The 119,879-nt window shown below is 39.6% G+C and overlaps 4 protein-coding genes across 12 annotated transcripts; 3 read left to right on the top strand and 1 right to left on the bottom strand.

Annotated features, from left to right (window-relative positions):
• The first annotated feature begins 8,329 nt into the window (after window positions 1–8,329).
• LOC134209114 (uncharacterized) lies at window positions 8,330–15,370 on the top strand. The gene is made up of 4 exons (XM_062685098.1): window positions 8,330–8,702; window positions 8,976–9,077; window positions 9,474–10,499; window positions 14,732–15,370. The coding sequence occupies exons 3-4, from the start codon at window positions 9,479–9,481 to the stop codon at window positions 14,770–14,772; spliced, it is 1,062 nt and encodes a 353-aa protein (XP_062541082.1). The 5' UTR covers window positions 8,330–8,702; window positions 8,976–9,077; window positions 9,474–9,478; the 3' UTR covers window positions 14,773–15,370.
• A 13,388-nt stretch (window positions 15,371–28,758) lies between these two features.
• LOC134205603 (beta-mannosidase) lies at window positions 28,759–59,407 on the top strand. Of its 4 annotated transcripts, none has more exons than XM_062680990.1 (7): window positions 28,759–28,798; window positions 45,610–45,778; window positions 45,840–46,144; window positions 54,638–55,002; window positions 55,061–55,443; window positions 57,771–58,244; window positions 58,300–59,407. In XM_062680990.1, the coding sequence occupies exons 2-7, from the start codon at window positions 45,643–45,645 to the stop codon at window positions 59,391–59,393; spliced, it is 2,757 nt and encodes a 918-aa protein (XP_062536974.1). In that variant the 5' UTR covers window positions 28,759–28,798; window positions 45,610–45,642; the 3' UTR covers window positions 59,394–59,407. The 4 variants fall into 4 exon arrangements, with proteins under 4 accessions (XP_062536974.1, XP_062536972.1, XP_062536973.1 ...); XM_062680988.1 differs by having other exon boundaries at window positions 28,759–28,886; XM_062680989.1 differs by having other exon boundaries at window positions 28,759–28,890.
• A 9,138-nt stretch (window positions 59,408–68,545) lies between these two features.
• On the bottom strand, window positions 68,546–104,807 carry LOC134205601 (WD repeat-containing protein 44). 4 transcript variants are annotated; one of them, XM_062680984.1, is made up of 9 exons: window positions 104,565–104,807; window positions 103,657–103,855; window positions 96,063–96,152; window positions 89,375–89,522; window positions 89,029–89,313; window positions 71,334–73,406; window positions 71,052–71,266; window positions 69,715–69,846; window positions 68,546–69,638 (listed from the first exon to the last, which is right to left on the bottom strand). In XM_062680984.1, exons 1-9 carry the CDS (start codon window positions 104,654–104,656, stop codon window positions 69,477–69,479), a joined length of 3,396 nt encoding a protein of 1,131 aa, XP_062536968.1. In that variant the 5' UTR covers window positions 104,657–104,807; the 3' UTR covers window positions 68,546–69,476. The 4 variants fall into 4 exon arrangements, with proteins under 4 accessions (XP_062536968.1, XP_062536969.1, XP_062536970.1 ...); XM_062680985.1 differs by having other exon boundaries at window positions 71,334–73,388; XM_062680986.1 differs by lacking the exon at window positions 96,063–96,152.
• A 1,180-nt stretch (window positions 104,808–105,987) lies between these two features.
• On the top strand, window positions 105,988–118,669 carry LOC134205600 (uncharacterized). Of its 3 annotated transcripts, none has more exons than XM_062680981.1 (3): window positions 105,988–106,146; window positions 106,231–106,392; window positions 116,370–118,669. In XM_062680981.1, exon 3 carries the CDS (start codon window positions 116,370–116,372, stop codon window positions 117,246–117,248), a length of 879 nt encoding a protein of 292 aa, XP_062536965.1. In that variant the 5' UTR covers window positions 105,988–106,146; window positions 106,231–106,392; the 3' UTR covers window positions 117,249–118,669. The 3 variants fall into 3 exon arrangements, with proteins under 3 accessions (XP_062536965.1, XP_062536966.1, XP_062536967.1); XM_062680982.1 differs by having other exon boundaries at window positions 106,231–106,397; XM_062680983.1 differs by lacking the exon at window positions 106,231–106,392 and having other exon boundaries at window positions 106,005–106,146.
• Window positions 118,670–119,879: the final 1,210 nt, after the last annotated feature.

The raw sequence follows: 119,879 nt of genomic DNA, 5'->3' as shown, positions 1-119,879 counted from the left end.
GGTTGGTTACCCGATCTTCCCTAAGGTTGCTCGTATCCCGGCCAGCACCGCGGGGAGGTAGGGATAGGAGTTGCTGGGTAAGAGGCTAAGGACCGCGAGATGGGGTCTATTTTATTCCTTCAGGTACGCGAAGTACCAATGGTACGCTTTACCCAGCATTTGCCGTGCCAGCTGAAGACTAAGCAAAGATAATACTCAGTAGAGGACTTGGAAAAGAATGCGTACGCGATAGCTTCTTGCAGTTGAAAAGGGCAGAGAAAACTTCTAATTTTGCGGAGCAAAGAAGAAGAAGAAGACTGAGTGTCGGAAACTTCAAATGACATGCACTGTACGAAAAGTGTTGATATTCCTTGATATCAAGAATATTCGAGAAGTCTAAAATGTTTCAAAATCGCATAAATACGTTCCGAAATGCCTTGAAAGAACCATAAAACTTATTTAAAATATATACCGGCATGTAACACTTGTTTAAAGTTACATATTTTCTTTGATTTCAATAATCAACATTCACACCGAATAAATCAACAAACATTATTATACGATTTGACGTTTGCGGAACAACTTTCCGACGGTCGACCGTCGGACCCTCGTTCGAATTTTTCTATCTTCTCGCAATATTCGTGATTGATTTGTGCGTAGTGCCTTTTCAGTGACAATGCACGGTATTTCCTTTGAGAACTTCCTTGACGTCGCTCTTTTATACGACTTCAGCCGTCGCAGACCACTTGTTTGCCACGGTGCGTATGGAGGGTCATGCTTCACTATTTTGGGAACATGTCTGTCAACGATATATGACAGTACATGTAAGAACGTTTCAGCTGCTCTGTCGATGTTGTCATGGGCCAGAATATTATCCCAGTCTAAACTAGATATAAGATTCTCGCGTGATTTTTGAAAACGTCATAAGTCCAAAAGAGAGGCTCTTTTTGTTTACTTTCTCTTTCTATTACGAAGCCATACTAACATTTACATCGGATTTTTTAACAGAGATCTGAAGAGAATTGCTTTGTCTAGCGTGTTGAGGTGAAAACATTGCAATAAATGCAAAACTAGCTTAGATATTAGTGAAAGAGAGCGTAATGAAAGAGAGTCTCTCATTTGGACATACGACGTTTTCAAAAATCACGCGAGATTTGAGATACTGCGATGATTAGCTTTTCTGGAGAGGAATGCAGCGGAGGAGGAATCGACATAGTTTTCTAACTTTCCGTGTAAAGAAACCAGCAGAGGAGGAAGGTAGTAAACTAGTTTTACCAGAGGTGATGGAGCCTCGCAGATGAACGGCGCGACATCTTGAACGCTGACAAAACATAGGTCTAAGCTACGTCCTTTCTGGTTAGTTACGTGATTCATTTGCGAGATCGTGGCGGAGCTGTTATTGTCTAGCAGGTACGAGGTGTTCTGATAAATGGCAGAGTGGCGTACATCCGGAAAGAGAAATCCATTGGAAGAGTTCACCCAAGAAATTCCTGGGAAGTTGAAATCGCCGATCACAATCATTTAATCGTAGGCTTCCGCTTTTTCCAGAATAGTGGAAGAATAGTGAAAACAGATTGACAATGAGTTTCAATGACGTTACGTTCGCGAATTTTGTCGGGTGGAATAAACAGCGCGCAGAAGAACAATTTATGATCTCCGAATTCGATTGATGCCCACAACTGTTCCAAGCAGTTCCATGCCTGATTCTCGATTGAGTTGGAGTCAGTGTTGTAAAATGTCATTTGCATTCGTTTGTATAATTTTTCCAGAACTTGTTCAGAAGTTAGCTATCGGTTCCTGAGGTATGTCTACAATTTTGTCTAATTAGGGATTGCTGTAAATATGTAATCTGGGGCGTGGGAGGCAAAATGTCATTCAAATGACATTATGTCAAATGACACGTGACATTTTGGAAAGTTTTCACTCTCCAGCCTCAGATGTTATATTCAAAGCAATGTACCCTTGAACAAAAATGTAACCCTACTCAAGCGTTATGAGTAGATCTAAAAATATGAAGTAGATTTTTCTTCTGAAAAAAAGTTATGAACAAATTAGTCAAATGACACGCAGATGACATTTTACAAGCCTGGTTGGAGTGAAGTTTTTTATTAACTGCAACTAATACGCCTCCGCCTGTAGCTTTCCGACTATTACATCGCAGACCGATCACATCGGAAAACCTCATAATCGTTGCCAAATATCTGGCTGGAGAGCGTGCGTGAATCTAACCATGTTTGCCATTGCCAATCTCGCTGTTGATACCAGCTACGTTTTGATAGTAGAAAAGTATTTCATGATGGCTTCGGATGTGCTAGTGCTTGAATATGGGATGGTTAGCGTGGAGCACCGATAGCTGACATGGCGGCTGAAATTTGAGGCGGTATCAGGTGAATGAAAGATTGGACTGTCATTGTACTTGCCTATGCAAGCAGGCTGGAAGATTCCCGGTCTATTTTTGGCAGCATTAGACGTGATTGTAGCAGAGGAACCGGGGACTTCCAAAATGCTTTTTACTATGCGTCTCGGTTAGTGCCGTGGGACGTGATTTATTGTTTGAATGGGTTCGTTGTTGCTGTTAACAAACCGGGCAATGTAGTTCTTGAAATTCGAGGCGGTATCAGATCGGTAAAAGACAGAATCGTGAGTGTACTCGCCTGTGGAAGCAGGCTGGAAGACCCCCGGCCTATTTCTACTGTCAGGACCGAGACAACAGTGATGAGCGCTGGCGACATTAGGCGCGACTGAAGCAGAGGAACTGGGGATTTCCGGAATGCTTTTCACGATGCGTCTCGGTTGACAGGCGGCAAAAAGTGGCATCTGATGACCGGTGAGTATATCTGGTGAACTATCCTGATGGTCACTGCTCGTGAGGTTTCGGTCTCATATTTCGAATAGCGGCAGTCTTTGGACATTTAAAAAATTTTTTTTTGGTTGGTTCGCTGTGTTTGCGTACAGTCGTCAGCGGGAGAGTTGCCCTGCCGGTCGGTGGGTCTGCCAATATTATTTTTTCTCGTTCGCTGTGTTTACGTACACAGCATGCAGTCGCCAGCAGGAGAATATGCATGAAAGAAGTGGACATTTTTTGTCATTCTATGCTTGATGATGGTCAGTGTCGGTTGCGATTGATGCGATCATCCATCGCATCGCTCGGAGTTCACGGCTATTCTGATATCTGATTATGTTTTTATTTATTTGTTTTATTTCCTGAAGTTTTGAATACACAAATTGCTAATAATTCTACACAGCTTGTTGTTTCCAAAATCAATACCTATTATCAAACCCCAGAAATTGAATGTAAATATATTACGTTTATATAAGTCCTACGTCTACTCACGGTTATGTTCAAACCATTACCCATTGCTCGTTTTTGCAAGATCAGTCACTTGCTCCAAAGAGACTTCGATTCGTGAAGAATAGAGGTAAAATTTATAAGCAAATGCGCATCATAGAGAACCAAATTTCCTCGAAAAACAGATGTTCAAGGTACTCCAACACGTTCTCGAGTCTTACTTAAATATAATCTTGTCCTTAGTAGCCATTATCTTTCAAATGTTGTAACAGGATTTTATCATAATTGTTACCATTTTGGGTACTTCACCCTAGGATCCAACCCTAGCAATGTATAGGTAGCGTAGACATTTAGATAGAGAGTATTGCAAATGTCATACTACTGTTCAGGACGAATTAATATTTTATAGGTTGTATAAAGGTTTGTATACAAGTTTTTGAAGTAGTTCTCTAATAAGAAAAAATATATGTAAGTAATCCACTCTCTAAATTCAACTGTTAATTTGAATAACAATTAAAATTGTAACGCACATAACACGAAACACACATACAAGGGGTGGGTGGATGAAACATACCGTGGCATAACGAATGGATTTAAACGAGGGGCAAAGAGGATATTTAGAAAGGATGAGGAAGTGGAGGGGAGGTAGGAAATGGGTTTGCTACAATTGAGTCGGGATCAGCTCTGTCTTTTCTACTCGAGCCTTTGGACAACCAAGATCGTTTCGGAGTTTCGGAAAGTTTAAAGAAATCTTTTAAGGTTGTGAGTGTGACTTCAATTAAATATAAAACCATTTGAAGTTAGTTTCTTAGTGAGTGGAAATAATACCCGCGAAGAAGCATTAATCGAGCCAGGTAACCATACATATTGGGAATAAAAAGTGCAACCCTAAGACCTCCCCAACTTTCCTTCAGGACCCATTAAGTGTTGGCTTAGACCCTGAGCCAGTGTGTGGCCACGTTGTCAGTGCCACCGCCGACTCATAGCCTCGGAGAGAAGGCTCCAATCCCGTGACCCTGTCGGTTCGCCAAGCACGTGTGGCGGTATCCTGTAGCGAGGTCTGCCCTATCCCTGTGCTACGACCTACGAGAGAGAGATACCGTGATTGACATCCCGCGCGATATCGGACGCCCCCAAGCGCATGCGATTATACGCAACGCCCAGAAACCCCCACCATCGCCGGCCGGCCCAGCATACACTTACACACCTACATTAAAAGTAAGTTCAATAAAAAAATAGACTAAAAGTGAAAAAAACTGAGTGTTTGAACTTCTGATCAGCGCAAAAAGCCGACCCTGAAAAAAGAGTTTGGGAACCCCTGGTGACAAGGCCTGTGAGGTCTCGTCCCCAGCGTCCGCTTTGGTTAGATCCCCGTAGTGAGGGTACCCGAGATAATATAATATGATTAAAAAATAACGAATTGCCCAACAGAATGCAATTAAAATAGATGTAGGAGACTTTCCAGCCATAGCTATCACAACGATGATATAATTTGAAGAGGTTGCCTTATTTGCAATGTTGTTAGTTTCATGTTCTAGAAAAATATTCTTAATCAGACAAAAACAAAAATTTCTGATTGTTGATCACAATCTGGAGACCTACTTAAATTTCCAACCATACAGAAACAATATATTTTGTATCAGATTTTGTTTTTGATAGAAATTTATATATTTTACCAACATCCATGTTTCTAACAAAAATTGTTATAAACATTTAGTATAACTTTGTAATAACATATGGTGATATAATTTTGATATGACCTTTTGGTCGGGTACACTCGATAGTAAATTTCTTTTTAAAAAATACGGTGGCATCTGTTCCAATGATGTATTACCACTTGTTTTACACCGCTATGTGAAAAAATATGGCCCACAACATAAAATGAGCGAGAACGAAGCGTTTTATCATAGCTTAAGCTTAAGCTTAAGAATATCCCGGTCATGGCTGTTTACCCGAATATGTTTTTCGCACTTGTATACAAGTTCGAATAACCTATTTTTATGGGGGGGGGGGTCCCGTAGCGTAGTTGGCTACACGTTCGCCTTACAATCGAATAGTCATGGGTTCGATTCCCAGCCTCTCCACCAAACCTTCGTCAGTTGTCGGACCTGCAGCTCATACGGTGGCGTTTTGGGGTACGCGCCTTACCGTCACGGCTGCCTGATAACGACTGACAACTTGTTCTTCTCGGAGTCATTCCTCCAATGTCACCCGGATAAGTGGCAACTAAACATTCCAACGATCATTGGATGCAGGACATGGACAAACGGACACAATGGACTCACGATGAGATGGACTGCCAACGACAACAATAATGGTAATAGAAATCTAAAAATAGATTCTGTACAGCGGAATACCACAGTAGATCTCGGCACAGTAGCGGTTAAGTAACACAGAGTGCCTAACAAATAAAGAAATAAACAGAAAATTAAAAAATAAACTATTTTTGTGGCTTATGATTCGAAGAGGTTTTTCCCTCTCTATTTATCGTTGTTCGTTATCTATTTATGTAGAGCGATTTCTGCAAAACCTTGTAAAGGCTAGAACGCTGCTGAAAAGTACTGTGCAAATAGATAGGATACGGAATAGGATAGGATAGGATAGGAAATGGCAATTCTGTGAGCAATACGGAGCTGACGGATAAATTCCTTGCGGATAAATATTCCGTACCATTATTCCGTACGAGAAAGTGACATTTCTCCTATACTGAATCAGCTGTCAAATTTACCTTGGTAATTCGACCAAATTTTTTTCCATTCATTCCCTAAGAGCAGCGTACTAGGCTTAATGAAGGCTCCTGAGGTGCCTTCCAGCGAAACGGAATGGAATCGATAGTAGATGTAAAATCCTGCATTTCATGTTTGGGCGATGATCTACAGTGGAGGTTGTACTCCTGCAACCCGAGCATGGAAGGTCGCCCATTTCTACAGTGGGACCTTCAGTTAGGCTATGGGTCTGGAGGAAAATACGTCTTAAGTCTGAGCAGCGACGAACTGGTTGCGGTTCTGTCACGAGCGCGTGTTACGCTATCATGCCGAGGAAGACGCGACCGCGGAATTGAAGGCCACTGGTACACTGGTGGAGTGTGCTAAATGCAGCACTTCGTGCAACCTACCTCAGGCCTTGAAGAAGATTGCGAAAGGCACGCTCGACGAAAGTGAGGGAGCAACGCATCGAACAGCGAGGCTGGTCCTAAACAAGGCAATCGAAGAATGCAATAAAGCCTGCTTCGGTACTGTGTCAGAGCGCCAATTCGAACCGATGGTAGAGAAGCTACTGGCGGTGACAAAGTCTCTCGACCCGATTAAAGCACTTGGTTCGGACGAGATCCCGAACATACACTCCAGTGTATTTTAAGAGCGCGCGCTCCTGTGGCTCTGGCGTGCATTTTTTGACAGTTTGCATTGAATACATAAAAAATAAAAATATCCTTCTATTAGTGGCACTTACTTAGTTAAGACTATAAAATCGTTTAGATGAATTAAAACCAAAGAACAGATTTTTTTGCACTGATTGTAATACAGTGCCCGGCATAACAAAAAGCCCGCTCGCCGTTTTTCATACAAAATGGTCAACTTTGGAGATCTAGATCTCGATTGCGAGTGAACCAATTTTGCTGAAAATTTGACCAGAACTCAGATATAACTTGAATTTTACCACACCTGAGTTTTGACCATATTGATTCATATGGTAAAAAATTATTGCGGTAATACCAAAATGAATTTTTAGACATAAATTTATTTTTTTAAATATCTTGAATTCTATAGGTTGTAAACTGATGACTTATTCAGCAAAAACGCGTATTTTGGCAATATAAAAAAGTTTACGGAATATACTTGTACACTAAGAGTTGTAGTTTTCAAGACATTATAAAATCATTTTTTTGCCAAAAAAATCGTTTTGGTATTACCGCGATAATTTTTTACCCTCTTTATCAATACGGTCGAAACTTAGGTGTGGTAAAATTCATGTTATATCTGAGCTCTGGTCAAATTTTCAGCAAAATTGGTTCACACGCAATCGAGATCTAGATCTCCAAAATTGACCATTTTGTATGAAAAACGGCAAGTGGGCTTTTTATTATGCAGGTCATGTAGGTATATGTGTGAAATTAAAAAAATACGAGCTTCGCGAAAAGAACGAAAATTTTTTTTTTCGGTTTTCCGCCATTGTGCAGCGTGGCGGTTTCAATACTCCGGTATGGAGGTCCAGTCTGAGTGTCAGCGTTGGGAGGGCATGATGCCCATCAATGTGGTGGTCGAGGAAAACGAGGATTGCTAATGTCTGTGGTAGAGGGAGTAGGACAACTCGACTAAGGGCATGTGGATCCATCGCCTTGTTAGCTTGGATTAACAGACCTCATGGAGAGCTAAAGTTTGGCTTGACCCAGTTCGTAACAGACCACACCGGTACGTTGTGTCAGACATGCGGCCTGCCCATGTTCTCCAGACGTGGCAACAATGGTTGAGCACATCCTGTTCACATGCCCCTGGTTCGAAGCAGAGAGGAGTGTGATGTTGGAGGCATGCGAAATGGACCACTACATATCGTCGGAAGTTTGTCGAGTAGGATTTGGTGCACATGTACTGAAAAATGGTAAGAATTGCAACCAAAATGTTTATGAATTCTTAATCAATTCATTATTTTTTAGATTTAGCTGATCATATAAATCTACGTCTTTTCATCTGCTGAATGAACTTCAGCTCTCAACCACGGGCTCCAAAATCCGGTATTTTCGTTAATTTTTCTGTTGATGAACGAACATCTTGGTTTTCTGGCTTCATACTACATGGAGGGTTTCGTTGGTAATGCTAAGAAAAGTTTAGCGTAACTTCTGAACCTTTTGACCGATTACAAACAATTTTAATATCCACATCTCCTCTATCAGTCATCCTGAAAAAGGGGAAGGCTGTTTGAGTAAAGGTATTCAGGTAATCCAGTGTTACTTTCTAGCTTTAGGATCTATTGATGTATATCCTAAAATTGATTATTCCTATCTAAGCGTGTATATGCTATAAATTTATTTATAGCATTCGATATGTCAAAAGATTATAAAATAAACAGACCGATCTCTGTCGGCCTCTTTCGTATCTCAGCATCCAAACGAATAACAGTGATTATTCTAACACTCCTCCGAAAACCAGTTCAATATCCCGTTATCTACTATACAGTGTCTCGGTAGTTTCACAGTCCGCCTTGTGCATTACTCGACCCGTACAGTATATAATATTTGGCGACGAGGAAAACGGATTGAAATCGTGTGCGCGTGTGCAACAAGTTTTCCGGTGCGGAATTTGCCGGACAAGGACAGTGAGAGGGAAGCTGATTTTGCCGGTGACAAGCTACAGTCGTGCTCTTTGGCGGCGGCGTGATTTCGGCAGCAGCGGAACAGAAGCAGGTGGTAGATCCCGGAAAAGTTTTCGTTGGGTACAGTGTAAGTAAAACAAAAGCCTTTAAAAAGGCTGGGGCGAGCATTTTGGGTGCAAATATAACGCCATTTTGAAGCGGCAAAAGGACGCCGGATAATTTTATTGTTCGAGTTGGAAACAATACACAGAAAAAAAATTGTGAAAAGAATATTTTTCATATTGAAGTGTTTTTTTTAAAATGATTTTTTTTATTGACGAAAAGACAAGAAAAGTGAAAGGTTTTTGAAAGTAATTATTAATTCGTGAATAATAAGATTTCCTCTTTTGTTTTCAAATAGATAAGGACGACTCTCGTTGGACGGTTGATTTTTTCCTTTTTGGAATTATAGGACGGAGATTTCCGAGACAGGTTACACCCCCGTGGTTGGTATTCGATTGTGGTAAGTCATTTTTTTCTTAGTTTCATTATTTATTTGTGAAGTTAAAACCTATTGAGTGAATCTTTTGATTCATTGAACGTGAAAAAGTGCACACAGTTGGACAAAGAAACACATAATTGAACAATAGGCCTGTTTTCGCATGAATGGCGGATACGTATTGAGGAAATTAGATTTATTTAATTTTAAATTGTTTTCGCTTATTGGTGAGATTTATGAAAGTTTTTTTATACATTTATGGAAATATTTTGCATTTAATGTATTTTGTGTGTTTAGTTAAAACCAATTGAAATATTTGATTTAGTGTGTTTTGCTATTGTTCAAACAAGATATTTTAAACATTTATTCGAATTATTTTGGATTTATTGATTTACTCAGATTAAATTATTTCGCATATAGAAACCATGTCGTACGTAGCACCGAACATCGATCCGTACCGCAAAGGGCAATCTTTCGCGTCATGGTTCAAGCGACTTGGGTACCACTTCCGTATCAACAAAGTATCCGATGCCGACAAGAAGGACCAGATGTTTCTTCTTGGCGGTGATTATCTTTTCGAGGTTGCACAGAATTTATACCTCAGCGAAAATTTGCTTGATGAAGCACCGCTTGAAGAAATAGTTGAAAAACTTAAGCGAAGATTGGATAAGTCAGAATCGGCTTTGATTCAACGGTTTAAATTCGGATCGCGAGTGCAGCAGCCTGGCGAAACAGCCAGTGATTTCTTATTCTCCCTTAAGCTCCAGGCGGAGTATTGTAATTTCAAAGACGATAAACAAGATCGCATTCTAGATCGAATACTCATTGGTTTGTCAGATGATAACTTGAGACAGAAATTATTAGCGGAAGAAGGGGACAAACTTAATTTAGCGCAGGTCGAGAAAATTGTTACGACGTGGGAGTTAGCGGCTTCTCATGCAAAAGCTTTGACGCAGGACGGTCCTCCAGGGCAAATTGCTTCTATTGTTGGAGGTCGAGGAGCACTTTTGCAGCGTATTAAAAATTTAGCGCAGGGCTTCGGATCTGTTAAAAGCCGTTTAGGATACAGGCCTCCGTTTCGTTCCCCGGTGAGAAGTAGATATTGCAGTGCGAACACCCACAATGGGTATAGCGATCGCGTCAAAGATTCCTCACAGTCCAGACAGGCTAGGCAAGTGCGATTCCAAGAACAGAGAAAAATGTATCAGAATGCAGATATTCGTCCGGCGGAGCTGAAAAGTGATAAACCGAAAATTGACCAGCGAATATGCCACTACTGCGGGGTAAGAGGTCACGTGAGGAGGAAGTGTATAAAACTGAAACAGTTTAAGAAAGACCCGATCAACAACATCGATATGGAGAAACCCAGTACCAGCAGGGATTCCGGTTTGTCAAACATGATGAATCGTATGAGTTGGGAAGACAAGAGTGATGACTCGGATCAAGGTGAATTACAGTGCATGCATGTTTCTTCCATTAACAATATAAGTCACCCATGTTTACTAGAATTAACTATTCAGGGAATTAAACTGCAGATGGAGATTGATAGTGGCTCCGCTGTTTCCGTGATTGGGAAGAAGCTATTTTTGGCTAAATTCGATTTTCCTCTTGAGAAAAGTTTAAAAAATTTAATAGTTGTAAACGGTTCCAGATTGAAAATTGCTGGAGAAGTTGTTGTTTCGGTTGATTTTCGGAATAAGAAGGCAAAATTGAAACTTTTGGTTTTAGATTGTGATCATGAATTTGTTCCTTTAATTGGGAGAACCTGGTTGGATGTTTTCTTTCCTGACTGGCGAAATTATTTTGGTAAACAAGTTACGATAAACAAATTAATTGATAACAAAAGCAACGACGTGATGAATTATGTTAGAACTAAATTTTCTGATGTTTTCGTAAAGGATTTTTCGACTCCAATTAAAGGTTATGAAGCCGAATTGGTTTTAAAAACTGACACACCTATTTTTAGGAAAGCTTATGACGTTCCCTACAGATTGAGGGATAAAGTTTTAGAATACTTGGACAGGTTAGAAAAAGAAAATGTTATAACTCCGATACAAACAAGTGAATGGGCATCTCCTGTTATAGTTGTTAGGAAGAAAATGACGATATTCGTTTGGTAATTGACTGTAAAGTGTCAATAAATAAACTCATTATTCCTAATACTTACCCATTACCTGTTGCTCAGGATCTTTTTGCTGGTTTGGCAGGGTGTACTGTTTTCTGTGCTCTAGATTTAGAGGGGGCATACACTCAGTTGTCATTGACAAAGCGTTCAAGGAAATTCATGGTAATTAACACTATAAAAGGTCTTTTTACTTACAATAGGCTGCCACAGGGGGCTTCCTCTAGCGCAGCTATTTTCCAACAGATAATGGAACAGGTGTTGCAGGGAATTGAGAAAATTTACGTATATTTGGATGATGTTCTCATAGCTGGAGTTGATATGGAAGACTGCAAACGGAAGCTTTTTGTTGTTTTGGATAGATTGTCCAAAGTCAATATAAAGGTTAATTGGGACAAATGCAAATTTTTTGTAAATAGCTTGGAATACTTGGGACACATTATTAGCGAAAAAGGTTTGTCGCCATGTGCTAGTAAAATAGACACAATAAAAAATGCTAAAACGCCTAAAAATGTGACTGAGTTGAAGTCATTTCTGGGTTTAGTCAACTATTATAACAGATTCATTCCCGGTTTGTCTTCCAAGTTATATTGCTTGTATAATTTGTTGAAGAAAGATGTTAAATTTGTGTGGAATGATGATTGCGACAAGGCTTTTAATAACTCGAAAAACTTACTTCTTGAAACCAATTTTCTTGAATTTTATGATCCCAGAAAACCAATTGTTGTAGTCTCTGATGCTTCTGGCTATGGTCTTGGCGGAGTTATTGCGCATTCTTTTGGAGGGGTAGAGAAACCCATTTGTTTTACATCGTTTTCGTTGAACTCTGCTCAGAAGAAATATCCGATCCTTCATTTAGAAGCGCTGGCACTAGTATGCACAATAAAAAAATTTCATAAGTATTTGTATGGACAAAAGTTTACGGTATTTACTGATCATAAACCACTAGTTGGAATATTCGGAAAAGAAGGAAAACATGCGATACTTGTGACAAGACTTCAACGTTATATACTTGAGTTGTCGATATATGATTTCGATATCCAGTACAGGCCGTCTGCAAAAATGGGTAATGCTGATTTTTGTTCGCGATTCCCATTGGAGCAGTCGGTCCCAAAAGAGCTTGATTTGGATTGCATCAAAAGCATTAACTTTAGCAAAGTTTGTCCAATTGATTTTACTGTTATTGCCAAGCATACAAAAACTGATGCATTTCTACAAGAAATATTGAGTTTCTTGCGCCATGGTTGGCCCAAACGGATTGAAAAACGATTCATGAATATTTTTGCTAATCAGCATGAATTGGAAGTGGTAGACGATTGTTTACTGTATCAAGATAGAGTAATAATACCAAAGCAATTGCAAAATGAAGTTTTGAAATTGCTGCATGCCAACCACGGTGGAGTCGTAAAAATGAAGCAGCTGGCAAGACGCTCGGTGTACTGGTACGGAGTTAATGCTGATATAGAAAAGTTTGTTAGTGCATGTGATGCTTGCGCTGGAATGGCAGTGCATCCAAAACAGAAGATAGACACAAAATGGATTCCTTCCACCAGACCTTTTGGTAGAGTACACATAGATTTTTTCTACTTCAAGCATCACGTTTTCTTGTTAATCGTTGATAGCTTCTCAAAATGGGTGGAAGTTGAGTGGATGAAAAATGGAACTACGTGTAAACAAGTTGTAAAAGTATTGTTAGCATATTTTGCTAGATTCGGGTTTCCAGACACTCTAGTGTCAGATAATGGTCCTCCGTTTAATTCTCATGATTTTAAAAACTTTCTTGAGAGGCAAGGAATACGGGTCCTAAACAGTCCTCCATATAATCCTGCTAGTAATGGCCAGGCGGAGAGATTAGTTCGTACTGTTAACCTTCTGTCTGTGCTCAAAAAAACTTACGTTGTCTGTGCTCTGGGGTCAAATTGTTTAAATTGAAATGCTATAACTTTTTAATGTTTGGCCAATTTTGATTTATGGGAGCTGTTTCGAAAGATAATTTAATCATCTTTCAGGTCCTTACCAAAGATTGACTATTGGTGGGCGGGTACATCGCGGGAGGGGTTTTAGTGAACAAGGTATAAAACCAGTGATTTTTCATGATTATTTTACTTATATCCGAAAATCCTTTCCATTTTGAACTGCACCTTTTTAAAAGGTTATGCAGGAAAAGCATGTGCTCTGGCATGAGGCGTTGATAAGTTTAGAACTCGGCCGCCAGGTGGTGGTATATTTGAATTCATTATTTTGGACTACTTAAGATATTCCGATATATAGAATTCTCCTCAGTGTAAATATTCTTATCGCACAAATTCAAAAATTGGAAGACGTACTCATTATATTGAGCACCGCTTTGTAGTGTCTATAGACATCCTGAACAATGATGCCGAATACAACTTGAGTGTAGGTACGAGGGATCTCAAGCTAAAGCAATATTTCATATATGCAAGAATATTGCAAGTAAGCTAGCGCCGCCTATTTGTAAATTTACTAATTATTTATTCCGTCACATGACAGTCCATTCCCACCAGACGAACTTTATTAAAGACGTCATCGTTACAAATTGCAAATTTGTGCGATAAGAATATTTACAATGAGGAAAATTCCATATATCGGAATTACTTGAGTAGTATAAATTAATGAATTCAAATATACCGCCACCTAGCGAACAAGCTTTAAACTAATCAATGCCTCATATCAAAGCACAAGCCTTCCTGCATAACCTTTTTGAAAAGGTGCAGTTCAAAATGGGTAGGATTTTCAGATATAAGTAAAATAAGCATGAAAAATCACTGTTTCTGTACCCTTTTTACGAAAATCCCTCCCCGCGATGTACCCACCCACCTATAGTCAATCTTTGGTAACGACCTGAAAGATGATTAAATTATCTTTCGAAACAGCCCCAAAAATCCAAAATTGGCCAAGTATTAAAAAAGTTATAGCAATTTCAATTTGGGGTCAATTTGACCCCAGAGCACAGACAACGTAAGTTTTTTCAAAAAAGGACACTGTAGCGCATATTTTCAAGATTTTTGAAGTGAATTTGCACCTAGGAGACAGATTTCGGTGAGTTTTACCAAACTACCAAAAATTAAGAGAATCGGTTGAAAATTAAAAAAATGGCAGCCACTCAAAGTGGCCTGGGGTCATATTGACCCCAGAGCACAGACAAAAGGTTAAAGATGTTTTGAAAAAATTCCTACTTGACCCAGAATATTTGAGTGTAGAACTGGAGGATCTTATAAGTCTATTTTTAATAAATTTTAGAAATAATATGACGACGGATGGGTATTTTCCTTCCGAAAAAGTTTTAGGCTACACACCTAAATTGTTAATCGATTTGATTAATCCTAAACGACACAATAAAAAAGTACCATCAACTAAGTGCAATGATGAAATAACCACTAGATCTAAAATCAATACAGAAAGAGAACCTACTAAAGATCTTTTGGATAGTCTGATGGCGGGTGACGCATTATGGTACAAGAACAGCAATCCTCACCATCAGGCTAAATGGTTGAAAGCGTATTTTCTAAAACGAGTTTGTAAAAATATTCTACAGATTACAACTGGAAACGGAATAACTACCACGGCGCACCGTAGTCAAATTAAGATCATCGACGATGCGGAGGGTCGTACGCGGAGACGGATGGTGGTTTATGTCGATCCTATTGTCGATACCGATCCATTACCACCACCACCTAGTACGTATCACGAGGAACCATGCGAGGAGCCCTTCCGGGGATTCTCGGAGAGCGACTTGCGGGGACGAGAAGACGAGATACAAACGGTTAAGCCGAATCGAAAACGAAAGATGGATGAACATTTGGCGCTCGATGGCCTGCCGAGGCGTTCGAAGAGAACGCGGAAGAATTACCATAAAAGTGAATTTCAATATTTTTGAATCGAAATGAATTTTGTTATTATTGTTAATATTTGTTAACTATATTTTTAAAAATTTGAAATACTATCGAATAACTCCCGAAGAGGGGAGGACTGATGTATATCCTAAAATTGATTATTCCTATCTAAGCGTGTATATGCTATAAATAAATTTATAGCATTCGATATGTCAAAAGATTATAAAATAAACAGACCGATCTCTGTCGGCCTCTTTCGTATCTCAGCATCCAAACGAATAACAGTGATTATTCTAACACTCCTCCGAAAACCAGTTCAATATCCCGTTATCTACTATACAGTGTCTCGGTAGTTTCACAGTCCGCCTTGTGCATTACTCGACCCGTACGGTATATAATACTATTTCAACATAGTACTTTAGTAAATAAAATATAAATAAAGTAGTTTTCGATATCAATATATCAATAGAATACATATTTCCAAATGACACATACAAAATTTTCTTTGTCTAATTTAAAAAAAAAACATCAATGTTTCCTCAAGTCCTTGACTAAATGTGTACAACAGAAATGAAATTAATAAACCCCCATAAAAATGACCATCACTTTGATGGGCATCGTGTCCTCCCAACGCTGACACTCAGACTGGTTGGAGGTCCAGCAGTATTGAAACCGTCACACTGGCCTTCACACCCTACAGTTGTTTCAAAGTTGAAGAGGCACTTGGCTACAAACTTGAACATTCTCATATAGTTTTTACATATTTACGATGAAATATAGCACATGCTAATTACATTGCACAACGTTACACGTGGCTGACTAATGGCGGACAAGAATTGAGAATTTCCAACGAATTATACTCAAATAAAATACTGCTTTCCATGTATTGTATTTCAACATGCGAATTAACGTACGCACGTTTGTTCCTGCTTCTTAGTGAACGTCACAAAGAAACCCTTGTAATGCCCCTTCAAAGAACCCAAATCTGCTAATTTGCAGTTGATTGAAGCTAAGCAGAATCGCACCGCAGTCTATGAGCTACTCCATACAAACATCGCTCCGCGATTAATCGATATCAGTCTATAGAGAAGTGAAAAACTGAACAACTATTGTGTTCTCCAAGCGCAGGTCCACGAACATTGAACTCACCGTGTAAGATGTGTAAAATAAAAGTGGGTGGTAATCCATTTGCTGCAAGCTAGATTAAGTGTAGTACGTATGTTCGTCTGGAGAATTCAATAGTAACAAATGGTGAATCTACGATTTGGCAGTATCAGGTGACAGTAATAGCTTTATCCTCTAATTAATGCAAGTGGTTTAGGTACCCAAGAGCAAAGATAACGTCAGAATGCCCTCAAAATAATTTTGTGTTGCTTGTATTACAGTATTTTCGTGATTTTCAATGAGTACTAATCAACTACTAGAACTAGGTTATCGGCCGGTGTTTCCGGTAGACTATTGCGCTTCGGCACACCCCTCTAATTGTATCTTTAAGTTCAATTTCAACTACACCCAGTTTTTTTACGCGGTTGCAATTCATTAATTTGTCGATTAACCTGAACTTTACAGCTTTTTAAATACCTCCTGAATTTTCTTTGATTTTTTAAGAATTTTTTCGTGGGGTTTACTCATTGACGCTTGAGAAAGACATCATCGCTGCTAGGTGGATTAATCTGGGTTTTTATTAATAATTATTATGTCTAACCACGCTGGGTACCCGAGAAAAGCTTGAGATCAACTCGATAATTAGTTCTGATTGAAACTGCCGATGAGAGCAATTTTAAAACTGTTTTTATGTTGCTTTCATTTCATTCATTTATTTAGTTAACATCTAAACAGATAACACTGAATCAACAATTTGACGCCACAATGCACGGTTCGAGGTCGCATCTCTCCATCCTCGGATACGCCCCACGCTCGCCAAGTCGTTTTGCACCTGGTCTGCCCATCTCGCTCGCTGCGCTCCACGCCGTCTCGTACCTGCCGGATCGAAAGCGAACACCATCTTTCCACCGGCATTCTTGCAACATGTCCTGCCCATCGTACCCTTCCGGCTTTAGCTACCTTCTGGATACTGGGTTCGCCGTAGAGTTGGGCGAGCTCATGGTTCATTCTTCGCCGCCACACACCGTCTTCTTGCACACCGCCAAAGATGGTCCTAAGCACCCGTCTCTCGAATACTCCGAGTACTTGCAGGTCCTCCTCGAGCATTGTCCATGTTTCATGTCCGTAGAGGACAACCGATCTTATAAGCGTCTTGTACATGACACATTTGGTGCGGTGGCGAATCTTTTTCGACCGCAGTTTCTTCTGGAGCCCGTAGTAGGCCCGACTTCCACAGATGATGCGCCTTCGTATTTCACGACTAACGTTGTTGTCAGCCGTTAGCAAGGATCCGAGGTGGACGAATTCCTCGACCACCTCGAAGGTATCCCCGTCTATCGTAACACTGCTTCCCAGGCGGGCCCTGTCGCGCTCGGTTCCGCCGGTATTCACGGCATTTTTGAAGGATTTGCCGTACAGTACAGATCTGGTCCGTTGTCGAGCGGCCGTCAACGAAGCCGGCTTGATAACTTCCCACGAACTCGTTCACTAATGGTGACAGACGACGGAAGATGATCTGGGATATCACTTTGTAGGCGGCATTAAGGATGGTGATCGCTCGAAAGTTCTCACACTCCAGTTTGTCGCCTTTCTTGTAGATGGGGCATATAACCCCTTCCTTCCACTCCTCCGGTAGCTGTTCGGTTTCCCAGATTCTGACTATCAGTTTGTGCAGGCAAGTGGCTAGCTTTTCCGGGCCCATCTTGATGAGCTCAGCTCCGATACCATCCTTACCAGCTGCTTTATTGGTCTTTAGCTGTTGAATGGCATCCTTAACTTCACTCAAGGTGGGGGCTGGTTGGCTTCCATCGTCCGCTGAACTGACGTAGTCATCTCCTCCGCTGCCTTGACTTTCACTGCCTGTACTCTCCGCGCCATTCAGATGGTCCTCGTAGTGCTGCTTCCACCTTTCGATCACCACACGTTCGTCCGTCAAGATGCTCCCATCCTTATCCCGGCACATTTCGGCTCGCGGCACGAAGCCTTTGCGGGATGCGTTGAGCTTCTGATAGAACTTGCGTGTATCTTGAGAACGATACAGCTGTTCCATCTCCTCGCACTCCGCTTCTTCCAGGCGGCGTTTCTTCTCCTGAAAAAGGCGGGTCTGCTGTCTCCGCTTCCGTCTATAACGTTCCACGTTCTGCCGGGTACCTTGCTGCAGCGCGACCGCCCACGCTGCGTCCTTCTCCTCCAGAATCTGTCTGCACTCTTCGTCGAACCAATCGTTCCGTCGACTTACCGACGTTGTTCTCCGCTGCGTCGTTAATGGCTGCTTTGACTGTATTCCAGCAGTCCTCAAGAGGGGCCCCATCGAGCTCACCCTCTTCCGGCAACGCTGCCTCGAGATGCTGCGCGTATGCAGTGGCGACATCAGGTTGCTTCAGTCGCTCTAGGTCGTACCGCGGCGGTCGTCGGTACCGAACATTGCTGATGACGGATAGTTTTGGGCGCAGTTTAACCATCACCAGATAGTGGTCAGAGTCGATGTTAGCGCCACGATATGTCCTGACGTCGATAATGTCGGAGAAGTGCCGTCCATCAATCAGAACGTGGTCGATTAGTGATTCTGTCTGCAGTGGTGATCTCCAGGTGTACCGATACGGGAGGCTGTGTTGGAAGTAGGTGCTGCGAATGGCCATATTCTTGGAGGCGGCGAAATCAATTAGTCGTAGGCCGTTTTCGTTCGTCAGCCGGTGAGCGCTGAACTTTCCAATAGTCGGTCTAAACTCCTCCTCTTGGCCAACCTGAGCGTTCAAATCTCCTATGATGATTTTGACGTCGTGGCTTGGGCAGCTGTCGTACTCACGTTCCAGCTGCGCGTAGAATGCGTCCTTATCATCATCAGTGCTTCCGGAGTGTGGGCTATGGACGTTGATTATGCTGAAGTTGAAGAACCGGCCTTTGATCCTCAACCTGCACATTCTCTCATTGATCGGCCACCACCCGATCACGCGCCTTTGCATATCGCCCATCACTATGAAAGCTGTTCCCAGCTCGTGTGTGTTGCCGCAGCTCTGGTAGATGGTATGATTACCTCTAAACGTTCGCACCATTGTGCCCTTTCTACAAACCTCCTGCAGCGCTACGATGCCGAATCCACGGTCCTTGAGCACATCGGCGAGTATGCGTGTGCTCCCGATGAAGTTGAGAGATTTGCAGTTCCACGAACCGAGTTTCCAATCGCTAGTCCCTTTTCGTCGCAGTGGTCTTCGCCGATGGTTCCGGTACGTACTCTCTTGTTGATTGTTCGTTGCTTATGATTTTTTAAAGGCTGGCTTGCAGGGCCTGACACCAAACCCCCTAAATTTCCGGAGGACCATTCCACCTTATTTCCAGTGGTGCACAGTTTCACTTAGAGTCCCTCGCTGGCACTCGGACGATGATCAGCCGCCCCTAACATGGAGAACAGACGCTGTTGTGAGCCGATCCTGACATGGAGAACAGACGCTCAATAAGATTTGCACCTCCGGAGAGGAGCAAACCCCCCTTCCCTGTCAGCATACGACCATAGTTCCCACCGGGGTTGGTTACCCGATCTTCCCTAAGGTTGCTCGTATCCCGGCCAGCACCGCGGGGAGGTAGGGATAGGAGTTGCTGGGTAAGAGGCTAAGGACCGCGAGATGGGGTCTATTTTATTTCTTCAGGTACGCGAAGTACCAATGGTACGCTTTACCCAGCATTTGCCGTGCCTTATGTTGCTTTCTGATAACTAAATAAGTGATCATTTTAATATTAGTTTTTATATAATTTAGATATCAACAGCAAACTGAAATCAACATAACTAATTAATTCACGGAAACCAAAATTTGAAAACAAATTTTGATTTCAATTTGATGTCGATATGAAATTTTGTTTGGCTCTCCAGTTTGCCTTGCTGATGAGTCCGATTTTCGATCCGATCTAGAATTTTTTCGGGTGGGAAACATTCTCAACACCCTGGCATCCATTGTACTTGCCACACAAGATTATGCAATGGCGTGCATAGGAAGCTTTCAATCAACAACTATGGAAATGATAATAGAATACTAAGTTGAAAAGCAGGCCAAGTTGGAATGTAGAGCCATAGAAGAAGAAGATCAAGATATGTTTCTATTTGCCCTCAAAATGATGTCAGACTTTGCTCGGATAGACATCCTCACATGGTGTATTACGGAGTAAGATCTGCAATGGTCATTGGTCATAGGCAGAGCCGGTGCGCCCCTTAGTTTTAAGCAAAATTAAACGTACAATAATTAATATTTAGAATAATTTAAATCTTATTTAAAATAAGATAGATGAATAGGTAAAAAACCTGATTTAAAGATGCTTCAATATTCAGCGGTGCACAGGAACGTGGTAACTGACAAGCTATGTAAATTGCAAAGAACCCTCAGAATTTTATAGAATTTTGTGATATTTTTTTGTTACTTGCTAAAACTGGAACCTCACGAAGCCCGGCTGAAAGTTATTGATTGCCGTTCAAAGTATATTAGTAGAGTACGCACAAAATTTTAGTAATAGTAGTTTTAGTAAAAGTAAGTACCAAAGTAGGTACCAACCCTTGATCTTTTAAAGGTTTTTCCGTGAAATCATGCACTAGTAGATCTAGTTGACTTGATAAAATCCAACTCTGAAACGCGTCGATCGATGATTGAAATGGCTATCAGAGCTGTTCGGATTAATCTAATGAAAAAACATCTCCAGATTGAGCATGTCGGTGAACTGGAACCACTACAGTGATCGTTCGCTAATTGGGGCACGACCTTACCCCAACTAGCGAATGCCGTTCGCTAATTGGGGCGTTTTGACAAGCGTCAATGTTGTTTACTTTTTGCATTGAACAGAGGAAGATTTTACGCGCCAGAAAATATCGAAGGTCGATTTATTTTTGTATTTTTTGATTTCTCTGAAATTTTGTAAATACTTTCTTTGTGATCAAAAAACATAATTTGGATCGTTGGTTTGCCATTTTGACTCTAATCTAACTTTTGACAAGGACCTAAGCAAAAACACATTGAACACTTTCAAACAAAATTTCACTTGAAAACGGCTTGTCCGATCGTTTTGATGTCTTCGGCAAAGTTTTAGGTAATCAATGGGGCTATGTAAAAAAAATACACTGTAAAAAAAAAGTTCAAACATTGAAAATAAAACTTAAAAATCGATTTTCTCAAAAACGAATTTTTCAAAAAAAAATATTTTTTGATATATTGTAGCAGATAATATATGTATTTTTTTGCACTATAAGTCATAATGAAATTACAAAATAACGATAAAATAGAAGCCTAGACTATCCTTGTCCACTAGTAAAGGAAACGCTGTGTGCATGTTTTAACCTTTTGGTATTCGTTGCAGTATATGAATTTGTATTCAATTTGTTTGGCCTTGCATGAATTGAGAAATATAGCCAAAAGTTAAAAATGTAGAGTCCTAAAAGTGATTTTGCTTCATTGAACTAAGATCAATCATTCGAATATCTTCCTCTCCATTACACAATACATAAATCATTACCACTAGATTGGATAGTTTGTCTGGCCAATTCCAAATCTACACCAACTAATTTAGCAATCAGAAAGATTTCCAAACCCGTTATTTTTAAACACGTTTATTAATCCTTGCAACAGGTGTCCATCTTCAAATGCATTATTACTTTCTGAACTATCTTAAGCTTGTTATCTGCTTGTCGTTATCACTTGAATAAAATGTAATTTCTGTTATACTTCCCTAATTATAACTGGAGAGCGTTTGATTGAAATATCATATATCATTATACGTTTCGGGGATAACCCGTCTTTTTGTATGTATTTTTTTTAGTTTTAATTTTTGCTCACTTTGACCTACTAGCTTTTTGCTACAACATACCGTGGAGGTACCATATTTGACGCAGTTAAGAAAATTTTGAAAAGAATCATTATTTAAAAAATAATTGCAAAATGGATTCGCTTAATATTTGTAACCAAGTGTTACAGATTCTTATGTTTTTAATATGTGCTTTATGTATTTTTTTAATGTCACGTTTCTGGGGTTTAAGTGTTGGGTTAGTAAATTTAATTAAGTCAAGAATAAAAATGTTTGTTAGTAGCGTTAGTGTTTTCGAATATTTAAATTGTATAACAGTAGAGTGGGCACAAGGAGGGCGACATGTTGAACATCAGTGGGAGCAACAACACAACATGCAGGCGCGCGCAAAACAAGTAACAAAAGGGGGTGGCGATAGAAGAAAACTCTCATCTTGGGAGGGATTGAGGCGCAAAATGAGTCCGCCATCCCTCACTTTTAGACAGATGTTCGTGTGCTGCAGATCGATAAAAATTATTTTAAAAACTCAAAGGTGCAGCCCAATCGGGTTGTACGCAAAGGTGACGTAGGACTACATAGCCATTCGAAATTTATGGTATTTGCCATAATAATTTGTGTCGTTTTATTAACATTGAGCAAACTGCTCGGAGGCCAACTGAATCAAGAAGTCGAATAGTTGTTCCTAGTTAGATGGACTTTGAGTGGAATTAACATGACTCATCGGCCGCTGAAGCCAATCGACTGGCTTTCAGTCGGGGACATCACAATCCTTACTTTGCCACATACACTTACATCGCGGGCAAAACCGAACGTTGCAAATAAATATATTTGCGTTTGGTTTCACGTCACTTCTGTTTCTGCTTATTTCTCCTTTATTTCGGCAATTTTTGAGGATGGTGTCCTCCAAAAAGGTCTTTATACAAAAGAAGGTTGATCCGACAATCCGATATGAACTTTCTTCAAAGTGCAAAACTCAATCGTAACTAGCAAATTTGATAGCGCAGCGGAGGGAGATGATGCAGTAAATTTGAATGGAGGGGATCACTAACAGCATCCAAGCTACCACGCCAAACCCGATGCCACCGAAGCAATCCATTTTAGCAATTAACTCTTTCTTTCCTTAAAATGTTGGTCCTGAGAAGAACCGTTTTTCATTTCTCAATGCGACTTTCCAATAGCTAACTGCATCCAAACGCTTGCCGGCACCTTGCGTTGAAACTGTCCGACCACCACTTGATGATTTTTCGCTAAGCCTCCAAAATTTGAAATAAATTTTCAGCATTGCCACACTGCCACCCACTCCTTCGTGCTGCTGTGTCCGCTCCGCTGCATCGAATGTCGAACCGCTCGAATCAAAATGGCTCGCGCGCACTAGACAGTATAGTAGTAGTAAAATTCTTCTTTATTTAATAATTTTCTGTTCTACAATTATTATTTTTCTACATATACAGTGTTCGGCCGGCTTGGCCCTCCAACTTCAATTTTAAATTTTTATGTTTACATTGTTATTTAAGTGTTTATATGATTATATGATATACTGTTAATATGACGGCCTTTAGGAGGCGCTGGAGTGTTTTTTTTAAATTTGTTAACCTAACTACTATGTACACTAATATTTACAATAAAAATTTGATAACCTAGATTGGAACTAGCGCCCTAATTGGAGCCTGATCCGAGTGCAAACAACGGACCCTAAACTTTTCTTTACACTCACCAAAGCGTTCATGTAAGGTTTTTATTCCGGCCAGACGGTGAACCTCGGATGTTCTTGTCCTGGGAGGGGTGTTGAGGATCATCCTCAGGAATCTGTTTTGGACTCGTTGAAGTTTGAGGTGGTGGGTTTTAGCGCAGCTCTCCCAGACCGGCATGCCGTATTCGATCACAGGAAGGATGATTTGCTTGTAGACAGCAAGCTTATTTTTCAGGGACAATGACGACCGGCGGTTGATCAAAGGGTACAGTAGTTTCAACAAGACGTTACACTTTGTCACCGTTTTGTCAACCTGCTGCCTGAAAATAAGCTTGCTGTCGAGGGTCAAGCCAAGGTAGTCGGCCTCATTGGCCCATTCCACAGTCGTGCCATTGAGGATGATTTTACAGTCCCCAGGCGGAACAAGTTTAGGGGATTTGGAGTGGGGGAAAATGATGACCTGGGTCTTCGCCGCGTTGATACAGATCTTCCAGCTGGTGAGGTACTCTGTCAGGGCATCCAGGCCTCGTTGGAGTTTTGCCACTAGCGCTCTGATCACTCTACCGCGCGCACTAGACAGCAGCTTTCTTGTATTTAATAGATTAAGCCCGTTCGCTCCGCCCCTTTGTGATCTGATAAAGGTGTAAATAAAATGTGCACTCGTAACGATTATTGAAGGGGCGGGGCTGATGGAATTACTTCATTAGATATAAGAAAGCTGCTTTCCGGCGCGCGCGAGCCATTTTGATCGGTATTCCGCAGACGACGGACCATTCGGAGAATGACAAGTTTTAAGAATAGTATAAAATTTTCTCGCAAGATTCTGAATTGGGTATGAGATGTTGTTTATCTAAGATGCGTATTGTTGCGAGGATTAACAACAGCAATTTGGCTCAAGACGAAGTTTCTCCATATTACCAAACATTATCTCTTGACATCTGTCTGTCCAAGAGACGTTCACCGATGGGTGGTTGCTGTAGATAGTTTCCACTGAGGTGGCGTCTTCATTGATTTTATACAAAAGCCACCATTTTATACAAAAGAAGGTTGATCCGGCTATCCGAAATAAACTTTCTTCAAAGTGCAAAACTCAATCGTAAATAGCGAATGTGATAGCGCGTCGGAGGGAGATGATGTAGTGAATTTTAATGGATGGAATCACTAACAGCAACCAAGCTACAACGCCAAACCCAATGTCACCGAAACAGTCCATTTTCGCAATTAACTCTTTCTTTTCGTAAATTGTTGGTCCTGAGAAGAACCAATTTTCTTTTCCCAATTCCCATTCCAATAACTAACTGCATCCAATCGCTTGTCGACACCATGCGTTGTAACTGTCCGACCGCCTCTTGATGATTTTTCACTAAGCCTCCAAAGGTTGAAATAAAATTGGAGCATTGTCACACTGCCACCCACTTCATGCTGCTGTGTCCGCTCCGCTGCATCGAATGTTGAACCGCTCTCTGTGGAATCCCGATCAAAAAGGCTCGCGCGCATCAAACAGCAGCTTTCTTGTATTTAATAAATTAACCCCGTTAGCCCCGCCCATTTGTGAGCTGATATGGGTGTAAATATAATGTGCACTCATAACGATAATGAAAGGGCGGGGCTAATGAAATTACTTCATTAGATATAAGAAAGCTTCTCGACGCGCGCGAGCCATTTCGATCGGGATTCCACAGACAACGGACCGTTCGGAGAATGATAAATTCCAAGAATCCAATGAAACTTTCTCGCAAGATTCTGAATTTGGTTATGAGATGTTGTTCATCTAAATGCGTATTGTTGCGAGGAATGACAACAGAAATTTGACTCAAGACGAAGTTTCTTCATATAACAAAACATAATTTTTCGGCATCTGTCTGTCCGAGCGACGTTCACCGATGGGTGGTTGCTGTAGATAGTTTCCACTGAGGTGGCGTCTTCATTGATTTTATACAAAAGAAGGTTGATCCGACTATCCGAAATAAACTCAATCGTAAATAACGAATTTGGAGATAATGTAGTGAATTTTAATGGATGGAATCACTAACAGCAAACAAGCTACCACGCCAAACCCGATGCCACCGAAACAGTCCATTTTCGCAATTAACTCTTTCTTTTCTTAAAATGTTGGTCCTGAGAAGAACCAATTTTCTTTTCCCAATGTTCCAACTAACTGACACCACAATTTGTAATAAATTTTCAGCATCGGCACTGGCGGTGCGGGATCGCCACAGTGCTATTTTTATGGTCAACCTTTTCTTCATATGAAATTCTGGTTCGTTGAGGTTGAATGATCTGCAGCAACACATCGAGCATCACCACCAATGCGATGGATTTTCTTTGAAAATGTTATTAGCGCCCCCGTGATGCTGTGTCCGCTCCGCTACGATTGCTTTGATGCGTCTGCTATGCGTAAAATTTTGTTCAAACTGAGGATTAGATCCAAACCCGCAAGTGATTGATTTTTGATGTCTGTGCTAGTGATGCATGTACGTGATTGGTTAGTTTACCTATTTCTAAACTTTTCATCAATTATCAATAATAAATAGTTAAAAATCAGTATTTTCAAATAAATGCAAAGAAGCGTTGACTCATCCTTGATCGAATGGTCCAAAAAAATTGAAAATCCATCGAGAAACGGCTTAGATATTAAAGTTTAAAGTCTATCATATTTTCGTGACGGTCCTCGATTTTCGCAATCGTAAAGTGTACCCCAATATAGAAAACACAGACGTAGTCCTACGTCAAAAGTGTCCAAGTAGTTCGTTTAAGTGAGTGGTAAAATTATTCGGGTGTGATTAAGTTCAATCAGGTATGTGCATAGCTAAGTGCAGTACGGCCTAATTTATTTTAAAACTAACGTAATACTAGTTTAGTTTAGTACGGAATTTGCTAAAAGTTTCCCCCCCGTTACCCTCACAGGACCTTTTGTGGTACCTCAAGGTACAACGCCATTTTGTTTGCCGACCTAAGGTTGGCGAAGCACACGATCGGCCTAGTGGTCCCTAGCTGGCCACTACGCCTAACACGTAAAGGACCATCGTACGCTCTAGCCGTGCGCGGCTATAATTCGCCAAGGAGCGATTCCTCGGGCCCAAATTGGTGCTCTAATCGCTAAAGAGGACCTCTCTCGGCAGAGTCATTCCGGTATCGTCCTGGGCTCTGTCGACTAAGCCTAAGAGGGAAGACGCCAGAGAGAGAAGCAGATCGCACCATCTAGCCAAGTCGATCTGCTATCCGATCCACCAGTTTTTTTTTCGACAACAACCACCACCCCGCCGGAGACTAGACCGGAAGGCTGGATCATCGGCGAGCGCTCGTCCACCGTCATCAATGAGTTCAACAGGCAACGCGACTCCAATTCCCACAATCAGCAATAAACCACCCACTCTACATTTTAAATCAATAGTTTTTTTATAATGGATTCTCACCCACACTACAAAAAGCAATAAATTTAATAAACCCATAGTTTTCATCCACAATAGATTTCCTTTTAAAAATATTCCAAGAAAAGTGACGTTAATCTGCATGTTGTTCGCGAAGCTCCTCCGATTACCCAGTAGTAAGCCGGCCGTGAGACCCAGTTCGAGGGGTCACTTGCTACTGAGAAGTTTACCGCGAGCTAAAGAAGGGTAAAATATTCTGCATAACGAGCTTTCTAAATACTATTATAGAATGTGTGCAAATAATGAAACTTCGAAATATAAGTTTATTTCTTAGTTTTTACATCTGTTTTTATGTGGTACTTGAGATGCCCAACTTGACGCACTGATTTTACCATGTTCCTAATTTGACGAAAAATTGTTCCTAATTTGACGCACTTTGAAACTATGTTAAAACTCAATCAAAAAAACGCCTTATTTTTTAATTTCCTATTCAGGGTTGCCTGACTAGTAGCTTGCATAGCAATAGAGTAATTAATTAAAAATGTGTTCATTTTTTTGGCCTGTTAGAATTTTGTACAGAGAAAGTACATTGAATTGTATGATACTAATTTATTATATAATATTATTTTCTCGCGAGAATCTCAAAACCAGCTAAGAAAAACTGCATAATTACCAAATACCGTGAAAAACGCATCAAAATCGAAGACAACATAAGGCATACTACCATGGGTTGGACACTTAGTGGAATAATTCAATGTTGATTAATATTCTAAGTAGTAGATATTTAGTTAAAATAAAATGAATACATATTGCTTTTCCTAAGAGTATTATTTAGGTTTTTAGCACTGCATTTTATATTCGTATGATAAGGTTAATTAGGAACATCAAAATGAATTATGAGCCTAATTTGACGCAGAACGTTTTGGGCTGGAAAATGCGTTAGAGTGTTGCAATGTTCAGCATAAAAGGAAAAGCTTTATGAGTAAGCTGTTTGTAGGTAGGGGTCGAAAATTCTCACAAGTCATTTTGCGAGCAAAAAATGATTATTCGATCCTTAGCATTGTGGCTAAGAAAGCGAAAAATTGACGCATTATGAGTATGACCTCTATATATTTTATTCGGATAAGTTAATTCTTCATCGATAATATGCTTTTTACGCCATATATGCAAAGAAGAAGAGCAAATAAAGCCGTCTAGCTTGATTCTTTGATATATTTTTGGCGAAAATAAGTTTTATGAATCATTTGATATGAAAGTGCGCCAAGTTTGGACCTGCGTCAAATATGGTACTTCTACGGTATATCAAAAATTAGTATAGTTGAAAGATTCTTTCCCAAGATGGTTCACTTTAAGGTTGAATTAAGGTAATTGAACACTAAGTTGAAAAACAGGCCAAGTTCCAGTTGGATTGTAGAACCATTGAAGAAGAAAAAGATAACAATATTACCAATGTGCACTGTTACAATCGTAGTTATTGAGCCTTGCACAAATGACTTCGATCTTTAATGCCAAAACTACACATCACTCGAATGAACGAAAACGAAAGTCCATAAACTCAAACCAGAGAAGAAAGCGCGACAACAAAAATCAACTTAATGAAAATTCGTGCCGGTATGATTCGCGACCCACACAGTATAATGTGTAGAAGCACTATAAAAACATGCCAACCTACTCAGCATAAAGAGAATAAGAAAAACAGATGCAATTGCGCGACAGAACTACATTCAATGAAGGTATGTACTATGGAAACCTCAGCGAAAGTACTTCAGTTTGTGTTCGTTGGTGAGACAGATCGGTTTGATACTCGGTAGTATCCAATAAAAAACGTTAGTACGGGCTTGTTCTGGGCAGAGTAAAGGTTATCGGTTGATCGGAAGTTTTGTTTATGTTCACAGCGAACGAAATTTTGAATAAGTAGGTAACTAAGTAGCTGACGTATAATCACTACAGAGTTGAATATATGGCAATGCCCGACTGTAGAGTGAATACCTATGTTGGTTTTTATATATGCAAAAAAGATGTGCGCACTTGTATATTAATTATTATTCTGATTTATTCAGTATACCAACCATATTTTAATGCTAGTGTGCTTCAGTATAAAAAAGTGAAAGACTATTATAAATAAAATGGATCAAATTGCAAAAGTATAATAAAAACTTTGTAGTACAAGATAGGCAAAAAGTTAAAAAAAAATACAGTGCCTTTATACCAAATGATTTTTTCTGTGGCAATGTTAAGTGGATTAAATAGAGTAACAATTGCAAGGTACTTCATGTGGCAAATAAAGCACACGAGTATGAAATCCGATTATAATCATAGTTTTCTTCGAGTGGTATACACATATGCATATGTATGCTGAATAGAGTTTTTACATTCGCTTAAAGTTGTTGATAAGGATTTCATTGGAATTTATCGGTGAATGATTCTACCAAATCATTTTCTAAACGAAGTGTTAGTTACGCACATAAAAGTCAACGGTTGGTACTACGGGTAAACAACCAACAGCTATTTCCAATTATTAGAATCTGGTAATTCGATTGACCACTAGGCATGCCTTGACTATAGTTTGTCTATTGCTTTCTACTTACTATCCACCAAAACAGAGGTTTCTGACGAGATCACTTCTTATCAAACATCTACTAACGGAAACTCCTTAACATGCTATCGATAAGGCCAATCAATTCGATAATATCAACCAGGCTACGAACGGACTGGAGCTTAGATATTATCTGGATGTAGGATTTGGATTGGTGTATACACATCGTTACAGATGTGACATTTCGAGATGGATTTTATGAATGTTCTTCTTCTTCTCCTTCTGCTTCTGCTGACCCTCCTTAGCCGTGCCGTAGGATGCGAGGCGGCAATGTCCCAGTGAGGGATGTAATGCCAATGAAGAAGCTTATTTTTAATCGCAACAAAAAATGAGCGCCAGATAGTCGCCTAAGAACAACATACTGCTATAAAAAACTACTTTGATATTTTTGAAAAGCACGTGCTTTTTGTATTGCGGAAATTTTTTTCACATCTATGAGAGCCTTGGAAAATGATCACGAAAGCCATTTTGTTGCAAGGCACAATACCTCAACCGCAATATCCTTTTCGGAACAACTTGTAATGCTAGAATCAGTTGCTTAATCGGCCAAGGAAAACAATTTTTGCAATTCCTTAAAAAAAATCTTGAGAAATACAGAAGAATGTTAGATTCTAATACATCATTTGTAATCTTTTTATTCAGATATTGCATAATATTAAAACAATTGTTTTCAATTTCGGGAGAATCTTTTGAATTACTCATGAAAAATCAAATGTTTTTCACTGGATTAATAGTCTTAATTTAGGCGTTAAACTGTCCTGGATTTCCCCAGGAAAATCTTCTGTGTTGAGCAGGAAATTTCTTCTAAAAAACCCAGATAATCCACCTAGCGTTGGTGGTGGTGGTAATCCACCTTTCTTGCATTCAGTTAAGACACCAACCTTATATGGGGTTTATATGGTCCGAAGTACCATTTTCTTCATAACTTTTAAACGCAATTACCGATCGTTATCAAATTCAATAGTGATCAACAAGGCTTTGACCCCTGTCGAATAAAACTTGTTGCGAGAATCGGTTGAGGATTACTATACGAAAAGTTGTCTAATGTTTTTTATAGCTTTTGTGCACACACATACACACATACATACACACGGACAGACAGACATGTGCTCAGTTTGTCGAGCTGAGTCGATTGGTATATAACACTATGGGTCTCAGAGGCTTCTATGAAAAGTTCGTTTTCGGAGTGAAATGATAGCCTTTCGGTACAACTTCGTTGTACGAGAAAGGCAAAAACTTTTCTTCAAAAACTTAGATATTTCCACTTAAAATTCTTTGGAGATTCTACGGAAAAAAAAGTTTACGTCGGAAAAGTTTACGAAAGTTTCCTAGGATAGAAGGGGGTTTGAAAATGTGAAAATTGGTCTACGTGGTTTGTGGACAGCCCTTTCTTCGATGGCGTTTGAACCCACGACCCGTATGCTACACTGCAAAAATTCTACACATTTTTATTGGCAAAAATCCAATAATTTGATTCATGATGTTTATTAGTGCACACATTACCACTCTCCTCGCGAAGTACAAATAGAATCTATAATCAAATAAAATATATGTGTGGTTTCTAATATGCAGTTATTGAATTTATGTGTGGAAACAAATTGCATATATTTGGTCCCCAAATTGTAAAAATTTATATGTGCGACAAATATATTCAATATGCAGAATTTTCTCAGTGTAGACAGGTGTTCTGTCCAACGTTACACGAATCAGCAAGAAAACCATGTTCTAGTATAACTGGCAATAATTCATTTTGGTTCACTGGATCGCACGCTGCTTTTAAATCAATAAACAAATGATGTGTCTGGTTCTTCAGTAGCCCTGCAAGCAAAGGCGTAGGATTTCCAATCCGGAGATGGCGAGTTCAATTTTCGGCCCGGCCCGGTCAATGGCGGGCATAGAAAAGCAAAGCAAGTTCCAGTTGGAATGTACAGCCATTGAAAAAGAAGAAGTCTACAAGTTGTACTCCTGGAATTTATCAAGAATTTGTCTCAAGAGAAACATTTTTCGTTGATCGGCCCTCGCAAAAACCTGCCTAATATTCGCCGACAAAGGACTCTTCAAGCGAATTCTTCTTCTTCTTAATCTGTTGAACAAAATACGGGACATAATTTTGTATGCCGAACTAAATAGGGTTATTTCTTGGTAATTGATTTTAACTCCAGTGTGTGCCCTTCCCTAAAGAATGGGCAAATGAGGCCGTCCAACCAGCTAGCAGGCAATTCCTCGTCTTGCCAAATAATAGCCATATATGTATATGGTGCAGAACTTCATAAAGCTGCTCGCTGCCATGTTTGAGAAGTTCAGCCGGAAGCTGGTCCTTCCCCGCAGCCTCATTGTTTTTCAATTCTTTAATGGCTTTTCTAACCTCATATAGTGTAATCAGTTATTCTTCATCGTTCGCTATGATCTTTCGTTCAATACAGTTAACAACCGTGATCGAATTTTCAGAGTCCATGTTCGGACCTCTGAATGTCCACACATCGATAACATCCGAGAAATGCCACTCATATACCAGAACATGGTCTATCTGGTTGCAAGTGGCACTGTTTGGGTGTCTCCAGGTGTGCTTTCGGTTATTATTTCGAGCAGAGTAGGTGCTACTGATGGCCATCCCTCTGGCAGCGAAATTGACTAGCCGTAGCCCCTTGTCATTAGTAGCGGAGTGAAGTTGCTCGTTACCGATCATGATACGGAAAAAAGTCTTCACTACCGACTTGAGCGTTTGCGTCTCCGAAAACAATTTTCACGTCATGCTTTGAGCACTCTCCCTCCATAGGTTTTATCAAGACATTCATAAAACGTGTCGTCGGATTTATCGTTCGTCGGTGCGTAGATGTTAATTAGGCTGTAATTGAAGAATTCGTCTCGCATCCTCAACACACAGATCCGTTCGCTATTAAGTTTCTACCTCATTACTCGCTTTAACTGCTTGTTCTTCACTTCGAAACCAACCCCATGTCCTGCTTTTTTGCCGCCGCTGTAATAGGTGTTATATTTGAATGCAGTATTGGTCGTGGAATCCACGGCTCTGAATTTACGTTCCTCGGATATAGCCCGATCAGGAATGCATAACAAAATTATAACTCAATTCTATCAATGGTTGTTATTTAAAACAACGTGTGTTATAATTAGATAATTCGATAAAAATGTGTCTTCGGTCAATTTTATTTCATATCAAAATTATAACAACATTAGTTATGTATATTTTCACAAAATAATTGCCTACATTTTTTGTAGACATTGGAAAAAAAAATCGGAGGTGATCACCTTCAGTATAACTTGAACCCGCTCGATATTAATGCATAGCTGGAACAAAGTTAATTACCTACATTATGGATCGAAATCCGTCTTGGTCGCGTACCAAATTTCCATCCGTGATGTAGGCAATTACCTTGAAAGTTGATTTTTGTACAGATAAATTATATCAACGTTTGTTATAATGTTGATATGAAGGTATCAACCTCTGTTATAAGCGTGTTACGGCTAGAGGTTTTTTTGATATATTTTTTGTTATTTTAACAACTAACCAGCCAATTTTATAACACATTTTGTTACAATATTTTTCTGAAATAAATAACTCCCCTTGTTATAATTTTGTTATGCATTATTGATCGGGAGGACATCGGACTTTTTTCTAAAACGGCAACGTTCACTCCAACCTTCTGCAGTTCAGCTAGAAGGCTCACTCGTCCATGCTCAATTAGGGTCCGAACATTCCAGATACCGAGTTTCCAATCATAATCCTTATTTAGTTGCCGGGTTGATTGCCAAAAATTTTTCTTTCTCCATTTTTCATGGTATTTGAAAGGCTACCTAACCGGGTGGCATTTTATGCCATTGCCCGGCATATTTCAATAAAAGAATAAAGTTCTTCAACAAAAGGCTATTAGAACCCTATGATGTTGGAAAACAACACCCAAGTTTAACAATTTTGTAGAGGACGGTATGATTCTAAATCTTATTGATTGCAAGATATCTACCCTAAAAGTAATTGCTTATACACTAACGCCATCAGGCGGGTGTTTTTCTAACTCAACTAGCGCCGCCAAGTGGATGAATTGCAAACTAAGCTTACCACTATCATGATTATCCTCTGTAGAAGACGCCAGTTTTCTAAATCGTACAAATTACAAGGTAACTGGCTAAACATGCATTGGCGTAACTAAGGAAAAATTCTAGGGGGGGCTAGCCTTTTTCTATTCTTACAGTCAAACACAAAAAAGTTATTGTTTTTGTTCAACTGTCCGCAGTTGGCCTACCAAACAGCTATTTCAATTCATCCAGTGACGACTTGAACAGCTCTGACATAAAAATCTAGAAATGTCGTGAGATTCCCAAAAGCTTTCCCAAGTAACATTTTAAGTTTTATAACGCTCTTGAGTCTTGAAGAGCATAATATACTCTACAAGAGTGTTATAAAACCAACATAAAACCAAAATGTTACTGAATTACAATTATTATTATTATTATTACAATTACAAAATGAGAATATTCCCGAAGGGAAACCAAAATTTCTGAAGCAGCACACTTTTTTTGTGGCGATGGTGGCTCGTTTATTCAGCCGCTTTCCTCCATCGGACTCATCGTATTTACCCTTTTCTTCATCGCTGCTTTCACTTTCGTCGGCGTCCTCATCATCCTCGTCGCTATCGTCGTTGTCCTCCTCTAGCCGTTTGACGTTTTCCTTTGTCAGCTCCAACACTTTCCTATTAGTATTGCCGGAAGGACCCGCCCGTAATCCGCTAACTACGATCTTCGACTTCAACTCATTCGACGCCGGACTACCCGAAAGCTCCGCCAACCTTTCATCCATGGCCGCCATTTCCATCTCGAACAACTTCTGCCTTGCCTCCATCCGCTGGATCTGCTCCTTCTTCTTTCGCAGCATCTCAGCTTGCCAGGCCATCCGCTCCTCTTCTTCTTCAGCACGCATCTTCTCCTCCATCTTCATCTTCTTCCTTTCGCATGCGCGCTGTATCTTCTTCTCCTTCTTTCTCAGTTCCATTTCCGCCTCCAACTACCCCATTTGCCGCTTTTGACGTTGTTCCAGTGCTCGCACTTTCGCATCTACGCTAGACGCATCTACGCTAGAGTTTTTCTTCCGGTAGTCCCACGCAGCGTATGTGGAACCACGCGGAACATCCATCACAACCGACCATCTTTTCGTCGCATGTTGATGGACCACAGATCACACACGGAGTTCCCGTGAGGTCCAACAGGGTTTTGTCAACGGATTCGGAATCGGAACCAATTTTTTTGACGGACTTCTCACAAGCGACGTTTTTGTCACTACTTTTTTGAGAATGTCCAAAAAGATGTCTGCGCCTCGGAATCCTCTGGGGGATTTCGGTCGGGGAGAGATAGAACACTTCACTGCGTACTGTTCAAACGATCGCGTGTATTCGGTGCAGAGGGACGGTAACAAATTGATACGTAAACAACATAAGATCTTTAGATACATAAGACTATCGAGTTTTATATATCCATTATAAATAATCTCTATACATTCAAGGTTAATTGCCTATGTTCCGGGTATTAAAGTCTATTACAATTTCACGATTTGAAAATACATACTTAATTAAATATCCTGACTAATTATCTATCAGAGAGTAGTATCTAGTATTCGGCGAATTTTTTTCCCACTCGGAGTGGAAATTAATTACTATGTCTGAAACTCGATTATGCATTTGCACAACATACAGGGTGGCCACTGAACCGGGAAAACCGGGAGAACCGGGAATTAACTGGGAATCAGATAGAACCGGGAAAAACCGGGAAATAACTGGGAATTTGATTGACACTGATTTTTTTTAGACGGACTAATTTAAAGCTATAATTAACTAATTAACTTTTCCGTTTTTTCAACATTTTTTCTGATAATTACATTTTATTTTAATTCTGGGATTAATGAAATGTCGTTCAAATGAGTTTTGTTCAAAAATTGTTATATTTTTTTTTTATAAGGATGTATATTATTATGAGGATTTTTATGGGCTCAGAAATCTCAAATTTTACGTGGTATCTCAACAGTTGTATAATTTCTTCGTTTTCAGCATTCTTTTCAATTTTAGGTCTTATAAAACACGTCATAACTCAAGAATTGTGTTTACAGAAATTTATCAGTCTTTTAAAAAGAATCAAATCAGTCTTTTAAAAAGAATCAAATTTCGGATTTTCTGGAATTTCAGAACTACAATCTTAAATGTAAATGTTGAAAATCCCAAAAAAATACATACAAAAACTCCGTTCAATCAAATATAGCATAAATGAAAACTAATCTCAAATGTCAAAGATTTCAGAAATTTCAGGAATAAAGTTTTCAGTTCAAAGATTGAAGAAAAATCATAACCTATATAGACCCTTCACGTATTCCAGCTTTCTTCTCGAAATACAAATACATTAGCTCTTAAATCTGCTTAGTGTTATATGTTTGTTAGTTAAAACTTCTAAATTGTTTCTATTTAAGAAAACACACTTACCGTCTTTAAATCTGATTGATAATTTTAGAAAATTATATCAGCATAACAGAATTTCCAAAATATCAAAAATCATTCTAAAGCTTAGATATCAAACTGGAATCTTAGAAGTATATTTAAGATTTTTTTCGGACACATGGTGGTCTGTGAAAACATTAGCAAACAAAATTCTTGGAAAGTTTACTGGAGGATCCATCACAGTAATCCAGGAAATATGTTTCAATGTGGCATAATTTGCTTCCATGAGTCGTTATCGAATTATAGAACAACGACTCATGGAGGTTTGACTGTATTTCATGGCTTAAAAAAGCCTTTCCCTAAAAACATCAAGCATTTTAAAACCCGCTTTGGAAATTCTCCGAGAATTCTGACAAAAATATTTCTGTCTGTCTTGTTTTTGAATAATGCTTCGATTTTAAGAATGAAATCGTTTAAAATCTCAAGTTTCAAAAGCATGTTATTTTTTTAAAACTAAGGCGTTATTTTGAGCAAGTTAATAACAACTCTCATTGAATAGAAGTGCTTTATGATATGAATACACCTCTCATGTTTAACTTTCTATTTTTTTCAATAGTTGTTATTATTTTTCTGAAGAACGCATTAATGTTTTCCTAAGAAAAATATTTTGCTTGAAAAATCTTTGATATTTGGATCAAATTTATATAATGAGCTCTTTTATTTTTCGAATAAAAAATTACAGTGAAAAATAATTGTTTCTAATGCTTCTATCACTTACCAGAGCTTCGTCTTAATAAACGTGTTGCCAATGTGATAGAAAAGAAAGAATGAATGCAGAAATGAGCTTTGATTCACTTCTAACAGTGACTGCTAGAATGATCAAGTTGAAGGTACCTATGGGATAGAGATGGAAACGATCTGGAATTGAAACCTTGGCCTCCTTCGTATAGAGCAGGAACGAGCGAGCGGTGGCTTTATAACTGCCAAGCCTGAAAAAAAGCGTCACAGCGGAATTTGCTTAACAAGCGCTTTATTAACACATTACCATACGGTTTTCTTTGATTTATTTAGGATGTATTCGTAGACCTGTGCGCCGGTCACATAATCGGCGGCGGCGGCGTGGTGGTCACTTTTGCCCCGGCGGCGGCGGCGTCACGGCGGCGCGCCGTTGACTTTCATCGGCGGCGGCGGCGGCGGCGTGAACCGGCGTGAATGAAAAAATCAATGTCTGGTAAAATCAATTTTAATGCGGGTTTTTGGATTCATGCGGTTTTGATTCACACGACAGGAATCGTCCGTATACAAATCAACTTCAGTGGATTAAAATTGCAATATTCTACGTTTGCCGATCATCAAGCAGCCCATTCAAAATAGTCAATTGACGGCGACACTAATCAATACCTGATTTAAAAATGTTATTTATGTTAAAATGTTATAATCAACATTAATAAAAATAAATACTAGCTAAGTAAGACTGGGGATGACCAACCAAATTTAAATTTTTTCCTGAAATTTGGTTAAATATACCAAAAAAGTTCTTGGTGTAGTCCCTGAAGGAGTTTTTTTTTAGGAAATTTCTACAGACATTTCTTAGGAAAGTTCAAAAGGAATTCCTTCGTAAAATTCTATGAGAATTCCTACAGAAATTTGTATAGGTATTCTTTCTAAAATTCATTCACGTTCTCTTTGGGAAATTCCTTCAGTAGAGCTAATCCTGCAGGAATTCATTCGGAAATTTATTCAACAATGAACTAATTTCCGATGGAATTCCTAAAAGAGTTTTCCAAAGGAATTTCCAAATGATTTCCTGAAGTAATGTCGGATAAAGTTTTATAAGGCAATCCGGGCACATTTTTGAAGAAATTTCCTTGAAAACTGTGAGAACTGAAGGATTTCCCAAAGAAAAATCAGTAGGAACCTTTCGAAGAAATCCTCACAGATATTTTTAAAGTCCTAACAGAATTTCAAATAAATTTCCCAATAAATTTTTAAAGGAGCTTTGAATGAATATCTGAAGGGATCCTAAAAAAAAATAAAAAGAAATGGAGAATGTCGTGAAGAAACTCCTGAGGAAAATGTCCAAAAATTTCAGCCTGCCTTTGTCTGCATTTTTATAAACTTGGTACAATCGTGATTCATTCGTTCGTCTGCGTCATTTACTATTCTCCACCGCGCAGTATTTTCTGCGCGTCTTTTTGCCAATGTCATTTGGCTGAATATACCATTTTGCCGAACAAATCATTAGACCGAAAGTCATTTGGCCGAAAGGGTCGATTGGCTGAAAGGGTCGTTTGGCAGATATGGTAATTTGGCCGAAAGGGTCGTTCGGCCGAAAGTGTCATTTGGTCAAAAAGGTTGTTTGGCCGAAAGGGTCATTTGGTCAAAGGGTAATTTGGCCAAACGGGTATTTAAGCCGAAAGGGTCATTTGGCTGATGGGGTCATTTGGCCGAAAGGGTCATTTGGCCGAAAACGTCGTTTAGCCGTAGGAGTAATTTGGCTGAATAGGACATTTGCCCGAATAAGACATTTAGCCTAATAGGTCATTTGGCCGAATAGGTTATTTGAAAAGTGAGAAATTAGGAATGAGAAGAGAGACGTCTCAATTCTCATTCCTTATTTCTTACTTCTCACTGTTAAAAGTGAGAAGCATGAGGTGAGTAGTGAGACGTCTCACTACCCACTTCGCACTACTAACTTTTCACAGTGAGAAGTGAGAAATGGGAAGTGAGTCATCTCACGTCTCACTTTCTACAATGAGAAGATATAAATAAAGAGTGAGAAGTGGGACGTCTCACTATTCTCTTTATTGTGAAAAGTGAGTTGGACGAAATGGGTAATGAGACATCTCACTATTCATTTCATGCTTCTCATTTTTTACAACGATAAGTGGTAAATGAGGAGTGAAAAGGGAGACGCCTCAATTCTCACTTTTTAACAGGGAACAGTGAGAAATGAAAGTGAGTAGTTAGATGTCTCACTTCTTTTTCTTCATTTTTCTTTTATCAATGTAGAAATTGAGAAGCGCAAAGTGAATAGTGAGACGTCTCACTGCTCACTTTGCGCTTCTAATTTTCTTAGTGAGATGTGAGACGTCTCGCTTCTCACTCCTCATTTCTCTTTTCTCATTTTGAAAAGTGAATAGTCCGAAGTGGGTAAAGAGTTGTCTCACTACTAACTTCACGCTTCTCTCTTTTTACAGTGAGAAGTGAGAAATGAGAATTGAGACGTCTCTCTTCTCACTCCTAATTTCTCACTTTTCAAATGACCTATTCGGTCAAATGTCTTATACGGTCAAATGTCATATTCGGCCAAATGGCCCTTTCGGCCAAACGACCGTTCCGGCCAAATGACCCTTTCGGCCAAAAGACCCTTCCGGCCAAATGACCCTTTAGGCCAAACGACGCTTTCGGCAAAATGACCCTTTCGGCCAAATTACCCTTTCGGCCAAATTACCCTTTCGGCCAAATGACCCGTTCGCCCAAATGACCCTTTCGGCCAGATTTATTTCGGCCAAATGGCTTTCGGCTGAATGGGTTACGGCCAAACGACCCTTCCCCTTTACAGAGGTTTTTTTCTCAGTGTCTCTAGGTAGCTTCCTAAAGTAACCACAGAATTTACTGGAGGAATTTTCAATGGATTATCCGAAAAAAAAATCATCAGAAATTGCCTAAGGTATATTTGAAAGAATCCCTTAGGTAATTTCAGGAAAAATGTCTTGATGCTAAGGAACCCCTAGAGGAAATTCCAAAAAAAAAATCTAAAAAGTATCTTCCGCTGGAATTTCTCAATTAATTTTCGAAGAAATTCCTAAGAAAATTTTCAAAACTTCTTTCTGTAGGAGTTTTAAGAGAGTTTTTGGAGGAATTCTGAAACAATTTCCTAAGGAACTCCTCAAACATTTTTCGTGATTTCTCTGGAAATTCCTTTAGGAATTCATTGGGGAAGTCTTTTAGAAATACCTCCAAAAACTTTGTTAGCAGTTCCAATGGAAATTATTTTTGAAAATCAATTCAGGCTCTCTTTTAAAAATGCCTTCGAAAATTCATTTGGAAACTCCTACACTAGGGTGGCTCAAAAAACACTTCTTCAAATTTTTTGATGGGCCGCCCTCTTATTCGGTTCTATTTGATGCCCTGATGCTCTGGATAAAATTTCAGCCAAATCGGTCAACGTTTGGGCGGTGCGAAAATCCTTGGAAGTTTATATGGTAAAATGTATGCAGAAACATCAAAAAACAGTGATTTGCAGTTGGACGGTACAATTTACGATCATGAACTACGATACTCATTCAGTTCTTGTAGAATTGAATACAAATTGTCATGCTGAAAACCGCGAGAAGATTAGAGTTTCTTAGGCAAAGATATTAGCATTTTACTGGAGTGTTGTAGGGGTGAATTTATTTCTTTTCAAAGGTAAAAGAAACGAAATTTGCTCAAACCCCTCTTCAGAGAAATGCTAATAACTTCGCCGGACAGACTCTAATCTTTTCGCGGTTTTCAGCATAACATTCTGTATAATATTCAGCATAATATTCTGTATTGCTTCACGATCTGAATATCACAATTCTTCATCGTAAATTGTGCCAATTAACTGCAAATCACTGTTTTGGATGTTTCTGGATACATTTTTCCATATAAATTTCCAACGAGTTTAGCACCGCCCAAACGTTGACCGATTTGGCTGAAATTTTGTCTAGAGCATTAAGGCAACAAATAGAACCGAAGAAGAGGGCGGCCCATAAAAAAAATGAAAAAAGTTTTTCCCATTACTAATTTGAGCCACCCTATCCTACACCCTCCAGGAATTTCTTCAAAAACTTCTCCAAAAAATCATTTGAGAACTCCTCACGATTTTTTTCCTTAAATAATCTAAAAAAATCCGCCAAGAATTCCTTCAGATATTTCTCCATAGATTTCTTTAAAAGTTTCTTCGAAAAGCCTCCAAGATTCCCTCGTAGATTTCTTAAGAAATTCTTTTGGAATTTCTTTCCGGAAATCCTTTGAAAAATAATTAGAGAATGAAATAGCTTTCGATGGAGTTACTAATTGAATTTTCGAAAGAGTACACATTTCGGAATGAACTCGTGAAAGCATTTTTGGAGGAATTCCTGCAGGAAGTTCTGGAAAGATTCCCGAAGATTTTTTTTTTAGGAATTGCTGGTAGAAGTTCCGAAGAAGTTCCTTGAAAAGTTCTAAGAAATTTTTTATGTAATATCTGAAAGAATTAATTTAAGGAATTAATGGAATAATTGCTGAAAAAAATTCATAGGAGTAATTTCCGAAGAAATTCATTATAGAATTTCTAGAGGAATTCCTTAAGGAGTCTTTTTGTATAGAATGACGGCTTTGGCAGGTTTTGTTCTATTGTTGGCCTAACCATTCTTTGCATATCAAAGAATATTGTGGCCAAATTTCATAAAATTTGGTCGACAAAAACCCCCCTGACAATAATAGAACAAAACCTGCCAAAGCCGCCTTTTTTCCAACATTCCATAAGGAATTTCCTAAAAAAAATCGTAAATGATGTTCTGCAGAAATTCGTAATGTAAAATCTGAAGGAATTTTCGAAGAAAAAAGAATTTCTAAAGTCTCCTACAGGTTTAGGTGCCCGACTGAATGCCAAAGGCTTGGCTTAGACGAATTCCAAAGATCAGTTAAACATTGTATGTGTTATTCTACTTGGTAGAAGAAATCCACTAGATGAAGCCTCATGCAAACTCATAAACTAATCAACAAACATATTTATTAGTCCGGACAATGTATATCACCACACTGACTTAGAGACATCATCTCGTAAGGTAGATTTGAAATTGAATTCTGCTGACGATTTCCACCTTTTCACCATTTATGAACTATCATAAGACGAGTTTAGTACTATTCCAATAAACTCCACCACGTTGTATTGCTTTACAGATACATATTTCGTCTTCAACTGTAAGGCCATCTTTAGTTTGTACTTTACTCAACTCGACTTAAGTTAGTTGATTTTTTTTATTGCGATTAGTCATCGGCGTGGCAAAATTATGAACGGCGGCGCGCCGACCCAAAATTGTCGGCGGCGGCGGCGTGAGTAAAACCACCGGCGGCGGCGGCGCGGCGCGGCGGCGCACAGGTCTAATTGTAATACAATTCCATAAATTTTGATGGTGAATTAAAGTCACATGATCAGAGATACGATCGAAAAAATGTCGCGTAAAACAAGCATGGTTGTTGCACAGATTGTTTTGTCAAATAAATGCAAAACCTCATTCCTACACGTAAAAAAAAGCGTTCTTGAATTCGTGAACTAACAAGTTCACGGTGTATTTTTTCGTGAACACCAATCACGGATTCGGGAACACCAGTCACGTTTTCCAGAACGTTCCTGAAAACGTGACTGTATTCCCGAATCCGTGATTGTTGTTCACGAAAAAATACACCGTGAACTCGTTAGTTCACGAATTCATGAACGCTTTTTTTTGCGTGTAGAACATTTCTTTTCGCGAAACACTTCTGCCGGGAAAGTTCCAAAATTTGAATCGGGAAAAACCGGGAAAAAACCGGGAATTCCAAAATGGAAATTAAGTGGCCACCCTGAACATATGATAGATTTTGTTCGGAAAAGGTATTGGAAGGTAACCGCTCCCTTCGGTGGGGTTTGATCCCACGAAACCAGTACGCTAGACAGGACTCTTGCAATACATTTTCAGAACTAACTCTCTCATATGTCTTTTTAATGTATGTCTCCAAGTAGGATGGGTATTTAGTATTGTCTGGCTCCTACAACTTGCTTCATCAGTAACGGCGATCGAGGACGGCGGAGGTCTTCCGTAGCTTAGTAGGGAAAGCACCTGTCTAGCATACTTCCAATACCTTTTCCGAACTAAATCTATCACATGTTGTGCAAATGCATAATCGAATTTCAGACATAGTAAATAATTTCAAGTTTTTTCTCATTTACAGTTTAGTAACCTCTCCTTGAAATTTCAGGGTTTTCCGAGCTTGTTCCGGATTTCAAGAAACCGAGTATGATTATTGGAAATTTAAAGTTTTCGGGAAATAGCAGCAACATCGCTTGAATACTTTACCAGAGAAATCTGCAAAAAGAAATGCCTTCAAAATGTCTACTATTACATACATACGATACGTTGCTCTTGACTATCACATTATCAATTTTTTCTTGACAATCCTTTCAGAAATGCCATGCATCTCAAAGGGTTATGTTGGAAAACTAAAGGTCATATGCACACTTAAAAAATACTCGCAATGTAACCATAAAAATCTCAAAGAATTGATGATTTGCTGATAAATCAAAGTCAAGATTTGTTATCAATTCTTCGGTAACCTAAACATCCTGTGTCTCCTGCTCAAGTTAAGCAATTGTCTTTTTCATGTTGTGTAACTATTACAGGCAGTTTATTATTTTACTTGAATTTTATTTATTCAATCAAAATCTCGGCCATTGTATTTTTCCTGTTAGTTTGTTACTTCTATTATTTATTCTATCAGCATGAAAATACTGTTCCAACTCCAACATTTCTCTCGACAGAGTCCCAAAATGACTGTAACCATGCTCGTCCTATAGGATATATCTATCACCTTGGCTCATCTCTCATTTTGGCAGCACAAATGTCAATTCATAGGTGATAAGCACATCTAAAAAACATTTTTGTGCGTACTGGAAACGAGTTGTGTAATGTGCCTCTGAAAGTGTAATTTACTTTAGAAATTAGATTCGTACGCGATTCACCTTAAGCAATTATATGTGTGGCTGAGAATCAAGGGAGTGTAATATCCTTCGTATTTTGCTTTCCTAACCCAAGATATATCCATTTTTCGAAGTAAGAAAACATGATATATATTCAATATATTATTTTTTATTATATATTATATATTTTTATTATATATATTATATATTTTTATTAATTCAATATATATTCAATATATATTCAACTCACTGTAGAGAGAGATGATAAGAATTCATTATTTGCAGCTACGCCCAGATATGATCAGAGCGCTAGATATGTGCAATACTCATGCAAAGTCGTAGAAATTCTAGGGGGGGCTAACTTGATTCTAGGTGGGGCTATAGCCCCCCCTAGCCCCCCTGTAGTTACGCCAATGTAAACATGGTTGTAAAAACTTTCAACTAAAACTTTAACTAAACTTTCATAACTTTCATAACTTTCATAAGTTTTCCACTTTCATAACACTTTACTACTCAAAATCTCATGAAGATATAGGTTTGTTTTATCCTGCATTCAATGTATTCATATGTTAAGTGACAAATCGGTTTTTTTTTTTGATAATTTGCTATTTCCGTGTATCGAAAATTAAAAGTGATATTGAAATTCGAGTTGTTAACACAGGGCTTCGTTAGAAGGGCATAGGGATGAATAATTTGACTAAGCTTCCCACCCGCAAAGGTAAAAATTGGTAAAGCTTGGAGAATACTACAGGTTTGCTTACCTGTCTGAAAAAAGGAAGAAAATCAAGATCAAGTGACGGAATTTGAACCAGAAAGTAATCAATTTTATAACACGAAGTTATTGTCATTAGGAGAAAAGGGTTGGATAAATGTTGGAACAGTGCAATATTTATTCAGTATTATGTTTTTTCATCAAACTAAACAAACAATCTAAATCAAACTAAACCAACAAACTTATATTTGCAGGCAATTTTTAATAATTTTTAAAATTCATCCAATTTTATTCGAAAAAAATAATGTGAATAATTTATTTTCTATGCATTTCTTATAAGACCGTCCCGCGGTCACCCAATTATGGCCAAAAATGACCGGAAATCATGGTTGGTTCATGTGAGTTAGGGCGCCAATTTTTTTTAAAGGGACTTAAAATGCATGAAACTTTGAGAATTCATTTTTTGAAAAAAATCGAGTGTTTTGGGACTTCGAAAAAATTTCTTATGGAAAAAAATTTCATCGTATTTAAAAACCGGACGTTAAGCAAACATTTCCTAAGCCCTACAATTTTCCCCTATGCAAAATTTGAACCCCATCGGACATAATTTAAGGGTGCTCGATATCTTGCTATCCAAATTTTGATTTTTTTGTGACTTGATCTTTACACGTTGTGTTTTGAATTCGTGCAGTACCACGTAATAATACCCGCTTAAAAATAAACCTCAGTGTAATAAAAATTGCCTAGCAATCTGATAGTTTTCTCCGTAAATCTGATCTCAAAAGTTTTCAAAGTTACAAAAAATTCATTCAACTTTGATAGCATGATTTTGAACACCCCTAAATCGTGTTCGATGGAACTCAAATTTTACATAAGGGCATATTTTAGGGCTTAGGAAATGTTTGCGTAACGTCCGGTGCTTAAACATTTTAAAACTTTGATGAATTTTAGGCACCCCTAAATCATGTCCGATTGAGCTCAAATTTTGCATGGGGTTATAGGTATTTTGGGGTAAGGAAATTTGTGAGCAATGTCGTTTTTTGAAATTCGATGACAATTGCTTCCCATACATTCCATTGGCACCCTAATCTGGGTATTTGAAAAAAAAAAATTTGGCGACCGAAAGTCGACATGTGTTGTACAAAAAGTAGAACAGCGCACGCGCACAAATTTTAATTTTTTTCTCTTAACTAAAACTTTTCCCACAGATGCCTTAAAACCGGACTACTAATTAAATTGAGATGTTGGACACAGTGAAATTTTTCGTATTTGTCCTATTACTGTTAATCACAATACTTTTGAATCAGAATGTTACTTCGAAGAAATCTGGCGAACTAGACCTCAGTCAATTTTGGCGCATCGAAAACGAAAACCGAAGTAATGAGCATAAGTGTACCGTGGTAAACAAAACAGACTAATCTATTAATTTCTTTTGCAGCCCTCTCCATCAATAATCAAACCCTTCCATCTGGGATTTACAGCGCACTAGAGCAAGCTTTGATTATTGAATCCGTACTTGACTTCAAAAACGATTTAACCACTAAATGGATAGCTCGCGATAATTGGACCTACACTCTGCCGCTACCATGCAGCCAATATGAGCTGAATTTTACACATGTAGTGTTAACCTTGCACGGAGTGGACACATTTTCTAAAGTCTACCTCAACGATGAATTGCTAGGTGAAACGAACAATATGTTCGTTCGCTACAGGTTCGATGTGAAATCCATTCTCCGGAATGAGGTAGGTAATACAGTGCCCCAAAACTATCAGAGATATCAAGAGGCACGCTTGCAAAACGAACTTTATTCTTTATTTGGAACAGGGAAAAGCCCGCTTGAGTAGAGTAATATCTCTTCCTAGAATGAGCGCAAAACCTCTTCTCTTAATATCAACAGAAATTACAATTTCCTACAGAAACAATATTTCTTAATACTATACAATTCGTGAATACTCAATTATTTAACCTGACTAACTATCTATAAATGAGTATTTGTGTTAGAAGCGGCAAGTATTCGGCAAAACTTTTCCCGAAGGTTGGAACGAGAGAGATGAAAGTCGAGTTCAGTAGCATATCAATTGACGACACGGCTCACGATCGTGAATGACTCGCTATGTCCATAATTTGTACGAGCACCCTGAAGGAACAGAAAAGAACTGAACCGAAGCTAACGATAAGGCGCATTTAGGTTCAAAAGAAAGACCAAGTATGAGCAATCAATGCATGATTGTAGAAGGTCGGAAATAAATAAAGGCTTGGGTATGTCATGACGCTCACTTAACAACTCTAACCCAATGATCTTGCAACGTCGTGGTAACTTGGTAGGTTATTTGGATCATACCAGTGGAGATACCGTAACGCGAAGCGAACAAATTTGCGTTGGAATGCCTCGATACGCAAGATACTGGTTTTGTAAAATCGAACAGGAACAATATCGGGTTTTCAATCAATGGATATTCCTGAAATTTTTTGATATGAGGAAAATGAAACAAAACATCTTAGAAGCCTTGGAAGATACGAAAGCGACATGATCATTCAAAAATAGTTTTGAATCTAATAACACGCCTAGATGCTTAACGACCCATTCGTTTTAAAGATTTGTTGTTCCAATTTTGTAGCAGTTATCAATCGAAGAACCTTTTCTGCGAGAATGTAATCACTGAACATTTATCAGCATTAATACGCTTTAACTCACACCATTCGAAAAACATGCCAAGCCGAGTTTGCAAGAAATATGCATCAGTAACATCATTAACAATCCAGTAAAGTATAAAATCGGCGGCAAGAGACAACTTTAATGATTTTATAAGATGATGAACGTCCTTTAGATAAACTAGGGAAATTAACGGCCCTAAGTGACTAACCTGTGTCTCCGTAGGATTGCCAATCCGAAGTCTCAAATGGAATGTAGGGCCATAGAAGAAGAAGAAGTGACTAGCCTGGAAGTAGCAGGAAAGTATGATGAGACAGAATCGCCAATTCTATTGAAGACCACATAGATAAGATTCAAGCCAGCAGATGAAAGGTCCAGAGAAAACGAAACGTCCGAATTTAGCAATAGCAATCTTGTGGTTGGTTTTATCGAATGCTGCGGAGAAATTAGCATTAGCATTGAGCAATTCGCATAAATTCGTAGGTAATACAAACCAAAGCTATTATATGAGAGTAGCATCACTTTCATCCGTTACCACAGATATTGATTTGGAACTAATCACTATCTCTTAGATGGAAGTAATGCACTCTCCAATAGTCGAGATTTGTCCTGGCCACGTCCTTGCGAATGCTGAGGAAGGGGAAGGATGGTTAGTTCTACACCTACTTAAGAAAGATGCAGAGAACTCTACGACATCTCATAGGTGCCACGGGAGGTTTTGGGATTATGTGGAAGGTTATAACAGTAGGAATCGTTTTGGTAGAACGTGAAACACAGAAAGAACTAAGATAGAAATACAAAGTAGGAAAGGGACGAGCCTAGTATTGAACCCAGGACCTCCTGCTTATAAAGCAGAAGCGGTAGCCACTAGACCACCCAGCTCGTCTTTATCGAATGCTGCGGAGAAATCAGTATAAATTGAATCCAATTGTCTTTTCTATAGAGCTCGAGCGATGAACGATGTATAGACGGTCATGTTGGTACTTGTTCAGCGTTCCGGAATGAATCTATAGTAGGGTGGCTCAAAAAACACTTTTTAAAATTTTTTGATGGGCCGCCCTGTTATTCGGTTCTATTTGATGCCCTGATACTCTGGACAAAATTTCAGCCAAATCGGTCAACGTTTGGGCGGTGCTAAACTCGTTGGAAGTTTACATGCAAAAATGTATGCAGAAAAATCCAAAAACAGTGATTTGCAGTTGGATGGCACAATTTACGGTCAATAACCATGATACTCATTCAGTTCTTGTAGAATTAAATACATAATGTTATGCTGAAAACCGCGAGTGATGTAACAGTCACAGTAGTAATCGCAACAGTTATGAAACAAACAACAAAATTATAAACTTCTTTTTCAAATAACTTTGAAATTGCAGAAACAATATTTTAAGCTCTTTTAGTGCAATGTATTCAACCGTCTAAGACGAGTTTAGTACTTTCCATTTAATTCCACTACGTTAAGTTATCTTTGCCGATACGTATTTCGACCTCAACTTGAAAGGGAAGTCGAGTCAAGTATGAGACACTGAAGACGGTCCCACAGTTGAGGTCGAAATACGTATCTGCAAAGATAAAAACCAACTTAATTCACCGAGTAGTGATACTGCCTTTCTCGTATTTAGCCAAGACACCAACTTTATATGGCCCTTATATAGTTCGATCCCATTTTCTTGATAACTTTTAAACGCAATGGTTTATCGTTATCAAATTCAATAGTGATAAACAAGGCTTTGTCCCCTGTCGAATGCAACTTGTTGCGATAAAATCGGTTAAGAATTACTATATGAAAAAGTTGCTAATGTTTTTCGGTTTTCGTGTGCACACACACACACATACACACGGACAGACAGACATTTGTTCAGCTCGACGAACTGATTCGATTGGTATATAACATCATGGGTCTCTGAGGCTTATATAAAAAGTTCGATTTTGGAGTGAAATGATAGCCTTTCGGTACAACTGTGTTGTACGAGAAAGGCAAAAAACGTAGTGGATTAAATGGAAAGTGCTAAACTCATCTTAGACGGTTTGAAATTGCACACAAAGCGGCAATACCAAGGTAATTACTGACTTCCCGTTTGATGCATTTTTTATAAACAGGAAATACCATTGGCGGTGCCAGAGCTCAGAATTTTGGAAACTCCTCCCTTACAAAAGCCGAATGGTATGTAATTTCCGATGGAATACATGGAAGAATTTCTGAAAGTTTGGTTAAAGGAATTCCTGAAGGAAATTTCGGAGGGGTTTCTAAAAGATTTCTTAGAAAAAATTTTAAGGAAATTTCGAAGGATTCCTTAAGATATTTTTGAAGGAATTTCCGGAGGATTATTGATTAGAGTGTCGACTCAAATTTGAGAATAAAATTTTCTGAATTTCCCTGACTTTCCAGACCATTTCTCAAAAAATTTCAGGTATGAAAAATGTTTTTTTTTTCAATTCCTAAACTGCCTGTAACCGCATATTTGTCCCATCTTTGCTGGCTTTCCTATTCATATGGGACATTTATACGATTAGAGACAGTAAAAGCATACGAAAACCTCTGCATGTATATGAATCCTTGAAGTCCATATGAGTTCCTGAGCTACTGGAAGCCTAATCACTTCTAGAAACAGAACATTAAGGATTTGTAGAATATCGTAGGTAATTCTGGTCGTTCACAAAGATTCAAGTAAATGCGCAGAACTCCTGAAAGGTTTTCACAATTCACATCTTTCCCAAATTGGCTCCGAAATCTTGCACACGACTTTTGAACTCTTTGTAAACAATCGTGGAAGCTTCTAAAAATCTTTCTAATTCTGATTGTGGCCTTCGGTTTAAATAAAGCAATGAGGTCGTGTTGTGATGAAGTGGCATAACTAGTCTCAAATGCTATTGAGACAGCTTTTTTAAATCCTTTGGGATTTTTTTATATTTCAGTGAGAATTCTACAGTAATTTGAAAAAAATTTGTGAAGTGAATAACTATCTCCACAAGCATTTACAATTAAGTAATTTCTGGACAAAATTCTCAAAGGTCAGTACAATTATTTATGAACATCAAAAGCAGCGATTGTAAACTGAAACATTACCATTGAAAACAACATTATCCTCCTATTGCGTCCGAGTATGATTATAGAGTATCGAATAAAGTTTACTTGAGACCATCGCCACCTACGTAGGTACATGAGGTTGACCATATGATGCTTTCATCCACTATCATTCTCTCTACATGGCAATTGATTAAGGACGTGAAGATCGACCAATGACTTTATAAGCCCATTATTGGTAAAAACTCAAAATCTCAAAACTCATGGATGATTCAAATCAAGCGTGAGTTGAAACGCATTCAACTCAGCACCTAAAAACTCATGGATGAGTTGAATCATCCATTTGAATCATCGTAGGTTTCCTTTTGTTCTTCTCGTTAAAACAGTGAATTGACGTTTGTTGTGTAAAATATTAGACACTCTTTTATGTATAAGCAATAAATTGACCCCAAAGTGATTTCAAATGCGTTTTTAAGCCAAAATGATTTTTTGGTAAATGAGTGTAATGATGCGTTTTAGCATGAAAAATTCAAGCGTGATGCATTCCTTTAAACTCGCAGACGATTTCGTTCGCACGAGAGCGCTCGTTGATTGAGATTTATGAGTGAATTTACCAACACTGAGCCAATCATCAAAATGAAAGTTCACAAAATGTTCTAAAACATTACCTACAGAATCTCGTTTGGAGATGATGATGCCGATGCCGTGGAGTGCCGTCATAGGTCCACAAAGATTCTATTCGGTGTTTTATTTAAACTAGCTTCCAAATATTTAGTTGTTGGTTGTAGTTGAACATTTTTGATAATTGTTTGTTGAACGGTTCCGTTTGTTGAACGGTGCTTTCAATAGATAATTTTCAAACATTTTGACGAACAATCGAAAAACCACTCAAACTTAATAATTTAAAATATTAAAAAGGACTTTTTATTTACAAAAAAAAACTATTTGGATCAGGTCTCAACAGTGACCATTGGAGCAACGTGTCTTTGGAACCTCTGTTATTGTTTATAGAAACAAACTCGATTACCATTGGGAACATGAAAAGGGCCCGGAGTAGACTTTTAGTCTAGAGGCTGCAAACGGTCACACAAAAAACAGAATTTATAGCTTGATAGTAGAGGTGGTCGCCGACTGTAATTGCCTCGGAGTACTGTTTATCGGCTATGCAGTCTGATGACCAGCTTAAACGCTATAGGGGAAGTGTACCGGTTTTGGCCACCTTAGTGCCTAATCTTAGTGCCAACTCTTGAAAATGCATATTTTCCAAAAACTATTGATCATTTTCCACAGCGAAGAAGCGTAAGGGATATATCTCCTGTTACAGCTAATAACACCATCGGGAATTGCTTTATTTTCGGAGTTATGCGAGAAACTGGCCAAATTAGGAACATGATCAAAACTGGTACAGTTACCCTATTAATTCTGATCCGATGTTTCAGTACCTTTAGTGGTCCTTTTTCATCAGATTAAAATTGGTTCAGCGTTTCATTGTCATAAGTGTCCTAAGTTTAGTATATTGCTCGGATTGAATAAAAAAAATCGCTATTTATTTTCAAAATTGGGTTTTGTGATTTTTTTTTTCCCTTATCTCAAACTTTCCCTGACTTTCCAGGTCCAAATTGAAATTCCCTGACTTTCCAGGTTTTTCCAGGTAGTCGCCACCCTGTGAAGAAATTCTTTGAGGAGAGAGGAAATTCACGATGGAATTCCTGAAGGAATTTTCGAAGGCACGCCTGAAAAAATTTTTGGGTGGCTAACCGAATTAATTCCTGGGGGAGCATTTTCCAAACGAACTATTGAATAAATTCATGAAATATCACCTGAATGATTACTGAAGAAATTTCCGATGTAACTCCTGACTCCAAGAAATTCTCGAAAGTATCCGAAGAAGTATGATGATAGATCGACTGCAATCCCGATATTTTTGTTTTTTTTTATTTTGTCTCTAGATTCTAGATTTATCTTAACTCTAGATTCAAAACAGGGTTTTGTTTTACTTACTGTCCGAATTTTCAAAGGACTTCCTTTAGGTGTTCCTGAAGGAATTCTTGAAAAAATCTAAAAATTTATATAATAATTCCAACAGGAATTTGTATGGAAATTCCGTTGAAAATTCTTCCAAGTACTCTTGTAATATTTTTTTAAGAAATTCCTTCAACAATTCCCTCAGAAATTCGTTTAGAAATTATTTTGCTGGAATTATTCCAGAAATTTTATTGAAACAAATCTTCCGGAAAATTATGGAAGAATGAAATAGGAAATCCTAAAAAAATAAATAAAAAAATAAATTCGGAGGTGTTTCTAACGGAAATTTAAAAAAAAATCCTAAAGAAATTTCGTAAGGAATTTCTGAAGATTTCTCGAATAAATCCCCAAAATAATTTCGAAATTTACGAAGGGTTTTTAAAAGAAATTCTAAAGGATTTTCTTCAAAGATTCTCAAAAGAATGCTCAAAGGAAATTCCGAAAGAATTTATGCAAGAACTGCTAAATAAAGTCCGAAGGAATGACCAAAGTAACTACAATAATTTTCGAAAAAAAAATCCTAGAGAAATTTAGATGGAATTTCAAGAATTTCTAGAACTTCCAAAGGGATTTCTTGAGAAAGTACTGGCCGAATTCTCAGAAATATATTTCGAAGTAATAAAACAATTTTCGTAGGTGTTGTAAGTACTGAAAAAATCTAAAAGAAGGAACTTTCGAAATTTTCTTATAATTCCTTCTTTGAATTTTCGAAGTAATATTATTAATCCAAAGATAAATCTGGATTTTCGGAAGTTCCTTTACGAATTCTTTTAGAAATTCCTGTGCAAATTCCTTTGGAAAATTCTTCGGATGTTGTTTTAGGTGATATCTTAGAAAATCTCTCGTAAATGTTTCTAGAGTTTCCTTCGAGAAAAAATCTTTTAAGAATTTTGTCCGAAATTCTTTTATAAATTTCTTTGGTAAATCTCTCTAGGAATTCCTTTGTATATTCCATTGGAAATTTGTTTGGAATTCCTACGAAAAACGCGTCAGAAATTCCTTCAAGAATACCTACGAAAAATGTTTCAGGAAAATCTTCCGAAATTTCTTGACATTGAATTAGGGACCCTTTCATTTTTTTTAAAGAATTGCATCAGCATTTTTTTCAGGATTTCACAAATTAATTTTTCCAGTAATTCCTTAACCCTTTAATGCGCAATGTTGTTTTAAAACAACAAACCGAAAATACGTTTAATGTTAATATTTTCAATGGTTATTTTTGTTAAAAATATTTCCGACGATTTCTAAAAAAATCCCCTTGCGCCTTTAAGGGTTAAGAAACACCTTTCGGAATTCTTTCAAAATTCCTCTCATATCTTCAGAATTTCATCCAGGACTTCTTGCAAAAATTCCTTCAGAAATGTCTTCGGACATTCCTTCGAAGATTTAATTAAACTTTCTGATATCCCTTTAGTTCTTTTGGAAATCAGACATTCATTCAGGCATTCTTTTAGAAATCGTTCAGAAATTACTTCAAGAGTTCCGTCGGAAATTTCATCTGGAAATTCCATTGACATTTCCGTTAAAAACCCTTCCGATAATTCCTTTAGGATCTTCTATTTCCTTCTTTTTAAAATTTCCGAAAAAAAAGGAATCTGCAGAGGATTCTCCGAAGGAATCCCTGAAAGAATAGAATGAAGAGTTGATGGCGTAATTTTCTAAATTATTCCTGGAGTGGAAATAATTTCTGAAGGATTTTCCTAAGAAATTATGGAAGAAATTCCTGTCGAAATTAGAATTAGCATAGCTTTGCTTCAAAGAATCCGATTTTGATGAAACTTGAACCTACGCAAAGGTTTTTTTAGTTTTATGTCCTAAATTCCAGACACGGACACCGGAGATATATCAGATTTTACGAGAATATGTTAAAAATTATTTTTTTCTGCTTGGGTAACCGTACTCTTAATGGAGGTAGCGCCAATAGTGGAGGTAGTGGGGTTATAATGAGATTTGTCATAAAAATACACTTAACGAAGGTTTCAGTTAATACATCGTACTATAAATATGCTGTTTAACCCAATTAACACTAAGATTTCGCTTGAAAAACTATTGGGATCATTGATTTACCTTAATAAAATTGACTCTCTTGTACCTAAAGTGGAGCAACTGTACCAATAGTGTCAAGTCTCATAAGAAATCAATGGATAACGCCACTATGGGAACCAGGTGCAAGCGATTTTTGGTAGTTGTTTATGTTCTTCTTCTTCTTCTTATTGGCATTACATCCCCACACTGGGACAGAGCCTCCTCTGTCGTATGAATTCGTATATCATGAGGCTGACACGATGATACTTTTATGCCCAGGGAAGTCGATTTCCATGCAGGCTGTAGATCAATAATTCGTCAGGAATACGCAGAGAAAACGAGGAAAACAAAATATTGTATCTTTGTACTTTTGTTCTCAGCATAAGACCTTCACTAGAAAATTTTATAATACCAAAAATGGCCTTACAATCAACATACGTTTATCGTTTCTAGATATCTCTGATGAATTAATCTATTTAAAAAATTAACAGATTTTGCACATTTTAGTATAAAAATAGCCCCGAGCTTCGTATTTCCATACGGTCACCCGTTTCGGAGGCATCCCTTCTGGCTGCCAGGTACGATCATTTGAAGATAGTTCCAGAATGTCCCCCAGCAAGATACAACGGAGAATGCCACGTCAATATGATCCGTAAAATGCAAGCCAGTTTCGCGTGGGACTGGGGCCTTGCAGTTCCATCGATGGGTTTATGGAAACCCGTGCGGCTGGAATATTACGATTCCGCAAAGATTCGGGACATCACATTTGCGCTTTTTGATGAAGAAACACATTGGAGAGTGATGGTTGGCGTTTATCTAGAATCAGGAATAGCCAAGAAGAAGCTGCAAGGAACCTTGTTGTTTAAAATATTGTGAGCGCATCGTTAACTAAGGAAATTGTATTGTATTAACTGTATGATTTCTACATAGGGGTGTTCAAATACAAAATGAGATCGCGAACGTGGATGAAAATACCGATACCACTGGGGAGCTTTTCGTCGAGCATTCATTAACCGTCAACAAATCTGCAATAGAGCTGTGGTGGCCCAATGGCTATGGGCGACAAAAGCTGTACAACCTCTATGTAAAGTGGGAGGACAATGTGATCAATAGCATAAAGATTCATGATCGAGAAACGATGATTGACGAGAAAGTCATCCGAGTTGGCTTCCGGAACATCAAACTTAGCCAAGAACGCACTTCTGATGGGCTGATGTTTTATTTCATCGTTAATGATGTCCCAATGTTCATGAAAGGATCCAATTGGATCCCATCGTCAGTATTACCAGAAAGCTCGTATGATGAAAATTATGGTAAGTAATAGTGCAACAAACAACATCTTTGCAGAGTTGCCGGCCGGCATCATTGCACCATGGAATCTATGACAAAAGGTCGAGGGACAAAAGGTCGACAGACAAAAGGTCGAAGGACAAAAGGTCGAATGGACAAAAGGTCGAAGGGACAAAAGGTCGACGGGACAAAAGGTCGAATGGACAAAAGGTCGACGGGACAAAATGTCGAAATGACAAAAAGTCGAAGGGACAAAAGGTCGAAATTACAAAATTGGTTAAAATTGAAAAGCCATAGTATTGAGAACAAAACAAATGAAAACTATGATGTGAGTACCGTCATCGGGGGTGACACTTGGCCAAATAAGGGTCATATTGGCCCATGGTTTCAACAAATTCAGCACAAGGAAAATGTAATATAAGACCCTTTTCGAGCGATTCAGATAGCCGACCTACAGACTCTTATTTCTACACAAAAATCTACCACTAATATGCAATATGCATAAGCACATTCATTCATTTATTTAGCTTACATCTAAACAGAAACCACTGAATCGACAATTTGACGCCACAATACACGAGTTAATAATTCGAGAACACGGAGTTCTGTTTAAAAAAAACTAAACGTCTCACTACCTTCACTGTACACAACCAACTGATTTATTATCCTTAACTTAACTACATTACAAGTATGCTAAGTCTGCACTGGCTCGGTAGGTACAGGTTTGATGATCGCCCTCGATATCGTTCGCCTGGTTCTGCTGATGCGCCTTGATGTTGTCAACTCCAAAATGCTGACACCGATGGGAACGTCGATGGAAATTCACAAAGTCCGGTCGGCAACGACGTTAACTCACGGTTCGATACCGCATCTCTCCAGCCTCGAATGCGCCCCACGCTCGCCAAGTCGTTTTACACTTGGTCTGCCCACCTCGCTCGCTGTGCTCCATACCGTCTCGTATCTTCCGGATCGGTAGCGAACACCATCTTTGCAGGGTAGTTGAACGGAATTCTTGCAACATGCCCTGCCCATCGTACCCCTTCTAGCTACCTTCTGGATATTGGGTTCGCCGTAGAGCTGGGCTTGCTCGTGGTTCATTGTTCGCCGCTACAAACCGTCTTTTTGTACAAAGCCAAAGGTGGTCCTCAGCACCCGTTTCTCGAATACTCCGAGTGCTTGCATATGCACAATCATGATTTTATCCTGAAACACTAATGCAGGATCGTTCATGCTGTGTACCATGAGAGAGATTTTTTCGTTAATGTTGTACAATATACAACATCACGCATGATTGAGTGTTAAAATGATTCGTACGGTTGAATCACCGAATAATGTGCATAATGTAAACTGTTATGTACGGCTTAAGGCCAGTCTTTGTGTACATGATTCAGTGTTTATTTCTTATTTAAAACCAATAATAACGTCACGTTGAATTAAAACCAATAATATTCCCATCTAATACATGATGATGAGTGGAAAATGAATTTGACACACATTTATACAAGAGACTTCTGATTCTCCATGATCGACATCGGAATGTAATGTATAGGAATGTATAGGAAGTCGCGTTGGTGAAATAATTAATTATACGACACTGAATCAAAGATACCAAAACCAACGTATTTCACTCAAACATGCACTCGAAGCGATACGTGTTACAAGAGCACGATCTAACAAGTTTTAATTTTTCAGTTCTCGAGCTAATCAAAATCATACAATGCTCGCCCTGGCTGTTGAATATTCACCGTAAATTGGTTAAAGAACTGCCCATGAAATAAAGAAGGAGAAATCTCTGGGAAATGTAACAAGCTAAATTTTTTTTCAGAAACATGTTTTCAAACTTGTCGTATATTTAGTATTTTTCATGTATACAGAAGTATAGATTTTAAAATTTTGTCCATTCGACTTTTTGTCCCTTCGACCTTTTGTCCCATCGACGTTTTGTCCCGTCGACCTTTTGTCCCGTCGACTTTTTGTCCTTTCGACCTTTTGTCCCATCGACCTTTTGTCTCTTCGACCTTTTGTCCGTCGACCTTTTGTCCTTCGACCTTTTGTCTTTCGACATTCTGTCCCAAAACCGCACCATGCACTGCACCTTGTATCCATTCAGCTTTGGTGCCTTCTTGATACTGAGTTCTTTGTAGAGTTGGAAGAGCTCGTGTTTCGTCATTCGCGGCCACATTCTATTCTCATGCACATAAAAATTGTTCTAAGAACGCCTCGCTCGAAAACTTCAAGTCCTCGAAAGGCCTCCTCGAGCATTGTGAAAGTCTCATGTCCGCCGTAATCCTTCATTCATATATACGAAGACAAAGTCTTAATTAAAATTTAAAATGATTTATAATTTCAGTGAAATTTCTACTGTATGCGACCCGTGACGCCAATATGAACATGCTGCGTGTATGGGGCGGAGGAGTTTACGAGAGTGATTACTTCTACCAGCTCGCCGATGAACTAGGAATACTGATCTGGCACGACATGATGTTTGCATGTTCAATGTATCCTGCGGACGAAACTTTCCTAAATAATGTAAAGGTTGAGGTAATGCAAAACATTCGACGAATCCAGTATCATCCGTGCATATCCATATGGGCAACTAACAACGAAAATGAGGTAGCTCTCCGTCAAAACTGGTACGGAACACATGTAAACGATGAAATGTATACCAAAGAATATAAAAAGCTATACGTTGAAGTCGTGCAACCTACGATCGAAAAAGTGGATAAATGGCGAACTGTTCTAATATCTTCGCCATCCAACGGTGATCAATCCATAAAAGAAGGTAACATAGCCAAGAACCCCCAGGATCCACACTATGGAGATGGTATGATCTTTGTTGTTAACATAAAGTTAAATAACTGACGAACAATTTCTTTCAGTTCATTATTACAACTACATAAATAATGGTTGGAATCCGATTATTTATAGAGGAGGAAGATTCATCTCAGAATACGGTTTCCAGTCTTTTCCGGCGCTAACAAGTTGGCCGGTACGAGATCTTCGAAATGACGAGTTAGCAGATTTGATTGAACACCGTCAACATAGTCCTTTGGGTAACGAGCCAATCCTACACATGATCGAGGAAAATCTACCACTGCCAAATACTGATTCCACCAACTACTGGCGAGATATCATCTACCTCAGTCAAATATCACAAGCAATGATCGTCAAAACAGAAACAGAAGTCTACCGATCTAAACGAATAGAGTATGGTACGATGGGCGCCCTCTACTGGCAACTCAATGACGTTTGGATAGCACCATCTTGGTCTAGTATTGAATATGGTGGAAAATATAAAATTCTTCAATATTGGATGAAGGACGTCTTTGCTCAAAATCATGTCATAGCGTACATTAATGCACTGAAAAAGTTAGATTTGTATGTCGTTAGAGATACTTTAGGAGCAGATGAGACTTGCTCGGTGGAGATAAATGTTTATCAATGGAACAAGTTTAAGAAAGTGGACAATTTCACCTTTAACTCAATCAAAGTACCTGAAAATACAGTTATTCGGATAGGATCTTACGATATATACGACCATTTGCATCAAAAGAAACTGGAACCCAAAAACCACCTTCTGCTAATCAACCTTTACCGCGATGGAAGCAAAATTGCCGACAATTTTGTACTACTAGACAAAATAAAGAATGTTGCCCAAATGGTTGCGCCGACAGTAAGGCTGACAATTGCCTCGTCCAACTGTAATACAGTCACTAATGTAGTGCAAGTGAGCTTGGAAGTGGTTATTAGTTCACCGGCTGTATTTTTGTACATGTCGCTATCTCCAGAGAATAGTTCTCTGAAACAGTGTCAATTTTCAAAGAACGGATTTTTACAATTTACGCCCATTCAGACTGTCTACCTTAAATGTGTCGATATTGGGTGCAAATCAAAAATACAGAGCGACGACATTGATGTTCTGACAGTAAATGAATTGTTCCCCCAGCATACTAGTCGAAGTGATAATAAATAAAGCAAAAAGAGTTATTTGTATTTTTTTTTTCATTTCAGTGAGATAAATTCCTCAGATAAATGCCTTCTAGAAATCATATGACTGTTTGCGGGAAAGAAAGAGAGGAAAAAAATATGATAACAGCCCTTACAAATTGGTTTCTGAATAACCCTCTGTTAACGATGTTGTTCACCAGCAACTTATTAAATAAATCTTCGCTGTAAATACCAGTCATACTAGTTGTCACAAGGCCTTCGAATGCCCTAGACTTAGGATCCTAAGCCGTGCTACAAAGCAAGACCATGCTGAAGGTGGCTGGGTTCAGATCAATCAAGGCTTTTGCAATGTCCTCAACGTCGGTATTCACCCAATCTGGTTCAATAAGTATATACGCATCATGTAAGTCCTTTCTTGAATACGGAATGCTCAAGGTACTCCAAAAAGTTCTGGAGTTCAGCCCACGGTAACTATCAGATTAATCAAGGCTTTAGCTATGTCCTCAACGTCAGTATACACCCAATCTGGTTCAAAAATCATATACGCATCATGCAAAGCCTATTTTTTAAACGTTCTGGAGTTCAGCTAACGGTATCTACCGGATTAATCAAGGCTTGTGCAATGTCCTCATCGTCGGTATACCCCCAATCCTGTTCAATAGACAGATATATATGATACGTATTTTCGTGATAACGGAATCTTCAAGGTACTCCAAAATATTCTTGAGTTTAGTTCAAACCAGATCAAACAAGACTTCCGCAATATCTTCATCATTGGTATTTACTCAATCCGGTGTAATAATGATATGATATGATCCTAATTTCCATGAACATGAGATCCAATGTCCAAGGTGCTCCAAAATAATCTTGAGTCAAGATGCCCAATGGCAATGTGGTTAACCTGCGATTTGTTCTGCATAAACAGACTTGAATGATCAATTGATTGACTCAAGCATACATCCGGGTATGGGAAAAATCGATTTATTTAACACTATTCTTTCACTCACCTCTACACACAATCACAAATTAGACAACTGTACACGAGCTCTCCTAATATTTTCAGTTTCGATTGTCCTTCGTTTAGTTCAGTTAGAAACGAATCATGCCAAAAACAAACAGACAAAATTCATTACCGAATCTTTCCCACAGATGGCAAATAATGCATAGCCAAGTATTTGTTTACATTCGAATCGCATACGACTGAAATCGCAATTGAGTGGTGAGTGAGGATTCGGCAGAAAGATTCGGGCTGCAAAACGAATCATTTCGTCTTAATTGAATCAATCTTCTGAGTCCAACTCAGTGCTTTCTACTGCACTCAATACACATCGGTTCATTATCATCTCTTGATTTCTTTTCGCACTATCTGTGGTTTCGCTTATTCCTGCTGGGAGCACTCAGTAGACATGAATTGTTTGTTGGTTCACTGTTGGGTTGAGTAACATGCATTTTGCAATCGTTTGTTCGCTGATTGATTGGGATTTTAAATCGGTGTGGTTCGTGTGAATAAAAACTTGTGAAAATAATGAATGAAATAGTATCGGCTCTATAATCTATAGTAAATCCCATTGTGGGGATGTAATGCCAATAAGAAGAAGAAACCATAAAGAGCCTGTCTTCTTCTTCTTCTTATTGGCATTACATCCTCACACTGGGACAGAGTCGCCTCGCAGCTTAGTGTTCATTAAGCACTTCCACAGTTATTAACTGCGAGGTTTCTAAGTAAAGTTACCATTTTTGCATTCGTATATCATGAGGCTAACACGATGATACTTTTATGCCCAGGGAAGTCGAGACAATTTCCAATCCGAAAAATTGCCTAGACCTGCACCGGGAATCGAACCCAGCCACCCTCAGCATGGTCTTGCTTTGTAGCCGCGCGTCTTACCGCACGGCTAAGGAGGGCCCTATAAAGACCTGTAGTAACTAGTAAAAGTCGGCTCAATGGACTTGCTGGGATGTTTAGCGATACACGTATACATCGTTCAGGATTTGGTTGATCGGGTATATCGCATCTTTTGAGCTCCCGGGAGTTTTGGAGAACCAAAAAGGTCTGTAGGTATTTGCTTGTAAAAGTAATGATTGAAATTCTATCAGCTCAATGGACCTGCTGGGATGTTGGCAATGCACGGATACATCGTTCAGGACTTGGTTGATCGAGTAGATCGCATGTTTTGAACTCCAGGATGTTTTGAAAAACCAGAAAAGCCTGTTGTGGTTTGTACAAGTAATGTCATTAGGCCGAATGGACATTAGGCCGAACGGTCATTAGGCCGAATGGACATTAGGCCGAACGGTCATTAGGCCGAATGGGCATTAGGCCGAACGGTCATTATGTCGAATGGCCATTAGGACGAATTTGCAGAAAGAAGCAAGAAGTGAAAAATGAGAAGTTCTCTCTTCACCTTATCCCTGCTTCCTTCTCCCTTCATGCATCTTCCTTATTTCTTCTTCCTTCTTCCTTTTTCCTTCTTTCTTCTTCTTTTTTCCTTCTTCCTTCTTTCTTCTTCCTTTTTTCTTCTTCCCTCTTCGTTCTACCTTCTTTCTTCCTCCTTCTTTTTATAGTTTCTTCTTTCTTCCGTTTTCTTCCTTCTTCCTTCTTTCTTCCTTTTTCCTTCTTCCTTCCTTCTTCCTTTATTATTTCTTCTTTCTTCTTCCTTCTTCCTTCTTCCTCCTCATCCATCCTTCTTCCTTCTTCTTTTTTCTTATTTCCCTCTTCCTTCTTCTTTCTTCCTTCTTCCTTCTGCCCTCTTCCCTCTTCTTTGTTCCTTCTCCTTTCTCCCTTCTTCCTTCTTCCTTTTTCCTTCTTCCTACTTCCTACTTCCTTCTTCCTTCTTCCTTCTTCTTTCTTACATCTTCCTTCTTCCTTCTTAATTCTTCCTTCTTCCTTATTGCTTCTTCCTTATTCCTTCTTCCTTCTTTCTTCCTTTTTCCTTCTTCCTTCTTTCTTTCTTCTTCCTTGTTCCTTCTTCCTTCTTCTTTCTTCCTTCTTCTTTCTTCCTTCTTTCTTCTACCTTCTTTTTTCTCCCTTCTTTTTTCTCCCTTCTTCCGTTTTCCTTCTTCCTTTTTCCATCTTCCTTTTTCCTTCTTCCTTCTTCTTTCTTCCTTATTTCTTCTTCCATCTTTCTTCTTCCTTCTTCCTTCTTGCTTCTTCATTCTCCGTTCTTGCTTCTTCCTTCTCCCTTCTTTCTTCTTCCTTCTTCGTTCTTCCTTCTTCATTATTCCTTTTTTCTTCTTCCTTCTTCCTTTTTCCTTCTTTCTTCTTCCTTCTTCCTTCTTGCTTCTTCCTTCTTGCTTATTCCTTCTTCCGTCTTCCTTCTTCCTTCTCCCTTCTTACTTCTTCCTCCTTTTTCCTTCTTCCTTTCTACTTCTTCCTCATTGCGCACTACTCACTTCTCACTCCCCAGTTCTCATTCGGCCTAACGGCCATTCGATCTAATGACCGTTCGGCCTAATGACCCAGCATCGTTCAAGACCACACCTGTTCAACCTCGGCTGCGCCTTGAGTGATTTTTTAAAGGATCTTCAGGTCAGGTCAGTTTTAATGCGCTATGCGGACGGTGGGATCCCCAGGGTTCCCATCACAGGCGAGTATTCGTTTTTTAATTCTTCTCCCCACACACTCAACCGTGCTATATTGCAGACGCCTACCTCCCAAGCTGACCGTGTATTCATCTACTACCAGAACGTGAGGGGACTGAGGACGAAAATCAACGATTTGTTTCTGGCTGTGGCGGATTGTCTACGACGTCATAATACTGACCGAGACCGGATTAAACGATTGCATCGGTTCTCTGCAAATTTTCGGATCGTCATTCAGTGTGTTTCGCTGTTACCGAAATCGTATAAACAGCAACAAGACAAGTTTCGGCGGAGTCCTGATAGCAGTTAATCATCGTTATTCCTGTGTGCAAGTCCGCACATGTTTTGGTGAAAGAATTGAGCAGGTATTTGCTGATATCACCATTGGGTGTCGTCATCTATTGGTTGGTGCCGTCTATATTCCGCCTGATCGTAGCCACAATGTGGAACTGTTTGACGAACATGTAGCCTCCGTCCGTGAACTGTGCGACATTGCTTCCTTTGATGACCATGTGCTGATTTGCGGGGATTATAACCAGCCCCGTCTACAGTGGATTCAGTATGCTGATGATAACGTGCTGATTGCTGACACTTTGTCTGTTCCTGCATCAAGTGCTGCACTGCTGGACGGAATGGATTTCATGAATATGACCCAGATTAATTACCATCGTAATCAATCAGATCGTACACTGGACCTTGTGTTCTGTTCCGATAATTATAAACCAAACGTCAACCCTGCTGTAGTTGCTTTGTTGCCCGTTGATACGCATCATCCTCCGTTGGAAATATCTATCCCAGCGCGACGTGAATTCCCGACTGATTACTCGCACGGTACAGACGATAAGCCAGGCCTGGATTTTGGTAAGGTAGATTATGAGTTACTCTGCAGTGATCTTCAAAATATCGATTGGGATTGTTTAAATGCGAGTCAGAATGTTAACGAAATGGCGAGTAAATTCTGTTTTATCGTTCAACAATGGTTGCAAGCCAATGTTCCTGCTCAGCGGCCCCCAAAGTCACCTGCTTGGAGTACCTCGTTACTTAGAAAGCTGAAACGCGAAAGAAATACCAGTCAACGAAAGCATCGTCCGCAACGGTCTCTGGAGAGCAAACTTCGTTTCCAATGTGCTAGTAATGCTTACCGCAGCTTGAATTCGGATTTGTATAAGGCCCACGTAATGAGAGTGCAAACCAATCTCAAGCGTAATCCCAAAAGCTTTTGGAAGTTCGTCAACAGTAAAAGGAAAAACTCATCTATTCCAAAGAATGTGGTATATGACAACGCTGAAGCGAAAACATCTGCGGAATGTTGTGAACTCTTTGCAAGATTTTTTGAATCCGTATTCAATCAAAGCTCTGCCACCGACGCCGAAGCTGCATACGCCTCGTTAGACGTTCCATTGGACTTGATTAGCCTAACAACATTCGTGGTCACCCCGACAATGGTCATCGCTGCTGCTAAAAAGTTGAAAAGCTCTCTGTCTCCGGGTCCAGATGGGATTCCATCTGTTATATTTTGTCGCTACTCCACTGTTTTCGCCGAGCCTCTCGCTTCTATTTTCTCCCGCTCACTTGATGATGGCATCTTTCCGGAGATTTGGAAGCAATCCTATATGTTTCCTGTCTTCAAAAATGGTGACAGAAAGGAAGTCAGAAACTACAGGGGGATAACTAGCTTATCAGCTGCGTCCAAGCTATTGGAAATAATCGTCAGTGAGGTGATTCTTAGTAAATCGAAGAACTACATCTCAACCGATCAGCACGGTTTTATGCCAGGAAGATCGGTCACAAGGCTCAAGTAGATGTTATCTACACCGACTTGAAAGCAGCCTTTGATAATATCGAACATATCATGCTGATGATCAAACTTTTTCGTCTCGGTATCTCCACTAAATTTGCATCATGGTTGAGCTCTTACCTAACTGGAAGAAAACTACGAGTAAAAATTGATTCCTGCGTTTTATCGTCCTTCTGCAGTGGTTCTGGTGTGCCCCAGGGAAGCAACTTGGGGTCCTTGTTGTTCACGTAGTACTTCAACGATGTCGCTGCAAAACTAGGACTTGATTGCAAAATCATCTAATGCAGACGATCTGAAATTTTTTTTTGGTGATACGATCGGCTGATGATTGTCACCGATTACAGAGTTTGCTGGATCTGTTCGTTGCCTGGTGCCATCGGAACCGACTTATTATCAGTGTTCCGAAATGTTCCGTGATGACGTTCCATCGATTGAAGGAGCCAATATTGTTCGATTATCGGATAGACGACACGATACTTGAAAGAGTTGAGATGGTTTCCGATCTAGGAGTCATGTTGGATCCAAAGCTGACATTCAATTCTCATTATACAGCGATAATCTCCAAAGCAAATCGTCAGCTGGGCTTTATTGCTAAAATTGCCAAAGACTTTACCGATCCATATTGCTTGAAGTCTCTGTATTGTGCGCTTGTACGACCTATCCTTCTGTTATCTGGACGCCAAATGATGTATCATGGTCCCTAAGGATTGAACGTGTTCAGCGGAGGTTCATTCGGTTGGCATTACGTAGTTTGCCCTGGCGTGACCCATTGAATCTTCCAGCTTACCCTGATCGCTGTAAACTGCTTGGTATGGACACCCTTGAAAGAAGAAGAAAAATTCAGCAGGCAACATTCGTTGCCAAGGTACTGAACAACGAAATTGATTCTCCGAGGCGAGGGACTGAATAGGTTTTTCGGATGGAGTGGATGCGGCAATGAATAGTGTAGTAATTTCCGCAAAAAAAATCAGCATTGTCCGGGGCGGCTGTCAGATATTGTGATATTGTTTCCGCTGACGCCATATCCAACCCATTGTCTTGAGATAAACCCGTTGATATAGCTATGTTAATGTTCACTATAGTCTGTGCTGAGCAGCTCTGCAACCGATCTTGGCAGGGCTTCCGAGTTGTCCCCTTTGTTGAAGCGCAACGCGATAGAGCGGTTTTCATCTATAGAGGACTATAGAGGATTACCAGCTCTTCGCTCCATGCCACTTGACCCTAGCCACTGGGGAAAGACTGACACCGGCTATCGTGTGCAAATAGTTACCTGCACACGGTGACGAAATGGGAGGACTACTTCCACGCAGGCGGCTTTGACCGGTGTGAAAAGAAGAAGCCCGGAAGCTGTGCAGAGGTACTGATTAAAAACCGGAGATAGTATGCTGGCTAGTTCCTGGCGAGCTGAGCAAGTCCTTCCGGCTGTCCATCAATTTTGAGGCTGGAGCCAGAAAGACCACCTATAAACCGCACTAACCACAGCTTGGGTACGGACACACGTTCACCCGACGATCATAAGCGTAGGATCCGCGTAGACAAAAAAGGGTATATATTTTTGGGGAGGCCTTTGAAGCCCCATTCATGCCAGCCAAAAACAGGGTCACTGCTAGACCAAACCCCTGCGCTGCCGTAATCGGAATAAGTGATGTATATGTCTTTTTCCAAAAATGGTTTTAGTACTCATCGAGCAATTATACTTTTTCAGATTACTGCAACGTGGGATCCCAGTCCCGGAAAAACCGGCGGAAATTGTGTACAAACGCTAGTATGTTCCCAGAGAAACCCCAGTCCGCTAGCTGCTTGATCACTAACGTAGTCCAGGTGCGGTTGAAAGCCTTCGCTACATCCAGGGAAACCAGATCTGTCAACGTGTTTCCCTTATTCGAAGGCATTTGGGAGTACATATTCTAGCCCAGCAAAGTACAAGCTGGTCTCATACTTCGGGTGGGAAGCGTGTTAATGGAAGCAAAATCTTCAATCTTCATTCGGCTTTATGTTTTCGGCGACGTCGCGGGAAGAATAACAGGCTTTGGGGATCTTAACGACGTGGCTGAGAACCACTCTGCAAAAACTTGACTGGACCGCGCCTGGTTTGCTAGATCGATAAAAAATATTTTTCCTGCAGAAAGAAGGTTTTTTCTATTTTGTATACCCTATTCCATAGGGGCCTGGAGATTTCCTACTGCGTCAGAAGCAGAGCGTACAAGAGATCAAACGAAAAGGGATGGTTCATTGGGGATAGTTCAGCAGTTTATTGCGCCTGGTTACCGCAGTCCAGGAATTGCTCCCTCTGTTTCCTTTTGGGGTTCTGAATGATCGCACGGCATTCGTAGTGTTTTCACTTGTACCCCTCCAATCACCTTATTTTATTTGGGTGTCCAAGTGAAAGCTTCGTGAGCGCTCGGAGAGCCGTCCTTCTAGCTCATTTCTAGCTACTCGACGCGTCTCATCCAGGTCGAATACTTGTTTGAGGAATGGAATACCCAAGGACAACCTTGAAGTGGAATAATTCCCAGTCAGTGGCATCGTACCGCCATTTAGGCCTTTTAGTGACAGCGGTGAGAGAGCCGTTCGAAGTGACCTGAATTGGGTAGTGGTTGCTTCCGTAGATGCCTTCATGTCTCCCACAAGTAGAAAGGGAGAGGGGATCCCGCTAATGATACTACTCACCTTTTGCTTGATGTCGAGGATTGGTCCGCAGGAAAGGTAACCATTCACTACACTGATGAGAATGCTTCCTCGGAGTCGGATTTCAATGACTGGGAGATCCTCGCTAATCTGAAGGACATCAAATGGATCACCCAAAAGATCCCTATCGCCACTGAGTGCCGGATATTCGTACCAACTCTACATTTCCACTTATATTTCCCTCCGAGGGAACCATCCATGGAAGTGGAAGTACACGGTTGACCTCCTGGGGGGCTATGGTCAAGAGAAACCGTTTATCGTCAACAGTTCTTAGTTTGGCAGGTTGTTCCAAACCCGTTGTTGTTGTTGTTAGACTGAAGTGAAGGCGGGAGTATTGCCTGATTCCGAATCCGATGGAGATGGGGTCAGGATGGTTTTAATCCCACGTCGTCTATCGGATTGGAGAATTCTTTTTTGGAGAGCTTGTGGGCCTATTTGTACATGATTTGCTTTAGATTTTATTAGCTTACATTTAAATAGATAGCACTGAATCAACTAGTTGACGTCACAATACACGGTTCACGGCCACACCCCTCCTATCACGGCTTTGCCAGCCGCATCAGAAGCGAAAATCATCTTTGTAGGGTTGCTGCCTGGTACTCTTGCAACATGCCCTGCCCATCGTATCCTTCCAGATTCAGCAACCTTCTGGATACTGGGTTCGCCGTAGAATTGAGCGAACTTGTGGTTTATCCTTTGCCACCACACCGTTCTTCTGCACTCCGCCAAAGATGGTCCCAGACACACGTGTCATAGAGGAGCACCGGTCTTATTAGCGTTTTGTGCACGATACATTTAGTACAGATGTGAATCTTTTATGACCGCTTTTTCTGGAGCCCGTAGTAGATCCGACTTCCACAGATGATGCGCCTTTGTATTTCCCGACTAACATTTATTATCTGTCTTTAGCAAGGATACAAGGTAGATGAATTCCTTGACCATTTTAAAAGTAAATAAGGCAAAATTGCTTCCCATGTGGGGCCTGTCGCGCTCAGTTCCGCTCTTTTGTCCTTAAAAACTACAATTTACCTTATTTACGTACTTCGGGTGAATTGACAAGAATGTTCTCATATTTTCTGGACAAAAAACATCAATTTTTGGACTCAATATATATGTACATACACATTTAATAAATAAGGTAAACTTTTTTAAATGATCTAACATTTACATCACGCGTTAGTAGCATTTCTGATTCATATACTCTGTACTTCCATATAGTAGTACATAGTTCACATTAAATTAAAATCCCAATCTCGAAAACAAATCTAGACCTATTTCAATGATGAGTGTATTTTTACCGCTTCATCCACTTAAGATAGTGAACATAGGGCCATAAAATAGCCAAAATATGCAGAGCTAGCTAATCAACAAATTATTTATTGAGATTAATTTAAAAATGGAGTGGGATGACAAACAACCGTCGATATTAGTAGGTAACACTTATTCTGAAATTCTAAATTATGTAAAACGTATGAATCCCATAAGACAACAAAAATGACCTTTCAGCTAAACCATTTAAAACTCGGGAAGGACAAGCTAAAATTTGCTGGAAGAACAAAACAACATATTTGTAATTGTGCGTAATGTGATCTCAAAATTAGCAATATAGGAAGATTTACACAAAAATGCATTTTTTATAACATTGCTTAGCATTTTCAATATTGAACAACTGTTACTATCTGATCACAGAACAACACAAAACTACACTACACAAAAAAATTTAACAAAAATTTCAATAATGTTCAAGAGCTGTTGATTCCTTCAAAATGCCTTTTAAATTACTGTAACTGCACTTCTCGTTTTGATTCATCGTACTACCCATTTTAGTGTTCGCAAGCTGCCCTATCCCTAATGTTATTTGGTGTTGATGCATGTATTCAGAAAAAAAGTTTATATCAATTGGATAAAAACTAGAGCATAATATCATTATTATCATCATTCATACACCAGTGCAATCATAATGTGTCCAACCCTTTGATTCCGCTCTATAGTTTAACATTTTGTTCGGCAGGAATATTTACCTGATCAATGTTCACCTCATTAATCCAGAATAGCAGTGTACGGTAAACTGCTATGTTTGGGCTTGGTCTTGTTGATAAACACCTTGATACAACCATTAAAATCTGCACTTACCAGAACGTATCCACCGCAGCCTTTCTTTCTTTGCTCGACCAATGGATCCGCCGGTTGAGTAATTGAGATCTACAAGGTAGAATTCATGTATCATGCGATAATGTAATTATTCAAAGCTAAAATTTAAAAAAAAAAGTTAGCTTACATTGTCCGCGTTAATTTCATCATCTGGTTCGGGTTTGATAATAGCTTCCGGGTGAGGTGCAAAAATTGCGCAGGTTACTGTCGCATTGTGTGCTTTGATGCCTTCCCAAAAGTCACTTCGGTCTCTTCGAACCTAAAAATTGTAATTTGATTATTTGTGAGTACTGTGGAAGCACCAAACCTGACGCAGGTCGGAACTTGGCGCATTTTCATATCAATAGGACGTGGACAAAGATAGTATATTTTCGCAATTGAAATTGGGTCTAACGGCCATTGCGTTGCGCCGGTTGCGGAGTTATTGAACAGACATTGTTGCTTTCCAAGGAAAACCCCCATGGAAAAAAAATCAAAATCTTTATACATAAAAATGAATTTCTGTCTGTCTGACCCTTATAGACTCGGAAGCTACTGAACCAATCGGCGTGAAAATTTGTACGCAGAGGTATTTGGGACCGGGGAAGGTTCTTAAGATGGTTCGGGACCCCTCCCCTAAGACCGATGACATACTGACGCGTGTGCGTGCCGAGCGCGTCCAAGACAAAGAATTCCTCTTACTGATATTTTGCTTTACATTCAGTTCGGCTATGTGCCTAATGGAACGTACACACGGTCAAGCGGTTTGACCAACATTGACTCCACCTCTCGTTTATTCAAACATCCATCAAGTTTTACCAACAGCGGCACGAACAATCAATTTATTCGACCAACAATATCACACACGAGCGACCGAAGCGCCAACTTGAGCACCAACCATCAGAAAATATATGCGGGTTTGTGCAACTTCACTACAAATGCTCAAACATGTTCGGCGAACCTTGACTCCACCCCCGACAACTCAAACCAAAATCAAACCGTTTTAATGTTTTCCAACCGAGCCGCCAACTGTCAAATGGTTGTTCAAACAACTTCACACACGTTCAAACATAGCAGCAACCGAAGCGTTTTCTGGGGGGCGGAGTCAATGTTCGTCAAACTGCTTGACTGGTGTGTACGTTGCATAATGCTGGTCATTTGGTTTCAACAGTACCCGCTGAGCTGCGGTGGACGACGAAGGTTCTTCGTAGCTTAGTAGGGAAAACACATGTCTAGCGTATTGGGATCAAACTCCTCCAATACATTTTTCAAATTAAATTTGTCACATGTTGTGCATGGTATGCATAAATCGAGTTTCAGACATAATATTGTGCTCTACACTACTTCTACCCAATTTTTAAATAGAAAATACTCAATGGCAAATTTTCTACAGAGTTTTTTTGTGATGCAATTTGATGTTACACGTATTGCCTGTAATAGCACATCTGTCCAATATGAATAGGAAACTTACTAAAAGATACTTACCGAACTCAGCTTAGCATAATCATGATGTGTTTTCCATATGTAGATCATTTGATTCTCCGATCCCGATATAATATATTTCCCGTCATGCGAGAAAGATGCTTTTATCTGAGACGAAACGTTCAAATAACCCTTATACTTGCAACTCAGGTTTAAATCTCTCAGATCGTACAAGCGAATTCGACTATCGTTTGAAGTAACAAGAATTTTGTCTTCACCTGCAAATTGAGAAAATCGTCAGCATATATACTCTTTGCATATCTTTCTATTCCTTATCTGACTCACCAGGCATAGGCTCAATTCCGCTAATTTTCCTCCCAATCGCATTCTTTCCCCTCGTCGAGCGGACATGGATTTGTGTGTGATACTTCAGTTGATCCGTATTGTAGAATAAGCACCGGCCATCATATGATCCAACTACGGCGAATTTGCCATTCTGGCAGAAATTTGCAGCCGTTATTAACTTAGTTTGCCCGTCTACTTCATTCCACAGAGCCACCTTCTTATCAGGAATGTTCCACAACCTCAACTTCCCATCTAAACTACCGCTTAGGAAATAGCGATCATCTCGCGGATGAAATGCAATTGCCGTGACAAAATCAATGTGCTGAAAGCAACAAAGACATTCTTTACGGGAGATGTGCCACAGTCGTACGGTTTTATCCATAGAACTTGAAAGGATGAAGTAATTTTTCGACCAGGAGACGTCCAGCAGGTCTGATGTATGACCAGAGTATGTGCAGAAAGACCTGGGCATGAAGGGCCCTGGAGATTTTTCAGCAGCCATTACCATTGCAATCGCTTCTTCTGCCGAATGATGAGAAACTAGTGATTCCTGCGATGGCGTCGGAGAAGATTTTTGATCGGCAGCATTGTATTTTGTGCGCATGTCCTGGAAGAACGGGAAAGCATCCTTCAACACCCAGATTCGGAGAACACGATCTTGACCAGCCGTAGCCAACAATCGACCACATGAACTGAACTTCATACACCATACAGCCCCCGTGTGTTCCCCGGAAAGGTCTTGAACATGCTGGAGTTTGGCAAAATCATATGGCCCTTTGTTCGTACTTGACGCCTTGATTTTAATATTCTGCTCGGGGTTCATAACATCCTCAATGTCCGCAACGTCTTCTTTGTGCCTTGCGTGCGACACCTCCGAAGCAATCGATTTAGCCTTGTCCACGGTTTTCTTTGCAGTCGACCGGAAGAATCGTTTTATCTTGGCAGTTCTTTTTTTGAGCCGGCCGCCTTCATCTTCGATTTCAAGATCTTCTTCATATCCAGGGGCTGCTTCCGAACCCGGAGGAGGTCCAACGGATTCCTCATCCGATTCCGGAATATGACTAGTTAGTCGCATTATATGTAGCGACAGTGGATTAATGCACTGTGGTAGCTTTTCCTCCACCGCAGACAGCGGAAAGTTCTCACCGGTGTCCAAATTTTTCACTGGGATCTGCTCTAAAATTTCCATGTCTGTCAACTGTTTGCCAGAATCAGTGCGAGTTTTTACATATATGTTCAACTGTTTGAACATATCTTCATCCCCGGCAGATTTTCTTCGCTCTTTAAGATGCATATGTTTCGCAAGCGATGAGCTGTATCTTATTCCACTCCCTAAGCTATTGGTACCCGTTCCCGAAAGACTTGCCCTAGTGCAAGCTGTCTTTCCCATAATTTCCTGCCTTATTCTTTCGACACGTTCAATTTCTTCTCGCGAAGGACCCTCCGCTTTATTAAAAGCACCATCCGTTGGCTTTACAACGTATTGCCCTTTAGTTGCCTTATAAATATTCAATCCCTGCGATGGGTCTATTGAACTGACTCGGGCAGGTGCCGAATTGCTTTTAACGCTATTCGATGGACTAGGTTTAGAGTAAACTGAGGCTGAGCTGTTGCCAAGCGAGTTTGATATTCGACTCATTGATCCAGTTAGATTTTTGCGAGAATCTCCGCTGCATGCTGCTGTGGTACTTATTGCGGGACTCCCATTGACAACAGCATCTTTGAAAGAGCTTTCGATATCCCGGGTTATGGATTCCAATGCTCTGGTAGCTGGACTAGGTAGAGCTGGTTGGTATGTACCGCCGATAACTCCTGTAAATGAAGATTCCGAGCTGCGATCTAATTGTGCTGCTGGCAGCTTGACGGTTAACTCCGGAGAAGAGCTATCTGTAGGAGGCAGCTTCAAGCCCTCATTCATGTTGAACTGTTCCGATGAGCTGCTCGATAATTTTCGAGTTTTCTTTTTTCGCCGCGGGGGAGCTACAGGCCCAGAACATGTTAAGCTATCAGTTGTTTTGGAGTGCGCGAGTTTAGTACTTGCTATAACATCAGGCTCTGGAAATAAATATGTTTCTAAAATGAGCATGAGTTTATGATTATACAATTTGTAGTTTGTGTAGTATAATAGATTGAGTTGTTGTAAATAATGGTCTATTAATCGGAGCCTTGATTTGACTCGGCGACACAATCGACCTACGGTCACGACTCACGACAGATTCTTCATGTTTATTGACTAGAACTTGCAAATCTTACATTTGGTAAAAACTTTTAGTTAACCCTCTCTTTCCCACGACTTTTTTCAAAGATTTCAATAGGAAGGAATCATCTATGAAAAAAATGCTAGAACAAAAGTTATTTGGCATAGCTTAAATTAGTGGAAAACGAAAAAAAAGTTTTTGATTGTAAATCAATAGTTACTTGATTGTTTTCAATAGTTTCACTATTTTTACTCAAAATTGATTATATTTGCAGTCTAATGAAACCATAAAGTTGTGCCAAATACTGCTTTTTGTTGTTGAAATAAATCGATGAATGTTGGAAGGTGCAAAATTTGATGGAGCTCTACAGCTACCATGGGAAGGAAAGGGTTAAACATTATTTTACAATATGGGATATCAACAGGCTCGGTACAACACTGAAACTGACAATATGGACGACAAACTTCGAATCCCAAGGTGTCAGGCGACCCGTGCCGAGGGGATGAATGGCCTGGGGGTGAAACAATTAGCCATGCTGGAAGCGGTTCCATAGCTCGGTTGGCAACTCTCAGATTTAGAGGATACGAAAGTTTTGCTATTGAACGGCCTTGAGATCCTTCATCACTCCTCATATCAGATCAAGGGATAGTATTGTAGGGATAGTATCGTAGTACTTATCGTAGGAGTCTGAGTTTTTTCGCCAAACGTCAAATCGGCTAGTTCGGTCTACCATTCGGCGGTGAAATTTTGATTGTTTTTTCGCAAACAAAAACAAATAAAATCTGCAATCCTGGGGAAACACACTCCGGGCAGTTCCTCGAATGTCGCTAATTCGAAAAATGGTCCAAACCGGCCGTCCTCCATAGTTATCCGGAAAAATTACGACAAGAACAAAATACGCCTAACCTCATCTCAAACTGAGATTCATGGAATGGTTGGCAATCAACTGTTAGTCCCAAATGAGCACCATGAACGCAATCGTAGTAGCTCTATGAATGATTCCACTGCCAATGGAAACGATCAGTATGAAATTCATCCTTGTGTGTCAACTGGAAACATCTATGAAGAACTAATGCACGACGAACCAATTTCCAAGGGACCTCAAGAGAGCGAGCTCAGGCAGCCGTCAGCAGCAAAAATACGATGCCCACCAATATTTGTGTATAACTGGTCAGTAGCACAAATCAACCAACTGATGTCGTCCACGGAAGTGAATTCTAAAACTTACACCCAGAAAGTAATCAAATCTGGGATTCGGCTTCAAGTGAAGGAAAAAGCGGAGTTCAACCGGATTGTTGCCGTTCTCAAAGTTAAAAACGTTAAGTTCTACACACATGGAACTAGCGATGAAACGCCAATAAGAGTGGTTCTTGCTGGTCTCCCACTTTTCGAGCTTCAGGAGGTAATAACTGAACTGAAAAACAACAACATTGTTCCATCAGAGGTTAGAATACTGCATACGACGAAAAACAGAGATGTTGCTCTGTATGTTCTACATTTTCCCAAGGGATCAACAAAGCTGCAAGACCTCCAGAAAACGCGTGCCCTTTTCAACGTCATTGTGAACTGGCGCTACTTCACAAGAAAAACAACGGATGCCGTTCAGTGTTTTCGCTGCCAGCAATTTGGGCATGGAATGCGAAACTGCAACCTGGAAGCTAAATGCGTTAAGTGCGGGGAATTACACCTCACAAGAGATTGCTTGTTGCCATCACGGGAGGAAGGCGATGACTCATTCACCAGAACACAAATCCGATGTGCCAATTGCAGCCAAAACCACACAGCAAACTTCAAGGGCTGCCCTGCTAGGCAGAACTACATCAAAATGAGTGAAGAAAGGAAATCGCGCTCAAAACTCAACAACAACTTTCCGTCGAATGTGTTTGGAACCACGAACCGATCATTTCGGTCTTCATACGTGACCCATAATAGGACTTTCTCTGATGCTGCGAGGGGAGCTCCTGTTGCTGCTGCTGCTGTTGGTAATGTCTCTTCTGTTGCTGCTGCTGCTGCTGTTGGTGGCGTTTCTGCTGTTGTTGAATCAATGGGACATGTTGCTGACAACGAGAGAACAGAAAATTTGAATCTGTTTTCGCTTTCGGAGTTCTTGTGTTTAGCAAACGATCTTTTCACTCATTTGGCATCGTGTAAAACGAAGGCATCGCAATTTCTCGCTCTGTCGGAGCTGATGTTCAAGTACGTTTTCAATGGATAATGCAAACATCATCAACGTTATGAACTGGAACAGTCGTTCCATTCGAAACAAAGAAGCTGAATTTTTCGAATTTATCGATAAACACAACATTCATATAGCAGTTGTAACCGAAACGTGGCTTAACCCGAGTATTTCCATGTACCACAATAACTTTTCCTTGGTGCGCTTGGATCGTTTAACTGATGCTGCGAATTGCGGGGGTGGTGTTGCTATCTTTATTCGCAAAGGAATTGTATTCACTCTTGACGATGGGCTAGACACCAACGCGGTTGAGGCCATTAGTATAACAATAAGAATTGGTCCAAATCCTGTCCGCATTATTGCAGCTTACTTCCCCGGTTCTTCAAACCGAACGATCCTCAACAGATTCAAACGTGATATCCGTAAACTTACTAGATTTACGGAACCCTTCTTTGTAGTGGGAAATTTCAACTCTAGACACCGTCATTGGAATTGCTCGAGGAAAAATAAAGCTGGCGAAATACTCTTTCAGGAATATGAAAACTCGAACTTCCTCATACATCATCCAGGTAGTTACACTCGAGTTTCTCCAAACGGAAGAAGTCGCTCCATTCTAGACCTGGTCCTTTCAAACAACCAGATTAACATGTCTGTACCACGTACGGTTGAGGAACTCTCGTCAGACCACTTTCCAGTGGTATTCGCCATTGATACAGGAAGACCAGTCCAGCTTCAAGTTCACCAATATAAAAATTATCATCGTGCTGACTGGTACCGCTTTACAAACATTGTCAAAGGAAGACTTGATCTTTCTTCGGTTCTGCTAAATAATTTGGACACCACGGAAAAAATCGACGAGGCTATTAACGTTTTCGCAGCAGCACTGTTGGCAGCTGAAGCTGAGTCAGTTCCGAATGCAACTGTCTTTCCGAAAAAACGGGAACTTCCTAACCAAACAAAGCTACTGATCCGACTCAGGAATGTTCGTCGGAGACAATTCTACCGTTCCAAAGATCCTTTCCTCAAAAGAGTCGTTGACGTCCTCACCCAACAAATACGAGAACAATGTGCTGCTCACAAATACGAGAATTTCGGAAAAACTATTCGTGACTTGTCTCACGGTAGCAAGAAGTTCTGGAGAATTAGTAAAAACCTACGCAGTAGCATCAAATACCAACCTCCTTTGCGGATTGGAGACCAAGTCAGGGTTTCTGATAAAGAGAAAGCTCAAACGCTGGCTGAAAATTTTGCTTCAGCACATAACAACACGCTCCCGAGTGATCCAAGAACAGAGGAAGAAGTGAACCAAACGATAGAGGAGCTTGCGAGACTCAACGAGTTAAACAATGAACCATCTACTCTCACTAAACCCAGTGAGATAAAGTGTATTATCCATCGGCTTAAGACCAAAAAGGCACCAGGTCAGGATGGGATAAGGAACATCATGCTCAAGCGAATACCTCGAAAAGGACTGGTGTACTTGACAAAGGTCTATAACGCTTGCATCAGGTTGATGTATTTTCCTGGTATGGGGAAATATGTAAACGTAGTGGCCATCCCAAAGCCAAACAAAGATATTACTCTCCTACAAGCTATCGTCCCATCAGTTTGTTAAGTTGCCTTAGTAAAGTTTTTGGAAGAATCATCTTGAACCGACTGAATCGACATCTAGAAACGTGTGACATGATTCCTACGGAACAGTTTGGCTTCAAAGCTGGTCATTCTACAAACCACCAGCTAGCTCGAATAGCTAAACTAGTTAAGCAAGGTTTCTACATGAAAAATCTACTGACATGATAATGCTGGGTATCGAAGAAGCTTATATGACTCAGTATGGCAAGAAACAATTGTTTTCAAGCTACAAATGTCTAACTTTCCGCTTTACATACTAAAGCTTATTCAGTCGTTTTTAGCAGCAAGGTCATTCCAAGTGTCAATCAATGGATGTAGATCAGAATCTCACGGCATCCCATATGGCGTTCCACAGGGTCGGTTCTGAGCCCCACGCTCTACAACATTTTTACAAGTGATACGCTTAAGGTCGACGGAGTTGTATATGCTTTTTTTGCGGACGACACGGCTTTCCTAGCTTCGGATGAAGATCCTCAAATTATCATCTGTAAACTGCAACATGCACAGAATAAGCTTGAAGAGTTCCAGTAGAAGTGGCGCATTAAAACGAACGCATTGAAAACTCAATTTTCACACGAACAAGGGCTCCAACACGTCTCCCTACATCTGGAGGTTAAGTCAACGGAATTGATATTCCGTGGAAGAACAAGGTCAGATATCTGGGACTGACGATGGACCAAAAGCTGCTGTTTGACAAACACATTAATCAAAAGCATCAGCAAAGTCAATGGTCTGATGCGTTCTTTGTACTCACTGATCAACCGAAGATCGTCTCTTCAACTAGCCAATAAACTGCTGCTCTTCAAATGCGTCTTCAGACCAGTCCTTACATACGGTTGTCCTGTATGGCAAAACTGTGCGCTATCTCATCTACGACGTCTGCAAGTCAAGCAAAACAAGCTGTTAAAGATGATCTTCGACTTGAATCCGTGGTTTCCGACACACGATCTTCACCAACTAGCGGAAACTGAAACAATTATCGACTTTGTTCAGACGATGTCAAACAAGTTCCGGCGCTCCTGTGAAGTATCAACTAACCCGCACATCGTGAATCTTTTCCCCTAAATTACAAAACTGTGATAATCTAGTATGTAGTTAATTATAAGTTAAATTGATTTCTAGGGTTTTTGTCATTAATTTTCCCCTATCAGATAGATTGTCTCAGAAACTCTCAAATTCTCCATTGGAAAATGATTAAAGAGCAGCTGTAAGTAAGACATATCTCTGCTAAACACATGTATTATGGTCCATTAAATTGAAATTGAATAAAAAAAAAAAAAAAAAAAAAAAAAAAAAAAAAAAAAAAATGGTAGGAGTCTTTAAGCCAAACATAGAAGAAAGCGTAAAACTTTGAGACAGACTCAGCTGACCCATTTACTTGCGATAAGCTGATCCAAAACAAATTAAAATAAACGATAGTGCATACGAAATAATATACATACAAGAGGGCAAAAACATTGCCACAGGTGAGGGACCAACGCCCGGCGATTCACATACGGAGCATCATATTTCAATTTTATTAGTGGCAATTATTGTACGCAGAAAAACGTTCATTACCTTTCCCAACGTAATGGAACGACAAGTACGTTATTAAGGGTCAATGTGGCATAAAATCACTATTGACAGTATAATTCATTGTACTTTTGACCGTTGAATTGAAATGGTCGATATATTTACACGGATTTTCCGGCGCAAACAGTTGAGCATAATCTACTATATATGCTCAACTCGATGGGATGGAATGATATGCACAGCCTTATGTGCCGACACCTTCCTAAAACAATTTTAAATACTGATGACAGTGAGATATTATAAAAACAAGTTTATTTATTTATTTATTTACAGTCTTCGACTATGTTGTTCATCGTACAGACTAAAAAACTTAAGAACTAATACGCGACTTGAACATCCGTTTACTTAAATTAAAATCATACAAATGACTGATAACATTAAAACATTCACAACAAACGTCAAACGGATTTTTTTTGCCCATACAATGTACGGTGTGCAGGGCGTCGGAAAAAGTCTGCTCTCCTTACTGTTCTTTCGGGGGCATTAAAACGGAGTTTCGCCAAGAGATAAGGACAGTCGATGTTGTTCTGCAGAAGGTCGAATACGAAGAGCCTCTGAAGAAGCATTCTCCTACTCCTCAATGTAGGAAGACTCACGAGTTCACAGCGGTGCTCATATGGAGGCAGCTCACGTCTATTACGCCAGGGAAGCCTTCGTAGCGCAAATCTGATGAAAGCTTTTTGAACATGTTCGATTCTAGCTATTTGCGTTGCGTGATACGGTGCCCATACGACTACGCCATACTCCAGAATACTGCGAACCAGCGATGTATACAACGTCCTGAGACAGTAAATATCGCTGAAATCTCGGGTGTTGCGCTTCATAAGTCCCAATATGGCAAAAGCTTTAGCTGTTGTGGTTGAGATGAGCTCACTAAAACGAAGTTTACTGTCCAGTGAAACACCTAGATCTTTGACGAGCGAGACTCGATTCAAAGTTAGGTCATGCATAGTGTATTCGAAAATTATTGGAGAGCGCAGACGTGTGAACGTGATAATGTTACATTTGTTTACATTCGCCGTCATTCCATTTCTGTCACACCAGTCCGAAAGCTTATCAACATCGGCTTGCAACGCGCAACAATCCACCAGCGACGTTACGGCTCGAAATATTTTCAAGTCGTCGACATACATTAATTTTGAAGATTTTAATTCGCTGCATAAATCGTTCACAAAAAGCACAAAAAGTAGGGGCCCAAGGTGGCTTCCTTGCGGCACTCCGGACGTAATACGGAAAGGAACCGATCTGACTGTCCCGAGTTTCACAGATGCATAACGGTTGTCGAGGTATGAAGCGATCCAAGTGGCTAACCAGTCAGGGAAGCCGATTCTTCTGAGTTTCTCCACCGCAAGTTGATGAGGAACTCGATCGAAAGCCTTCGAAAAGTCCACATACACAGAATCGATTTGTTGTCGCTTTTCTATACTATCGATTAGCATAGACACATAACTCATAAGATTCGTAGTAGTCGATCGTTTCTTAATAAATCCATGTTGTACGGTACTATGATGTGTTGAACTGCTGGGTAAATAAAATCCAGCATCATACTTTCGAAAACTTTGGCGAGGCAGCTGAGAATAGAGATTCCCCTATAGTTCTGAACGTCGTGCACATTTCCGGATTTATGAATGGGAGTTATTGAAGATCTTTTCCAAGTCGAAGGGAAGGTTTTCTCTACGATTGAGCGATTGAAAAGCAGTGCAGCCGGTAGAGCAAGTGAATCGGAGCATTCTTTGATGAATAATGGTGAGAGGCCATCTTCACCTGGTCCTTTGGACAAGGCCGAATATTTTCAATTACTCAACACAAAGTAATTTAAGCAATCAATATAAATTAAAAATTTTGCATATAGGAATTGTTGGGATAATTTACTTTTCATCAATTTAAAAGTTATGTGAGATATCGCATACCCTTAACTAGGCTGTTTTTGACGGTTTGGCGAAACCGTCAAAAACAGCCTAGTCAGATTTACTTAACTGGAGCGCGATGGATTGACATGTTCAAACGTGCTCACATATTGGACAGTGCACGATATAGCGGTACATAGCCGCGATCGTCATTGATGATGATGCATTGGCGCATATGTATAGGACACTAAGACGATCCCCACCAATGTGTATCCAAATGAGTGTCTAGTATAGGAACGAAATGCGTTCATATTTTATTTATGCACTTGTTCTCGCACCGGTTGTTTCTATCATGTCTATGTTTGTTGCTATTGAGGCAAACACGGAAATAAATAAAATCAGGAAAAAAATATTATTTATTTTCAGATATTTCAGAACGCGCTCCAACTTTTGTAATATAAATATGTGCGTAAGACGATCCCCACCGATGTGTATCCAAATTAGTGTCTAGTATAGGCAAATTAGTGTCTAGTATATTCATATTTTATTTATGGACTTGTTCTCGCACCGGTTGTTTCTATCAAGGTTGTTGAAGCGCAATCATGCTTCGCACCGGTGGTGAATATCCGGTTGCTATTGAGGCAAACACGGAAATAAATAAAATCAGGAAAAAAATATTATTTATTTTCAAATCTTTCAGAACGCGCTCCAACTTTTGTAGTATAAATATGTGCGTAATGCATTTTGTGATTATCCGATTAGCTAGATACACATCTGCTAGGTGGCGCTAGCTTATATGCAATAATTTAGTGAGGTGGATATCTCGAGATCTATAAGACGTAGAAAGTTTTTGTCTTCTACAAAGTTGTTCGGGTAGCCATAACATTTATGATGGAGACTAATTTAGTTTGGAATTCATACGCATGGCGGCGCTAGTGTATGAGAAATAACCTGTTAGGTTAAATATTTTTAAATCCGTTAGAGTTAGAAAGTGGCCATCTTCTACAAAGTTATCCGAATTATCTGTTAGGTTGGTTATTATGTAAGATTTAAAAGGGTAGTCGAAACCAGAAGTTTAGTTTGAAACCGCAATACTCGTTGGCGCTCGAGTTGAGTCGAATCGAGTTCAGTACGAGACACTGAAGTCAAAATAAGTATCTGTCAAAGGTACAACCAAGTGGTGGAATTAAATGGAATTGTACGAACTCGTCTTATGGCAAGTAACTTTGTAGAATACGGCAATATTCTGAAAATTCCAGATTTTGAGATATTCAACCTATCAGTTTATTTCTTATATACTAGCTAAGCGATTGTGTTTGAAACTAAACATGCTTGTATCATGACGGTTTTCACCACCCGAACAACTTTGTGGAATACGGCAATATTCTAAAAATTTCAGTTTTCCGAAATATCTAACCTAGCAGGTTATTTCTTATACACTAGCGCCACCAAGCGGTTATATCTTAATCTAAACCTGCGTTGGTCATAATGGTTTTGACCACCCGAACAACTTTGTAGAAGACGCCAATATTCTAAAAATTCCAGATTTCGAGATATCTAACCTATCAGGTTATTTCATATGCACTAGCGCCGCCAATCAGTTGAAATCCAAACTAAACTGACCTCCATCACAATGGTTTTGATGATGAATAACCGAACAATTTTTCAGAAGGCGGCACATTTTTTATTTATGCGTTACTCTATATTTCCGTGTGATGGTTTGGCAACGGTTGGAGCGGGTCGCCAAATTTACCAACTCGCTATTCACCGAAGGTTGCGTTTACATTTCCCAAACCCGTTTACTAACGGCCGGTGCGAGTTCGCATCATGATAGAGGTTGCTATTTTGGCTTTATTTACGCACTGGTGGGGATCGTCTAATACATTTTGTGATTATCAGATTAGCTAGACACACATCTGCTAGGTGGCGCTAGCTTATATGCAATAATTTAGTGAGGTGGATATCTCGAGATCTATAAGACTTAGAAAGATTTTGTCTTCTACAACGTTGTTCGTTTAACCATAATATTTATGATGGAGACTAGTTTAGTTTGGAATTCATACGCATAGCGGCGCTAGTATATGAGAAATAACATGTTAGGTTAAATATTTCTAAATCCGTTAGAGTTAGAAAGTGGCCATCTTCTACAAAGTTATCCGAATTATCTGTTAGGTTGGTTATTATGTAAGATTTAAAAGGGGAGTCAAAACCAGAAGTTTAGTTTGAAACCGCAATACTCGTTGGCGCTCGAGTTGAGTCGAATCGAGTCAAGTACGAGACACTGAAGATGGTCTTACTGTAGTATCTGTCAAAGGTACAACCAAGTGGTGGAATTAAATGGAATTGTACGAACTCGTCTTATGGCAAGTTACTTGGTAGAATACGGCAATATTCTGAAAATTCCAGATTTTGAGATATTTAACCTATCAATTTATTTTTTATACACTAGCGCCGCTAAGCGATTGTGTTTAAAACTAAACTTGCTAGCATCATGACGGTTTTCACCATCCGAACAACTTTGTGGAATACGGCAATATTAAAAAAAATCAGTTTTCGAAATATCTAACCTAGCAGGTTATTTCTTATACACCAAGCGGTTATATCTTAATCTAAACCTGCGTTGGTCATAATGGTTTTGACCACCCGAACAACTTTGTAGAAGGCGGCAATATTCTAAAAATTACATATTTTGAGATACCTGACCTATCAGGTTATTTCCAATACACTAGCGCCGCCAAGCGGTTGTATTATTAACTAAACTTGCTTTCGTCATGATGGTTTTAATCATCCGAACAATTTTGTAGAAGACGGCAATATTCTTAAGATTTCAACTATCGAAATATCTAAACTTTTAGGTTATTTCCAATTCACTAGCGCCGCCTAGCGGTTGTATTTCAAATTAAACTTGTTTTCGTCATGATGGTTTTGACCACCCGAACAACTTTGTAGAAGACGCCAATATTCTAAAAATTCCAGATTTCGAGATATCTAACCTATCAGGTTATTTCATATGCGCTAGCGCCGCCAATCAGTTGAAATCCAAACTAAACTGACCTCCATCACAATGGTTTTGATGATTAATACCCGAACATTTTTTCAGCAGACGGCAGATTTTTTATTTATGGGTTACTTTATATTTCCGTGTGATGGTTTGGCAACGGTTGGAGCGGGTCGCCAAATTTGCCAACTCGCTATTCACCGAAGGTTGCGTTTACATTTCCCAAACCCGTTTACCAACGACCGGTGCGCGCTCGCGGCATGATAGAGGTTGCTAGTTTGGCTTTATTTACGCACTGGTGGGCATCGTCTAAGGAAAGAATTTGTTTGAGTGAGGAACGCGGAATAATAACTTAGCCAATATGATAGAGACAATAAGAGTCTTCATTGAAGCTACATACACGTATACAGGTGTATTGATCTAAAGGGATTTGTTGCCCAGTATGAAAAACAGAGAGAACATTATTTTGTTCTTACCAATATAAACTTGAAAGGAAATATTGATATTGGGGTCTGAGTGGTTCGGAAAAAGAAGAGCCGATCCGAAGGGGTAATGAATATTTTGGAAAAGGGGAATTTAATTCAAAGCCCAGTTGAAAGAAAGAGAAAAATATTGATTGATTGATTTTGTGAGAGTATACTTAAAAGCATGTTCGGCCTTGTTTTTACAATATCTCACTGTCATCAGTATTTAAAATTGTTTTAGGAAGGTGTCGGCACATAAGGCTGTGCACTATGTCTGACCCTACAAAGCGAGTGACTGAATGTCAGGAGTGTGGTGCACAAGTAGTGCAAGCGATTGGGAGCTGGGGGTATTACAAACTACAAGTAATACCCCACAGAGTGAGGGACTGAATGGTTGGCAATTTCCAGGAGTTTGTGTTGATTTCCACTAGGTACTGGAATACTCGATGTTATGCTCGGCTCAACCCAAAAATCTAACTCGTTCGTTGCGTACGAGTTGATTCGAGAAAGGATCATTGTTGATAAAAGATGTTTTACTTTCGTTTGGATGTCCTTGAGACCGCTGATTGGCACGTCGAGGAACTCGCTTCATATATAGAATTCAATAGACTATGTTGCTGGCGACCAACACCCTTGGTCAGACTGACATTCACTGACCAATGCAAAGAATTATTAACATAAGCCCAACTTTGCAGTAACAAACTTGCATTCATGAACATCCCTGTTCTGGAACCGGCTGCACTTGTAGATGACGTGCTCGCCTTGACAACACGGACAAATGTCCCTAGCCGTTTGGATGATCGATTTAGATCAGCGGTTCTCAACCTGGGGTACATGTACCCCTGGGGGTACCTTCGCTGGATTAGAAGCATCCTTCTACGCTTCTCGAAGACCGTCTTCAAAGCAGCTCTAAGGCCGCCTTTCAAGATGTTGCCGAAGCTTTCTTTCAAAAGGTTCGGAAGCCTCCTCTCAAGAGGCTTGCAAGTCTCCTTCCAAGAGGCCCGGAAGCCTCGTTTTAAGAGGGTCGGAAGCCTTATTTTAAAAAGCTCGGAAGGCTCCTTTCAAGAAAGTCGGAAGCCTTCTTACAAAAAGCTCGGAAGCCTTCTTTCAAGAGGCTCGGAAGGTTCTTTTCAAAAGGCTCGGAAAGCTCCTTTCAAGAGGCTCGGAAGCCTACTTTCAAGAGGCTCGGAAGCCTTCTTTCAAGATGCTCGGAAGCCTCCTTTCCAGGGGCTTGAAAGTCTCCTTCCAAGAGACCCGGAAGCCTTGTTTTCAGAGTGTTGGAAGCCTTCTTTTAAAAAGCTCGGAAGGCTCCTTTCAAGAAAGTCGGAAGCCTTCTTACAAAAAGCTCGGAAGCCTTCTTTCAAAAGGCTTGCAAGTTTCTTTTCAAAAGGCTTGGAAAGCTCCTTTCAAGATGCTCGGAAGCCAACTTTCAAGAGGCTCGGAAGCCTCCTTTCAAGATGCTTGGAAGTCTCCTTCCAAGAGACCCGGAAGCCTCGTTTTAAGAGGGTTGGAAGCAGGCTTGTAAAATGTCATCTGCATGTCATTTGACTAATTTGTTCATAACTTTCTTTAGAAGCAAAATTTCTTCCATAATTTTGAATGTACTCATAACGCTTGAGTAGGGTTATATTTTTGTCCAAGGGTACATTGCTCTAAGTATAACATCAAAGGCTGGAGAGTGAAAACTCTCCAAAATGTCACGTGTCATTTGACATAATGTCATTTGAATGACATTTTGCCTCCCACGCCCCAGATTACATATTTACAGCAAAGTCTCGTTAGACAAAGTTGTAGGCACATTTAACCGCTATAAGTTCGTCATACAACATGAATTGATAGCTACCTTCTGAAAAAAGTTCTGGGAAAATTATACAAACGAATGCAAATGACATTTTACAACACTGGTTGGAAGCCTTATTTTAAAAAGCTCGGAAGGCTCTTTCAAGAGAGTCGGAAGCCTTGTTACAAAAAGCCTTCTTTCAAGAGGCTCGGAAGGTTATTTTCAAAAGGCTCAGAAAGCTCATTTCAAGAGGTTCGGAAGCTTCCTTTTAAAAGGGCCGGAAGTCTTCTTTCAAAAAGCCCGGAAGGCTCCTTGAGGCTCGAAAGCTTACTTTCAAGTGAATCGGAAGCCTCCCTTCAAGAAGCTCGGAATTCTTCGTTCAAGAGGTTTAGAAGCATACTTTCTAGAGGCTCAGAAGCATCCTTTCAAGTTGCAAAGAAGCCTCCTTTTAAGTGACTCGAAAGCCGCCATTCGAGAGGCTCGAAAGCCTCTCTACAAGACGCTCAGAAGCATTTTAACAAGAGGTGCGGAAGCCTACCTTTAAGAGATCCAGAAACTCCTTTCAGGAGGCTCAACCACCTTGTAAAAGGAAGCCTACTTGCAAAATGCTCGGAAGGCTCCTTTAAAGAGGCTCGAAAACCTACTTTCAAGTGAAACGGAAGCCTCCCTTCAAGAAACTCGAAATTCTTCTTTCCAGAGGCTCAGCAGCGTCCTTTCATGATACAAAGTAAGACTCCTTTTAAGTAGCTCGAAAGTCACCATTTAAGAGGCTCGGAAGCCTCTTGTCAAAAGGTGCGGAAGCCTAATTTCAAGAGATTCAGAAACTTCTTACAACAGGCCCAGAAGGCTTCATTCAAAGGGCCTAGCCCTTTTGTTTTTGTTTAGCATTTGATTTAGATGGCTGTGCTGATTGTTACCAGCTACCACAATACGTTGTTTCCCTGGGACCAGTGACTGCTGTAAGTACCTGTTGCTGCTGCGAGCGGTTTGTACGTTGCAGAACGCGTACTTGTTCACGCAGGATCTACAAAAAAGATTTGAAATCAGATACCTCTCCTCTAGTTACCTTCAACTCCTACTTCTCTTGTGTTCCCTTATCAAGCTTATCAAGTTCCCTTATCAAGTCGACATGCTTTGAACATGTTTCAACCAGTTGCCAAGCCCGAGCAAAGCCTGACATAATAATGAGAGCAAAAAGAAAACATATTTTGATATCAACATCAAATTGAATGATATTCATTATTGATAACTTATTTTGATATCAAGTTGCTGTTGATTTCTAAATTATATGAACTGATATTACTGATTACTTACTTCGTTATCCAAAACCAACATCAAAATCAGTTTTGGTTTTGCTCTCATCGACAGCAGAAATAGTTTGCAGTTTGATGTCACAGTAAGATTTTTCTGCTATACATTTTTTTTATTTAAACCGTTAAAACGACCAAAAGGATATCATCCTGAGTTATCAAAATTAGGCGACAACAACAAAATTGAATAACGATTTGCTTTCAAGCTTTGCTCGGGAGTCGACTTTCCTCGGTTGTCCTTGCTAATCCTTCCGCAATCAAGAATAACATCGACGTGTGTATCCAGTACATATCAGCTATTTATCTTCGTACGCATTTTCAAGGATCTTCCAAGCCTTCTCGTAGTCATTGTTGTTGACGATTTCTTGGTCGATATTTTCTCTCGCATGACATCAGAGAATTGCTCAAATGCAAAATCTTCATTGTAGGTGTCTCGTTTGAGTATTTCGCCAACTGTACCAATTCTCCGGTGCTCCATCAAAAGTTCAGAAGGGAGCTTGCAGCTATGGCGCTGCTGCTTGTACCGCGATCGGCAACTCCCGCACTCGATAGTCTTCTACTGAACTGTTTCCTGTTGAGACATGCTTTACGTTCCCATTGTACATCCTCCCTCTACTGTGTCTTGCGAGCTTTCCAACTCGGCGCGCGTACCCAAGAAAGCTCATAATCAAAAACTAACACCAGCGGTGCTCTGCATGCCTAATATCGTTCACTTTTGCTCTAACAAAGAATTTTCCAGAAATTCGGGATCGGAAGTGGGGCTGGGTCGGCCACACTCTACGTAGGGGCGGGAACGAAAGCTGTAAACAAGCATTAGACTGGAACCCAGCGGGACATCGCAGCAGAGGCAGACCCAGAGGCTCATGGCGGCGAAGCCTCAATAATGAAATAAAAGAAGTCGACCGAAATCTAACCTGGCAACAGGTTAAAACGATAGCTGGACATCGCTCAGGATGGAGAACTTTCAAGTCGGCCCTTTGCACCACCGGAGGTGTACAGGATAAATAAGTAAGTAAAATAGAATCTGCAAAAAACGCATGTCAGAGCAACATGAATGCACGCACTAAAAATACGCTGGCGGGAAAAAAGTGTAGGTCAACACTGCCATCCGGTATACCTATTGAAATGTTTGGCAATTTGTTTCTATCAGAGAAGGTGTGTCAAGCTATTTTACAAGCATTCTAAGTAGTTCAAACAGTGACCCATTCTCTCCCCCATTTCACCCATTGTCACCCCCGACACGGGTATTATTATATTTATTCAAGGATATTATCGATCATTTAGTAATTTGCGTTCGATCATTTAGTAGTTTGTCAATAACTCATTCCAGAAGCTTAATTTCAAAATGTGTTGTATGGTGGGCTTCTAGTGTGAAGATTTATCTACAACTTTGCCTAATGATTTGTTGTTAGAATTCAACTAATAACGGAGTTATAGCGCTAGTTGTAGTAGCTTTAACTAAATGATTGGAATTTTGTTATCATTTAGTCTACGTTATTGAAACTATAGCTATAACTCCGTTATTAGTGGAATTCAGACAACGAACTATTAGGCAGAGTTGTAGAAAAACCTTCGCACTAGAAGTCCACCATACAACACATTTTGAAATTCAGCTTCTGGAATGAGTTATCGACAAACTACTAAATGATCGAACGCAAATTACTAAATGATCGATAACATCCTTGTTTTTATTTACTGATATTCCAGGAAAAACCTACCTTGTAGAGGAAAATTCATGTTCATTCGATATTCGTTATCGTTGCCACTCGGAGAAGCATTCTCTCGTCGATGGTGTATTAAGTCATCATTGACATCATATTTATCTATTATGGTGCTTCCAGCATTACTAATAGCACCTAATTCACCACCCCCACTACTAGAATGAATAGACGAACTTCCACTAAGCTGTGTATCCCGCGAAGAAGATGAAGGTACGGCTATCAATGATTGCGGGGCTGATGATGTGGAAACGAGATACATCGAGTCCTTGCCGACACTCAGGGCTGAAATTAACATACAGGATTATTGCAATCAGTTAGGCAAATCAGGTGATCACATACGCACCACTTGCATCTACGCTGGCGCTCCCGGCAAGGATACGCCCGACCCGACCTAACGAAGTCATACTCTGTATGCTCAGTGCATCGCCCTCGATCACTCTGAAAGGGTGGGTGGTGCGTGATGACGTGTAAAGACCTTCTACTGAACTGTTCTGCAAATGACAGAGGCAAAAGTTGCATAAATTTATTTGAGCACACTGTGGCTGCTGTATAGGTTGAGTCAAAAAAAGCACTGGGAAATGGAAACAAAGAGAACAAATACAATAGGTTTTAGAAATAAACTATCTAAATAATTGTAGTAAAAGAAACTATTTCTTCAGTCAACTATATTTTAGCAATAGCAATTCTAATGTATACATTCCAGAATACTGTTGGGGCACCCTAACAGATTAACGTAATATAACTAAATTAGATGTCTACTTGAAACTAAACGAGAAAAGCCATGTGAAAGAAACACGCATAAATTAACAAAATATATTCATGGAACACAAATCGCACAAAAGAATGGGAGCGCGAGCAAGCGACAAAATAAACGTAATTTCATAGCTGCTGCATTTCAGTTGGCTTTGTGGCAGAATTAGACAAACATTTAGATTCTGATCAATGTACAAAAAATCAAATGTTCCATTCCAACGTTAGAACTGTGCTGCATATACGCTAGTAAAGCATGGTCTGTATCAGCGGAAAACACTCAATGTGTGCGTGTGTTCATAAACAGATGGCTTTGGCATATAATTTCAGCATGTTGGCCTCATAATTAAATTTCAAACAAAAAGCTTCAAAAAGCATAGCAACAGAAGGAAACTAGTTGCATGGCATTATTAGTTTATATTCCACTGATTAGATTAATTCCACTGATCAAACATTTTTGCCTTCTTCATGTTGTATTGTATTTATTGGGAACATTCGTGGAGAGCCGAACAAGAACACGATGGCTGCAGGCGTTGAAGCGGACCTGGGGACCCTAACCATTTGGAAAGGATTCAAGAATTGTATTCTTAAAGAAATAATATCTTCGACCAAAGGTCGCACAGATTGAACATTTAACATTTAGCATGAGACAACGGACAGGACCATTCACACAACACCCAATCGACCAGTGGAGAACTTTTCGCTTTACGAAAAGTTTTCTCCTTACCGGAGCGGGAATCGAACCCACACTCCACAGCACATGCGTCTAGACGATTGACGTCGCTAAACGCACGGCCACAAAGCCCACATTCTGAATATGTGGTGTGAAAAGAAACGGAACCATCATCAACAAGTCTTTTACATGCTCTTTGGCTTTGCGGATGACATCAACATCATTGGTGTAGATCGCAGAGTAGTGAAAAAACCTTCTTGCCTTTCAAACGAAAGGCTGAAAGAATAGGACTGATCATAAATTCTGTCAACTGTCAGTGAACATGCGATAATGATCTTAGCCCCAAGGTAAAAAAGGCGTGTGGTTGAGTGAAAAATACTGAGTTTAATACTGTACGGGCCCTCCTTAGCCTAGCGGTAAGATGCGCAACTATAAAGCAAGACCATGCTGAGGGTGGCTGGGTTCGATTCCCGGTACCGGTATAGGCATTTTTGGATTTGGAAACTGTCTCGACTTCTCTGGGCATAGTAGTATCATCGTGTAAAGCTCATGATATACGATTGCAAAAATGGTAACTCAGTTTATAAACCTCGCGGGTAATAACTGTGGAAATGCTGAATGAACACTAAGCAGCGAGGCGGCAATGGCCCAATGCGAGTGTTCTACGAAATGCTGAAACAAATAAGGCTGAATACTCATAAGGCTGAACTCAAAAGGCTGAAATCCCGAAAGGATGAGAGTCTCAAAAAGCTGAAAGTATCACAAGTCTGAAATTGATGCGATGAAATGAATCCCAATCATACGATATGTTGTACCTACTATGTTGAGTGGTTAGATAGCGAATAATGAATAAAGAATAAAGAATAAGTAATAAAGAATAAAAATAAACAATAAAGAATAAGGAATAAGGAATACGGAGTAAAAAATAAAGAATAAGGAATAAAGAATAAAGAATACTATATACAATAGCCCTGCTTGCCTGTCCAGTGACTTTCCAACCAGACGCAGCACGAGGGGAAATTCTCACAAAAGAATAAAGAATAAAGAATCAAGAATAAAGAATAAAGAATAAAGAATAAAGAATAAAGAATAAAGAATAAAGAATAAAGAATAAAGAATAAAGAATAAAGAATAAAGAATACAGAATCAAGAATAAAGAATAAAGAATAAAGAATAAAGAATAAAAAATAAAAAAAAAAAAATAAAGAATAAAGAATAAAGAATAAAGAATAAAGAATAAAGAATAAAGAATAAAGAATAAAGAATAAAGAATAAAGAATAAAGAATAAAGAATAAAGAATAAAGAATAAAGAATAAAGAATAAAGAATAAAGAATAAAGAATAAATAATAAAGAATAAAGAATAAAGAATAAAGAATAAAGAATAAAGAATAAAGAATAAAGAATAAAGAATAAAGAATAAAGAATAAAGAATAAAGAATAAAGAATAAAAGATAAATAATGAAGAATTAGTGAATAATAAAGAATAAAGAAATAAAGAATAAAAATTGGACAGAGAAGAAGGAAGGAGAAAAGAAGAAGGAAGAAGACGGAATAAGGGAGAAGGAAAAAAATGAAAGATTGAAGAAAGAACATAGAAGAAGTAAGAAGGAAAAAGTAAGATACAGATGGAAGAAGGAATAATGATGAAGCAAGAAGAAACAAGGAAGAAGGAAAAAAGGAAGAAAGAAGATGGAAGGAAGAAATAAGACGGAAGAAGGGAGAAGGGAAAAAAGATGAAAGATTGAAGAAAGAAGATAAAGATGGAAAAAGGAATAATGATGAAGCAAGAAGAAACACAGAAAAATGAAAAAAGATGATGGAAGAAGGGAGAAAGAAGACGGAAGAAGGAAAGAAAAAAAAATGAAAGATTGAAGAAAACCCAACTTAATTCACCGAGTGGTAATACTGCCTTTCTCGCATTTAGCCAAGACACCAACCTTATATGGCGCTAATATAGTTCGATTCCATTTTGTTAATAACTTTTAAACGCAATGGTCGATCGTTATCAATTTCATAGGGATCAACAAGAGCTTGTCCCCTGTCGAATGCAATTTGTTGCGAGAAAATCGGTTAAGAATTACTATATGAAAAAGTGGCTAATGTGTTTCGGTTTTCGTGTGCATGCACAATAGGGTGGCTCAAAAAACACTTATTCAAATTTTTTGATGGGCCGCCCTCTTATTCGGTTCTGATGATGCCCTGATGCTCTGGACCAAATTTCAGTCAAATCGGTCAACATTTGGGCGGTGCTAAACTCGTTGTAACTTTATATGCAAAAACATCGGCCCATCAAAAAAATTTAAAAAAGCTTTTCCCATACTAATTTGAGACATCCTAATACACACACACATAAACGCACACATATACACACGGACAGCCAGACATTTGTTCAGTTCGACGAGCTGAGTCGATTGGTATATAACATCATGGGTCTCCGAGACTTCTATAAAAAGTTCGATTTTGGAGTGAAATGATAGCCTTTCGTTACAACTTTGTTGTATGAGAAAGGCAAAAACATAGAAGAAGGAAAAAGTAAGAAAAAGATGGAAGAAGGAATAATGATGAAGCAAGAAGAAACAAGGAAGAAAGAAGAGAGAAGAAGGAAGAATAAAGATGGAAAAATGAAGAAGGAAGATAGAAGAAGGAAAAAGGGGAAAAGGAAGGAAAATGAAGGAAGAAAATAACAGGACTAAGGAAGAAAGAAAGATAAAGAAACAAGGGACAAGGAAGGAGGAAGAAGAGAAAGAAGAAGAAAGGATGAGAGAAAGAAAATTAAAAAGGGTTGAAAGAAGGAAGAAAGTAGGAAGAAAGAAGGTACAATGAAGAAAGAATAGAAAAAAAGGAATAAGGAAAAAGGAAGAAGAAACTAGGAAAAGGAAGAAGGTAGAGAAAAGAATACAGAAAGGAAGTAAAAACAAGGAAATGAAAGAAGGAAGAAAGAAGAAAAAACAAGGAAAAGGAAGAAGGAAGAAATAGGAAAGCAAAAGTAAAGAATGAAGAAGGAAAAAGAAGAATAAAGAAAAATTAGGGAAGAAGAATCCAGAAAAAAAGAAGTGGTAAGAAGAAAGAAGGAACAAGGAAGGCAGAAGGAGCAAGGAAACAAGAAGAAGGAACTAGAAAGGGTTGAAGAAGAAAGAAAAAAAGGAAGAAAAATGGAATAAAAAAGAAGAAGAAAAAATGGAGAAGGAAGAAAGAAGGACAAAGAAGAAGGAAGAAGAGAGAATAAAGAATAAAAAATAAAAAAATGAAGGTAATTTTGGCAAGAATCAAAAACCATACCAACTTTTCCATACCAACGAAATGGGTGCTTTAATGAACATTATGCAACTCAAATGGGTTGCATAATATTCATTATAACACTCATTTGGGTGCTATAATGAAAAACCAACATCAGAACAGTAGTTACATGACTAAAATTTGCTGAATTAGCTTGGGTAAGTGTTCAAATAGTAAAAAACATAGTTAAAAACATAATTTATTGGCAAGAATGATCATGTGGAGTAAATTCTGGAAGGAATTAGACAAGTACAAGAATAAGTTTGGTACAGATTTGTCATATTAAAGTTCATTTCTCGTTATTGCAAAAAAAAGCGTGTGCAGCTCGTTGCAAAACTTGATTTTTTCAGCACTCGTAGTATTTATCCAACTCGGCAAGCCTCGTCTTTCATCATCTTTTTGCAACTTATTGCACAAATTACTATTTCACGATTTTATAGCCTCTCGAGTTTCAGCCTTTTGTTATTTCAGCCTTATGTGAGATTTTTTACTTTTTCGTGTTCAGCCTTAGGAGTTTTCAGCCTTATGTGTTTCAGCCTTTCGTGGAAGACCCAGTGCACAGTGTTGCTTTTTGCCGTTTTCATGCGCTTTTTAATAGCATCGTTTCTGTTGATTTTTTCGCTGTATTTTGTTTGGAGAAGACGTTAGATATGAACTGCCGCGATTCGCATAAGAGTCCAACATCGATTTTTGACGATTTTGATTTTCTTTCAGAAATAAGCTTAAAATGAACTCATCTTTAAGAAAAACTGATAAAATAATGGGTTTTGTCTTAGAAATTTGAAAATCAAACCCACTTGTGTTGTCCCATCTTGCTATTTATTCGCATAACAGTCACATTCCACATTTTGATACACTTCGCACAAAACATCAATGTAATTATGGTCCATTTAATAGTTCCATAGCAATGTAGGGAGTGAGTGCTAGTAATGAACCCCTTAAGGACGGAAATTTACTTCAATCGCTTCGCTAGAGTCAGACTCATGACATATTGCCATTCTGTAGCACCAGATGACAAGTAACAGTTATCAGCAATGCGTTTCGTACATAAAACATTCATTTTTACTACTAAAATAAGTATTTTAAAATAATGTAGCCAGATTGCCTATTATGGCCACCCCCGGGACCATAATACGCAACATAGAGTTTGTTTACATACGTATTATGGTCCCCCCCATTTGATTTACATGTTCCATTTCCACATGTTCCTGTTGCCTATTATGGACCCCCCTTGTGTGCTAGTAATGTCCCTCTAACGTATTTACTTTTACAAATTAGTTAATATAACTTAATTTCAGTATCCCAAGCCAAAACAATTGCATGGAACAACTTCCCCGATATGTGAAGCAACTTTATCCAATGCAAATTTGCTGGAAATCGTTGATTCCAGGCTTTAACTTTTTGTTCAGGGGGTCCATTATACGCACGGGGTCCATTACTAGCACTCACTCCCCATACAGATGAAGAATATTGTTCCAAATTTTCAAAAAGATTGCTGGTTTTATCGATTTATTAGAATTTCAACGGCATATTTCTCCAGTTGAAGAAAACTGACATGGGACGCTTAGGCGAATAGGGGCAGCGAAAAGCTCCTTTTGTGAAAATCTGTGAAATGGTTAATCCACCTAAAAGTGAGATAAAAATTTTGCTTATCCATCGAAACCTGATATGAGCCTAGTGTCTTCAGGAAAGTTGGAGCGGATGGTATTTCAAGCCACTTTGACAAATACACGCATACCTATGGCTTATATAGTACGAGATAAGTACCGTTTTCTGTAGAAGATCCCTAAAACCAGTTTTTTAGCCTAACTTTTTTTCTAGAAGAACAATACTCTGCGCAAAGTCGAAAGTGATAAATGGCGCAGACGCATGAATCACGAGTTAGACAATGTGTACAAAAATGCAAACACCGGCAGGATGATAAAATAGTCGTATCCTGTAGGAGGGACCAGCAAAAGCGATGCTTAGCAGAGAACCTGGAAGAGGACGTCGGCTGCGGGGAAGACTAAAAACGAGCTACCTTGAATATGAAGTTACATACGATTCTGCTTTAGAATAGGATAGTTAGACTGATAAAAATAGATTGTATGATTAGAAAAGACATTGCTATGGGATGTACATTATTTGCACAAGAACTTATGAGGGAGGGAAGTATGTTATTTTCTAACGCTTTATACTGAACAAATAATTTGTGAAAATAGGCACAAACAAAACATACTAAGGAGGGAGGGGGAGGGGGTTGATAAACCCAGAACCAAAGATGAATAAGCAATGTAATTATAAGCATTAGGCTCCATCATGTTAGTTCTAGTTCTGCTTTAATATCATACCTGTGAATCAGGTGTTAATGTATTTCCTGGATTCTCGTCTTCGTCATTTTGCATGCACTGACGCAGTTCGCGAAATCGCTGCCTACCGTACTATAAGTAAAAGAAATAATATTATGCAATAAGAGAAGCAAACCAATTTTGTTGGACAAACAACGTTGTTTTTGCATGCTGCAGCTTTAATAAAACTGAACGATATCACCTGGGAATTTGCTGTTTCTAAATCATGTTAATAGCACGCATATTATATGTAGATCAATTTGGCAAACGGACCTGGCATCTCGTTGAGGAAAAATACAAAAAAAAATGCATCAAAATATTAGGACAAATATGGCCTTTTTTAGCCGTGCGGTAAGATGCGCGGCTACAAGGCAAGACCATGCTGAATGTTCGACTGGGTTCGACTCCCGGTAAGTAAAGTTTCGGGTTAAGAAATTTATCGACTTCCCTGGGCATAAAAGTATTACCGTGTTAGCCTCATGATATACGAGTACAAAAATGTTAATTTAGCTTAGAAACGTAATGTTCCAGTGGCAGATGTAAAAGAATTAAGACAAATTTGTAACTGCGAACAAATTTATAATCAATCGTTTGGTGCATTTTTTATTAATGAAACTTTGGTATGGAAACTTTGAAACTTTGGTCGGCTTCTTTTCTTATATTTAACCCTTAAATGCGCAATGTTGTTTTAAAACAACAAACCGAAAATACGTTTAATGTTAATAATTTCAATGGTTATTTACGTTAAAAATATTTCCGACGATTTCTAAAAAATCGCCTTGCGCCTTTAAGGGTTAAGTTTAGCAAGTAGAAGCAGAAGTATTAGAACGCTAGAGGCGCTGTTATCTCATACAGCTATTGTGATCAACATGATTCAACCATAGAAGGTAATCCGGATTTTCCTTAAAGAATTCAATCAGTAGGGGAAACTGGACACACATGATCCCCGGGGACACATGATCCCCCCCTGTTTTTTCGAAAACTTATGACATGTTTATACCAGTGATATGTGCAAACGGATCCGTTAGATAGATTATTGAATCTGAGTAACATTTGATATTAGTTACTTTACGTATATGGGTTTTAGAGAGGTTTTATTATTTGAGCATTCTCAATCCTTTTTTTCTTCAAAAGAGAAAAGTTTAATAACTTTGAATATGACCAACCAAAACGTACCAAATTTTTACTGGACAAAGTTTTATTATTGTAGAATTGAATAAATTCATTCAATTTACTATTGCTTATTTTCCATTGAATACAAAAAACAAAACAAGATAAATACTCAACATGGACACACTTGATCCCCCACAGTTTGGACACACTTGATCCCGAAATTGCATATATTAAGGCGTTTGTTGTATACCGTTGCATATTATTGTATGTATTGTATGTAACTAATTGATCTGTCAAAATTCTTTTCTAGTTAAAAAGTATAAATAAATTTAATTTCTCTTTAATTTTGTCAATCAGACGATGCACGCGCTATTTGAATTTCTCAATAGCCTTATTTCATTAACCAGAACAAAATGTAATTGAACATACTTATTTTCGATTAGTTTTATTAAATGCATTTTAACATTATTTTCAATGAAAAAGTGTATAAATTAGGCTTTGAAAATACTCAACAAATTAACAAATCACAGGGATGAGAATCAGTATTGTTCGATCTGGCACTAAATTCCGTTTGAACTAAGAGAAGTTTGCTTACAATCACCATTTATTTGTAAATCTTCTTAAGATTTTTTCAATAATAGGCACATTCAACAACTTTTAGTCAGTTGTTTAAGAGAAATAGCATTTGTGTAATAATAACACACACTACAAAAATGATGATGCGTGACAGTACCATATTGATGTATGAAGTCACCATCCTGGTATGATCACGGTTGTGGTATTGGTAGTAAATAGTCTGGCGATCCCGATGTATCACAAGTTTTTATTGATCTCAAAACAGGTACTTAGGAAATTTACCATTGGCCATGGCATTCGCAGTGCGGCCAATTTTCAGAGATTTAATAAAAAAAAATAGATTCTAAAATTACAAAGATTTATTTATGTATCGTATCGATCAACCATTTTTGGAATCATAATTGTATCAATCACAAAACGAGATCCTCTTGGGCACATCATGGTTGTCGTGATATGACCACTGTCTTTTAATGGAGCAAATGGTTTGCAGATGAATCATCATCACTATGCCAATTTTGTTGCTATAGCAGTCATTCTATCTGTCACTATTACTCTATTCGAGAACCAAAATACTTGCCTTACTTAATACCAACATTATTTAATTTTCGCACGGCTGTTATTACGACAGACTATGAAGAATTGTTAGGATTTGAGGCTAGACCAATTCGTCCTTTCATTAGACTTGGAAGAACCTAAACATGTTCAGCTCATAACGGGATCAATTTCCCCCTATATGGGGATCAAGTCTCCCGCAAGTTTTGAAAATGCCAAATTTTCTATCTTTTAGCAAAATCGATTTTTTGGTAACTTTCATGAACAAATAATTGCTTCCAATGACGTTTTTGAATAGCTAATTAAATTCTTTATCAAGTCCATCAAGAAGCATGCAAATCTGTGCATGTTACATCTAGAAATATGCTAAACAAAAAGTGGGGATCATGTGTGTCCAGTTTCCCCTATCGTGAATGTCAAAATTATTGTTTTGATAAGTCTCGTTCACAATAGTAACGAAATTAGGTTGTTGTGATGAAAAACAAGGACATTTGACACATATACTGCCGTAATCTGTAAATGTGAGGTATGCGCCAAATAACAACATACGTTTCATTCATTCATTTAGTTTGCATCTACACAGATAACACTGAATCAACTATTTGACGCCACAATACACGATTCGAGGCTGCATCTTTCCATCCTCGAAAGCGCCCCACGCTCGCCAAGTCGTTTTGTATCTAGTCAGCCCACCTCGCTCGCTACGCTCCACGCCGTCTCTTACCAGCTGGATCGGAAGCGAACACCATATTTGCAGGGTTACTGTCCGGCATTCTTGCAACATGCCATGAGCGTCGTACCCTTCCGACTTTAGCTACCTTCAGGATACTGGGTTCGCCGTAGAGCTGGACGAGCTCGTCGCCACACACCGTCTTTTGCACACCGCCAAAGATTAGCATTAGCATTAGCGTTGTTACGGTGTAATTCGTCGATTGGACACTAGTGATACTCATGTTTTATACTTGAGATCCTTATCTAGAATGCTATCAGAAATCAAGAAGGGGAGTGGTAATTTATTCCAGTCTTAAGCAAAAGTAACAAAACCATGAGGATTACAACTCCTGGCCACGCCCATCTTCACCGTAACTAGGGAGAGGAAGGAAGTGTTGATGTAGTACTTACTTAACGAGAGGCCACCGACTTAGCGACACCCTCATAAGTACCACGGAGTTGGATAATGAGGAAGGTATTCGTTGGATCAGGATTTGCCTGTAGCTGGCAATGTAACCGTGGTAGATCTTACCCCGTAACACACCACGTAAAGGTGTCTACCCAGCATTACGGGTACGTCTTTTTGCACAGCGTCAAAGATGGTTATAAATACCCGTTACTCGAATACTCCGAGTGCTTACAAGTCCTTGCAATTGGGCTACGAAATGGTGAGTTGATATCCGAGAAGGAGCGCCTAACATAGCTCTGGTCCTCACAAGTTCCAATACTCACGCTTCCACGGGTCTTCCGATGACAATTGACCGCCAGCTAAAGGTCGCGTACTTAGCTGGTAGTGTAGCCTGGGCACTGTCGTCCTTCTGACACCAGGTAGAGTGAGAAGGTGCGTCCTGCGGGGTCTGCCTAGGATGTGGTGGGGTTCGACAGTGGGCTCTTGTACTTCTATAAAAAGCTGCATGTCGTTGTCTAACCCTAACCGGGTCGAAGCTCGTGTGAGGGAAAGTTGTATTCTTCTGATAGGTGCGATTTACCGTGAACCAAACCGCGGGCTGCTATGGCAGCCTTTAACTATGAAGCACCTAAACGACTTCGAATTGGCTGACTACAGGTTGAACCTCTTGAGGACACCTAGTAGTGAGACCTTGCTCATCCTCGTTAACCACCTCCACGTCACGGCTGATCTCGAACTTGACTCTCCGAAAGGTAAACCTAGAATCATTTTGTGTCCTTTATTGCTTTCGGATCGAACTCCCTGCGCTTGACCTTTGGAATATGGACCATCACACTCGTACCGAAAATTTTCAGGTACCTCAAATTAGGCCTTATGCCGGTCCTCATTTCTTCAGGTGTCTTGTTTCCAATGGTTCTAGTTGGTGATGGATTTACTAGATAATCTTCCGTCGATATCGCCTCCGCCCAGAATTCGTTTTGCATGCGCGCATCGTTTAGAAGACATCGAGCATGCTCTGGAGTGTATGGGCACGACCTCTGATGACGGATGCCATCTTTCTCCAACGTCTTCTGGAATTCATTGTTAACGTACTCTCGCCCATTGTCAGTCCTGAGAATTTTAAGTTTTCTACCTGTTTGCCGCTCCGCCTTCGCTCGAAACAACTTGAATGCAGCCAGGACTTCACTTTTGGCCTTTAGAAAGTAGACTGCCACTCTTTTGCTTGCATCATCAACAAACGTGGCGTGGCGAAATATCGACTACCACACAAGGAAGGTATCTCCTGGACCGCAGCGATCAGAATGCACCAGCCTACCAATTCAGTTGCACTGGATTCGTGTTTTAGAAATGGTTTTTTTTAAATTATTTTCCTTCCAGACAGACTGTACAATTCTTCACATTCTCATCTTGGAAATAGATTAGATTAGTTGCCAAATTGGAAATTTTTAGCGTTTCGTGAGCATCGATCGTACCGTCTGGAATCTGCACTGCGACCGTTCCTTTCGCCAAAAGCTCCATGCTGCCATTTTTCGTCCCCACCGCGTGCTGCAATTCTGTTTCGTAAAGCAAATCCTGGTTCGGTCTGGCCATGTGACACGTCGCTCCTGTATCAAAATACCAGCCTTCCGCATGAACATCACCGCACCGATTGCAAACCCTAGCAGCACACAAGTGGCATAGAGGTTTCTGCAACCTATATAAAACTGAATTTGGTTACATTTGAGTTCCAGCAACTGAATCGGTCTGACTTGTGCTGCTAGGGAAAATACTGAATTTGACTTCGATTTCGTCTTCATGAGCTTCAATTTTGTCAGAGATTTTCCAAAACGGGCTCCCAGGGACAGGGAATCAATTTTTCTGGAATGCACGTGCGAAACAAGCGACAAAAGCGAACCAACGACAACGCTTTGTTTTTGTCGGAGATAATAATGACAAAGATCCGACAAATATTGTCAGCAACAAAAAAGAAGACAATCTTGTTGCTAACTTTTCATCCCGTTATTTTGCATTATTTCAAGAGCAAATTCGGTTGTATGCTATCATAGTTTCTGCTTTTATGGAAATATTCGAGAATCGAACAATGATTACAAAATTAGCATCGTATTTTCGGAAATATAAGAGCATGCAAGGCAAATGATTCTTGGCATATTGTGTTCGGGTACGGATAAAGGTTTGTCGCTAGGTGCGTTTGTCAGTAACAAACTCTGTTGATGACAAAGAGTATATTGTTAGGCGTTGCCCGAATATTGATTCCCTACCCAGGGATCCTTTTTGTCTGGGATTCTGTTTCAGGCTATTGAATCAAGCGATACCACCAATCTAGGACCGCTTTGCCCAGTCAGATGGACTGTGGAGTACGTGTCGATGACGATACCCCGTTTGGCATAATGCCGTTTGGCATAACGCCGTTTGGCATAACGCCGTTTGGCATTACGCCGTTTGGCATAATGGACATTTGGCATAAGGGCCGTTTGGCATAATTTGTATGCGGTGTCAAATTGAGGGCCGTTTGGCATAATAGCCATTCGACATAATTTACATACTGTTCCAAAATAATTGCCCAGGAATCTACTTAGCATCATCGGAGGTGATGCTAAGTAGAATTTAATGCTCTAAGGATTTTACGACAATTTGCGGTACAACAATCCGCGGTAATTTATTTCTTGATGTGCCACATCGCGATCAATAGCATTGCGCAATATTCCATTCTGCGCTTTGTATCATTCCGCAGTTAGAATTATTTTGCGGTAAATCGTTTCGCTGCCAATACCCAAGCAAATTCGAGTATTCAAAGAAAGCAAAATAACACATTTGGCCTTATACCGGGCAAATGCGAGCAGTTATAGAAGGCAAAATAACACATTTTGCCTTATAATAGGCAAACACATACATCACTCGACTCGATATCAAGTCATAGAATATCAGCTCATGAATGGTTTACTGTATATCCCGCTGAAGACTATTCACTTCTACACCTTATCATTTTCATTTCCTATAATTTACCCTTTTTCAATGGAATTTTTTAACTGACCATTTGTTGAAAGCCTTGATAGCAAAGTTTTTATTCACTTTTTCTGTAATTTACCCTTCTTTATTGCATATGAATTGTGCCAAACGGCAATCAATTTGACACCGCATATAAATTATGCCAAATGGCCTTTATGCCAAACGGCCTTCAATTTGACACCGCATACATATTATGCCAAACGGCCCTTATGCCAAATGGCCATTATGCCAAACGGCGTTATGCCAAACGGCATTATGCCAAAAGGGGAAACGCCCGTGTCGATATAATGGTCTTATTCCGTGTATAGTAGAAAATCGAAAACTTGTTTTCAATAAAATGAAATATCTGCAGTTATCAGACGTCGCAACTCATTTCTGATTAGTGCGCATGATAGTACATCCATGCGTGCATGATGCGCACTACTAATGAAATATTTCAAATTGTCGCGACTCGCCGCGCAGCGCGAGTGCTCAATCGCGCGGTCCGGTTTGGTGGCGGCCCGACAATATAAGAAATAATCCAAAATCCGAAATAATTTAAGAACAACATAAACCAAACATGGTTCCCAAAGTTTTTTGGGAATCATTGAATTCACCTAATATATTCGAATTCTTTGATAACAATCCATTTTTGACACCGTGCAATACCTAATTAAAAAGCTTTTTTTTATATCTTTATTAGCGAGACTATCAGCCCAAGGCTGGCTCGTCTCGTTTATTAAAAAGCTATCATTTAGCATGCGTTTTAAAAACATGATTTAAGATAACGTGACAACACCTTATTCTCAGCAGTCCAGTTCCTGGCACCAATCAAAATCCATAGATAGCAGTACTACTACATATTTACTCAAATTGTGCACAATTTATTGAACAAACTTGCCGAAACACAATTTTCCGCCAGGAATACCAGTAATTCTCTTACCTATAAATTTACTGATTTGGAACAAAACTGGTCAATAGGAAATAATAAAGCATGCTTTGCATCTAAATACGGCATGCAACTATCAACACTATATGCTTAGGGCAAAGTCAGAACAGACTAAATAAAGAACAGAAAATAATGAGGTTCTGATAACATTTAGTATATCCTCGGTTGCATTTCATTCATATAGATTTGAAAACATCACACAGCAAAAACTACAACCAGCCAAATTAGTTCAAGTTTTACTCAAAACAATTAAAACGTTGTCCGTTCTGACTTAACACCAACCATATAGTAAACAAACTTACCACCTTTGGTTCAACAAACTTATGCTCTTCTTTCCCAGGATTTTGTGCAATTACTGGTAAATGTGGAATAGGTTGCGATCTTTGGTTCGTATGTTGCTGCTGATCAGCGACAATAAACCCGACATCTGAATCCGTAGGTGCATTTGCCGTTTCGGGATATTTAAACTCTGCGTCAGAGTTTGTTTTCGGCGATCGTTTCCTAAAACAGAGATAATTTGAATATAAACATTTATAGCGAAAAAATGCCATGAAATAAGAGTAACAAAAACTAATAATCTACTCCAGTGATTGAAATACTAATTGAAAACATGTATGTATCCGAGTTCAAGAAGTATTAGAAAAGCCAGAGGTAAGTGTGGTAGATACAGTTTCTAATGGACGAGAAGGTACATATTTATAAAATTACAATATACAAATTGTACCTTAAAGTTTTTGAAACTTGAATCAAATTAATTGCGTAACAGTGATACCTGCATCACAATGCTTGTTTGTGAATTTGCCTTATCAATTTGATCTTAAATCTATTTTAAAAGCTAAGCCTCAATCCATACTTTCATGAATTTTAGTACATGGGAACTAATTGAAATTAAGTTAGCATGTGTCATAGTGCCAAAGTGTCACGCATACTCAACATTGATGAAGCTTAAAACATTGAATGGTTGTTGACTTTGAATAACATATCTAAATAACTACAAGCGGAGAAGTATGTACAATATTAATGTTTAGACACAAAAAATGTGAAAAAAAATTGGTAGATCAAATTATACAATAAGTATTTAAAATTATGTAATGTTCTTGTATTATTTCCACATTTAAGGCAATAATTTAGAACATTTAAAGCTAAAGAAACATTAATATATCAAAGTTCAGGTTTTTGTTTGCAATTTTTTTCGACGTCGATTACTCACTTGCCACTGCCACCACTGGGAGTGTTTGACGTAGATTGATGACTATCTTCAGCGTCGAAGAATTCGTCGGAACTTTCGCTAGCACTGGCCATTTTTGTAGTATTTTGTATATTTCCTCCTTTCTGCGACGGATGAACACTAAATTACATGTTTCTACCGGGAAATCCGAGACGAATTTCGATACAAATTTTACTTCCAGAGTTCACAATTCGATAACACAAAAAATATCCAACGTAACACGTGATTAGTTCCTAAATACTTTTATGGCAGTTATTCTGAGTTACGGGTTAGAATATAGTGTAATTCGAATAACATAATGCTAAATATTTGTAGTAAGTCTGATTCCAATTTTTATCAGTTCAATATTTATTCACAATATGTATAGCTTCTGCGGGATGTCTAGAATACCTGTTAGCAAAAGCGATGAAATTCTTATGTATAAATATCATTTACAATATAGGCTTCTATCTCGTGGTATGCTAGATTTGAGAGCGTTTGACAAACTTATATGTCAAAACTAACAGCATATACGCTAAAATAAGGTTACAAACAAAATATGAGATATTTTTTATTATTTACACGCTAATCTGAAACAACCCAGTGGATGGGTCGACTATAAACTGAAAGCCAAGGCTACCCAAAAGTTGGTTGTTTTCACTCAAAATCGTAGTTTGGGCCAATAACCCAAATTTGAGTAAAATTACACTATCTGAGGACGACAAAGAGGTTAGAAACTGAGCATTACTGTGAAATATGTAGATATTCATTTGAATTGTATTTTTGTTTTAGATCGGCTTTAAAAATATCAAATAAATCAAGCTCTATCTGGAATAAGGGCGAATGTCTCAAGAGAGAATTCTCTTCGTCGACTTCCCCTCTTTTAAACAAAAGTGACAAGCAGCGGATTTCTTAGTGGTTTATCACATCAGAACGAGAAGAAAAACGGTAAAGAAATCCTCTGCTTGTCACTTTTATTCAAAAGAGGGGAAAGTCGACGAACAGAATTCTCTCTTGCGACATTCGCCCTTTTACCAGATAGAGCTTAAAATTTTAAAGCTCGCCTCTAGAGGATGTTCCACGGCTGCACCCCATCCACCATGCTCGACTCTGCTGTGTGGCATCAACCTGGATGTCAATTTCTACAGGAACGAAACAACCTCCTTGCTCAGTCCCACGATTGTCCCAACTCCCAAAACTGTACACTGAAAATATTATACACGCTCACACAATATTCTTTTTAATGTGAATCGAACGTGTTTTATCATTCGCCATTTTCACTACCCATCCACGTTAAAGTCGCAAGGAATAAATGTGAATTAGCATCACTTTGGGAGTTTAATCCGCCTGACTATGACTATAAAGTAACTATGCTGTCAGTTGTCGACTACCAAAAGCTTTGAAAAAAATAACTGGGAACATTGCTCCAGGTATCAGATTCGGGTCAGTGTTTACGTTGCGCTCGGTTTGTGAGGTGTGGTGGGTGGATACTTGTTTTTGTGATTCTAAATAAAAAATATCTTAGTGTTCTGTAATAGAAATTGTTTATTTGCCAATTTCAAGAGATATTTTATATTAATTTCGAGTGAGTGAACTATGTAACAAATAGTGTTGTATAAACCAAAAAAGTTGGCATGCATCAAATTTTCTTTTTTGTATTTTCCAACAGTTGAGTAACAGCGCAGCTCAATAGCCTGCGTTTCCGTATTATGTACTGCAGATTGGGAGCTTGATAATCTGACCATCAAAGAAAAAGGAGAAAAAGCGGATTACGGTCATCAGCACCGCGCCCGATAGATAATTGAAGAAAAGAAGACCCCAGCAGCAGCAGGTAAGGTAAAAACAGTGATGACGGGTTCAGGGCTAGTTGTGATTCACTTTTCATCAAACTAAGCCTTATTTACTATTTTTCATGTTTAATTTTTATTTGCAAAATTTTCAAATAGAAGCTCGATTGTATTTAAAAGTTTTACTTTGAATTTGTAAGGTCAAGGATGTTCATATTGGAGTAAACTGGAGTACCGCCATTGCCAAAATTCGCCATAAGGTTAAAAAGTACAAAAGCTACTGACCAATATGCATTCTTTATTTCACTTAATTTCAGTCTCAAAATAACAACGGAAAAGTTTTAAAATCGAAAGTCGCATATCAATTGCCCATTTCCATTTAACAGCCCTGTGAGCGGATTTCATTAGCTTTCCTCGGTGCATTTTCGCACTTTTATTACACTATTCATGGTTTGATGAACACGGTGAGGCTGCTCTGCATGTTCCATATGCCGCAGCTCTCGATCGTGCATCATTTCAGACACAACATTATGTTTATACTTTTTTATGTAGTTCGATTCGATCCACGAGACGGCGTAGCCTTCATGGCGCGCGTTTATTTGCACAAGGTTGATGAATGAAATATTGCAATTTTCAACATACTTAATGGATGCAAACATTTTAAGCTTCTGCGAGATACTGCGTGCTTGATCGATTAACATAATTTGAATATCAAGGATGAGGCAAAGGTCTAAGATTTGAAGATATAAGCCAATTTATTTTCCCCAAAAATTTGAAGCTTTTTCTAGAGACCAAAGATGGGTACTTGTCAATGTCGATTGAAATGGAAAAGACCTCTGCCAATAAGGTCAAATCCAAGATGATTATTATTGTATATAATAACCCTGATCAAATTAGTTTCTTATATTCTATGTAGTCGGTTTTGAAAACTCTTCCAGCAAAACAAAGTGTTTTGTTATTTACTGATTTTCAGGACTCTTTCAACAGTCGCAGTTTTCGCATTTTTCGCGAATTTCTTGGATTTGACGCGGATTTACTCTTCCAGTCGCTAATATAGCAAATCATTTAAATTAGGCCGGAACAAATATTAATTTCTTCTTTTGTCCCACTGACCTTTCGATAATGAGGGGGGGTGGTAAATAAAAAATAAAGGCATAAATTGACAAAATCGAAAAACTCATCAGTTTTCTCAAAGATTTGTTTAAGGAAGTTAAAAATTTTATTATTTTTCCGGTGAAATTTCGAATTCCCTCCTCAAATAAATAAATTTAACCATTACTACTAAACTTTTTAGTTTGGATTCATTTCATTTCATTTATTTAGTTAACATCTAAACAGATAACACTGAATCAACAATTTGACGCCACAATGCACGGTTCGAGGCCGCATCTCTCCATCCTCGGATACGACCCACGCTCGCCAAGTCGTTCTGCACCTGGTCTGCCCATCTCGCTCGCTGCGCTCCACGCCGTCTCGTACCTGCCGGATCGGAAGCGAACACCATCTTTGCAGGGTTGCTGTCCGGCATTCTTGCAACATGTCCCGCCCATCGTACCCTTCCTGCTTTAGCTACCTTCTGGATACTGGGTTCACCGTAGAGTTGGGCGAGCTCCTGGTTTATCCTTCGCCGCCACACACCGTCTTCTTGCACACCGCCAAAGGTGGTCCTAAGCACCGTCTCTCGAATACCTGAGTGCTTGCAAGTCCTCCTCGAGCATTGTCCATGTTTCATGTCCGTAGAGGACAACCGGTCTTATTAACGTCTTGTACATGACACATTTGGTGCGGTGGCGAATCTTTTTCGACCGCAGTTTCTTCTGGAGCCCGTAGTAGGCCCGACTTCCACAGATGATGCGCCTTCGTATTTCACGACTAACGTTGTTGTCAGCCGTTAGCAAGGATCCGAGGTAGACGAATTCCTCGACCACCTCGAAGGTATCCCCGTCTATCGTAACACTGCTTCCCAGGCGGGCCCTGTCGCGCTCGGTTCCGCCCACAAGCATGTACTTTGTCTTTGACGCATTCACCACCAGTCCAACTTTTGTTGCTTCACGTTTCAGGCGGGTGTACAGTTCTGCCACCTTTGCAAATGTTCGGCCGACAATGTCCATGTCATCCGCGAAGCAAATAAATTGACTGGATCTGTTGAAAATCGTACCCGGCTGTTACACCCGGCTCTCCGCATGACACCTTCTAGCGCAATGTTGAACAACAGGCACGAAAGTCCATCACCTTGTCTTAGTCCCCGGCGCGATTCGAACGAACTGGAGTGTTCGCCCGAAATCTTCACACAGTTTTGTACACCATCCACCGTTGCTTTAACAGTCTGGTAAGCTTCCCAGGGAAGCTGTTCTCGTCCATAATTTTCCATAGCTCTACGCGGTCTATACTGTCGTATGCCGCCTTGAAATCGAACGAACAGATGGTGCGTTGGGACCTGGTATTCACGGCATTTTTGAAGGATTTGCCGTACAGTAAAGATCTGGTCCGCTGTCGAGCGGCCGTCAACGAAGCCGGCTTGATAACTTCCCACGAACTCGTTCACTAATGGTGACAGACGACGGAAGATGATCTGGGATATCACTTTGTAGGCGGCATTAAGGATGGTGATCGCTCGAAAGTTCTCATACTCCAGTTTGTCGCCTGTCTTGTAAATGGGGCATATAACCCCTTCCTTCCACTCCTCCGGTAGCTGTTCGGTTTCCCAGATTCTGACTATGAGTTTGTGCAGGCAAGTGGCCAGCTTTTCCGGGCCCATCTTGATGAGCTCAGCTCCGATACCATCCTTACCAGCTGCTTTATTGGTCTTTAGCTGTTGAATGGCATCCTTAACTTCCCTCAAGGTGGGGACTGGTTGGCTTCCATCGTCCGCTGAACTGACGTAGTCATCTCCTCCGCTGCCTTGACTTTCACTGCCTGTACTCTCAGCGCCATTCAGATGTTCCTCGTAGTGCTGCTTCCACCTTTCGATCACCACTAGACTGGCCCAGATTACTATGGGGAGAAAAAAAATTTGTCGAATTCCAAGGGGCACCCCCCAGAATTGTGTCTTTGGGTGAGAAAATCAATCTCTGAAAATTTCAGCTCAATCGCTTGTTGCATAAGCTGGCGCATTTGATTTGAAGTTTGTATGGGGATTTCAGCCAAAATGTATAGGAAAATACACCTCCGTCACTCATTCGATCTGGAAATTGGTTCTGATTGCTCGATTGACCTCAGAATTGCAAAAACGGCAGTTGGTACGCTACAGAACAATTTCACAGAACATTGCATGATGATTAAATGAACTTTTATATAAATTAGTAAGAAGTTGAAATCAGGCCATTAGGTGGATGCAATCTATACAGATCTTTCTGCTGCATTTGACAAAATGAATCACCAGATTGCCATAACAAAATTTGACAAATTAGGCATAAATAACGCTCTGCTCAGTTGGCTCCAATCCCATTTATTAGGTCGCAGTATGGCGGTGAAAATTGGAGATTACATTTCCTCACCGTTTGCAGTCCGATCCGACGTTCCACAGGGTAGCCATCTAGGACCGTTTCTGTTTCTGCTGTCCATGAATGACGTCAACTTTGTTTTGAAATATCTAAAGTTATCGTACGCCGACGACTTGAAGCTGTATTATTCTATTAAGCAAGCTCAAGACGCAAAGTTTCTGCAACAACAGTTTGAATCCTAATGTATTGTCTATCCGGAATAAATTTATAACGCTTTTTATACCCAAGTTGGATTTTTCTCCGGATACAGGCAACTTTCCCAACTTCGGAAGTAGTGCGCTAGATTCGCCTAAAGATGCGCTAAACAACGCATCAATTAGTTTGACAGATAAAACTTTGGAAGAAAGTTCGGTTCGGAAGTCCCGACTTCCGAATTCTAAGTTGGTGCTACGCCGACAATAGCTAAATGTAAATGCTCTTTCATATCTTTTGGACGCGAACACTCTCTTCTCAAGCATGAATACGCTTTGGCAGATAAACAGCTTCAACGATAATCGACAGTCAAAGACCTAGGTTGTAGGTTCTCTGTGCAAGAACAGCTGATCTGGTCATAAAGGGGTAGCAACTACGGGCAGTCAATCAAGCTATGGAATATTCGGGGTAGTGACCTTTCGGGGGTACTGGCGTTCGGGGTAGTGACATTCGGGTCAGTGTCATAGAACCGGAATTCCATCTTACTTACTTGATACTTCTTTCTCCACCGTTCTCCTGCTTACCGCCGAGTATTGTCCACAGCACCTTACGCTCAAACCACGGGGATGACAAGCTACGCCATCTTTGTCACATCTTTTCTGAATCACCAATACGAGTGCACTGCAAATGCAACATAAACAATTGCGAGGGTCGAAATTATATAAAACGAACAAAGGCATAGACAGTACCTTGTGCAACTAGCATTCTAAATAATTGAGTAAATAAGTTGAACATTTTTAAGTTTGAAGCATAGAATCAAGTGTAAAATTGTTTTAATTGATAATTCGTTAAATTTTTCTCTATTTTCTCATGATTTCTCATGATCTCATGTTGCATTATTGAGTGGTATGGGCGTTTTGCATCATATTCTTCTGTAAAAACGTAAACATTCAAAATTCACGCACGTACTATTGCAAAATAAATCAGAATTGGGGTAATTTGACACTGGGGGATAAACTTATCCCCCAAAAAAGAACGAACAGGCAAACCTGTCAAAATCAATAGTAAAAAAATTGGATGTCGCTCCTCTGGCTCAAACACTCCGAAACCTCTTCGATCAGCCTCCTTTAAGGACCATGCTTCATGGTCGTATAAAGCCACCGGAAGAATCAGAGTAGTATACAGCGCGAGTTTTGTTTTCGTTTGCAGACTACGGGACTTAAGCTGGTTATGAAGTCCGTAATAAGCCCTATTTGCAGTTGCAATACGCCTTTTCACCTCGCGGGTAACATAATTATCGAACGTCACTAATATTCCAAGATACACAAATTCTTCTACCACTTCAAATTTATCACCATCCAGCACCAACAATTGTGACATCTTTTTGAAATGGCAGGCAGGCTAATGGTTCGACTGCCTCCGTCCCGGTAAACAACCTGGCAGGCCTCCGGTAACGCTCAACACCTGTCACCTATACCGGTGGGTAGTAGGTTCAGATGTAACATTCCTGATATACGTCGATCTGGCTCTGAACACGGTGCTATAAGGCACCGGAGTCTACCCTTGCATGGACCTCACTGTTTACAAAGGCACACATGGGATCACAAGAGGCTACTATCTACAACAGGTAGAGATAACGGCCCGGAGGGGGACCCTTTTAACATGGAAACGAATACAAAAACAACGAAGGAGCAGACGGGGTGAATGTTTTCGCAAAAAGTGGAAAGCTGCAGCGATCTGCCAGTGATCTCGCAGTTAGCAGTAGCGAGTACCAGCAGTACGGCCAAGGCTGCTAAGAACCAGGCAGGACAACAGGAGCTAGGATCCGAGAATAGGGTGTCCACCCCAAAATCGAAAAGTAGTCCTACTCAGGAGGAGCTACAACTTAGGAGGACCAAACTGATGAAGGTGCGGAAGCGAGTCAACGAGCTCTATGACATCGTGAAGGACAAGCACAATGTTCACACGAAGATCAAGCTTCTAGTGACGAGCATTAAGTCCGCCGTTGAAGCTGCTGATCACGAACAGAACGCGCTCGAAAGAAGAGCAGAAACAGCTGAAAAAGCACTGAAAGATGCAGCGGAGCATACAACAGTCGAGGCACTGCAAACACCAATGAGCCTCCGGAATACTCGCACGGAGAAGCGAAGCAGGGACTCTCCAGGAGAGCAGGAAGTCCCGAAGAAGCAGCGGAACGTGCAAGATTGTGCTAGCGTACTTAAGGAAGGCGTCAAGAACGATGATTGGCAAACCGTGAAAAGTCAGCGGGAGAAGAGAAAGGAGAACGTGGAAAAGAAGAAGGAGCAGAAGAAGAGAGATAATCATCGCTCTTCTCGTGAGAGGGTCAAGGGGGACTCCTTGATAGTCGAAGTGAGCGACAAGACGACATACGCAGTGATGTTACGGAAGGTGAGAGAGGACCCGGTGCCCAAGGACTTGGATGAAAAAGTGGTGAGGACTAGGCGTACTCAGAAGGAGGAATTGCTGTTCGAGCTGAAAAAGGATCCTACGATCAAGAGCTCGGCCTTCCGGGAGCTCATTGCCAAGCATACTGGCCGCAAAACTTGCACTGAAACTCTCAGTTGGGCAACAAAATAACTTTCCCCAGTGGTTAATCTAATCTAATACTTGCACAGCAAATACGAAATACTGGAAAGCATCCTGGAAAATTATGGTTTCTGAATTCCGTCAATTTTCTTTTCATACAGCCAGGACAACAACGCAGTATGTACCGCAGAGATGACTCCTAGATACTGAAAGAATTTGTAAACTCTTAAAGTAGATCCATTCATAAACATAAATCGAGGGGGAAGGAAGAAAGCGTGGACTTCCCGTACCAAACGCGTCCAGTTAATATATGTAAAGAATAATCAAATATTACATAAATGAGTCTTTCGTTGGGAGCGTAGCTATTTAAAAGTTATCAAATGCCCCATTCGGCAAGTGATGGTTGACATCGTGTTCAGTATATACATGTTCACTATAGGAAAGAAGAAAATCATCTTTAGTAGTCGATAACTTCAGCTTCTTTACTCGGTGACAGATGTGATGACAATTCTGAAAATAAATAGAAAAGTGGAGGTGTTTTGCCCAGGTACTTGTTGAAATCCATTTTTTCACGACTTTTGAAAAAAGCTTTATTACGTGTTCACGGCAAATGCTGGGTAAAACGTACCATTGGTACTTCGCGTACCTGAAGGAATAAAATAGACCCCATCTCGCGGTCCTTAGCCTCTTACCCAGTAAGAACGTAAGAGCTTTAACGCAGGAAGCAGTGGTCGAGTGCAGAGACCTGGACGGGATCACTACGGTAGACGAACTGAGGGATGCACTGACCTCACAGTGCACGCTGGGTGAAGTTCAGATGACAATTCGGCTGAGGAAAGCGTACGGTGGTACACAAATAGCAGCGATACGACTACCCGTAGACGCTGCCAATAAAATGATGCAGGTGGGCAAGGTGAAACCAAACCAAACAGATGGAATGATACTTCAAATGTATGGCGTTTGGACACCAGGCGCGAAACTGCAGTAGCCCCGACAGATCCGGTCTTTGTAAGAAATGTGGTGGAGATGGACACGTTGCTAGGGACTGCACGAAGCAACCAAGATGCCTGCTCTGCAAACCGGAGGACGGAAACGAAGCTGGGTCGAGATTAATGGAGATCATCCAAGTAAATCTCAATCATGGCGACACCGCACAGCAGCTGATGTGGCAGTCGACAACAGAAGCAATGTGCGACGTGGCAATTATTGCTGAGCCGTACCGGTTTCTTCTGACAACGGCAACTGGGTGGCGGATGCTACGGGGATTGCGGCTATCCAAGTGATGGGCAGATTCCCCATCCAAGAGGTGGTAGACAGTTCAAGCGAGGGTTTCGTAATCGCCAAAATTAACGGGATCTTTGTCTGTAGCTGTTACACACCCCCAAGGTGGACTTTGGCAGTATAACCGGATGCTGGACTCACTCACGGATAAGCTGATCGGCCGAAAACCGGTTATCATAGGAGGCGATTTCAATGCCTGGGCAGTGGATTGGGGAAGCAGACTGACTAACGCCAGAGGTTACAGTTTGCTGGAGGCGCTGGCTAAGGTAAGATTAGGCAACGGAGGTACCGGTAGCACATTTCGCAGAGATGGCAGGGAGTCCATCATCGATGTCACGTTCTGCAGTCCGTCGATGGCGAGGAACATGAACTGGAGAGTTTGTGAAGACTATACCCATAGCGATCACCAGGCGATCCGATATAGTGTTGGAACACGAACGCCGACGGTACGACGGGAGATAAGGTCTAGTTGGCGAAGATGGAAGACGAAGGACTTCGATAAGGATCTTTATATCGAAGCTCTTCGAGCGGACAGCGACGCTACAAACCTTGATGCAAATCAGCTTACTAAAACGCTAGCGAGAGCTTGTGATGCGACGATGCCGAGGAAATTGAAGTCAACGAATAGCCGGCGGCCAAGTTACTGGTAGAACGAAAATCTTGCCAATCTTCGCGCTGCCTGTCTCAGAGCTAGAAGACATTTTCAGAGGGCAAGGTCTGAAATGGTCAGAGAGGAAGGAAACATAGTTTTCTGTAAAGCTAGAGCGGCTTTCAAACAGGCGATCCGAATCAGCAAGTCCAACTGCTGCAAGGAGTTGGTAACGCTTATCGAGTCGTAACAAAGAAGATCAGGAGTCCTGCGACGCCAGCCGAAATGTGTCCGGACAAGCTGAAGATCATCGTGGACGACTTTTTCCCGTAGCATGGTTGTACAACGTGGCCGCGTACGCCGTACGAAGATGAAGACCGAGTGACCGCCGCAGGTATGCAAGTCTCCAATGACGAGCTATCATCAGTGGCAAAAGGTTTAAAGGTGAAGAAAGCTCTGGGTCCAGATGGAATTTCAAATGTGGCTCTAAAATCCGCGATTCTGACGTTTCCGGACCTGTTCAGGATGGTGCTGCAGAAGTGTTTAGTAGATGGTAATTTTCCGGATACGTTGAAGATCCAGAAACTGGTGCTGCTGCCGAAATCAGTAAAATACCGGGGAATCCAGCATCGTATAGGCCCATATGTCTGCTGGATACACTGGGGAAGCTTCTGGAAAGGGTTATCCTTGATAGGCTTACACAATTCACGGAGGGTGAGACTGGCTTATCGGAAAAATAGTTCGGATTCCGTAAAGGCAGATCGACTGTGGATGCAATCAGGACAGTCATTGAAGATGCAGAGAGGGCGTCCAAGAAGAAGAGGAGAGGCAATCGGTTCTGATCGGTAGTGACGATTGACGTCAAAAACGCGTTCAATAGTGCCATCTGGGAGGCCTTCTTCTTCTTCTTCTTCTTCTTATTGGCATTACATCCCCACACTGGGACAGAGCCGCCTTGCAGCTTAGTGTTCATTGAGCACTTCCACAGTTATTAACTGCGAGGTTTCTTAGCCAAGTTACCATTTTTGCATTCGTATATCATGAGGCTAACACGATGATTTTTTTTATGCCCAGAGAAGTCGAGACAATTTCCAATTCGAAAATTGCCTAGACCGGCACCGGGAATCGAACCCAGCCACCCTCAGCATGGTCTTGCTTTGTAGCCACGCGTCTTACCGCACGGCTAAGGAGGGCCCCCTGGGAGGCCATCGCCGCAAATTTTGCTGTCAATGAAATCATCATGATTACTAAATTTGATATCATAAGATTCTCAATTTGATGTGACGATTGGACAAATCAAGCATCCGAAAGATATTCAATTTGCAAAAAAGAGCTAACCGCGGTGGAGGTTGGTACTCGGATTCTGTTTGCTTTTCCGCAAACGTGCCCTTTTAGTGGTCTTGCTGTGTAGGGGTTATTACGCCTATCTATAGAGTAGGAGGTTGAGCGTTCGTGGAGTCCCTCCAAGACACGTGGATTATTTTTCACAAGTTTTATATCAGTTTGTCCATTTCAAAACATGTGCTATGCATAATATTGCATATGCACAGCCAAGATGTGTAACAAAAAAAAATTCGTACGGCTGAGTTGCCGAATAATATGCAATTAATTATCTTAATTTGATGTCAAAATGAGTATTCAATAAGATTATTTTTATGGGCATTCATAACAACAACAGCTTATTTTGTTTGCAGATTGCTTTTGATTTTCGTAAATAACACACTTTAGATAATCGACAGCATAATTTGATGTAAAGCTGCTATCATTATGATAACTGAGGAATGCATATTGAAAACATGGTGCGATATCAATTTGTATTAATTAACAATTGAAATCAAATTTAGCTTTCAATATAATCTCAACAGCAGAGCTTAATATCAATTTGCTTTCATTTTGTTAACCGACTTTGCTCGGGAAACGGCCTATTATAAACCCAGTATAAGTGATTTTTTTTTAATTTTTGTTTCAGATGGAGAATAAGCTAAAGGACCAATCTGTTGCCGAGAATTACTTTGCAAATCTGAATGATTTGTCCAAGAAAATATCTCTCGATATAGCTGAAATAAGAAGCACATATGAGCACATCTGGGATGATTTGAGTCGTGATGAACAAATCGAGATTATCAATGAAACGCTCATTAAGCCGGAACTTACATTGAAATACTTCGATAGTTTTTCTACCTCGTCGGATTCGTTTAAAAATATCATTGAAAGTGACGAAAACAGCGATGATAGGAAAGTTAACTTATACGATGGAAGAGCACTTCAAACATTTCAATATCTCAAAACCGGACGGAAAGTGATCCACGATGAATCAATCGGATTATTCCGAGACGAACACTCAGCACCCTTTGCGCACAAAACTAAAAGTCAGATAAATCTATCAATTTTTCCCCTGGAAAAGGATAAACCCATCGAGAGAAGGCCGGACCTTACGAAGAAAATAGAAAAAATCAAAGCACCCAAATCAAACAACCCTTCCTGTGTTAAACCAAATACAACGATATCCAATGATGAAGCATCTGTATGCGATAATGAGAACAATCTCATTCAAGGAATCAAATCCAATGGGGCCAACAACGACTTCCTAGCCAATTTCATATGTGGTCAAACAGGCACATCGACGGGATTGGTGTCAGCATCAATGGGAAGTGACGAGATGGATGGACAGTCGTTGGAAAACATCGGATTCGACGATGACAAAATCAATCTGTTCCGCAATAGCTCCCGCAGTGACAGTCTTCATCAGGCCCAGTCGTCTTCTGTCGAAGAGGATGATAAAAACTTTGATGAAATGAACAGCTTGCTCGGTACTAGCAAGGGCTTTGATTTCCTCAACAATTGGTAACTTCCAGGTTTTTCTTAGGTATGTAACAATATGGTATGTGTTGATCTTCCTCATTATTCATCTAGTCTCTCTAAAGATCATTTGCACTTAGCAAAAGTATATATGTGGTGTCCTTAAATTAAATTAGTTACGTTCATAATAGCGGAATGTGAAGTAAGATGGCAAGATGGAAGCAGATAATTAATTCTGCTAATGGCATACTATTCTCACCTGTTTTCATGAACACGCTTTGTAGATTTAAATTTCAGCTATTTGAGAATATATTGTGTTGTGTTCAACATTTACCTGCTACATATGTGGAACAGTGTTTTAAATTGAGCTCATCCAAGTTTCTGTTAATATATTTTATGCTGTCGTAGCTTCTCTTTTATGGACATATTTGAGAATTCTAACCCTGATAAAAAATAGCATCATATTCTCGGAAATAGCAGAGTATACAAGGCAAATAATTCTTACTATGTTGAGCTCGGGTTCATTAAAAACTGAATCAAAATTACATTTATCTAAAATTAAATAGACATCTGGCATAACTATAATAAGAGTGGCAGATTTCCACCTAATTTTAGAGAAATATGTTAAATGGATATACATATTTTTCATGTTTCGTTTCTTACGTAACAACAAAAAAATGTTATAAACTACATTGAATATTGACGTTGGGGTTTCCTTATTATGAAACACAACAAACGTAGAAGAATACGTTTATTTGAAAACGAAACCATTAAATAAATAACCTGAATGTCATAAGAATTAGCGGTTTTTTTTTCATTGTTTGTTAGAGTGTAGCGAAAGCGTTTATCTTTAATTTGCTGATAAACTGTTTGAAAATATGTACAGGGTAACTGCCACACCATCTTTCTTCACACTCCGGTAATAACAAATCATTTTCTTTGCAGTTTTAATTCAAAACTTACCAAGGAAACAAATATTCAAAGTTTTTCTGTCTTCACTTTCGAAGACTAACTGAGCTAGAGACTGATTTCTAAACCAAAATATTCAGCATAATATCTTCATCAAATATGATACCTCAAAAACTAATGCTCATTCATAGCATCAATCATGCTCATAGGAACATCACAAACAGCCGTAACCATGCGAAAACTTTCCTGAAGAATCCATCGCTCACTTCCTCTACCACCATCTTGCGCGTATATGTTGAAGTTAAATTCATGGTCGATGGTTATTTCTTTAGTGTTACGCCTGTTTGTCTGGTGGAAAATTATACATTAGGATGACTTTTACGCGGTTTGTTTTGGTTATATCAGGCGGTATTAAAAATTATGTGGAAATTGAGATACACCTACAATCAAATGTAACCGCGTAAAAGGCGACCCCAGTGTAAACAGTTAAGTTCAAAATTCCAGAAATACTCTCAACTAATATTGTTTTACAATCCAACAGTAAAGACACTGTTTAGTATACGACGAACGAGCTTCATTTAATATCACATTCCTTGTTGCTTTACCAGGCCTGCCCATCCTTTTCAAGCCACGGGCCAATTCTTAGAATTCACACTTGCTGGCGGGCCAGAAAATATTCGGTACATAACTTTTTAATATTTTCAAAATATTTTTTTTTCATTGTCTAGAAAAACTAAACTTTTTTATTGCGTTCAAACCATCTTTTTTGTTTATTTCAGAAGTACATCTGACCATTACTCTAATTGATTCAACAAGTTTGAGTTCCACACTTGACTCAAACAAAAGCTTATAATTCTAGCAGTACTTTGGTGTTATGGATTATGGCAAATTTTGGTGTTATGTATTCCAAACTTTACTTAGAGTAGGGCTGTGCAAATATCGATAAAATTTATCGATACGATAGCCGATATCATTCAACTCAAATATCGTCGATATCAATGAATCTTTGTAATCGATTTGAAAATTTTTGATTCCAATTAAATCAACTAACTACATATGTAGCAAGTCCATAACATTTTTAAAATGTCCAAGTGGTTATCCTCCAATATTTTATTTTGTAACTAAATCTTTCATATGTTTTGCAATTGTACTAAGCAAGTTTTCAAACTTGTAATGAATTTCCAATCCGACTGGTAAATACCCGAAAAATAGTCAATTAACTTTGATTAAACCATGAATCAGTTTATGCATTGGGAAGGCGAAATGCGTGAACGAAAAGGCTTACAAAACCCTTGACAGGACCTCTAAAATCATTCACAATAAACTACATGCGGTAAAAGTTTTTTCATAAAAATCCTTGTTGTTACCGGAATGAATAAGAAAGACTAAAATTTTCAATTTTTTTTGGGGTGACAAAATAGGGTCACAAACGTGATAAAATAGGGGTAAACAAAATCGGGTCAACACTGTATTATTTTTTTTTTTAATTTATCGGATATCGATACGATATCCGATATTTTCAAACCTGATATATTGCCGATACCGATATAACACCAAATGAATATCGCCGATATCGATAAACCTTCAATGTGCACAGCCCTAACTTAGAGTTCATCAGCAAAACCAGCCCTTTTCCAAAAAGAAAAACCGACATTTCTACAAACATTCCAGTATTTTTAATTATATAAATGGGCTTATTCTACGAGTCGAGTGACGTGAGGTGAGTCGATTTTCGCAATTCTCACGTGAGGTGACCATGTTATTCAAATGG

The sequence above is a fragment of the Armigeres subalbatus genome, chromosome 1 (genome assembly GCF_024139115.2).
Source record: "Armigeres subalbatus isolate Guangzhou_Male chromosome 1, GZ_Asu_2, whole genome shotgun sequence".
Taxonomy (NCBI): Eukaryota; Metazoa; Arthropoda; class Insecta; order Diptera; family Culicidae; genus Armigeres; species Armigeres subalbatus.
Note: the sequence above shows the minus strand (reverse complement) of the source record. Positions and strands in the feature narration are given on the sequence as shown.

What these genes read in the sequence shown, in the direction of transcription:
- LOC134205600 (XM_062680981.1), top strand. Translation starts at nt 116,370, where the DNA reads ATGGAGAATAAGCTAAAGGACCAATCTGTTGCCGAGAATTACTTTGCA.
- LOC134209114 (XM_062685098.1), top strand. Translation starts at nt 9,479, where the DNA reads ATGTCGTACGTAGCACCGAACATCGATCCGTACCGCAAAGGGCAATCT. An exon ending in GAGTGATGACTCGGATCAAG is followed by an intron (nt 10,500 to 14,731) that starts GTGAATTACAGT and finishes AATATTCTACAG; the next exon opens with ATTACAACTGGAAACGGAAT.
- LOC134205603 (XM_062680990.1), top strand. Translation starts at nt 45,643, where the DNA reads ATGTTGGACACAGTGAAATTTTTCGTATTTGTCCTATTACTGTTAATC. An exon ending in CATCGAAAACGAAAACCGAA is followed by an intron (nt 45,779 to 45,839) that starts GTAATGAGCATA and finishes TTTCTTTTGCAG; the next exon opens with CCCTCTCCATCAATAATCAA. An exon ending in ACCTTGTTGTTTAAAATATT is followed by an intron (nt 55,003 to 55,060) that starts GTGAGCGCATCG and finishes ATTTCTACATAG; the next exon opens with GGGTGTTCAAATACAAAATG.
- LOC134205601 (XM_062680984.1), bottom strand. Translation starts at nt 104,656, where the DNA reads ATGGCCAGTGCTAGCGAAAGTTCCGACGAATTCTTCGACGCTGAAGAT. An exon ending in CATGAATTTTCCTCTACAAG is followed by an intron (nt 73,407 to 89,028) that starts GTAGGTTTTTCC and finishes TGCTCATTTTAG; the next exon opens with AAACATATTTATTTCCAGAG. An exon ending in CGGAATTGAGCCTATGCCTG is followed by an intron (nt 71,267 to 71,333) that starts GTGAGTCAGATA and finishes CTCAATTTGCAG; the next exon opens with GTGAAGACAAAATTCTTGTT.